Source organism: Sorex fumeus, unplaced genomic scaffold (genome assembly GCF_029834395.1).
Source record: "Sorex fumeus unplaced genomic scaffold, SorFum_2.1 ptg000037l, whole genome shotgun sequence".
Taxonomy (NCBI): domain Eukaryota; kingdom Metazoa; phylum Chordata; class Mammalia; order Eulipotyphla; family Soricidae; genus Sorex; species Sorex fumeus.
In genome coordinates this window covers 558,707-700,000 of record NW_026606094.1, presented here as the reverse complement: position 1 = coordinate 700,000, position 141,294 = coordinate 558,707, and the positions used below count along the sequence as shown (strand labels likewise).

General features: G+C 46.0%; 1 protein-coding gene across 2 annotated transcripts; it reads right to left on the bottom strand.

The window, feature by feature from the left end:
* Positions 1-21,045: 21,045 nt before the first annotated feature.
* Positions 21,046-128,017, bottom strand: UBE2H (ubiquitin conjugating enzyme E2 H). 2 transcript variants are annotated; one of them, XM_056118100.1, is made up of 7 exons: positions 127,616-128,017; positions 67,792-67,868; positions 67,211-67,285; positions 47,127-47,166; positions 45,608-45,660; positions 27,013-27,141; positions 21,046-21,333 (listed from the first exon to the last, which is right to left on the bottom strand). In XM_056118100.1, the coding sequence occupies exons 1-7, from the start codon at positions 127,666-127,668 to the stop codon at positions 21,209-21,211; spliced, it is 552 nt and encodes a 183-aa protein (XP_055974075.1). In that variant the 5' UTR covers positions 127,669-128,017; the 3' UTR covers positions 21,046-21,208. The 2 variants fall into 2 exon arrangements, with proteins under 2 accessions (XP_055974075.1, XP_055974076.1); XM_056118101.1 differs by lacking the exons at positions 45,608-45,660; positions 47,127-47,166.
* Positions 128,018-141,294: the final 13,277 nt, after the last annotated feature.

The following is a 141,294-nucleotide window of genomic DNA, read 5'->3' as shown; positions in this document are numbered from 1 at the left end:
CTGGTTCTGCCATCAGAAATCACTCCTGGTGATGCTCGGGGACTCCATGGGATGCCAGGGATAGTACCTGGGTTGGGGCCAACACTCTACGTACTATACTTTGCTCCAGCCTTCAGGTGTGATGGCTTTTTTGGTGTGAAATACATTATTAGTTCTCTTGGGTGCGAATCAAGGGGCACCGTGGCTAGGCTGTGTGGTAAGAATATGGTTTCATGGGGCCAGAGAAACAGCACAGCAGGGAGGGTGCTTGCCTTGCACGCAGCCAATTTGGGTTCAATCCCCGGCATTCCACATGGTCCCCTGAGCCTGCCAGGAGTGATTCCTGAGTGCAGAGGCAGGATTAAGTTCCAGGCACATGGCTGTCACCCCCACAATGCACCTCCGGGCTCCATCTTAGCACACCAATATCCCTGGTCCAGAGACTCCAGTTGAATCCCAAAATGGATTAGTGCCCTACAGAAAGATCTCTGGAACCCAACCATTTACAACGTAGGATTCCAGAAGCGCACAGCTGCGGCACCCAAGATATTAAAAATGAGCAAGGGACAATAAATAATCTAGCATCTGCCCCTGACAGGCAGGTTCGGATGTTGGTGGGAAAATTCAAGCAAAACATAATGCCCAGGGGCTGGAGCGATAGCACAGTAGGTAGGGCATTTGTCTTGCACGTGGCTGTCCGGGGTTCGATCCCCAGCATCCCATATGGTTCCCTGAGCACCGTGAGGAGTAATTCCTAAGTGCAGAGCCAGGAGTAACCCCTGTGCATCGCTGGGTGTGACCCAAAAAGCAAAAAAAAAAAAAAAAAAAAAAAACCACCATAATTACCCAAAGTAGAGAGTACTGGGGAAATTGCCTGCCATGGGGGCAGGGATGGAGATGGGGATGGAGTGGCATACTGGGGACATTGGTGGTAGAAAGTGTACAATAGTGGAGGGGTGGGTGTTGGATCATTGTATGGCTGAATCTTGAACATGAAAGCTTTGTAACTGTATCTCATGGTGATTCAATTAAAAAAAAAGTAATGTGGAATTCAGCTTAATCAGTCAATGGCTGAATAAATAGCAGTACTGCTACTTTTTTCTTTTTTCTTTTTGGGTCACATTTGGCAATGCTCAGGGGTTACTCCTGGCTCTACACTCAGGAATTAATTCTGGCAGTGCTTGGGGGACCATATGGGATGCTGGGAATTGAACCTAGGTTGATTGCGTGCAAGGCAAACGCCCTACCCACTGTGCTATCGCTCCAGCCACAGTACTCCTACACTAAAAAAAAAAAAAAGATTACAAGCACAAATGGGTGTGGCCCCAAACCCAAGAAACAGCAGAAGCAACAGCGAATATATATTTTGCTTTGTTTTTTCGTTTTGTTTTGCTTTGGGGCTATACCCCACAGTGCTCATGGGTTACTCCAGGCCTTGCACTCAGGGATTGCTCCTGGCTTGGGGGACCTGTCTTGGGATACCAGGGATCGAACCTGGGCTGATCACGTACATGCAAGGCAAACTCCCTGCCGGCTGTACTTCTCTCTGGGCCCTGTTTTGGTTTGGGGCCACACCTGTCAGTGCTCAGGACTTACTCCTGGCTCTGTGCTCAGGGATCACTCCTGCCAGGGTTCATGGGGCCATCGTGGTGCTGGGAAATGAATTCGAGTTCACTGATTATAAAGCAAGTTTTTTTTTTCCTGCTTTATGGGTCACACCTGGTGATGCACAGGGGTTGCTCCTGGCTCTGCACTCAGGAATTACTCCTGGCAGTGCTCGGGGAACCCTATGGGATGCTGGGAATCAAACCCAGGTTGGCTGTGTGCAAGGCAAACGCCCTAACCGCTGTGCTATCGCTCCAGCCCCTATAAGGCAAGTTTCTTAACTCTTGTACTCTCTCCCTCTGGCCAATGGTGGGTTTCCTTCTAATTAAAGAGTGCTTTAGTCAGCAACATATTGAAAAAAAATCTTGTCAAACCTTGAACAAATATTCCAATTAAACCTCATTTGATTTCATCCAATAAAATCTTTAATACTTTCTCCTTTAAGCAAAAATAAAACTATATTCTAGCTGGCAGGCAACTAGTTCTTTTTCCTTTCTCTTTCATTAAAGTATTGCGACAGTATGCTCTTGAGATAACAAAATTAATGACAATTTTGACTTTCTAATACAGGATTCTTTTAATTGATTTCCTAAGGTCAAACATTAGAATTTGAAGCACGCAGTAACTGGAGGAGTATTATATTCTTTGCTTGTGTTTTGGGGCCATACTCAGTGGGGGTTGGGGTGACCTCTGGCTCTCTGTTCTACTTGGAGTCGCTCCTGGTGGTGCTTAGGAAACCACGAATCGCTAGAGGTCAGGCTTGGGCCTCCCACACCCCAAGTAAAGCATGTGTTCCGTCTCTTGAGCTCATTCTCTGGCCCTAAACAGATAAAACATTAAATACAGTTAAATTAATCATGATATATATCTGATTTTTATTTTTTTACTTATTGGATCACACCCAGCGGTGCTCAGGGGTTACTCTTGGTTCTGCACTCAGGAATTACTCCTGGCGGTGCTCGAGGGACCATATGGGGTGCCAGGGATTGAACCTTGGCTGGCCACGTGAAGGCAAATGCCCTATCTGCTATACTGTCACTTTGGCCCCCAATAATTTTATATATATTGCTTTTTGGGTCACACCTGGCGATGCACAGGGGTTACTCCTGGTTCTGCACTCAGGAATCACCCCTGGCAGTGCTCAGGAGACCATATGGGATGCTGGGAATCGAACCCGGGTAGGCCGCATGCAAGGCAAATGCCCTACCTGCTGTGCTATTGCTCCAGACCCCTCGTTTTTTTTATTATGTTATATTTTTATGATGCTTTTTGGTTTTATTTTGGGTCACACCCAGGGTGCTCAGTGGTTACTCCTGGCTCTGTACTCAGGGGACCATATGGAGTGCCAGGGATCAAACACAGCTCCACCTTGCATTAAGGCAAGCACCCTACTCAGTGTGCTAACACTCCCTGCCCCACCCCCCGTCATTTTTATGACTTTTATTATACTTGCCTTTAATCTATTTTGAAAGATGTATCTTCTAATTTATGTTTATCCCCCCAGATGCATGGGAATATCATCATTTGAGCTGAAAAGGGACTTAAGGCTTTTTCACAGAGAGAAACAAGTCTGAACCTGGGGTGCTGCTTGGTGTCAGAGCACCTGTCCTCTGGGCTGGGGGTCTCAAGTCTGACCCCCCGCAGCACCCCACATGCTGAGTGATTCCTGTGTCACAACCACATATGCAGTCCTTCTGCCCCTGTGAGCACTGCAGACCCAAACTGAGTATATGTGATTCCTGATCAGGAACAAAGTTAAGACTGATTTGATGGAATGTTTTTTTTTTTTTGTCTTTTTGGGTCACACCTGGTGATGTTCAGGGGTTACTCCTGGCTCTGCACTCAGGAATTACTCCTGGCTGTGCTTGGAGGACCACATGGGATGCAGGAGATTGAACCTGGCTTGGCCACTTGGAAGGCAAGTACCCTACCCGCTATACTATTGCTCCAACCCCTTGATGGAATGATTTGATTACAAAAACTGACGGGGTAGGGGCTGGAGAGACAGTACAGTGGGTAGGACACTTGCCTTGCATGCAGTTGACCCAGGTTTGATCCCTGGCATCCCATATAGTCTCCCGAGCACTGTGAGGAGTAATTCCTGAGTGCAGCTCTGGGAGTAACCCTGAGCATTGCTGGGTGTGACCCAAAAAACAAATGACAAGGAGGAGGAAGAGGAGGAAGTAGAGGAGGAAGAGGATGAGGAGAAGGAGGAGGAGGAAGAGAAGAAAACTAACAATACCTGCTTTACTATCATTCCAGCCCCCGTGTAAAGGCATCAAAAACATATGTCAAAGTCAGGAGCGATAGCACAGTGGGGAGGGTGTTTGCCTTGCATGTGACGAACCCAGGTTGGAGTGATACCTAAGCGCAGAGACAGGAGCAAGCCCTGAGTACCACCAGGTATGGGCCCCAAACAAAGTATGTTCATATAGTCACCTTAAGATTAACAATGCTTGGGCTGGAGCGATAGCACAGTGGTAGGGCGTTTGCCTTGCACGCAGCCAACATGGCCAACACAGGTTTGATTCCCAGCATCCCATATGGTCCCCCGAGCACTGCCAGGAGTAATTCCTGAGTGCATGAGCCAGGAGTAACCCCTGAGCATCGCTGGGTGTGACCCAAAAAGAAAAAAAAAAGATTAACAATGCTTTTAGTTTCCCAAGCTTTTTGAATATTTTAGGTTAAGCAAGTTCCGTGTTACTTAACTATAGAAAAAAACAACACATTGGCATGTACAATATATCTTTGATCTATTATAGAGCTGTCTGGTTAAAAGTTTGGTAAAGCTTTTTGTGTGTGTTTTTGCTGGAGTTGACAAACAATAACTTCTGTGATGGAGAAGACAATTGTTTTTGTAAGCCAGGTGACTTCCAATCCTCAGCTTCCCGCAAATTAGAGGAGAACTGAATGGATTTGTCAGCAGGTAGATCATTAAAAATAATTTGTGATGATAGACTATGCTATGACTTTGGCTGTAATTCAAAAAATTCAAAGAATTGACTGAAATTGCTGTAATAACATGCTTGCCCTTCCCATCTCCTTATTTACGCGAACAAAGTTGCTCAGTGCTCCTATCTCTGAAAACAAAAAACAGGATTAAAATCACGTCTGGCAGGAGAGAGGCCAAGAGAATCCAGGCTCTGCTGGGTGAAGACTCACATCATAACCAAAATCAAGTCCAAGGTTGGGACTGTGTCTCGAGTGGCAAAGCACATGCCAGTCCTGGGGTCAAACCTGTCCTGACTCCCAGGCACCCACCAGTCATGGGCCCTACACTATAAAAAACAAAGATTAAAAAAAAAATTAGGGAAAAACTGGGGACATTGGTGGAGGGACGCTAGTGAAGGGATTGGTGCTTGAATTGTTACTCTGGAACTAAATCATGAATAATTTATTATTATTATTATTATTATTAACCTTCATGTGTGCGGAGAGTGGTCTCAGCATGGTGGTGGCTGGTCCTGGAGGTCTTTGGCTGCCGGAGCCCTGGTCGGGGCGGGGAGGAAAGCTCAACCCGCTCCCCTCCAAGGGGCCCCGGTGAGGAATAGCCAGGCGCGGGGGCAGAAGACTGCACTCTTCTCTTCCAAGATCTGGTTTTTATAGTCTCTGAGTCTTGGCCGCTGATGGGATTACACGGCGCCAGGGGGCCAGGTGGTGGGTGTGACCCCCGCCTACTGGAATTTGGAGGATCTGGGTGGAAGATGCTCGACTCCAATCCAAGTAGGCTTGGAGATCTCGGCCCCGGAACCCGCGTGGCTTTGTCCCTCTGCCAGTATCTTCATGTGTGCGGAGAGTGGTCTCAGCATGGTGGTGGCTGGTCCTGAAGGTCTTCGGCTGCCGGAGCCCTGGTCGGGTCGGGGAGGAAAGCTCAACCCGCTCCCCTCCAAGGGGCCCCAGCGAGGAACAGCCAGGCGTGGGGGCAGGAGACCACTCTCCGCACACATGAAGGTACTGGCAGAGGGACAAAGCCACGCAGATTCCGGGGCCGAGATCTCCAAGCCTACACGGATTGGAGTCGAGCATCTTCCACCCAGATCCTCCAAATTCCAGTAGGCGGGGGTCACACCCACCACCTGGCCCCCTGGCGCCGTGTAATCCCATCAACGGCCAAGACTCAGACTATAAAATCCAGCTCCCGGACGAGAACAGTGCAGTCTCCTGCCCCTACGCCTGGCTGTTCCTCGCCGGGGCCCCTTGGAGGGGAGCGGGTTGAGCTTTCCTCCCTGACCCGACCAGGGCTCCGGCAGCTGAAGACCTCCAGGACCAGCCACCACCATGCTGAGACCACTCTCCGCACACATGAAGGTACTGACAGAGGGACAAAGCCACGCGGGTTCCGGGGCCGAGATCTCCAAGCCTACTCGGATTGGAGTCGAGCATCTTCCACCCAGATCCTCCAAATTCCAGTAGGCGGGGTCACACCCACCACCTGGCCCCCTGGCGCCGTGTAATCCCATCAACTCAGAGACTATAAAATCCAGCTCCCGGAACTGCGTGGCCACATTCGCGGCCACACGACATCTTATCAGGACATCTTTTTATGACATCTTATTATCTCATTCCTACTTTGGACAAACTTGCAGGCTATCGAATGTAGCTTGCCCACAGGGCAGAGTCTGGCAAACTCCCCTTGGCGTACCCAATATGCCAAATACCAGTAACAATGATGGGTCTCATTCTCCTAAAGAGCCTTGAATATAATCTCAGGGCTAGGATGAAAGAGACGTTACTGGGGCCTGCTCGAGGCAATCGACGAATAACAGGATGATGAATGAATGAATTATTATTATTATTAAAAGGTAAAGGCCCTCCTGTTGATCGTCGATTTGCTCGAGCGGGCCCAGTAACGTCTCCATTGGAGACTTTGTTGTTACTGTGTCTGGCATATCGAATACTCTCGGTAGCTTGCCGGGCTCTCCGAGAGGGGCGGAGGAATCGAACTCGCGTCGGCCATGTTGGCCGCTTGTAAGGCGAACAAATTATTATTATTTTTTTTGTCACACCTGGTGGTACTTAGGGGTTACTCCTGGCTCTGTACTCAGGAATCACTCCTAGCAGTGATTTGGGGTCCATACAAGACGCTGGGGATATAACCCCAGATATAACTGCATGCAAGGCAAATGCCCTACCCACTATACTATCTTTCTGGCCCTAATCATGAATAGTTTTGTAACTGTGATTCATGGTGATTCAATAAATTTAAAAAAATATATTTTTTTAGTTTTGGGGAGCTACTGCAGTGGATAAGGTGCTTGCCTTGCATGCAGCTGACTTGGGTTTGATCTTTGACATCCCATGTGGTCCCCTGAGCACTACTTCTGAGTGCAGAGCCAGGAGTAAGTCTTAAGTATTGCCAAGAGTCACCCAAAAACTGAAAAAAGAAAAAAAAAAGAAACTGATTCCTGAATTCTGTCCTAAACTCACAAATATAAAAGGTAATTGCAGGAGGTAGTTCACAGGACTGGCAGAGGCTCTGCCATGTGGGAGCCCCAAGTTCCATCCCTGGCACCGTGCAGTGCCTCACGCAGAGCTGGGAGCCCAGGGAACAGCCTGCAGTCACCCCTAAATGGAAAAACAATAAAAACCTTTGGTCCGATTTCTTCTGCTGAAGAAAATTTCCCAGGTTCTTGCGCGTGACTATCGGGAAATCCATTACCCGACAAGCACCTTCCGTCCATCCTTCAGCTACTAACACCTGTGGTGCTTGTGTGGCTGGGGTGATACACACAGGCCCAATTAGGAAGGGTTTTGTTAGTTTGTTGTGCTGGAGTTGGAGCCCGGGATCTTGCATCTGCGTCTTCAGCTGAGCGCATCCTCTCCGGTTTGTTCCAAGGGCCTATGTGAAGGTTTGTTTTCCCTGGTTCCGGGCAGGCCCCTAGCCGTGGAGCCGCCGGAACATACGGCTCCCCTGTGTTTCCCCTTCCCAGGACCTGGTCGACACATGGCACCCTTGTACAGGCGTTGTAGAAGGGCTCCTGTTTCCCCACTGCCTGTCAACACAGCTCCTGTCCATCTGTTGTGAGGCCGTTCCCAGGCCCGAGCCCTCTCTCTCTTCCCAAGGTCCTGTCTGTGTGTCCCTATGGTTAATGTCTCTTCAATGCTTATCAGCCTCTTCTTTGTTTTGTTTGGGTTTTCTTGGGCCACACCCAGTGGGGCTCAGGGGTCACTCCTGGTGATGCTCAGGGGTACTGGGGGTGAAACCAGAGTTGCCCATTTATGTCCTCTCTCTCATTTCAGTGGGATGCGGGGGAGATTAACCTGAGTTACCGTCTCTAACCCGTCTCTGCTCTCTACTTAAGGCTGTGGCTTCCACAATGGCCCAGAGGGCTGTGAATGTGGTTTTTTTTTTTAACTTTGGTTTTTGGGCCACACCTGGTGGTGTTCAGGGTTTACTCCCAGCTCTGTGCTCAGGAATCACTTCTGGCAGGTCTCGGGAGACCATTTGGGGAGGTAAGGATCAAACTCGAGCCGGCCGCGTCAAGGCTAGTTCCCTACCTGCTGGACTATCTCTCGTGTGGGTGGTTTGCATGTGGGAACCATGCAGCGTCCCCGAGCATACCTGGGAGCAAGCCCTGATCACCCAATCACTGGACCTGGCCTGAGAGCCACAGGTGTGGCCCCCAGACCCAAACCAAAGCCAGAAGAAAGGAACAAGGATCCTGCCTGCCACCTGTAGGAGCACTGTCTTCCTGCAGCTTAGGACAGCCCACACAGATTTGAGGCCGACAGGGAAGCCTTGGGTGCTGTTGCGGAGTGGCCAGGACTTGGTGTGGTACGTTGGGGCCGCGGGGTGGCGGGCATGGGACCCAGATGGAAAGTCTCACAAAGGACCCAACCCAGTGTCCCTTGGCTTCTGCCCCTCTGCAGCCTGCCTCCCTCTGCAGCCTCCCTGCCTCCCTCTGCACCCTGCTTCCCTCTGCAGCCTCCCTTCCTCTGCAGCCTGCCTCCCTCTGCACCCTGCCTTCCTCACCTCTGCCCCTGCAGCCCCTGGGATGGGGAAGTGTCCACTTTCCCAGGGCACCCACCAGGGCCTCCACGCTGAGCTGCAGAGTGCCTGCTAGACTGGGGGCACCCAGGGATACTCCCTTAGAGGCAGGGGGGAGAGGGAGTTTTTGCCCCCACGCCACAAGGATGAGAATGAGGATGGGCACTGTCCCCTGAACCACAGAGGCGCAGCGCTGGGGGGAGGGGCAAAAGCAACAGGTGGTTCCTGCAGGACCAGCCTGAGCCCTGAGCCCTGCTCAGGACATTGGTGTTTGGCGCTACCACCTGCCATGGCCTGGTCCTTCCCTTAAGAAGGAACTTCCACTCCTCCCCTCCCCCCTCTCTTCTACCTTCCCTTCCCTCCTCTTCCTCCTCCATTCCCCCCACAGTGCTGTAAGTAGCCCTTGAACCCCACTGGGTATGTCCACTCCCACCCACCCCACCCTCCCCCACCATAAAAAAGGAGGGGCAGGATTGATAGTACAGTGGTTAGAGCATTTGTCTTGCATGCAGTTGACTGTGGTTTGATCTCCGGTATCCCATATTGTCCCCTTAGCCCATAGGAGTAACTCGTGAGCACTGCTCGTGTGAGCCCCACTCCCCCCCCACACACACACACAAAGAAAAAATAATAATAAAACAAGAAGAAGAGCCTGAGCTCACGCCTGCTTCCTCCAGGCAGCCCTCTCTCCTCATCTCACTCTTCCTGCTCAAAGACCACATGGACCAGCCTGGTCGCTGGTCGTGTGGGAGGTGAGGGATGCAGGCTGGGGGGCCGGTCACTCAAACCACCCCAGGACAGCCCCCATCCTCTCAAGGCCCGTATCTGGGCATCTGGCCTCATCCTGGAATTCCCCAGGCCCTGTGCTGGGGCCTGGAATCGAGGGGCTGCCAGGGACACTCAGACCCACCCACCCTGGGGAGCAACTTAGCCACACTGTGGGCAAGAGCGACAGGGGCAGAGACCCATGTCCTGCTCACGCCCAGCCCCCACGAACCTGCCTCCCATCTTCCTTCCTAACGCAGGCCCCGAGCAGCCCTGCTGAAGAGCAGGAATCGCAGGGCTGGGGAGAGGCTCCAGCTGCCAAGCCCAGTTCCCGCCCCGCCACTGCCCTGCGTCTGAGCACTGTGGGCATGGCCTCAAACAAACAACAGAAACAAACACCAGGATGCTTTCATTGACAGCAGACATTTGGGTTGGGAAGATGCTCCAACCTGTCGGGAAAGAGAGGGATAATGAGCTCCCAATGGCTCTCCCTGGCTGCCAGGAGGCCACGATGGTCCCTCCCAGCAGGCCCCTCCCGTAGTGGAACATTCAGCAGCAAAGCCCCAGCCCCCGCACCTCTCACCCCTGCACCTCTCATCCCCCCTGCACCTCTCACCCACCCGCCCACACCCTGCAGAGCAGGCTGGGGGCTGCTGCTTCTGCAAGGAACAGTGACTGACCATTTCTTCCGCCTTCAGATTTTTCCCGTATTTCCCTTGTTCTTCCCATTGTCGTCCTTATGTCTGTGGGTTACATCCCCCCCCCACCATGTTCGCTATGGTACACCAGACAACATCCTTATTGTGGGAACAGAGGCCCCAAAGGGGGGGCCGGGGGAGTCACACATGATGACGCAGAGCAGTGCTGAGAATCCAGTGTGAAACCCCATACCACAAAACAGGTGCCCTGACACTCTAGTCACTCACATACCCCGTCATTACCTTTGCTCTGTAACTTATGAACAGACTTGTGGGGGCCGGGGTGATAGTACAGTGGGGAGGGCGCTTGCCTTGCACGTGGCCGACCTGGGTTCTATTCTCAGCATCCCATAAGGTCCTCCAAAGCATCTCCAGGAATGATTCCTGTGTACAGAACAAGAAGAGATGTGACTCCAAGACTAGTAAAAATAAATTAAAAAAAAAAAAAGACTTATCTGGTACATGGTCAGTGGTGATGGAAGGCCTTTCTTGTTTATAGGAAGCCCTGGGATTGATCCCTGGTACCACACACACGCACACACACACACACACATACAGGTTCCCTAAACACGATTGTACCTACTCACTCAAGGAGAGGTTGGACCCCTCTGAAGTGCATTTCCCAGACCAGGGTGTTTTATTCTGGCCCAGGAGGTAATAAAGGCCAGGGGTGGAAGCTTCCAGAGAGTTGCCTGAAAAGAAGCTGGGAAATAAGCAAGCTTTGGCCGAAGGGGCCACAGCTGGTGGGTTCCTCCTGGCTCCGGACTCAGGGATCACTCCTGGCGAGATGGATGCTGGCTCAGCTGTGTGCAAAGCAAACTCCCTACTCTGTGCTATCGCTCCGGACCCCCTGCAGGCATCTTTCATAGTCTTCCCTCCTTCCTTCTTCCTGTCTGGGACTTGGGGTATTATTTTAGGAGTTCTGGTAGCTTTCTTTACTCAGCTGAGACCACCTCCTAAATAGGAGCCAGAGCTCTGACAGGTAGAGAGAAGGAAGCTGATTTTAGGGGCAAATCATGGCTCTGTGCTCAGGAGAGACACCTGGAGTTGCTCAGGGAACAACGAGTTGCTGGGGATCGAACCAGGTCAGCTGCATGCAAGACAAGCACCTGAACCCCTGCACTATTTATTTCTCCAGCCCTGAATAAAGTTTTCTTAAAGCAGTCATTTAGAAGTGATAGAAATCAATTTTATCTGACCCATAAAAAGTCTAAAGGGTTGCCTTCAAAGTAGGAGGCAACCAATCTTAGAGGGAAATATATATTTTTTTACAGATATACATATATATGTACATATATAAAGCACACAAAGCTCAACCTTTAACATGTTGGTGATCTCTTATAGAAGGGCTTAATGACCCCTGGGTGAAATACAATAATCTCCACACTCTTTCCTCTAAGGATACTTTTTTGGGTAGCATTTTTGGCAGTTTTTCATAACAAACAATATAAAATATATTATTTCGGTTCTGCTTTGGAGCAGGGATTGGGGTTTGGGATGGAAACATCTGAAATATGGTGGTGGGACAGTGTAATGATGTTGGGATTGGTGTTCGAATATTAAATGTAATATAAATATTGTGAACTACTTCATAAAATAAAAAAATAAAAATAAACAGTCTAGAGGGTCAGAGAGAGAGTACAGAGATTAAGGCACTTGTCTTGCATGTGGCTGCAGCTGAAACACTTGTTTGCAAGTCATGTGATCCCTTGGCCCTGCCAGGAGTGACCCCTGAGCACAGTCAGGAGTAAGCCCTGAGTACCTCTGGGTGTGCCCCCAAACCCCAAACCCAAAACTAAGATGGGAGGGGTGCAGGAGATTGCCCACTCCGGGCAGAAGCTTCTCTTCACCTCCGCCAAAACACTGCCAAAACAGTTGTTTTTTTTTTTTTTTTTTGGCCACAGGGCCACCCCTGGAAGTGCTGGGGTGTTATACCTGGCTCTGTGGTGAGGGGGAGTCACTCTTGGTGGTGCTCAGGGAACCATGCAGTGCCAGGTATTGAACCCTAGGCCCCTGCATGCAAAGTGGGTATTCCAGCCCTCTGCGTCCCCTCCTGCCCCCAGCTCTTCTTCTCTTGCCTGCCTTCCCTCTTAAAAATTTATTTTTTCAACTTAATTTTTAGTTTCAGGGTCACTCCTGGCTTGCTCCAGGGTTACTTCAGCCTCTGTGCTCAGGGACTATTCCTGGTAGTGCTCGGGGGAATGTATGGGATGCCAGGGATGGAACCTGGGTGGCCTCGTGCATGAAAGGCAAGAGCCATATTCACTGTACTATCGCTCTGGTCCCTTGAATGCACCCTCTTCCTGCCCTATGCCAGCCCCTGTCACCCTGTGGCCCTCTGCACCCCAGCAGTCAGCTGCGACATCCCTTTTTGCTGTCCTTTTGTCCTTTTGCTTTTGTTCCTGTCCCCATGTCTGTCTTTCCCTGTCTTTGTAGTTTGTTTGTGCCTTTTTTTTTTTTTATCACACCTGATGATGGTCAGGGATTCTCACTCCTCTGCACTCAGGAATAACTCCTGGAGGTGCTTGGGGGACCACATGGGATGCTGGCGATTGAACCCCAGTCGGCTGTGTACCAGGCAAATGCCCTACCTGCTATACTATGGCTCCAGCCCCCTCGTTTGTGCTTCTAATGTCTGATTTCACCTCAGGTCATACTCCAGGGTGGCTTGTCCTCCTGGGGCCTGCAGGCAGAATCCCGAGACCCACCTTTCTGCTCTTGCCCTCAGGTGCATGCACCCCATTTTCCTGTACCCCATCTCCCCGCACCCCCACTGCCCTGCCCACTTGCTTTTCCCCCAGTTCTGCCCCAGCATCTTACTCACTTCCTGCCAGGGACAGGATGTGGGGGATGAGGCAGGATGGAGGGTGATGGCCTGTTGGCTCTTTGAAGAGGAGTGAGGAGTGAGGGGTGTGGGAGTGCAGCGGGTCATTCTCTCACTGAACCCCCTCGGCTTTGGGGGCTCCGTCTCCTAGCGTGTCCTCTTGGCGGCGTCCCTCTCCCCTAGGACGGGGGCTCCGGCTCCTGCTAAAGCATCTCTGGCCTGGGCCTTGGGCACTGGATGCAGAGAGGATGGGTTTAGGGGGAGTGGGCGGGGCATGTTCTGATGCCAGGTCTCCAAGTGTGGTGGCACAGCGGCCCTGGAACTCCGGAGGGTGCCTTGCCCTTCTACCCGGCCCTGCTGGCTTGAGCAGTCACGTTGTTTATGGGTCCCCAGGAGACCGGTCCTGGCCGAGGGGACCATCAGGCTGAGCGGGGGCCGCTCCCCGGGATGGGCTGGGACCCGGGGACTCCGGGTGGGACCCGTTTCCTGGGTATTGGTGGCCTCCGCTGTTTTCTTTCTGGCAGCCGACGGTGCCGAGGGCCATGCCTTAGGGTCCCCAGGGCTCCTGTCGCCGGCGCCTGGCGGTCCCACGTCACCTCCTCGCTCAGCTGGACCAGGCGGAGCCAGGAGCCGGGGCGCAGCGCGGGGCGCGAGCGCCCCCTGCCGCCCGAGCCGGCGCCTCCGCCTGAAATCTCACCTTGACCCTGAACCGCCACCGGGCCCCGCCCAGAAGTGTCACGGTGCCGCTGGGGCTCCCCGCAGGGTGCAGGGGAGGCCACGCTCCCAGCCCGTGGGGTCCACGCGCGGCGCCAGTAAGGGGCATACTTGATGTGGCACTGACGGATACGACACGTGTTTTCTCTGGTTTCATCTTATTTCTTGATTAGGCCACACCCGGCTGTGCTGACTACTGGCTCTGTGCGCAGGGTCACCCGACAGGGCTTGGGAGACCCTAGAGGATGCCGGGGATGCCGGGATCGAATCTGGGCTGGCCACGTGCAAGGCAAGTGGCCTTGCCCTACCGGCGATACTATCGCCCTGGCCTCTGATTTAGTTTTGATTCAATTTATTGAAAAATTTTACGATTTCTTTTTTTTTGTTTTTATCTCTTTCGGTGTGGCTGAATCCCAGTTGGGCCCAGAACTTCTTCCTGAGGCGCTCCTAGTGGTGGGCGCCCTCCTGGGGGCCTAGTCCTCGCAGTCCCCCATTTGGGGCTCACCCGCATCCCAGCTGGCAGCATGTCCGTTTTTTATGGGGTCTCACTTGGGAGGACCCGCACGTGTTCCACAGAATTCGAATCCTCCCTTAATAAAACCATTTTACTTCCCCAAAAGGTGGGGTGGGCAGAGCAACAGAACAGCAGGTAGGTAGGGCATTTGCACATGGCTGACCCAGCATCCCATATGTCCAGGAATAACTTCAGAGTGCAGAGCCAGGAGTAACCCATGAGCACTGCTGGGTGTGGCCCCTTAAACAAAATAAGCCAAATCCAGAGGTACTGGTGAAGTCTGCATTGAATTTCAACAGATTGGTATAGAAAAAAGAATGCAAAGTACCTCACTCATGCTTTCTGTTTCTGGTCCACACTCAGCTTAGGGTTCAATCTTGGTGGTGCTCAGGGCACCACATGGGTGCCACAGATTGCAGATTGAACTCACATTGGTTGTGTGCCCTCCCTGCTGTACTATTGCTCCAGCCCATCATTCATCTTTGTGTGTTTGTGTGTGTTTTGGGTCACACCCAGTGATGCTCAGGGTTTACTCCTGGCGATGCTCATGGGACCATATAGGATGCCAGGGACCAAACTGTGGTCGGCCGCGGCGTGCAAGGCAAACACCCTACCCGCTGTACTATCAGGCACCCCATCATTAATCTTCATAGCAATCACACATTCAAGCAGTGACATGGGTGGTGCTAACAGGGATGGAACCCAGCACTCTATCATTATACCACATCTCCAGTATCTACTTTTTTTTTTTTTAATTCAGTGTAGTTCCTAGAAAGGCTCTAAGTGCTCAGGTAGATGGTTTCATTTCTGTTACTCCTGGCGGTGCTCAGGGGACCATATGGGATGCTGGGAATTGAACCCAGGTCGGCCACGTGCAAGGCAAACACCCTACTATCACTCCAGTCCCAACACAGCAGCCCTTTTTGACAAGCTTGGTTTATGCATGAGGGTCTGTGGCCAGGAGGGGGCAGAAATGAGGCTGAAGCTTCTGGAAAGGTGCGTGCTTTGGGTTGGGAGGCTCAGGTGGCAGGGCCACAGGTAAGCCCAGACCCCAGGGTGTCCATGGGTGAGCTGGTGTTTTCTCTCGTGTGAACCAAGAGTTCACAGGTGTTCCTGATGCCTGGACACCTGACCCTGAAGGCCAAGTTGGAGCCCCAAAGAGCTCCCAGGAGCCTATGTCCACAGAAGTGCCGGCCTTCGTCAAGAACACCACACATCCGAATATGTTGCAAACAGACATGTAAGAACTCAGGGGAACTGCCCACTCCTATGACTTCCCTTCTGACATAAAACCCCAAGTCAAGGTTCCGGTGCACTACCACACAGTGTGGGCCCTGGGGGACAATCCTGGTTCTGGCAGAGCTGGGTCACTGAGGATCCTGAATTCCTAAGACGTGCAGGCCCAGGGACTGGGGGTCGGGGTGGGGGAAGCAGGAAGAGGGGCCCAGAGATGCCCTACACCCTGGTTCTATGCAGGAAGCAAGTCTTCCAAGGTGCTACAGAACTCCCTTCTTGGGATAGGGAATTGCTTTCAAAATTCTAGGCGAGCTCATCTGCGCAGCCCTGAACCCACAACTCTCTCCCAGGAAGGGCCTCAGAAAGCCTGGGCTGGGACTGCAGAGAGAACACGGCAGGTAAGGCACTTGTCTGGCGTGCAGCCAGTCCAGGTTCAATCCCCAACACCCCATACGATTCCCTGAGCACTGCCAGAACTCATGATTCCTCAGAGCAGAGCCAGGTGTAAAACCTGAGCATCGCTGTGGCCCAAAAACTAAAACAAAACCAAAACAAGTGAGCAAGCCTAGGCTTTCCCCACGAAAGGGCCCAGTGCTTCCAGTGGGCAGCAAGAGGCAGTGACACTCAGAAGGCTGCTGAAAGAGGCGAAGTGGACAGCGACACTGGTGACATCGCTGGTGAAAAGGTCCTGAGCCCACTGTGGGTATGTATGACAGCTCCTCACTGTACTGAATAAAAAAAGCAGATCTGTGTGCACCTCTGCGGCACAGTCTATGCCGTATGTGCCTGATTCACTTGGGTCTTCACACACACACACACACACACACACACCCTTGCACAGGAACATATGGGGCCTGGATTCACACACGTGCCTTGTAATGTGAGATCAATAGAATGAACTATTTGCCTGACCTATACATTTATTCATTTTCTCCTACTGGGATAAGGGATTGCCATGAACTCCAAGCCCTATGGGTCCAAACAAACCCACCCCCGATGCTGAAGCCTTGCTGGGAAGTTCTCTGATGCTGTCCGGTGGAGTGTGGTCTCACGGCTGGACGAGTTCCGAGTCACAATTTCGTCTTTGGGACCTCATCCGAGATGAACTGAGTGGAGGGGGGTCCAGAGGTGGGTGGGAGGGAGGGGAGCGGAACTCAGTGTGGGAGGGGGTTGTAGTCCTTTCTTCTGTGGCATCCTTGGCTGAGCGGGACACCAGCCCGGAGTCCATGGGATGTCTGGGCCTGAACACTGAGGCTGGCCTGCTTGGTTCAGGGGAGGCATGAACAAGATGGAAGAGTGTTGGGGAGGGGGGATGTGAACACGAGACCAAAGGGAACTATGCCCTCTGTCACGGGGACTCTGAACATCAAGTCCAACTAGATGCTCAGGATGAAACGACATCGCCACCTGGTGGCCACCGAGGGTATAGGCCAAGAACATCCACTCATCAGGTCCCTCCGCTCTCCCAGTTTCTGAGCAAGCTGGACCCTTGACTCTGCATTAGTCAAACTCAGCAGATCCACACAAGGGCACGTGGGGTCCTCCTGGATACACGGAGGCGATGGCACTTTAAGGTCCCGGCCGGCCCAGGATTTGGGGTCAGCTGCAGACAGGCCTCTGTGGCAGGGCCCCTATGATTACGGCCTCTGCCTGCCGCTCCCTTTAAACTAATCCTGTAAGAGCTTCTCTTACAAGCCAGCATCTGCTGCTTCAGTCAGAAAACAAATGGGCTGAGGAATTACAGCTGATTGATCAAGACCCAGCCATTTGCCAAGGTATATATACACATTTTATTTAAAAAAGTTTACAGTTTTCATTATACACAACTATTAAGAGGTTATATCAGAGAAGGCATTTGTCCTGTTGACAGAAGTGCCCACTAGATCATCACAATGCAAGGAAAAAGGTGGAAGGAAGGAGAGAGGGCGAGGAAAAAATAAGCAATAAAAAGCTGAGATTTCAATTAAGGGCTGGTAAGTCCCTTTTCTCTTCAAGTATCACACAATAGGTACCAAATACAATCAGTTAATAATGGCCATTTCTTCCCAAGCCCACAGCCAAGACGAGTGTGTGCTGAATTCAGAGTCCGGGCCGCTACCCAGCTGAGTGGGGAACCTGTGTCACGGAGGGCCGGGGAGGCCTCCCTTGTCCCCGTCCCCTAAGGGGCTGCCATGCCATCCAGGCCCAGGTGTTGGGGGTGGGGTGCAGAGAAAGAACAAACATGGATTTAGAAGGTCAAAGAAATGCAGTTCTTGGTGTCCAGTCGGAAATGATTCCAGTCAACAAGGCTCTGAGCCCTATTAGGAAGCTGATGAGAAAACTCTTGCTAACTCTGTTTCAACGGCTTTCCTGCATCTAACAAGGCCCTGGGACTTAGAAGGGCCACATGCCACTGAAAATTAAACATTAGTTCTCAGAAACTTGAGGTCTAGAAACTTCGACTACAGAGGAGGCTGTCTTTCATGATTCTCAGCCACCCATTAGGAAGCCTTAAAAAGAGATGAGAGGAACAGAGGAAGGAGAGAGAGAGAGAGAGAGAGAGAGAGAGAGAGAGAGAGAGAGAGATCGGGCCAAGATCCAATTGGGCTTTGGGGAGCTTTCTGAGGGGGATGAAGTTTGCCTGTGAGGGGAGACACTCCTCAGGGACCTAGGTCAGTCAGTTGGCAATGAGAACGATTTTGGACGTGGAAGATAATGTCAGGTACTGCAGAGAGATATGGCAACTTCCGAGAATTCTTTCACTACTAGAAAATGCTGGTTGAACTGCACGGTTACCTCAAGGTGGGCGAGGGAGAGTGGAGACAGCAGAAAAATTACCAGCCTCCAGGTGGGCTACCAGAGTGGCCTGTGGCGCGCAGCGGGTTTGACGCTGCTGTGTTCTGGCCTCTTCCTGCCGGCTTTGGCGTGAGCCCGAGCTCAGTTTTTTGAACAGGGACCAAGAACAGCTTCGAATCGAGAACCACAAGGTGGGGGTCAAAACGTAGTGGGGCTCTGGGGGAACCGGCAGGAGCAGGTCACCCGCTGCCAGGCCCACGGGTACCCCGTCCCGCCTTCTGAGGGGCTTCTCTGAGTGCTGTGAAGGGACAACCCAGAAAAGCGTTGGCTGCCGTGGGCACTCCCCACACTCCAGAAGGAAGCACGGGGCCCGGAGAGTTCGGGCCTGCAGGAAGGTCTTCCTTCAGCTCACTGTCTGGGCAGCCTTGTCGCCTGCCACACCCAGGCAGGTCTCCAGGGGAGGGGCAGAAAGTGGGGGGGGGGGGGGTGGCTGCTCAACTGACAAAAGTCCATCTCCCAGAGGAGGGGACAAAGCTCCCCCTGGAGCCAAAGACATGCCTGGGACCAAGGTCTGCGACCGGGAAGGCCATGCAGAGATGGGGGGCAGTGTGGTCCAATGGGGGAGCCATCCCAGAGGCAGGCAGGCGGACGGGCGCGATGAGGGTCTGCACCCCGGCCCCGGCCTGAGGCGGCATGTGAAGGGTCTTCCTGCTCGAGAGCCACGGGCTGGGCTGGGGAGTGGGCTGTGCGCTGCTTGCCTGCCTTCCCTAAAACTTGGTTCTACGAGGCTTGTTTTTTATTTGCTGTATTTTTTTTTTTTTGCACAAGATCAGAAGCAATTATCTGGACATTATTGTTTGAAAGGTAATTAGAACACTATTGTTTATACAATATTGAAAAAATACAATTTTTTATTGTTTGAACTCAAATCACCACCCAGCACTTTAAGGCTACCCTAAATCGCACCTACAATAATAGTTGAGAGCACAAGCAAACGGCTAATTCAGCAGGAAGCGAGTTAGTGCCGCGGACCCCCCCTCCCCAAAGAATAAGACAACGTGCTAGGTAAGCGTGAAAGCACACCATTACATGTTCAATAGTTAATACTACCCTTCCAACAAGCCACAAATGCTAGAGATAACTCAGTACAGTTAACTAACCACAGCCCTACACAACTGCACTTCCAATGTTTTTTTTTCCCAAAAGAAAACCTTTTGCTTCATGCCCGTAATTAACATAAAGTAAATTCTTTGTCTTTTTATTTAGTAAAATAATCATGCTAAAGGCAGGTTGTACTTTATAGAGATTTTTCAAATAAAGATTGATTGTGCTTTTTGAATGAGCCCCCCTCCCCCCCAAAAAAAGGGGTACTTTCCAACCTCATTGACTCAAACCTTGTGGGCTTATACAGCTCTTCCGAACTTAAAAAAAAAAAAGTCACACATCCTGAAAGAAAAATGAAACTATCCCAATGGGACACTCAAAAATGGCCTTTTGAGGACTGGCCAGTTTCTGCTCCTGCCTATGGCCGCTGCAGCCCGCTCTTGGATACCTGGTGGGCAGCACGTGGAGGCGAGAAGCTGCAGCCTCCACCTGGACGTACGGTTGGCCGAGTCAACGTGTGCTCCGAAGGCACCTGCAGCGCTCTCACTTCCTCCCTGCAGACAGGAGAGAACGTTTCCTTCCTTCAAAACCTGTTCTACTGCACCACATCTCTGAATCCCTCCTGTCACACACTGGGGTGGGGGAGAGGGGCGGGGGAGGTGGGCTGTGCTTGCTTCCTCTGCCCATCAAGGCTCACTTTGGGTCCAGGAACCTTTGCCTGGTTCCAACAGTTACTCATGTGAAATTTTGAACGTATGCTGGGTCTGAGACACTTTCTTTTCCTGCTCCCACAGACAGAGGATGCCCGGGCTGCTGCCAAGAGTAGTGGCAGGCGGGAGGGAAAACTGATTCCAAACAGGAAGGCAAGTCCCGAGGACCGCCAGAGCCAGGGCAGGCTTGCTGGCACCCTCTCCACGGGGCCCACGTGGCCATCGGGAGGAGGCAGACAGCGCTAGGGAACTGAAGACTAAACCTGCAACCCCTCTAAGCACAGTTCACACACTGCCCCCACCCCAAAGAAAAAAAAACCACCAAAACCCCCCCAAAAAAACAACCCAATCCCCCCAAAATGAAAACAAAAACAAAACAAAAAAACTCCCAAAAAGCTACCACCATAACCCCCCACCCTATGACCTCTCATAGTTAAAAGCTCTTAGTCCAGGGTGATGTCGTAGCCCGTGACAGGCAAGAAGGGACTCTGTGCCTGTGGGACGAGACCAAAGAGCTGCCCAGTCACTTTAAGCCTCCTGTCCTGTCCCCTCAAAAAAGGGTCTGGATGACAAGGCCCTAGCCTAAGAATCAGGTTGAAGGAAACACTCTCAAAAGGTTCTCTATCCGATGCAAAAATACTTGCGGCTGCAAGGCCTGGGTGGTAAGAAGGGCAGGAAATCTATAGAGAAATGTACTTCAAATCCGAGTCAAAAAGGAAAAAAAAAGTCTCAATACTCCAATGAGTTCTCCCCTGTCTGATACTGTGTCGCCACAGACACGCGGCCACCCGGGGCCCCCCGGGTCCCACGGGGGCTGGCTCTGAATGCCCCGTCGTAGGCCTTTTCCTCCCCAATTTGTCCCCGTCTCTTCTGAAATAGCACTGTTTCTATCTTCGCATCCGAGAGCTGGTTGGCTTGGTTTCTTTGGAACCATCGCTAAGAGGGGCCACTCTCGTCCTGCTAAGCCTTCCTCACGCCTGCCTAGCTGAGTGGCCGTGCCTTTGGACAGTCGGGAGTGCACGGGCTGACCCGGCCCGATGGACTGATGAAGGCATGCATTCGGACCGCATATTGCTACCAAAGTGGAATGTGGGAATATGCTATGCACCTCAGGTTGAGAAATGACCAAGAAATCAAGATCTAAAGGGTGATATATAATATATATATATCAATGCTATTATTCATAAAAACCTTGTTTAGTAATAAAAAAAATTGCTTTGTTTAAATATGAATATTATAGTCTGCTTCTCATGGTTAGGAAATAATAGTCTTTCTGAAAAGCAGGTGCTTTTTCTACTACAACTCCATGTCCTGCGCCTCATCTTCCGAGAAGTCGGACATGGAGCTCTCCGAGGAGCTGTCTCCGGTGCCCTCTTCCTGCTCCTTCAGCGCCTCCTCCGTGGCGTACTTCTGGATGTACTCTGTGAGGAGAGGGACAGAGAACACAACGGTGAGTGGCCGGCTGGTGCGGGGATGGAGCCCGGAGCCCCGGTGCCGGGGACCAGGGGACCCTGACTTAGGGGCACTGTCCCCAGGCAGAATAGCTGACCGGCAGGGCCTGGCAGCACCACAGTAGCCTCTGACTCCCAGGGGAGGAGCACAGGCCCATTTCCCCAGGCCCAGGCAAAGCTGGGAGGAGCACGACGGCAAAGCCGGGCACCTGGGGCTGCCATCAGGTTCCTTCCGCACTGGGCTTACCCGTCTGTCTGTCTTCTCCTGGGGGGAGGGAGGGCAAGCCCCACATGATCTCTTTTCACTTTCTCGGTTGCTCCCAGATAGGAACAGATTAGCTGCGATTCCATAGTAACAGATAAAGAAAATCCTGGGACCTCCCCGCCCTCCGCCCCCCCCCCCCCCATCAGTTTTAGATTTGCAGTTACATAATTACAGGTGGCCCAAATCCATTAATTCGGGAGTAGATGTCAGTCCAAACAGATCCTGCCTGTCAGGTTTCTGAAGCAGCAGCTGGTAAAAAAAACAGTCTCAGTCTGCTCGGGAGTAAGCCGCTCTCTGGAGAGACTCGGGGAGCCCACGTGACTGCGTCACGTATCATTTACCTGAAGATTTGTGCGCGATGGATAGCCTACGCTGCAGTTGCCAGCTGGAAAGGATTCTAAGAACTGCTGACCAATCAATTAAGCTCGGTCCTAAAAGCTAAAGGCTTAGCTCTTGCCAGGTCGACAGCCAACACACAACACAGTAAAGCAGAGCCGAGGGGACTCCTGTGCAGAAGGCAACACAAGAGAAGCACCGACTTCATATCCTGAAGCTGAGTGCCCCCCCGTGGCTGCGCGGGGGTTCACAGCCCCAGGAAGAGAAGGGACACGGCCAGCAGGCTGCCAAGTCAGCATGACAAGTGACAGAGACAACGCAGGGAACAAATCTGGCCCTTGACAACAGCTCACAGGCTTCTGACTTAAGAGTCAGTAAACTCATTGCTCTTTGCACAAAATGTCCCATTCCCGCCTCCCCCACCCCCCCCACCGCTCCCCTTGGTGGTGGTTGTTTTTGGTCACACCCAGCTGTGCTCAGGGCTTACCCCTGGCTCTGTGCTCAGCGATCACTCCTTGAAGGTGCTTGGGGGATGGGACAGGGTGCTGGGGATCGGACTCAGGCCAGCTGCATGCAAGCTAAGGGCTCTTCTAGCTTGTGTCTGTGAGGGATTTTAATAATAATTTTTTAATTTAATAATAAATAATAAAGACCCAGTGAGGGAGAAACCGCTTGCGTTTAGAGTAAGAAGTAACTTAGGAGAACGTCAGCAAGTGTTTCAAGCCTGCAGTGGGCTGGTTGCTGTGTTCCTCCCTGTGTAGAAAGAAGTTACTGTGCTCTGCCCCTGTCCTCCATTGTCTTCCACCGCTCACCCAAGAGGATTTCTCGAATTCTCTGGGACACCACTGAGCACCCAAGAGTTTCTAAGCCCAGGTGCTTCGGGAGGCAGGAGAGGCCAGAATAAGTGAGCAGGAGAGCTGGTGCTGAAAGGCTGGCTCAGCCCCTTGGTGCCGCCAAAGCAAGGCGTGGAGGGAGGGGCTTTTCACACTCTAGGGGTAAAGGCAGCTCAGATGTAGAAGGGAGCACCAAATGGGGGGGGGTATTGTAAGGATCCCCCCAGGATGGGAGAAGCATGCTGACACTAGACTCTAAACCTAACATGTTGCCACTCGATGCCTCTTTTGCAGGCCACAGCACCCAAAAGGAGAGAGAGAACAAAAGGGAGTGCCATGCCACAGAGGCAGGGTGGGATGGGGGGATAAGGGGGGTGGGAGGGGTACTGGGATCAGTGGTGGTGGAAAATGGGCACTGGTGGAGGGATGGGTACTCGATCATTGTACAACGGAAACCCAAGCACAAAAATTTGTAAGTCTACAACTCTACCTCATGGTGTTTCACTAACAAAAAAAAAATTAAAAAAAAAAAGCAAGCCCTGGGGGACAGACCCTTCTGCTCAGACCCCAGAAGGCCGGCAGCTGCAGTGAGAGGCCACCCCGGAGGGGACGGCAGTGTTGCCACAGCGTCATCAAGGACAAGGAAGTGGCTGGGATGTTGAGACACAACCACAGAAGAAAACTGCACCTGATCTGTTCTCGTCAGAGTATGAAAGGAAGCAAGGCCAAGTATGCTGACTCTGCTGGGACAGGGTAGGGCTGGGAGAGTCCATCAGTAAGGAAGGACACCCCCTTCCTGCAGTGGGAGAAACGCAATTGCCCATCGATGCCCGACAGAAACGAAAGCCAAGACGTAGGGAACAGGCCGAGACGCAGCTCGGAGTGGGGCTGCACACAGCCTTGCAGGCAATGATCCCGGGCAGGACAGGGCAGCGACTCAGCACGACGCTGACCAGCGTTTAGAAAGAAGAGGCCTGCATGGAAGTGGCGAAGCAGCTTGGGAGATCGACATTTTCGAAGACCATCTGAAGAGGGTTCGTCTAGAGCTGCGAGGGGCGAGTAACATGCTCACCAGGGAGCAGGCGAGGATGCATGGGAAGGTGCTCAGAAAGGGAAGGCCAAAGCACACACACTCCCCAGCACTGCTGGGTGGGGAGCCTGGGAGGCACCCTCGTGGCCCTGGGGGTTTCTGGCACATCTTTGGGTCCCGGGGCCTGGCCTCAGAACCAACAGCAGCGCCAGCCTCCCCTGCCTCCGCCAGCTGAAGAGGGGTAGAGAAAGAAGGGTCCGGGGTGGGGGTGGGCAGGTGCCAAATGTAAGAAAAAATGAGCCCCGGCTTCACCAGGAAAGGGGGGAGACGAGCTGGAAGGGAATAAACAAACAGCCAGGTTCCTTGAGGGGCAGAGAGAGGCGGAAGACGCAGCAGGGGAAGGAGCGAAGACCCCACGCAACGCGGCCGGGAGAGAGCGGTCAACAGACCACAGGGAGGCGGGGAGTGAGTCAGGACAGACGCGCGTCTTACTTCCTGCAGGAGGGGACAGAGATGGGAGGGTTGACGTACACAACTGAGAGGAGGAAGGAGGCAGGAGGAAGCTGGGGTGAGCTCGCGTCTGATTTTCTCAGATGACCAGAGGGCCAGAACGATGGGTGGCCTTGACATTCCGGAGAGTGAGAGCTGCCACCCTGCACTGGACAGCAGGGGTTTCCCAAGGCAGGGCACCGGGAGCACCTGAGCAGAGACACGTTCTATGACGGTGCCTCTGTGGGCTGCAGGCGCTATGCAGAAGCCTCCATGGCAAAGTGTCAGCCCACCTCCCTCCCGAGGGAACCACATCTGGCTTCAAATTCACGTTTGGTCATGGAGATACCCAGCTACGTATATTAGTTACTACTCCACAAAGCACCGAGACCTGCTTATTGTTTGGGAGTCACGCCCAGCTGAGTTCAGGGAGGACTATCTGGGGTGCTGGGTGCAAGGCATGCAGCCTACCCGCTGTACTATCTCTCTGGCCCCTAAGTTTATTTAGAGCAGATTTATTTATACTTTATTCCAACAAAAGTAGGAAACAAAAGTCCTAGAGAGACCCGAGAAGAATGAGAACATGGTTTGGCAAACAGCCCAAGTGTTCCCCTATGTCTCCTACCTAGTAAGAGGAAGACCTACCAAATGCAATAGATTATTAAATTCTATGCAGATTATACATACTAAGACAGGGATTAATTTCTGAAGGCAAGAATGCCTTTTTTTTGGGAGGGGGGGAGAAGGGGGTCACACCCGGCGATGCACAGGGGTTACTCCTGGCGGTGCTCAGGGGACCATATGGGATGCTGGGAATCGAACCCAGGTTGGCTGTGTGCAAGGCAAACGACCTACCCGCTGTCCTCTCTCTCCAGCCCTCTAGAATGCCTTTGAATAACGATTAGTTCTGTGCATTTTTTTCCTCAGAGGAGAGATGAAGTCAGTAAAATAATCATATACTGTGTCATGCAGAATCATCGGGTAGAAAACCTATTTCAAAATATTGATTTTGCTTTCCTTACATGTAAACAAAAGTTTTAGAAATCACTAAACATATTTGTAATCGGGGGATAATTAAATACTTTATCCCGAATATCACATTCTTGATGTTTTAAGACATAATAACCATTAGCATCTACCATGAAAGCATATAAATAAGATAAAAAAAAATTCAAAAAGGAGTCAGACCTACACGGTCAAGCTCTCAAATTATTTCGACTGCCGCAGTCTCCTGCAAATGGATCTCCAAGGGGTGGCATGTCCGGCATTCTGGGCTGCTCTACACTTAGGCAAACCATGCCAGAGGCGGGCAAACTCTAATGCCTGCCATCCGTGTACTGGGCTCTCTGCGTGGGTTTGGAACTCCTTTCCTTTTGGCTGGCACTTAATGTATTTAACTTCTCACCATGAATGTTCTCAAACACACACGGAGGTAAACAGAAGAGCATGACAAAACACAGGTAAATCTGTGTTTACTGGTTTAAGATGTTTCCAACTGTCTCTTCATTCTCATGAAATTCACATTCCATTAGCCCAGTGAACCACTTAAGAACAGGGCAAACAGGATTCCAAATCCTGAAGGATGAGCAAACCAGGTGCTCCCTCCAACTAGCACTTTTCACCCTTTGGCAGAACCATCCCATTGCACTGGGGTACCAGTATCAGGCATCTGCAGAAGCACAATGTTCAACAGAAGTCGACTTCCCAAAGGAAAAGCAAAGCAGGATGAGACCAAGGAAAGGAAGTTGGGTATCTCCGATTCTTCAGGTTAAATTGCAATGTTAAAAATCAACAGGTCTTTTTTTTTGGGGGGGGGGGGGTTCACAGCCGGCCATGCACAGGGGTTCCTCCTGGCTCTGCACTCAGGAATTACTCTTTCTGGTGCTCGGGGGACCATCTGGGATGCTGGGAACCGAACCCGGGCCGGCTGCATGCAAGGCAAATGCCCTACCCTCTATGCTGTTGCTCCAGCCCCTCCACAGGAGTTTTTAAAAAGTCTAATGAGTGATGAATTTGGTAATTATTTCCCACACACTCCAAGTGAACTGCTGACTGGTTTACTGGAGAGCCAGTATGACTGGTCGGTAAGCCAATATGAGATTGTACCTTTGAAGGGTGTTTTTTGGTTCTGGGGCCACTCTGTGTGGTGCTCAGGGGACATACGTGAGGCTACCGGGTTGTGTGAACTTGAGGTGGCGGTCGCATGCAAGCTTTACCTACTGTACTCCCTCTCTGGTCCTCTTTGAAGAAATCTTTTTTGCTCGAGTCTAATTTCCTACTCACTTTCTGAAGACTAAAGGATGCAGCAAATAAAGGTAAAGGCTCAAGTTTTTTTTGATTTGGGCTGGGGGTCTCAGCCCACGGTACTCTGAAGACAATGCAGTGGTGGTGCCTGGTGGGGGGCGGGGGGCTCAATTTGTGCTTCCCTCATGCTTTTTTGGGAACCTCCCCACCCCCCGGAAGAAGTTTCTTTGGGACACGTACCCAAGATTTTCTGGGTCACATCTCCTCCCGTCCCACGGCGGGCCTCCCACCAACTCCTCTTTCCCTTCGCTCTCTCCTTCCTGTCAGCCTTCCTCAGGTGTCTCCGGCCCTCGCTACCCGCAGCGTGTCTCTGTCGAGGACTCAGACATTTAACCCCACAGCCTGTTGGCATCAGCGGTGCCGCCTCCAGGCCAAGCTCTCGGCCTTCTCACCTTTAATTTTCTGCTTGTACTCTTCTGGTCGGTGGAGGTACATGGCTGCTGCATCGCCATTGAGAGGATCTATGGGGTTAGGGTAGGCCAACAACTGGGGCAGGAAGGACTCAAATATATTGGTAAGATCTGAAAAAACAAACAGACTCATCATGCACAGAATAAGCATGTTCCCCTGAAAGTCACCCGCAGAGGTCAAAGCCCGCTTGCCTTCCTACATATATTTGAGCACATGGACGTTCTCCCATACAAATCTGCCTACGGGGCCCGAGAGGTAGGAGAGCAGGCAGGGCGTTTGCCTTGCATGTGGCTGACCGGGGCTCGATCCCTGCCGCCTCATATGGTGCCTGCAATCTACCAGGAATAAGCCCTGGCACCGCCAGGCATGGCCCCCAAACAAGACCATTTGCCTCATTATGTGTGACTTATATGTTTCTTTGAAAGCCAATTTGAAGAACTACATATAGATAAGCCTGGCTGACGTTTGCTTTGAAAAGTTAATCCTTATATATATATATATTTTTTTTTTGGGGGGGGGAGCAAATCTGGTAATGCCCAAGGTGCCAGGATTGAACCCTGGTTGGCTGCATGTAAGACAAGCTCCCTACCTGCTTGTACTATCACTCTGGCCCTAAACAACATCATTTTTGATGAAGATTTTAATTTCTTTTTTCCTTCTCGGGTCATACCTGGCGATGCACAGGGATTACTCCTGGCTCATGTACTCAGGAATTACTCCTAGCAGTGCTTGGGGGACCATATGGGATGCTGGGAATCGAATCTGGGTTGGCCATGTGCAAGCAAAAGCCCTGCCTGCTGTGCTATCGCTCCAGCCCCTGAAGATTTTACTAGTCCTCTACTCTGTCAAGTATTCAAAGGCCAGATTTTTTTTTTGAGGGGGAGGGTGCAGTTGGGCCACATCTGGCAATGCACAGGGGTTATTCCTATGGCTCTGTGCTTATGGGTTGGTACCCTGTGGTGGTTAGGTGGTCAGTGAGGGGACCAGTGGTGCTCAGGGCTAATCTTCGGAGGGTGTTCGGAGGACCATGCGATGCGGGTAACTGAACCTGGGCCTCTTGCATGGAGAGCATATCCTCAGTCCACGGCATTTTCTCTGTATCCCCTCTACCCTCCCCTACTTTCTTGGTTTCTAGACCACACCCAGAGATGGCTCAGTGCTCAGAGAACCATACGTGACAGGGACGTACTCAGAGCTCCCACGGGCTCTTTAAGCTATCCCAGCCAGAATGCCTATGGCCTTTTTTAGGTGGTGGCGTTGTGGGGGATGAGGAAGGTTGGTGTTTTGGGGGGTATAATGGAAATGCTCAGGGTCTATTTCTGGCTCTGTGCTTAGGGATCCTTCTTGGGGTGCCTTGGGAACCAAACACAGTGCCAGGGATTGACCTGGGGTCAGCCACATGCAAAGCAAGCACTTTATCCCCTCTACTCTCTCTAGCCCTCAAGTGCCAGATCATGAACATTTGCATTCATAGCCCTTGACATTTAATTCAAATTATTTCTAATAAGTAAATATTACCAGTTTTTCAGTTCTGTGCAATAAAGGCAGGGAAAGGCAGGAACTTACACGTACCACTTAAACCATAATCGTAAGACAGAGAAGCACCAAATTACCACATTAATAGACAATTAAAAATAAACATTTACAAACCCCTTGCTGCCAAATTCAGCACAAGGTGTACACAGATGGTATTTACACACAGTTAGGAAAAACAATGAAGACTGCCGTCGCACGGTATGTTGGAAGGGAAGCCGGCCCTGAAAAACCCAGGTGCAGAAATACCACACACATCCCCAGACTTCAGCAAATATGCTCGTCTCCATTCCTCTGCCCTGCTCGGCTCATGTTAGCATGTTTTAGAGAGAAGCACGATGGTACAGCAACATCAAAATCATTTCCTTCCCTCCCTCTCTCGTGGTTTTTGGGCCACACCTGGCGGCGCTAAAGGCTTACTACTCCTGGCTCTGTGCTCAGGAATCACTCCCAGTTCTCAGGGGCTCCCACAGGACACGCCTGAGGATCTAGTCCCGTGGAAGACAAGTGCCCCTCCCCCTCTTGACTTTCTTAATGAAAAAAAAGTGAGAAAAGTTCTGAATGCAGTATTGTAAATAAAATGCTCATCAAGTCACAACACTTCGATTCTATCATGGTGCGCACCCTGAGGGGATTTTGCTTCACAGGGGGTATCTGGCAATGTCTGGAGCCATTGAGGGCTGTCCCAAGTGGGCAGGGGAGGGGTACAGCAGTCTGTCCAGCATCAGGAAAGATGACGGAGGGCCAGGGGCGCTGCCAAATATCCCACAATGTCTAAGAGGACCCCTTCATAGCAAATGATTGTGGCCAAAATGTCTAGACGGCCGAGGCTTAGAAACCTTCGTGGAGATGAGAGGGGCTGGCAGACGTTTCCCCAAAGGGCACAGCAAACAGTCACGTGCTGCTTAATGAAGGGCCGACGTCTGAGAAATGCGTCATCGCTGAAAGGCAGGTTTGCCCTCTGCAAACATCAGAGTGTGTGTACATAAGCCCATATGCCCCAGCAACGGCACCCTGGGGCCGGTGGCTTTCAGCCTTTCACTAGCTGTGTACCCGCGCAAGCAGTGTACTGCCCCGGGGGACCACAGAGAAGTCAGCATCCCTGATGTGGGCCTTCCTCGAACAGCGTAGGGCTGGACCTGGTCTTTGTGGGACACAGTCTGTCCTAACACACAACACCCCTCTGCCCCTGCATGCCAGAGCAGCCACGGACCACAGGTACCCCAACATGTGAGGCTGGACCCCAGCTAGAATGCAGAGGAACCCATCTCCAATCTGATTCCATTTACACAGAGGTTGGTGCCTGACCCGACCCAGCCAGCTTGGGGCTGCAGAGTATGCAATGGGGAATTCGCCGCAGCTGGTACCATCCTGTACTCATGCAACAGACATGGGAGCAAAGCAAGTTTACTTCTGTTTGAATTCTATGCAATTTTTAATTTTTTGGCTTTTTGGGTCCACCTGGCAATGCTCAAGGGTTACTCCTGGCTCTGCACTAAGGAATCACTCCTGGTGGTGCTTGGGGGGCCATATGAGATGATGGGGATCAAACCCAGGTCAGCTGCGGGTAGGGCAAATGTCCCACCCGCTATACTATTGCTCTGGCACCTCTATATAGTTTTTAAGTCACATCTGGGAGTGCTCGCAAGACCCAAGACCAAGCACTCTACCCACTGAACTATCTCTTCAGCACTCCCAGTGAGTTTATTTTTAACTTCAAGTTACAGAATAGTTCTTTTACAAGGACAGGAGTCATTTTACAGCCCAAGTACACTGTAACAGGAAGAACCCCACGTACCAGGTAACAAGCTCTGTGATTACTAATCAAAAATGCAAAACAGAGCGAGAGAGATTGCACAGGGAGTGAGGGGCTTAGCTTGAAACTACGCAGGATTCCTGAGCACCACCAGGGGTCACTCCTGAGCACAGAACCATGAACAGCTAGCCCCTCAGCACCACCAGGTGTGACCCTGGAACAAGAAAAAACAGCATGACAAAAATAACCGCTGGAGCGAGAGTACAATGGGTAAGACACTTGCCTTGCAAGTTGCTGACCGGGTTTGATTGAGCCCTGGCACCACATATGGTCTGGTGAGCCCACCAGGAATGATCTGGGAATGCAGAGCCAGGAGTAAGCCCTGAGCACTCACTGCCAGGTGTGCCCCCACCAAAAAAAAAAAAAATCATCTGTGGGCCGGACTGTGGTTCCGAAGTACAGCATATGGTTCCACGTGGGAGGCCCTGGATTCTATCTCTGGTGACACCTTCCTACCCCCTCCGAAAGAGCTACCTTCTAAGATCACCCCAACCATCTGGCCTAAGAATCTCACTACTGTTTTATATATACTTTTTTGTTTGGTTTTGCTGGGGAGGGAGGGGGGGACACCTGGTAGTGCTCAGGAACCACATCTGGTAGTGTTGGGGGTGGGGAACCCTCATATGTGGTGCTAGAATTCTAACTACAACGACGACCACAGCCATAATCCAGACAAGTGCCTTAATAACCTCTGTACAATCTCCCCGACTCATGTTTATATTTTTTCTTAAAAAATATAAACAACATACGGAGCAGACGAATAATCATGGTATACAACCACCAAAGACCATTTGTGGACTATGTGCCAGATAACACGCTCATCAGTCACGCTGGGAAAAGGTCCTGAGAGGGCAAGCTCCCCCGAAGGCCCATGCTGGCAGTGGAGGTGGGCCAAGAGTTTTCAACTGTTCCACACCCTCAAACTGATAGCTCAATAACAGTGCCTTATGGTGCCGAAAAATTGGGTCAGGACAACGTAGGCCCGTAATTTTTGCTTTTCATACTTCTAATCACTATTTTCTTTTACCTTTAAAAACAGCATTTTCTCAGCCAGGGACATAATAGAGCATGCAGTATGGTAGAGAATCACACTTTGCCCACGTATGAAGCTACAGATTTGATCCCTGGCACCACACACAAAAAAGCTTCCTTAAAAATGTTCTAGTTCTACATTTGACAGTTTCAAGTATTTAATGAAATATGAATAGTCTGGGGAAAAAAAGAGAAAAGAAAACCTTCTTGTTTTTACCTTTGGGTGGGTGGATTTTGAAGGCAGAGGTAGAAAATGCCAAGAGGTAAACCAATTACAAAGAAAAAAATGAGGGGTGTACAAATTTTTACAAACTCAGCCCTGGGCAGGGAAGTTACTGAGTTACAGTAGCACTAATAATAGCAACAGTTGGCAGCTTCCAACACCCTCCACTTCCTGGTGCATGTCACAGGTTTGTTCTCTCTCCCTCCTTCCTGTCCCCCCCCCCCCCCCCCCGTCTCTCTCTCTCCCTGTCTGTGTCTCTCTCTCTCTCTCTCTCTCTCTCTCTCTCTCTCACACACACACACACACACACACAACTCTTCTGGAGGAGGTTGTGTGCCAGGAATCAAACCCAGGTCCTCACACATGAAAGGCGTTTGCCCCCAAGCCTTTATACAGACTCCGCAAAATTACTCCAGCCAATAAAGTAGGAAACATTAGTATCTCCATTTTGCATATGGGGAAACTGAGGCAAAGTAACTTGCCCACAGGGTATGCTTCAAACCTGGACTTAATCCACTCTGCTTCCCGTGCTAATAGATGACAAACAAGTCCCAACTTTCAGCACAGTGCAAGTTCTCCACATTTCTACATCCGTATCCCTGACACTCCACAGAACGGTATGGCCTTTTGGACAGACAAATGGACAGATGGACACTTTCCTCTCTCATGAGTTCAATGCCAGAGGATGGCCCCTAGAACATCTGTGAGGCGTTCCTGTGGCTGAACTACTATTTTAGACACAGGATGATTTTTTTTTTTGGAAGGAGGGGCAGGGGTTGTGCACATGTGGTAATGCTCAGGGGTTACTTCTGATTGCACTCAGGAAATACTCCTGATGGTACTCAGGGGACCATATGGGATGCCGGGAATCGAGCCTGCTGTACTATAGCTCCAGCCCAGCCCAGGATGCCTGTTTTCAAGTAGCTAAATTACAGGGTGAAGTGTCCAGGCTGAACTTGAGGCTTGTCCTGCAACATCATTCCACAGGTACTGCTGAAAGAGATCAGCAGCTCAGTGTTCCTTTCACACAACCAAAATCTGGAAAAACAAAGCAAGATTTCACCTTTGGGAAAAAGCCAACATACACTGTTCCTAGAACGGGTGCTAACATAGGTTCGAAGACCTTATATGCAGAACCAGTCACTTCTTTTCCTCATCTTTTTGGGTCACACCTGGCAGTGCTCAGGGGCCATGAGTGCCATCTCCTTGGTCTCCCAGACTTTTTTGTTGGGAGGAGGGCACACCAGGCAGTGCTCAAGGACTCGGTGCTGCTCTGTGCTCAGGAGTCACTCCCAGCAGGGCACAGACCATGTGTTGCCAGGCTTCAGACCAGGGTCAGCCACATGCAAGACTGTATCTGTACCTCTGGCAACATTAACATTCAAATTTTTGAAAAGCACCAACAGCCAGGCACAGGTCACCCAATCTAGGGCTTATTGTCTGCTGCCTCTATTTCTGATTTCTAAAATTCTTCTCCCCCCATTTTGTTTTGGGGGTCACTTCCAAGTGGACTCAGGTACCTATTTAGAACCAGAGATCCGATGTAGGGCTCCAAATACAAAGACTATGTTCCAGCCCTTCCAATCATCTCTCCAGCCTTTGGGCTTCCTTATGAGGAAGGCTCATGAGCCCAGTCAAGTATATAGTAAGCCCATGTCACCGTGGCCGATGTCAGAATTCACTAAAACTAAAGGATCGCATCTCCAGGCATTCACACTAACATCAGAGCACTCCCGTCCTGGGATACACAAGTCAATGACTCCCATGTTGCTCTTCAATTGGTGCTCTCTCAGCTCACGATGTAGTATGGTTTTTATCTTACTCGCTCTGCAGCTGCAGTTCTAATGGTTTGGCGCTGGTTGGCACTTGGGGGTGAGAGTGGGGTGCGTGTGTATGTGTAGACTGGCGCAGTGAGAAAAACCACCTACCCTAACACGCCTCCCCACAAAGCCACGTGGGAAGAGGCGACTTTCTGGGGGTTCTGCTGGCTCTGGTGCAGCAGGCCCGTGTCCCTCTCTGCTCTTCACCCCACTAACCCCAGGGACAACTCAACGAATTCAGATGGATGTGTGTGTTGTGCTTGTGCGCGCGCGCGTGCGCAGCATCATTCACTTAAAAGGATCCATAAACGGTGCTTTAATAGTCAAATGGATAGTGGTGTAGGGTGGGCATCGGATAGGGCAGATTCCTTTAGGCTGAACTGCCTGCAGCCAAGGGGAAGCTGGCCCCCAGCTAGAGAACAGAGATGAAAAACCTGGACGACCGCAAGGCTCACAATCTCAGGCCTACCACTGACTTGCTTTTGGACCCTGGGCAGATCTCTTCCTCTCTGCATTTCAATTTCTTCATCTGCAAAGAGAGAAGTATGATACTACAGTTCCTTACAAGGATCACACATGACTGAAAATGACTACAAAATAGGCTTCAAACGACAGACGACAAGATTGAAATATTAATACAAAATATGACATCTTCTTAAGCAGGAATTTCAGTTCCCTGCTTCCCTAAAGGAATACGGTTTCAACACGAGTTACTCTGAAAAGGGGGAGAAAAAAAAAAAGCACTAATTCTTAAAGTCAAGCTGCCCTACCCCAAATGACTCACAATTAGTGCACGGTTTAAGGCGACCCACAGGAGGCAATGAATCACATCTCTCATGTCTTATTCGGACCGTTTATGACCCTAGGTTCTTTCTCCTTCCTCTATTTCCTTTTAAATATCAAAACGGAAATTTTGCTAAGAGATGCTACTGCCTTCAGGTCAAAGCCCTGTGGAATGGCTGAGGGAGACAGCTCAAAGCCTGAAATGCACGGAGCCCCAAGTTTGATTCCCAGCACTGTGTTCCCCCGCCAACCCTCAAGCACTTCTGAGCAGCACAAAATGCTGCTCTGATAAGTCTACAGACTCCTGGCCCAAATTTGAAAAGCCCTGGATGCCCACCTGCCCAAAGCCTGATAAGATGTGTCTGGTAAAGAACACCGGAATGCACCATCATCAGAGCTGGCAAGAATGGACAAAGAAACTCCTCTCATGGGGGCCGAAGTGACAGTACAGCGGGTAGGGCATTTGCCTCGCACGCGGCTGACCTGAGTTCAATCCCCGGCATCCCAGATGGTCCAACAAGCACTGCCAGGAGTAATTCCTGAGTGTCGATCCAGGAGTAACTGCTGAGCAACACTGGGTATAACCCCAAAAAGAAAAAACAACTCCCATTTCAACTTCTTTCTCCTTTCTCCCCAGGGGCCAAATGCCCCTTTTTAAGTCACAAGAGGAGACCAAGGAAGATAGTAAGCGGGTAAGGCCGACCCAGGCTCTATCCCCAGCATCCCATATGGTTCCCAAAGGCCTGCCAGGAGTAAGCTCTGAGCACCACAGGGTAAAAAAAAAAAAAAAAGGACCAGAGACAGAAGAGCGGACAGGAGTGCCATTGCCCGCGCAGGCTGACCTTGATTCATTCCCTGGAATCCCATATGGTCCCCTGAGCCCCTACAGGAATAAGCCCTGAGTGCTGGAGGCATGCCCCCGCCCTCTCCCCCCAAATGAAGCCAAACAAGGGGCAGGGCAGCAAGGGGAGGAATAGCTCAACTGGCAGGAGTACATGCTTTACATGGTTTAATCCCCTGCAACTTTTAAAACCCATGGACTGATTTCTGATCAAGTGATAAAAATTGCAATTCAACATGAACTGCAAAGCAAGACAATGTTATGTATTCAAAATACATACAAAAATCAAATTCCATTCCATTCATTCTTTGGAGGCTAATCTATGTATGTGTAAAAAAAATGTAGCCCTTTTAATGTAAGATTTTAATGGGCAAATAAAATTTTCAGTTTTTTTTTTTGGCTACCTAATAATTTTGGGTAATACAGCCGTGTTTTCCCACTCTTTCACCAGCTCCTAAGAAATTGCTTGTAATGGGACGGGAGAGGGGTTAAGGTGCTCGCCTTGCATGCGAGTCAACCAGGGTTCAATCCCTGAATCTACATTTCTTTAAGCCCCCTCAAGCTGGGAGTGATCCCTATGTGCAGAGCCAGGAGTAAGTCCTGAACTATGAGCCGGGGGTGGTCCAAAACCCAAAAATAATTAAAAATAAATTATTTTTAAAAACTACAATAATTTGGGACCTCCCTTCCACTCCGGCTCACCTGCTTAGTCTGAATAAAATATGACATTCAACCCCAGAAGAGGAGTCTGGAGGAAGGAAAAAGGCACAGAAAGCCTTTCTCTCTCAGCTGGAGGACTGCACGGCATGTGGTTGTGCATGAAAGAGACTCGCTAAGCAGAGGCCCCGAACACTGAGCCGCCCTCCAGAGGAAAACACAAAGGCATTAGGAGGAAGAAGAGCACCCTCCAGAAAGGTAGGTGGGCTTGAAGGGATTAAAAATAACCTTTTCTAAATAGCGAACTCGAGCCAACTACATGAGGAAAACCCTCTCTCTCTAGCTGTTTCAAGGACAGATGTGGGGCAAGCGGAAATATCACCAGAAAGACTTGCAGCGGGGCCTAGAGCCCACTAGCCATGAGGCCTGCCACGCAGTTTGCTCACCAAGTGGTGACATATTGTTAGTGCAAGGAGAGAGCCAGATACTCATCTGGATCTATGAAAAAAGGATACACACAACTGCTTAACTCAGTGGTCTTCTGTATGGATAAAACATACTGAAAGTCTGGACTCATTATACTGAAACATGTTAATCCATAGGATCAAGCCTTTCTTTTGGGAGGGTTGGGGGGAAGCACACCCAGAGGTACTCCGGGGACTGTGCAGTGTCAAGGATGGAACCCAGGCCTCCCACAGGCAAAGCATGACCTCGCTCCTTTGAGCCAGCTATCTTATCTTCCCAGTCCCATGAGGCTCTCCTCCCTCCACTTTTTTTTTTATCGTATTTGTGTACTTTTATTCCAATTAGGTCCATACGCCAATAATCACATTTACATTTTTATGAAATACTACTCAACACAATTTTTAACTGAATATATCTAAATAAATTTTTTTGTAAGCTAAATCCTAAGTCTCTTTTCCTTGGATCATTTTGTACATATCTTTTTTTTGTTGTTGTTAAATTTGAGTCACTATGAGATACAGAGTTACAAAGCTGTTCTTGATTGGGTCTCTGTCATACAATGGTAACTGGTGGTGGGAAATGTACAGTGATAGGATCTTTTAAAGACAGAGTGAGTTCTCATGAAGAGGGTCATGTAGACATGAAACAAAGCACATCTCTTTAAGCAGGTAAGGGTGTTTGCCTTGCACATGGCTTACCTGGGTTTGATCCCTGGCACCCCATATGGTTCCTTGACCCTGCCAGAAGTGATCCCTGAGCAGAGCCAGATGTTGTGTCCCAGACCCTGCCCCCCACCCCCGGAAGAAAAAAAAAAGAAAAGAAATAAAAGAGCAGGAGACAGTATAGCAGTTCGGGCACTTGCCTTGGACACAGCAGATCCCTGGCACCCCACAGCCGGCAAGCCCTACCAAGAGTAATCCCTGAGCACAGACCCAGAGGTAAGCAGTAAACACAGCTGGGTGTGGTTCAAACACAAACAAAAAATAATCAGCTGGAACTAATATAAATGAGTCATCGCTGAAGAATTTCTGCAACTTAACTCTCACTAGTGGCAGCATTACAATTCCTAAGTAGTCCTAGTTACCTACCAGATTTGCTCCTTGTGGCAAAGGGCAGGCCAGGATGCTGGTGGGCACAGACACCTGGAGGAACACCACATACCCCGGAACCAACCGGTGCTGGATGTCATGTAACACCTGTAGCTTCCAAGCACTCCGCCACTTTAGACAACGTAGAAATCGCATCTTTCAACTGCCACCTAATCACAGCTCCCTTCCCGCAAGGCATCTGAAGGGCAGGGAACTGCAGAAGGAAATGAAGTGCCTCCAGGAGCAGAGAGAGGAGAGCCAGCTCCCGCACCCCAGAAACGCTGCTGGTTGCCATGCCGATTTCCAAACTCCCTCCCACCTCACTCTGTTCTTTAGAGGCCACTGATCCCTCGAACCCAACACGACCCTGCTCACCTTAAAAGACTGCAAGTTAAAACACGGCAATCGGATTTGTTATTAACCTTCAAGAAAGGAGGGCAGTTAATGTGTAATTAGCTAGTTGGGTATTTTTACAGTCACACTAAGACTCATTATTAAGTTTTCAGCTACTTGATAGCAATTTTGTTTGTCCATAATGTCAAAAAAGAGTAAGACAGCTTCATGTAATTACCAGGTAAGTGGCCCTGCTTGGGAAGTCATGTACGTTTACACAGTAAACACAAGCACACAAGAGAAAACATACTGGGGTTATTTGTCCGTGTGATCACAACTGTGTTCTAAAACTACAGACCCCCAAGAATCCAGGACATAGCTGTGGCTCATGTCCCATGGCCCCCAATGTCTGGACCACTCTACTGTGCTAATGTTGCCCACCAGTGAACGTCAATGAGGTGTTTTTAAAAAACGACACTCTTCAACTCCAAAATATACCCCCCTTTTTTTTCTGCACAGAACTCTTGGGTCATATGCCAACACCATATCTGAGTATCTCCACGGAGGCGGAGGTGGGGAGGGGGGTGAGGTGGTAGATATGGGAGGGAGATCATGAAAGCCGTCAAACCCCAAACGCTGCATAATCCTTTCTCTGTTACTGTTGCTCCTCCCAGGGTAGCGGGAAGAAGTGCATCTACCTGAACTCTATCTCGGAAACTCTGTGGCGACCATCTGTTCCACAGGCAGGACAATGTGCAACTCCAGCATGGATGGATCAACACCTTGCTAGTTCACAACGCTGTTCAAACAGTAGCTGTTGGCCCATCAATCATCCATGCAGACACATACTTTGTATCACTCTGTTAAAATGTCTAGAACCCTAGTACACACTAAGGTAAACCAACCATTGTATTATATCCCCTTCTGCCAAAATTTGGAACTGTTTAGAAAGATCCACAGAGTACTTGATTAAAAGGTGGCTAGAGTAAGTGCTTCCAAATACGGAAACTTGGGCTGCAGCAATAGTATGGCAGGTAGGGCACTTGTCTTGCACACAGCCGACCCAGGCTCTATCCCTGGCATCTCATAGGGTCTCCTGAATACTGCCAGGAATAATTTCCCAGTGCAGAGCCAGGAGTAACTTCCGAGTATTGCTGGGTGTGGCTCCCAAATAAAACAAACCAATGTAGGAAAGGTTAAATTCAGTTAGCAACTTAAACTCATGAGGCATAATATTGTGAAATTTCTTTTTAAAATTTGTCCAAAGCAACTGGCAAATGCAACACTGCTTCGCTTGCTGTTTTTGTTTTGTTTCTGGTTTTGGTTTTTTTGGGTCACACCCAGCTGTGCTTGGGGCTCACTTCTGGCTTGGTGCTCAGGGATCACTCTAGGTGGGGCTCATGAACCTGAGTTGGCCGTGTGCTGGGCAAGCGCCCTACCAGCTGTACTATCGCTCCAGTCCCAGCCTTTCTTCTGTTTTTAAAGTGGTGCCAGGGGTTGACACCTGGGTCTCATGCAAGCCAGGCAAACTCTCGTTGCTGAGCCACACCCCTGGTCCTATCTTGCCTAACTCTAATCTCCAAGTCCTTGAAGCATTCCTTCTGTTGCAGTCAACTTTGTGTGCCTGGTGACTGCCCCCCCCCCCCCGCCCCCCATGCTCACCCCCTGATGGGTGAGTTCCCAAATGTAGACTCTCTTCTCAACTAGCAAAATAAGTTGTTCATGCCCTAAGGGGTTGAGAATAAGTTGTCAACTGCCTCATTTTTATAGTATACTAGCCTTCCAATATATCTGTTCACAATTTAATTCACAAAATAAGTCATTTATCCTGTCAGATGAGAAATGCGTACAGGGAGCAGTGGAGAGCTATCTGCGATGGGCAGCACAGGTCTCAGATGGGCGGGAGAGAAACGAGCCCCCACTGCAGCCAAGGACTCTCAGCCTCCAGGACTGTGAAATGCCAACCACGGATGGAACCTATTTTGGAGTAAAAAGGCAAACTGGAAAATACGAGAGCTTAAAAGCTGCCCATGGCCTAATGAACTCCTTTCCCTTCTTTTATCAGTCTTTAAAATTATAATTGCCTTTGAAACTGAAATCTAGTCCTCTTGGCTGCATTTTAAGTTTCTCAGAGCTTTTATCACTGCTGTCTGGAAGAGCAGGAAGGGATGTTAAAAAGAAAAAAAAATGCTATCCCTCAGGAAGCCAAAATGAATCAATTTTATGATGGAATCTGCTCCTTTCCTTTTAATGTCACAAGAGTAACAATAGTAATTTCATCCCCAACGGATAACTTCATGCTGATAATAAGCATCTTTACAAAACTGACCATATAACTACCCACTAATGTAAAATTCTAAATTACTAGGAGAGGAGCAGGGAAGATAGATCAAAAGGAGGACTGCATGCAGGAGTCCCCGAGTTTGATCCCCAGCACTGCCTGGTCCTCCAAGAACAATCGTGGGCACCAAGGCGGAAGTGGCCCCTGGGCTCTATTGGGTACAGCCCCATTAAACTACAAGTACACCAATTTTGAGTTTCTAATTGCACACACAGCTGGCAAAGGGAAACAGGCCTAGAACAGAAGCTACCTCTAGAGATACCCCTTCTTTCCCTTCCCCCAACAAAAACACGCATAGCTATACTTCTGGGTGAGGCTGGGCAGAACACAGAACTCAATAGACACAGCTTATAAGCAAGCTATGGTAACCATAAACCTGAAAGGTCAACCAACTAGGAACCACTATTAGAGGACAAATTTTTCTTTTCTTTTATTGGGGGGAGAAGTCCGGGGGTGGGAGCAGTGTTTGGGCCATACCTGGCTCTGTCCTCAGAAATCAATCATGGCTATACTCAGGGGACTAATATGGGATACTGAGGATCAAACCCAGGTAGGTTGGGGGCAAGACACGCCCTACCCACTACACTTGTGGCTCAGACAACCTTATAGGACAACATTTTGGGGGGGAAGGGACCCAGTGTTAATCCTGGCTCTGCACTAAGGAATTATTCCTGCTCATGGGACCACATGGGATATTGGGATCAAATCCAGACTAGCCACATTCAATGTAAGCATCCTATCCATTGGACTATCACTCCAGCCCTTAGGACAACTCTTACACTAGTTGGGCAGTACTTGCCCTGGGGCAAATTACAGAAAATTTTACAAGTATCCCTACTCCTACCATATTATACAACAGTGCTGTTGCCAAGGTTAATCTCCCCTCCTTGCAAACGAATTGTTAGTACTAACTTTCTGACTTTCTCCTATCAGTTGTTTTGTTTTTTTGTTTGTTTTTAAATCTTCTGACCAAATATTTTCTCAAGATTTACTGTGGGAAACAGTGATTCAGATTTCCCCAATTATCAACTCAGCCACACCAGATGCCTTAGCAGTTTGTAATAAGAATTCAGATCTGAAGATCAGATAAGATTAAAAGAAACTTCCAAGGCATTTGAACCAAAACCACCCTGTCTAACAATACATTTACTGGGGTGGGGATGGGTCTTCTCCTAAGTTGTACTCTGCAGATCTGGGGTCCATTGTCGAAAATATTCAGTCAACTTGCTAGGTGATTCAACACTAGGAACTGAAGAGGAGGAGCTGATTGGGCCCTGACGTGCCACGGGGCCTCTTGGACTATACCCGGCGATTGAAGGGGTGCTGGTGCAATGTATGTGGGGCTGGAGTTTGCCTTGGGTCTGGTCCCCAAAGTGCTGATGTCCCCTTGCTCACAGCAATTTTATATACATTGCACTACCTAAGACTTTAAGAGAGATGCTAAATTTGATTAAGAGCTTGTGTTTGAATGAACTCTCCCACAGGATGCATTTTTCATAACACCCTAAAGTAAGTAAGTCTTGGTGTTCTGCACTTACCTGTAATGTCAGTATGCCCATGCTCTTGAATCATGGGATATGTAAAGTTAACTTACACATGGGCTGGAGCGATAGCACAGCGGTAGGGCGTTTGCCTTGCACGCAGCCAACATGGCCGACCTGAGTTCGATTTCTCCGCCCCTCTCGGAGAGCCCGGCAAGCTACCGAGAGTATCTCGCCCGCACGGCAGAGCCTGGCAAGCTCCCCGTGACGTATTCGATATGCCAGACACAGTAACAACAAAGTCTCCAATGGAGACGTTACTGGGCCCGCTCGAGCAAATCGATGATCAACGGGAGGGCCTTTACCTTTACACATGTCATACATGAATTAAAAGAAATCACGTTGGCAGGCCAGAAACACAGTACAGTAAGCAGGTAAGGTGCTTCCCTTACACATAGCCAATCTGGGGTTCGATCTCCACTACCAAATACAGTCCCCAAGCCCTGTCATGAGTAATCCTTGAGCACAAGAACCAGGAGCAAGCCTTGAGTACCCCTGGATGTGGCCCCAAAACAAACAAAAAAAATCAATGAAGTGTAACTCTTGGACAAGTTCCTAAGCGCACAGCAAAGTACTATATTTCATAGTATTTTATAGTCAAAACCTACTAGACTTTAAAGTCAGTTCTGAATCTTAGACACTTGATGAGAGAATGTAAAATGGTGTATTCACTTAGGGAAAAGGTTGTTGGCTCCACAGATGTTTAACCCAAGCATTATCATATATCCAGCATCCTATCCCTAGAGACACAGTCCCCTTCCCACTGTAGAGAAATGAAAACTGATGCACAGATATTTACAAAAACATATCCTAACAGCCAAACGGTGGAAACAACCCACCCGTATCTGTCAATTATAAAAATGCGGCTTATCTGTATAATGAAAAAAAATTTTTTTTTCCTTTTTGGGTCATACCCGGCGATGCCCAGGGGTTACTCCTGGCTCATGCACTCAGGAATCACTCCTGGCGGTGCTCGGGGTACCATATGGGATGCTGGGAATCGAACCTGTGTCAGCCATGTTGGCTGCATGCAAGGCAAACGCCCTACCTGCTGTGCTATTGCTCCAGCCCCTGAAATATTTTTTTTTGTCTATAAAAGGAGTACGTTTTGAAACATGCTATGCATGGATAAATCTTGAAAACAAAGTGAAAGAAGTCAGGGACAAAAGAATACTTATTTTATATTTCTATTTGTAAGAAAACATCCAGAACAGAAAAATCTATAAAGAACAAGTTCCACTGATTTGCTGGGAAGGTAGATAAAAAGGGTATGCACATTTCTTTCTGAGATAATGAAAATATTCTTTTGTTCTGTTTTTGAGCCCTACTGGGTGACACTCAAGAATCACTGCTGGTGGTGCTCAGGGAACCACACAAGATGCTGGGGATTAACCTGGGTCAGCCATGTGCAAGGTGAGCGCTCTACCCGCTGTACTATCACTCTGCCTTCCAGTGATTAAAAGAGTCTAAAATTGTGGTAATGATTGTTATATAACCGCATGCAGTAGAGACTGTACATGAATAATGATTCTGTTTTTCTTTCTTTGGACCAGAAGGAGTCTCCACTGTGGTGCTGGAGGCCCGGAAACCATTCCAAGAGATCCTGTGTTCAGGGCTGGCAGTTCAAATGCACATGCCACCGGGGCCACACCATTGGTGGAGCTGTGGGGAAGGGGATATATACCAGGATCACACAAGGTCATGCTCATCAATAGCTGTCATTAATAAAAAAAGAAATCTGTTCAGGGGGCTGGAGAGATAGCACAGCGGGTAGGGCGTTTGCTTTGCACGCAGCCAACTCAAGTTCGATTCCCAGCATCCCATACGGTCCCCTGAGCACCGCCAGGAGTGATTTCTGAGTGCAGAGCCAGGAGTAACCCCTGTGCACCTCTCAGTGTGACCCAAAAAGCAAAAAAAAAAAAAAAAAAAAAAAAATCTGTTCAGGTCAGAGAAAACAGTACAAGGATAAGGGATCCTTGGAATTGCATCCATCTTGATCCTTGGATATATATATGGAGCCCTGTGCCCTCTCAAGGGTGATCCCTGAGCACAGAGCCAGGAGTAAATTCTGGGCACTGCTGGGTGTGACCTGAAAACATACACATACAAAATAAATAAAAATTAATTTAAAATAACCAAACCTGTTCAGGAGCCAAGGATGTGACATACAGAGACTAGGACACACATGTGTGAGGCCTTGGGTTTGATCCTCAGCAAATATATCTGTTGAGATGTGAAGTTCTTGAGAATCAGCTATCTTCTCCTACAAAGCTTTTCTGGTCAATAATGAAATCATTAGCTCAAGTCTAATTTACTTCACTGTAATTGGAACCATCTTGCAGTAGTTTATTATTCACATTTCTACAATGTGAATGCAGTTTAAGAAAACACATCATTACATCACATATTCCAGGCAGTCTGCCACAAGACATTTTTACAAGAAAAAAAAAATCTTAAAAAGGGATTCATTTAATCAACCTGGAGTGTATGTTCTTTCTTGTTGCTTCATCTCCTTGTATGCTATCATTTTCCTAAAAAACCCTCATGTTTAAATAGAACAAGGCATAATTAATCCACTCATTAATTCAACAAACACTTGAAACGTTTTCTGCATAGCAGGTACCACTTAAGCATTGTGTGTTACACTGTGCACTTCTACAGCTTACAATCTATGAGGATAAGAACAACAGTAAACCAATGTTGGCTTAAAAAACCAAATATTAATGGTGCAGGGTTATTTGAACTGAGCGAAGAAGCAGCCAGCACACAAAGATCAGTGAAGGTAGGTCAGTAACTCCGGGCAGAGGGACGATTCTGGAATGGTACAATCATAAGGTGGGCAGAAGGGACGAAGAGCTGCTGGTGGCCAACTTTCCACTGTGCGCCTTGGGCACAAGGACATCTCCGAGATTGTGGCTAGAATATGTTTTACATACCTTACACTGTTAGGTCACCAAACTCTTTAGTGAGAAAAGGAAATCTCTGGTGTACCCTGTGTGAAATGATCTTGTTCCTTTCATTACTTTCTGAGCTACACCTGGCAGTGCTTGGGAGTCACGTGCAGCTCTGGGCCCAGGGACCATGCGGTGGCAGGAATCACACCCCCGTGCCCCACAAGCAAAGCTTGTTGAGCTCTCTCCAGCCCCTTCCTCTTCCTTGATGAACTCTTGAGTACTGCCTTTCTTACTCAATCTTTTATCCTACCCTGGTTTGGGCTGGTGATGCAGAGTTCTCATTCTTAAGTCAGACATGCATGTAATCGCGATGGCAACACAAGTACACACACACACACACACACACACACACACACACACACACACACACACACCACAGCCCCTCCCCCCACCACCCCGTGGCACAAAAAAAAAAGGTAGGCATAGACAATAAACATGAATCAGAATGCTGAGGTGGGCTACAAGGGCGAAAACTCCCTGCTGGAACAACAAAGGCAGCTTTACTGGGTGGTGGGAGAACAAGAGCAGGCAGAGCCCATGAAGCCTGAGGATGTGAACATGTGGGGAAATAGGTGGATCGGTTGGATTCCTACCCAACTTTAAATGTTTTTAAAAACCATTTAGTTACCAATCAAGTTGCAAACTCAAGAGGAAGTGGTTTTAAATCTCCTATATTCTAATACTTAGCACAGAGTTGGGCAATTATATTTACTCACTAGAAGAGCTATGATGTCATTTTGGCCTCAGAAATAGATGATCCCCCCCAAATCTTTTGATGAATTTTAACATACAGGACATTCCTAGAATATTCCAAAAACTAAAAGGCACTATCAGCAACCTGTAAATATATATACACAGCGTGCTCTGAAAGCATATATGTATAAAATGCTCACATATGTATCTGCATGTCTCCATATGTATAATCACTGTACCTGCATTCAGAGTCACTTGATTATTTTAAGCTTCCACTGCCATATCAAAGCTTATACACTTTTAAAAAAACAGATTAACTTTCCCATCCAGGCACTCAAAATCCCTTCCCAGTCCCAACAAAATATCTTAAAGCACAGAGAAAAAAACCCGACGTTTTGTTAAGGCAGTGTCAACATCTCTAAAAAATATATATATATATTCCATGGCCAAACTCACCATAGAGAGCTGTCCAAGTTTGATTAATTACATCTAGACACACAGTTCCTGACCTGAAACAGATGGAAAGAATGGCATTTTTTTAAAAAAAATGAGAAAGTTAGTTGCATGTATCTGGCAACTAATATTATTCATTAAGAAAAATACTTTTAGTAGATTAAAAAAAAAGGAATCCTACTGGTAAAGTATGATGAGGTAGCCTCAAAGGCATAAAGTGTCTCCTTATAAATCTAAAGGAAACAATAGTTAACTCAACTATGGAGAAATCAGACAACAGCGTAATCAGGAGATGAGAATCAACACCACTCCAGGGGCCTCCCAATCAGATCCCGAGGAAGGCACAGCCTTACTGTGTGGCTCTGATCAGAAATATGCACTCTGCATTTAATGAAGAAACACCAAACTCATGTTCTATAAAATGTCCAACAAATGACTGATCTGTATTCCTTCGAAGTGTCAGTTTTATTAAAAGTTGAGGAGCTGTTTCAGCTTAGTTTTTGTTCTTTTGTTTTTTCCCCTCATTTTCCCTTTTAGTTGATTTAGGGGATAAAACCACTGGTGTTCAGGGCTTACTCCCTGATCTGTGTTTGGGAGTCGCACCCCGCAATGCTAGGAGACCATGAAGCGTACTGGGTAGTAAAGCTGGGTTCCTGCATGCAAGGTATGCACCCAGCCTACTGGGCTATACCTGTGGCCCAGCTGCGAGTAGTTTCAAGAAACACAACTGAATGCAATACACAATCCTGGAACGGATCCTTTTACTAAGAGGGAGAAACAGCTAAAAAGTACATTCTCAGAAAATGGCAGAACAGAAAGTACTGCATATTCAGTTCCTGACCCCGGCTATAGTACGGTTCCACAAGAGACTGTCCTTGTTGGGATGACTGACACACAGAAGTATTAAAGGACAGTGGGGTCTGGTGCATGTGTACATCACACAGGTGTCCAAAACACCTCATCTGCAGTGCATGCATAGGATCGCAAAATTCCTTGTCATGACAAAGAAAACTGCAGAACAAATCTTCATGTATGCTGAACAGCAAGGGAAGGATGAAATAGGAAGCACTGGCACCCCAATTTAAAATATCAATAAAACATGCAAAGGAAAGAAAGGGATAATTAAGATTCATGAACTGAAATGAAACCGGTGACTCTTGTTTGCTTTTACTCTCAAGAACTGAGAAATAACTTTAAGGTCTGAAAATAGTAAATCTGTGTACTAAAAACAGATCTCTGAATTGTGTATACACATAAGAGAACAAAGATGCAGGATATTACAAATGCTAGCAGAAGGACCCATTTGTGACAATGGAAAAACTAAAGTATCCAACAGTGGAAACTGAACTACTTTAGAATATGGTGCCTCTCGGATTCTCCAGTTTAAGCGATCATTCACACAGTTCTATCTGCTGATAAAATCCAGACAGATAGCTGAGATCTTTTCACAGTGGAGAGAGAGATGAATGGTAATCAAGAGCAGTTGCTGCTAAGAGTTAAACATTTTTAAATAGTTACTTACGCTTCATCAATGTTGGGATGGAAAATTTTATTCATGAATCCTGTAAAAAGAGATGTTAATTAGCAGCAAAAAGTATCCACAAAAAAATTTTAAGTATATCAGTATTGGAAACAATCTCAGTATTGGAAAAAGGTGAAGATACCCACAATGCATTGTTTTGCACAGTTCAGGACCGATTTTGGAGAAGACTATATTCACCTAACATAGTCAATGAACTAAAACACATCAGAATTCTAGTAACCAAACAAGCACAATCTGGGTGTGATTTAGCTTATATAGCTTGTATTTTAAAAAAAATCATTACAAGAATGTGCTTGCTATGCCATAAAGGTACTTGCCAGGAGAATTTATTATACAGAGTCATTATAAATAGTGCCAGAAAAAAATTAACAAAATTACTGTGATTCCGCTCCTTAAGTTTTACTGTTCAATCTCCAAATTTGGAGGTTCTGCTTTTGAACTTCTCCTTCTGATACTCATTTACTGGTAGTATTGTTACACCGTGTGCGGAACATGAATGAAGCTGTTGAAACGCTGGAGAATCGCTTCCGAACCACAAAGGATTTCATAAAAACAGTTGACCAAAATATTTTCTTTAATTTTAGTCTGTTCATTTCAGGAAACCCAGTTTTAATTAAAATTGGAACAATCAAGAAATGAGGTACCAAGGTTTCAAAAATTTCTGGAAGATGGCTTTACCTCTCAGGGATTTACTGTTCTGAATTTAGTTTGCCTTATTCCAAGAAAATCACGTAAAAACAGATCTATTAATATTTAAATTCTGAGGATAAGTGATTCTCTAACATAAAAAGCAGTGATCAGATGGACTTCGGCATCTACAACTGACACAATTCTAAAGGAGACTCACCACCAAATCTGTTATTCTGATCACCTCAATTCCTTTAAAGAATTCCTTGCTCCATTTCATACTCAAGTTCCTTACTATGGTGACCCTTGCTATATCCAATCCCATTCTCCCGAAGCTCCACCTCACATGTTCTCTTCCTCACATGCACTCAAAATATATTTGGTCCATCTGTGCATGGTGGGCACTGTGATTATCTAGGTAGGGTACAGAATAAATCAGACAGCCCACCATTCTCCAGGAAGTCACTGCAGCAGAAGACAGAAAGTAATGTAATATGCCCAAGAGGTGACAAGGCTGAAGGAGGTCTGTGTGAGCAGAAGACATCGGGAAAAGGGCAGAGTCAATAAAGATCCTCAAGGATGAATTGCAACGTCGGTTCTGAAAAGCTACGGAAGTTCTTTGAACTTATGAAACAGAAATAAGGACACAGAAATTCCAAGTATTCCGGTGCTTATTCTAGCCACTCTAATCATGATTTTGTGTGAAAATATGGTCGCAGGACTAAAATCTGTAACATGTGAGGCATATGCTCTACCACTAAGCTACATCTCTGGTCCACATTTTGTTTCTTAAACCTGTGTTGAAAAATTTAAGCTTTTGTCTGCTACCCTATTAGAAAGCCCACACAATGTTTAGATTCCTCTAACACAAAAAGAATTTGTTGGTCATTACAATTTTATATTAATTTTTCATTAAGGAAGTTGATATCTCAAAGTTTATATGTATGAGGTATGTATTTATAAAGACTATACAACATCAATGGAAATATGCAAGTCTTAATTCTAAGAGAGTAAGAAAAATCCTCCATATTCTTATAAAAACTAATATCTAAGACCACTGACATGCAATGTTTATAAAAGCTAAAAATCAAATTCAGCAAAAGTCGGGGAAACTGAAGTACACCAATATTTTGGCAGTTCTGTATAGCCGAGGAAGTGAATTTGATTGGTATGTATCAACCATCAACCTGAATGTATCTACATATGAGAAGTGGGAATGCAGTTTGACACCAACTGAACTGAAAAACAATTATTACATCTAAACTCCAGAGCAACAAGTACAGAAAACTACTAGATGGGTATGAATCAAACTTATAAAAGTATTTCAGTGAGGGTGCAGAGCCAAGGTCGTGGTGGAAACAGGAAGCAGAATGGGGAATGGTTATTAAAACTAAGTTATCTCTAACTATACTATATTCCTATTTTTTAAAAAGATAATGTTCTTGTAACTCATTTGCTCCTTTAAAAAAAAAGTGTACATAGATAAGAAACTGCAAATATATACCAATGTCAACAGTGCTTGATTTTTCATGGTGGGGGCTGTTTTCTCAATTCTATTTTTCAGATCACATCACCCCCACCCACCTCCAGGCTTGGAGAATGAAGATTGCAGCAGTGTAAAAAATGCTAAAGGAAATAGGAAGCAATTTTCAATTAAGTTTGAGAGACTCCTCTATTATTTCTACTACTACCCTGGCTTTCAGAAACTTTTCTAAGAGGTTATAGTTAAAATAATGCCCTTTAAATAAAAAACTACAGGGCCTGGAGAGATAGGACAGTGGGTTAAGGTGCTTGCACTGCATTTGGTGGCCCAGGTTCAATCCCCAAAACATGACATGGTTCCCTGAGCCCCACCAGGAGTGATCCCTGAGCACAAAGCCAAGAGTAAATCCTAAGTACCACCAGGTATCATCCATAAACCAAAAATCAAAGTGTGTGAGTGTGAGTGTGTGTGTGTGTGTGTGTGTGTGTATAAGCAACAATTATAACTAAGTTATCTAGTGATAAACCTTGTTTTGGGACCGCACCTGGTGGTTCTCTGGGGAATGTGGTCCTGGGGATAGAACCAGGATCAGCCACATGCAAGGGAAGTGCCTGAACCCCTGTGGGGGCACACTTAGCAGTGCTCAGTGACCATATGTTGTGCTGTAACTGAACTGGGTCAACATACGCAACAAAAGCACCTAATCCCCTATATTCTCTCCAGCCCCAAGTAGTCTTAAATATAACTTCACTTAAAAAAAAAAGTAAGTTATAACGCACAATATAAAAGACACAAAGCACTCAACATTATATCTAGGAATAAACTTCTATATCAAATGCCAAGAAACTGTTCAATGAAGGGGGGACACAGATGTCAGAACCACTGAACAGTTTGAGAAACTTACTCTATTAATGTGCAAAATATTTTCCTTGAAGCTACAATAAGGACTTAGAATTGGGGCTGGATCGACTGTACAGCAAGTAGGATACTTGGTGTGCAAATGGCTAACCCAATTAGATCCCTGAGCACCACCGGTGTGGCCCCCAAACAAACAAAACCCAAAACTATAACAAAATTCATTCTTGATTCTGAAAATCCTGCCTCAGAATTCTCACAAGCAGCATCTCATGAAGCAGTATCGATGGCAAAGTCCCCACTTTGCCGGGGAAAGAAGAGAGTCACCTGGAGAAGGCACTGGAGAAAAGGAGCACTGGGTGAGAAGGTGGCAGGATTAGGGAGGGGGACAAAGCAAGGAAGGGGACTCAGAGGAATGCTGGCAAGGAGGTGACACGGTTTCCCCAGCACAGGGAGGGAGGCCTGGGGGAGAAGGCAGCTTCATCTAAAGCAGGTGAGGCATTTCCCCCACATCCAGGGGGAACTGTGTCTAGAATGCAGGCGAGCAGAGTGCATGGAGAGACTACTTGGTATGTGTCAAGCAATGAGGAGAGTGGAAAGGGGGTGAATGGAGAGGAGATACCAGGCTGGAGGTCAGAGAGGGGAGGCACCTTTGTGGGCCCTGGAAAGCAGCTGGCTTTCACTGAGTGAGGTGATGGCCCCGAAGACCAGTGCGAGGACAGTAACAGATATACAAATCCAGCGTTCAGCTTTGTCAGTCTAAATAAAAGCCTTTTCTCCTGAAAAAACAAAAAACAAAAAACAAAACAAAAAAAAAACCGGTGTGTGTGTGTGTGTGGGGGGAGCTTGTAGGGGAAAAAGCTCCCCAGGTCACTCGCCCTTGGCGCTGGAGGAAGAGGCAGGACTCACAGCCCAGTGCTTGCGTTCCGGGAGCAAGAAGGAAGCCGTAATTATTAGATGGCACACGGAACCTCAAAGCTTTAACCAAAGAAACAGGTATGGTGGTGGTGGGGGGACAGAGGGAAGCTTAAACATTTTTATCAAAGCCCTCTCTGAAAGATGAAGGTGCCTCCGCACTGGCCCCGGTTCCTCAGGCGACATTTCAATCTACATACTTTCCATGCTCTTTTCATTTTAACCGAGATCCAGCTTGGTGGAGTCCAAGACAGAGCCAAGATAAATAGCAGAGCCAAGAAGGGCTTAGTAAACATTCTCGAGTAATAAAAGGTTTGAAGCCCCGTCTCGAGGTCCTGCTGAGAATAAAGCGCTGAGGAAGGAAAGACAGTAAAGGAGTTAGGGTGCACCCCTATGCTTAGGTGGCCATAAAAGCCCCGAGCATCGCCGGGTGGGGCCTCGTGGTTCCTGGCACACCAGGCCTAAGCAGTACCACATCCTCAGGTCCTCACTGAACCATAGGCCTGGTTGGTCAAAAAAATTTCCATCAGCCTGCCTAAAAATGACACTGGAAAGAGCGAAGTGTTAAGAGGGACATCATGGGTTCGAGTTCCAGCTCTACCATTCACAAACGGTAGACGGCCAGAGTACTGAGAACAGAAGCTTTAAGGGGAAACAACCAATGACTGAGTCCTTAAAATAAATCAATTTTGTGAGGCTCCTTTTTAGGTAGCGTAGTCTGCAAACCACAAACACGTGATGATGGCAGCATGTGAAATACCACAAAGGAAGATACAGGAGCCAGAAGTGGGGGAGGGGGGAGAGAGAAGAGAAAGAGGAAGAGAGAGAAAAAGAGGGGGTTTGGAGAGGGGAAGGGAAGTGTGGGGGGGGAGAGTGCGCACGCGCATTTGGGTCACACCTGGCAGCGCTCAGGGAGCCATATCAGATGCCAGGGATCGAACCTACGTTAGCTGTATGCAAGGCAAGAGTCCTCCCCACTGCGCTGCCTCTGGCTCGGAGAGTCTTCTATAGTAGAGAGAAACAGACTTTAAAGCTTGCTTTTGGCCAGAGACAGTACAGGGGTTGAGGTGCTTGTCCCGCATGTGTGGTGCCCTGGCACCACCAGGAGTGCAGCACATCCCCCCCACTTCCCTTCGGATACCCCCCAGCACTTCCAGGTGTGGCCCCAAAAACAACCACCAAAAGCTTCCATTCGAGAAACTATCTTAAATTAGACTTTCAACTGTTAGAGAAAGTACCCAAATCAAATAAACGAAAAGGAACACACATCTCCTTTTCACTTGTTCTTGGACAAGCTGCGGCCGACCTTCCTGGCACTGTCATTTACATTCTGGATGACGATGACAACAATGGAACTTGGGGATGAGGAGGGGAGGAGACCGAGAAAGAACAGGCCGGGAATTCAGAGAAATGTTCTCAGGACCCAGCGTGTTTGCCCTGGCATGTTCCCCTTCCTTTTGGCAATGCTACCGCCGTGCTAATGAATACATCTGCAACAAGAGAAATTTTCCCAACACTTGTTTCCATTCAACCAGGAACTATTTTGAAGATATTTTAAAAGAACATATTTTAAAAATGACTTTTATGGCAACACAGCTAAGTGGAAGTTAGCAAATCATTTTTCATCTACGTGACTGAAGATTTTATTCATTTTTCTAGTGATAAATGTCAGTGATTTCAGCAGGTTTTTCAGAACCCCTCTGCTTAATCTTTTAGACACTATTCTCAGGGATGGTTCAAGGACCTTGGGGGTGCAGTGGGGTGGGGGGGAAGGAGACAACAAAACAGCTACAAAGCTTGCCACTCCGGTCCTATTTCTTTTCTTTTCTTTTCTTTTTTTTTTGTTTTTAGTCCACACCTAACAGTGCACAGGGCTTACTTGTGGCGGTGCTCGGGGGACCATAAACGGAGCTGGAAATCAGGCTGAGTCAGCAATGCACAAGGCAAGCGCCTTTACCCACTGTACTATTTCTAGGGTTTTTTTTTTAGCAAAAGGAAATCAAGTGGTTTACAATCTCAGAGGAGGAACTATGCTTTGTTTGCTGTAAAAAGCTATATATCTTTAAAAAAGTAAAAGCACAGATTTTAATAAAAAGATCAACGCATGCTCTCTCAGTCCAGCCCAAGACTACAACTGCCCTTGAACAACAAAGCTCTTCACCCATAGGGTAGCAGACAGAGTAAACATGCCGAGTCATGCTGAAAGCTTATTTTTTTTCCCTGTAAGTTTCTGAGCCATACCCGGGGGTGTGCAGGAGTCACTCCCGATACGCTGCATGGGGCCACACCTGCAATGCAGGGACTGGACCCAGGGCCCCCACATGGACAGCCGCACTCCAGCCCTTTGTGCTATCTCCCTGGGCCCTGAAAAATGGTTCCTAACTTATCCCCTTTCTGTAAGGAATCTGTACAAAGTTTGTACACACATTCAAGGCACATCTGGTATTAAAGGTCAGGAAACAAATAAGAGGGGAAAATTAATCTTATTTTTTTCTTTTATTTGTGAGAGTATTAATAATCAGATGTGTGGGTTTTAAAAAGATACGTTAGGAGGTCAGAAAGATAGTATACTGGGTAGGGCACTTGCCTTGCACAGTCAACCTAGGTTCAATCCTGGAAGTCCTATGTCCTATGTCCCTCTAGTCCCACCAGAAATGAGCCCCAAGCACAGTGAGTAGTAAGCCCTGAGCACAGCTGAGTGTAACCCCAAAACAAAAAAAGAGGGGAGGGGTAGGGAGATGAGAGAAGAAACCTTAAGCCAATCATCTTTCCAGGAATTTGACTCAAAGATGAGGGGGGTCAAGGAAATGGCTCTGAAACTAGGCAAATAGGGGGAAATGCCCAGGGAAACACAGCCGAGCTAGCCCAGGGATAACAGGAGCCTGGCCTGCACCGCGCTCAGGCAGCTGCGGCTGAGGCAATTTAATTACAGGCTTATGAATTCCTGCGAGAAAATAGTAAGTGAAAACATTAAATTATTCTAATGTTCTGTCTTCTGGACAAAAGCCCACGTAGGCTAATCAAACTGATTTATTCTAATTTTTAAAGTTGGCATAATTTTTTAATATTATGAAAGACTGACTCGTTATCTCCCGTTCCTAGCATCCACTTTGGTGACTAGAGCTAGGGCGGTCCAGCTGCAGAGGGAGGGGAGGAAGATGCTGGCAAGTGCTCTGGTTCCAGCTGCACCGCCAGCTGTGTGCCTTCGTTCACACTTGCATGGATTTTCATCTTACTTCAGCCGGCCTGTGGCAGCCTGCACCTGGCAGACGACATCTCAGAGACTTTCCGACTCAGGAGGTGGACCTGGGCGGGCCTCTCCTCAGTTCCCTCTCAAGACACTTCTGAACCCATCCTCTGTGTAGGAGTTCCGAGCTGAACAGCGGGTGTCCTCTGTTGTGTCTCTTCCTTTCTCAGGCAGTAGGGAATCTGAGGAACGGGCTGAGTAAGTTCCCTTGAAACTTAGGGAGGCTCAAGTGTCCTTCCACCAGCAGAATCGTTCTAGGAGACCTTCCAAACCTGCAGCCATACACCTACTTTTATAAATTCATTTTTGAAAGATTCATCTCTTTCCTGTCTCCATGGCTTATTAGTTCAGTCTCAGAGAGCCACACTGTTGGGAGTCAGGCAGGATTTATTTCCATGGCCAGAGGTGGTAAACCCTAGAACACACTCGTGAGGCTCAGTTTCTCCTCTCTGCCATTCTTATTAAAGCCAAGCTGTGAAGAAGAGATCAGGCTGCCCAAGGTCAACTTGGGCAAGTTAGAGAATATGCACCTCTCTGTTCTCTTAATCATGAACTAGGTTCCATAACTATCTGCACATCACAGGACAGTCATGAAGACGAAATGGAGAAATACAGACACAGCATTTTAACAGGCACCAGCACACAGCATTCAATGTTACTTTTAGCTTAATGATCTCAGGCAAGTCATTTCATCTCACTTTCCTCACCCTGAAAAATGAAACTATCTGCTCCAACACAGCCTTCTCTTAATCCTTTAGGGATTGGCAGGAGCATTAGAGAATATTTTGATTGTGGGATGAGGTTTCCTATAACCACATCACTGGAAATGGAAAATACAGTTAACGGTAACATTTATTATTAATAAGATCATTCTGGTTGCATCTGGCATAATGGAAAAAAAAAACACACTAGACTGGAAGTCACAGGGCATTAATCTGATTTTCTCTAACTAGACTTTTCAACTAGTTAGTCGTGTGTGTATATATATGTCACTGTCCTCCCGTTGTTCATCGATTTGCTCGAGCGGGCCCAGTAACGTCTCCATTGGAGACTTTGTTGTTACTGTGTTTGGCATATCGAATACGTCACGGGTAGCTTGCCAGGCTCTGCCGTGCAGGCGAGATACTCTCGGTAGCTTGCGGGGCTCTCCGAGAGGGGTGGAGGACTCGAACTCGGGTCAGCCATGTTGGCTGCGTGCAAGGCAAACGCCCTACCTGCTGTGCTATCACTCCAGCCCCATATATATGTATATATATGTAAATATATGTATATTTATCAGTCTTTCTGGGTCTTCACCTTTCTGAAAATAAGACAGCTGGATGATATAAACCTCTGCAGAGCCTTTCCCCAGTACTATTTTCACCAGAAGCAGGAATGTGAACAAATCTTATAAAATACTGTGTGGATAGTTTTTCAAAGGAAATTAAGACACTGCTTTTACTATTTACTGGATCACACCTGGTGGTGCTCAGGGTTTTCTCCTGACTCTGCTCTCAGGGATCACTCCTGGTGGGGCTTGGGGAAATATATGTGGTGCCAGGGGTTGAACTTGGGTTAACCAAGTGCAGGGCAAGTGCCCTTCCCACTGTACTATGGTTGTAGCCCAACATTTTATTTTAAAATTTCTTAAATAAAGAAAAAGGAACTCAATAATATGTTTCCACTATGATACCAAATCCTAATGGAAAAGAACTGAACAGAAAGCCAAAAAGATGTCAAAATTAGTCATAGCTCAAAAGTTAGAAGTCACTCACTATAGTTAAGTTAGGAAGTAATCTATATAGCAAGAGGGAATTTTTATATGGCAAACAGAAAAATGATATAATAATGAGTTGCTAAAGGCAGAATGAGAACTGGTGGAAGTGAGCTTCAAGAAGGAAATGTTATAGAGGCATGAGCAAAGACAAAACTCCCCTGGGTGGAGGGAAAGCTAAGTATTGCTTCTTCCTTCCTTAGTAGCAAGATGATGGTGAATTAACCATATCAGATCACTAGAAGCATATTCTCCTAATAGGGCAATCTGATAACTGGCTTCCACTGCTCGGAACTTCAGTACTGGCCCCCAGAAAGCCGTCCTGCCCCCACCACTTATTTATTCACTCTCTGTGGTTGCTGGGAACAGAACTGAACATCTCACTCTTCTATGAAACCACATCCACAGCTCACCTTCCTTTTTATTTTTTAAAATTGTACTGTTAAAAGATTTTTTGGTGGGGGAGGGGGTGAAACCGGGAGGCCACATCTAGCAGTGCTCAGGGATGACTCCTGGCTCTACAATTAAGAATTTCTCCAGGCAGTGCTCAGGGCACCATAGGGGGAGAGAACCTTGGGGGGGGGGGGGGCGCATGAAAGGCAAGTACATGCCTTACCCACTGTACTATCTCTCCAGCTCCCTCATTTTTTTTGAGGGGTTACTCCTGGCAGTGCTCAGGGGACCATATGTGATCCTAGGAATCAACCCGGGTCAGCTGCTTGCAAGGCAAACTCCCTACCCATTGTGCTATTGCTCCAGCCGCCGTTTTTAAGGACACTGTTGCCTATACTCTTGACACCCTGTCCTCTTGCTCCATCGCATTCAAGCTCCAAAGACATACCTGATATTTGTGATTACCTTTCTCTAGAAACACATTCACCTTCCAAACCACACATCCCCCCACTCCATCCATATTTCTGTTCTGGGCATCTAAGGAGTTTCCTACAGGCATAATTCTTTGACTTGCAAATGACCTTCTTGTTTCCTATCTTCATCCTTCATCTCCAAAGTGCCCATTATGTCTCTAAAATTTGCTGCACATTCCCTGTCTCTCCTCTTCAAAACGCCAACTGAGCACTGAGGGAAGCCAACCACTCACATTCTCTATACCTGCACATGAGGCATCAGAAAGTAGGTACCTGTGCACACAATGGCTCATAAGACTTGTCTGCACAACCCACTATGTGCCAGGGTCCAAGGAGCTGGAGGGCCCTAAGGGATGAAGCACATGCCTAGTGTGTGTAAGGGACCCCATGGTCTCCTAAGCACCACTGGGTGTAGCTCTCAATCCCACTGGAGAGGTCCAAAAGAATGCTTTGCCCTCTCCCCACAAACCCCCACCCCAAGAAAAAGGAAAACCAGACCAAAGGACTGGATTGCCTTCAAGGAGTTTATGTCTACTGAGCTGGCAGGAGGAGAGACATTATTTTACCTTATTTGGGTTTTGGGGTCATACTTGGTGCTCAGGAGATAGTCCTAACTCTGTCAATGACCTCAGTTAATTCAGGGTAGAGAGATAGGACATACCTGTCCCCCAGTTTTCCTCTCTTCTCCTTTCTCTGGGTAGCCGGCTCCCTTAATCTGCAAGATCTGTATGTTTCCTATCAAGATCTTGCAAGTCTCCTATTTTGTTCTTCCACTCCTTCCTCTGACATAAAAATCCTGGCACATTTTGACTGAGAAAATGGGAACCAAGCCAGCAAGATGCCTCATTTTCCCTAACAAAATTTCTTCCTGCAAGCACATTCATTTCTTTTGTCCAACAGTTTATTCAAAGGTTCATGATCTTCTCAAACACCAGTATGTGTCTGAGACCATCCCTTTCTGCCTTCTCAAAGGCACTGGTCCTCCAACCCTACTCCTGAACCCCAGCATGGCCATACACTCACTCTGTTCTGAACAATTCCCTACCAGGAACATAAAGTCATTCTTTAGGAACTCCCATTTAAGAAAAACACCCAAGAGCCTCCTTCTCTTCCGTTACGAGAAATGCTTTCCTCAATACGGCCAAAGTTCTCCTTAATGATACAGATCTACACCAGAATTTCTCAGCCTTGGCACTCAACCCAAACCACCAGGATCTGTCCCACTTTCACAGTCCCAGAGTGATGGCTAAAATCCTGCTTAAAACATTTCAATAGCTTTTTCATTACATTAAAGTCACTCTTAGACCTGGCCTTCTTAAATCCTGGGAGATATTATCCTGCTTCCCTACCCGGACCTCTGCTCTCAACCAGCCTCTTCCTCAGGACACTTGGGTCCTCCATCTCCCCTGGAACCTTGGTCCTCACAACTACCCAGAATGTTCTTACCAATGACACTGATAATCAGGACTGGCTATTTCGCTTTATTTCCATCTAAGGCTTAGTTTAAAATTACTTCATCAGCCAGGTCCTTCCTAACCACTAATCTAAGGTAGCTATGATGTCAGTTTTAGCAGAGCAAAAACCAAAGAAACTTTCGACAAGGCAACCAGACATTTAAAATCTTATCTTTGAAACCCTTTAAGTCCGAAGACAATGGTGGGATATAGTGGAAAAGCTCAATGAAATGAACGCCTCACCAAGAATACTTTATCTGGCTAAATTCTCAAACTAGAAGGAACGATACACTTTTTTCATGGATAAACAGCAGCTCAGGAACTTCATAGACTCAAAACCAAACCTACAAGACAAGAAAACCCCCTACAAGCGCAACAAACCCCTAAAATCTTATCTTTCCCAAAGAATTCAAGTGTCGAGAACAGTCTGCCTACTCTTTTTATTTCTAGACCTACAAATAATGCCCTACACACAGGAGGGAGCTAATAAATTTGTGGGGCTCAGAAGAACTAAAGTTAAGATGTATCAACTTTATAACAAAGTTGATACTGCCCCAGGTGCTAGGCATCATGAAAAATTTCATTTGTGCAGCACCAGAAAAAGATAGCAATTAACAAAGACTTGTGTTCTCATGGCATTACCTAAAAAGCATTCTGATAAGACTTTTCTATTAGAACTTCATTTCCCCACACAACTGCAGTGATAAAAACGGAGATGAACTAAATTCAAATCCAAGGGTAAGAATATGAAGAGGTAATCTTAAAGGAATTCTGGGTGTTTTTTTTTTTAAATCTAAGAATTCATCCTCTCTATGGAAACAAAATGGCCCAAATACCCTTTGATACGTGATGACTCCAGAACCTCTCATGAATTACTCTTCTCTGCTTGAAACCTTGACCTGCACCAGACTGAAAACCTCTTTAAGGTTTTCACACTACATCCCCAAGGGAGCAACTGTAACGTTCTCACCCAGAAAGGCACTAAGTAGAATGACAGATATTCCAGGATCAGCAGTTGGCTGAGAGTCATACAACTATAATAAAATGTTACCCACCCTTCCCCAAAATTGCAAGGTCATTTCTAGCAATAGAGAAATAAGAGGCACCAGGAGGCTACTGCTCTGACAAGCAAAAACAGTAAAATTATTTCCCTTAATCACTAGCACGAGTTAAAGAAAAATACGGTCGGCTGGTTTTCATAGTTATCTTTTTCTTTCGGGGCGGGGGAGCATCCCAAGCAGTATTCAGGCGACCCTGGGGCCACTCCTGACAATACTGAGGCTGAAAGATGTAAAGCTGTTGGTCCTGCGGGACCATCAGGACCCCCTGGCAGTGGCTGGGGGCAAGGGGTGGTCCTGTGATGCCGGGGTTCAATCTCAGATCCATCACATTTGCATGTACACCTGAGTGCTGGGCTATCTCCCTGGCCCTATCAGATTTTCTTCAAATTAAATCACTATCACTGTTCATTGACTTGTTCGAGTGGGCACCAGTAATGACTCCCTCTGTCCCAGCCTTGAGATTTTAGCAGCCTCTCCTTACTCATCTTTCCCAACAGTACTGGAAGCTCTTTCAGGGTCAAGGAAATGAGACCCGTTATTGTTACTGTTTTTGGCATATCGAATATGCCACGGGTAACTTGCCAGGCTCTGCCTTCAAATTAAATAAATTTAATTTGTATCAGTAAATAAAACTGAAGAACTCAGTTTTATTAATACTTTAAACATTAGTGGCCATTTAAAATAAGATATAGTGGTATGTTATGCAGAGTAAAGTTGGTATGATCTGAGAGGGTACTGCAGACCATAAAGACCACCTCTGGTTACTTTCAAGGTCTCAGTGGTTGAAAGTCTAAAACATAGCGATGTCTTTATGATAATCTCGCCCCTCACTTTGATTTATGAAAAGAGCTACTGTTAATATTACTATGAACAGACATCTTTTGTTTTGTTGTTTTTCTGAGGGGAGGCTACACCCAGTGATGCTCAAGGTCACACCTGGCAGTGCTCAGGAGATCACGGGCAGTGCCAGGACTCAACCAGCGCTGCGACCACAGCAGCATGCTAAACAAAACACCTTAACCTGCGTGCTATCTCTACGGTCCGTTTTTCGGTTTTTACGAAAAGAAAACTGGAGCAAGTGAGTAACGAAAGTAGAACAGTCAAGGAGAAACACAAGAAGAAAGAGGTGTTTGAAATAGAAGTCGAAAAGAAGGGAAAAGGGCAGAGAAGTATAGTAAAGCATATCTAAGGATAAAGCGTAAAGACAGTACAAAGCAGAATAAACAAAGCAGGAAGACACCAACAGCAGTATGTACTCTGACATGCTCGACATAATTACAACGTGAAGGAAAACAAGAAAAGAGGTGGGTGGAAAACATGGGGGTCATGAAGTCCTTAGCAAGCCACCAGGAAGGGCTCTGCGCAGGGGCAGCTTAATGGCTTTCTAGCTCCAGAAGTTCAGCTCAGACAAAGCCAGCCTATCTGGGACATGCAAAAGACATGCAGCACTTACTATAGGTTTTTAAGTATTCACATTTATAGTAAGAAGGAATTACTTCAGAATGTCTGGAAATCAAGAGGAAAATATTTTGCTTCCTTTGTTGTTTGGGGGCCACACCTGGTGGTGCTCAGGGTTTATTCCTGGCTCTGCCACCCAGCTGTGTGCAAGGCAGTGTCCGACCTGCTGGACTCCAGCCCTTTGGGGAAAAGTTTTAATCCCCTTAACAGTCAAGGATAATAATCAATATTCTGGCATTCACAAGGGATTTTACATGATTAAAAAAATTAAAAGTTATACGCTATAAGGTTACACACACCCTGTGCGCCCCTGACAAAGGAACTGTTAAAACAGGGATAATTGCTGTGAAATATTTTACCAAAAATGACCCATAGTTTAATGGCTATAATCAGCTGGGTCATTTAGCCTACTTCCAACTTTTATGAAACACTGCAGATTAAATATTGTACCATAATCTTAGTACATATTTCTTACTACTTCCTTAGAATAATTTAAGTAACTAAAATGATACAAAATCCTTCCTGCTTTACTGCATATCACTAGGTTAGGTACAATATTAATACCTTGGCCAACAATGTTCAGCTTGCCAAAATGACATGATGTACATATATCCTATGCCTATTTGTTACTTATTTTTAGGCCACACCTGGCTATGCTTAGAGGCTATTCTTAGCTCTGTGTTCAGGAGTGAACCCTGATGGTGCTCGAGGATCGTATGTGGTGCCAGGGATCAAACTGGGGGTTGGCTGCATACAGAGCATGTGCCTGACACCTCTTGTCTGCTCTCTGGCCCATTTTTTGTATTTAAAAAATTTATTATCTCTTTGCATGTGAGATCACACATTTTGCTATCACAGTCACTGCAAATCAATTTCCTTCAACTGGTATAAATTTTCTCTTTATAGATGAGCAACATGTGTAATAGGTGAAAACCAAATTGGGAGGATATGGCTGTCTCTGTAGTAACTTCTTTGTATAGAACAAAATCATCATGGACCAGGGGTTTTTGGAAGAGTATTCAAAGTCCTTATGTCCACCTTCACATTGCTGATTCTGTGAAAATTATACTCTTGAATCCGGAGTAATAGCACCGTGGGTAGGAAACTTGCCTTGCACGTGGCTAACCTGGGTTCAATTTCCACTACCCCATATGGTTCCCCAAGTCCCACAAGGAGTGATCCCTGAGCACAGAACCAGGAGTAAGCCCTAAGCACCTCTGGGTGTGGCCCTAAAACAAAACAAACTAGCAAGCAAAAATATTGTATTCTCAGCACACTTTCCTGTAAAAGCCTGTCTCCTCCTAAATTGAGGTGCTGATTCACCCCCTCCCAATAACCCAAACAATACCAAAGACATTCTGTAACCAAGCATATGAAATAATTTATGTTGCTTTTCCTGACTAGTGGTAGCTTTATATAGCCTGCCTCATCCAATCAGACTGCCCCCCCCCACACCACACACTTAATACACTGGCCAATACTAGGTTTCATTAAGTTCTGATCTCCCTTCAGGAAGAGGACACAATGGCTCAGATGAATTATTACTTATCATCAAGAAGAATCTGGCCCAGAACCATTCTTCCCCAAAGAAGAGTCCACAGGCTAATTAATCTCTCTCCTAACTGTACCAAAGATGACACCGGCCTCTGGGTGTTTTTGAGGAATGTTTCTGAATGAAAAAGGTCTAAACTTTCAAACAATTCAGAACTTAGTATGATTTTTTTCAAATTAGTATCTTTGGAAAAATATGCAACATTTCAATGACGCCAAAAATGATTACAAAAATTATTAGAATGTTTTATAATTTTCCCCTAAATGCTAACAGGACCACAATTTACAAGAAAGGCATAATCTTTATAAGTTAATTTCATAATCATTTATATTCCAACTTAGCCTACTTGATTTTTCCCATTTGATTCACTGGGATTCAAATAGTCTTTGTGGCCATTTCAGAATCTGCGTTCAGCTTCAAAGCATTAAAATTTGTTATCACTTATATGCTAAAGATGTTTGGAACAACAATGGCATTGTAAGAGTAAATTCATAACCTCCAATCAAATACTTGAAGATTTATTATTTTTATAAGGACATTTATAGTGTTAGCTCCTGCAATCATGAACGACTAAATGCTCTCCAACTATATCTTTGAAGGCTACCCCAAGGATGAGCGTGCCAAATTACTAAAATACACTTAAATATGCATAGAAAATTTGTTTTAAAGCACACATTTTGGAATGTAAATGATGATACCCATTGAAGGCATTGAAGGTACAATTAGAAGACTTTTTGGTTTTTGCTGGGGAGGAAGGGGTTTTCCAAGCAGTGCTGGAGGAGGGGGCAGGGGCCCCTCCCAGTGGTTCATGACCAGTCTGGCTGGCAGTTCAATGCCAGGGCCGGAGGATGCCAAGCTGCCTGGATCCTGTGGATCTAATCCAGGAGCCTTCAGAGCCATCCCTGGCAGTGAATGGGGGTTTGTTTTTCTTTATCTTTGGTCACCTGGATTTTCTTACATTCCTACTATGGACATGGAGCTTTATTTTTTTTTGGAACTACACCCAGCGGTGCTCAGGGATCACTCCTGGTGGCAATCTGGGGGGACCAAAGTGGGTGCTGAGGATCAAAGCCTGGGACAGCAGTGAGCCAGGCAGGCACCTTACCCCTGTACTCTCCAGTCCCAGGATGTGAGGCAATAACAACAAAAATTAAGATACAGGTCCCCAAATCAAATTTGAAAGCATAAATAAATATTTTAAAATTCCAAGATATGATGGTGACTCACTGGCAGTGTGCCTACCCCACAGGGATGAGTTCCTGGGTTTAATCCTCAAGACAGTAAAGTAAAAATAAAATTAAATCCAAGATCTAAGCATTAAAGATCTAAATCAATTTGAGAGCTCAAAATCTAGTTCAGAAATAAGGGTATGCCTGAAGGAACTACAAAGACAGGGTTGAAGGGAGACTTGAGACTGGGTCTATCTTATTTCTCTGCCCTTCTGTCTAATTTTACAACTACCTATACAACTCAAAAAAGAAATCTTGCCTAGGTGAGTCGCTGCCTCTCAAAATGTTTTAAGGCACATTCCAGTAGTAAGTACATTGCTGATGACCTGAAAATGGGTCACCCCACACGAATGATTAAAACGCTTATGCAATGTTCCTTTGGAGGAAACAGGACAGTTTGTACAAATATTTCAACTGATCTACTTCCCTAACAGAAGATGGTACACATTTGTAGATCTTACCAAGTTCTAAAATCATACAGAAAAGCAAAAGAAAAATTATAAAGGTAAATTAACCTAGGCAATTTTGCATTATATAACTTAACATAGGCTTCTGTTGTACTATTAATAACACCTGGAGTTTATTTTCACTTTGAAAGAATAAAAAGGTAAAAGTTAAAGGCCCTCCTGTTGATCGTCGATTTGCTCAAGCGGGCCCAGTAACGTCTCCATTGGAGACTTTGTTATTACTGTGTCTGGCATATCGAATACTCTCGGTAGCTTGCCGGGCTCTTTGAGAGGGGCGGAGGAATCGAACTCAGGTCGGCCATGTTGGCTGCGTGTAAGGCGAACGCCCTACCCGTTGTGCTATCGCTCCAGCCCTTGAAAGAATAATTAAAGAATTATGTTATCTGAAAAAAATATGTGAAGATGCAGTCTGTGAAATAAGGACGTTACTAAAGAATATACGTGTGCATCGCCATTGGGGTTTTTTTTTTTTATGGGGGGGGAGGGGAGTGAAGGGGCCCACACCTGTTGATGGGTTACTCCTGGCTCTGCACTCAGGAATCATTCCTGGTGGTGCTCAGGGTACCATATGGAGTGCTGGGAATTGAACCTTGGCCAGTTGCATTTTACTTGCTGTACTATCACTCTAGCTCCCTACATTGCTACAGGTTTTAGGTGCTCAGGTGTCACTGTAGGTAGTGCTCAGGGACTAGAAGGCGCGGGCAGAAACAAGGGATGGGGAGGACCGAGCATTTTGAATGATCTCCCCAGGCTTCAATAAGCTACCATTTCCTTTCTGACCAGGAATCTGGAGTAATAAAATTAAATTTAGCTTGTCAATTTTATTTTTTGTGTGGTGGGTAGAGGGGAGAGGGTTGGTTTTGGGCCACATCTGTTGATACTCAGAGGTTATGCCTGGCAGTGCATGGGGCCAATATGGGATGCTGGAGATCGACCCGGGATCAACCCGGGTTGGCCACATGCAACGCAAGCACCCTACCCTCTGTACTATTGCTCTGGCCTCTAAGCTTGTCAATTTTTAACCTTTAAATAAACTAACATTTGTGACACATATTCAAGTGAATTTATATAATTTGGACATGGACCAGGCTTAAAGAACAAGCCACTCAATTTCATAAAATTTTATATGCCCACACAGAAAGAACACCTAAAATTAAGAAATAAATGGGGGACAGGGAACCACGACATGAGCAGTTTCCTCCTGAAGTGAGTGAAATCAACCTCCTCGGACCCTGGAGTGAACTGGGGCTGGGTGGCTGCCCACCTTTATAGATTGAAGTCAGAGGTACTCGGGGAGTGTTCCAAGCCTCGCCATACCTTTCCTACTTCACCACCTGATCACTCAAATTTACAGGGCTGTAGCAACAGGGAAATATCCAATTTAAAAATCCATAAATTAGCCTAAATTAATGTATTTAGAAAACCCAAGGCACTTGAAGAGGGAATGATAAATTTATTTTCTTTTTTGGAGGGAAGGGGCACAAGTATGCCTAACTGTGCTCAGGGCTTACTCCTCGTAGGGCTCAGGGGACATATGGGGTGCCAGGGATTCGATGTGGGTAAGGCCTTATGCAAGGGAAGTACCTTACCCACTCTACTCTCTGTCTGGTCTCCAGTTTATTCTTGTTATGAACCCTAGAAGTTACTACTTTTCTATAGTAATTTTAGTTATTAATTTTATTTGGGGGAGGGGAGTGAAGGGGCCCACACCTGTTGATGGGTTACTCCTGGGGACAATGAATCAGTCCTTTATACCTGGAACCACAGGACTCCAAGTATAAAAAACTGCCTCTAGAGTTGTGATTATTTTTTATTGTAGTGCCGGGGAATCAAACTAAGGCCAGATGAGAGCTCTATAACCGAGCAACATCCCTAGTCACCCCATAGTCTTATCTACAGCATAAAACTACATAAAAAAGCCAGATGGTGGAGAGGCTGTTACATTTGGATGGAAATTAGTCTTTTACTAACTTAATTTTGCTGTATTATCTTAGAAATGTGGGGGTCCTATAATCAAAGCATAAAGCTTAACAATGTTTTTGGCTCACCTCTTTGAAAACCCTTTTGGTTGGGAAGTAGGGATGGGTGTGTCTAGAGACGAAAAGATCTATCAATAATTCCTAACATAAGCCTGAAGCAAACTGCAGATGTGTGAACTCCAGCAATATTCTCAACATGAAAGCGTGTATTTTCCAATTTTATTTCATTTCTTAAAATCCATCAATGTCTTAAAGCATTTTAAAAATCATCTATAGAATGAAAGAATTTTTTAAAAATTTATTTAGATGGGGGAACCACACCTGGCAGTTCTCAGGCTCACTCCTGGCTATCTATATTCTCAAAGAATGTGGTACCGGGGATCAAATCCAGGCAGACTGCATGGAAGGCAGGTGTCCTCCTTGCTGTACCATCTCTTCAGCCCCCAAGAGGAGACATTTAAAAAACTAAATTCAGTCAGCTATATTGCTACCATTTTGCACAATCTCAAAATATGTAAAGGTGTAACTTTCAATACTCAAACTGCCACTGGGTGCCTGGGTAGTAATACACCAATTAAGATAGAAGGAAGATGGAGAGATAAAAGTATCTTTTAAAAACCCACTGAGGTTTCTATTCTACTGTACCCTGCTATACTGAGTACTGAAAATTGGATAAGGGAAAAAGGTGATTTCATTATTAGGTACCTAGAGTTGAAGGGGAAAAAAGTAAAGTAGGATACAGAGAAGAAATTGAAATTAGGACACAGTAACAATGACTAACAATCTGGTATTTAAAAATGAGATTTAAGATATTTATTATAGTGCTGAGAGCCTTAATAAACAGTGAAACCTTAAAATTATTTAATCTGACTCCAAGAGAGAAATCTAAAATCATAGTTATCATGGTCATGCCAGGGTATACTAAATCATCTCCTATTACTCTTGGAAGCCCCCCACCCCCCACCAAAAGTAATGGATTAATTCGCCAAAGTCAAAAAGTTTTTCAGCCAAGTAGTCATTTCTGGAATGATTACCTCCCCAAAAAATGTAAGATTTTTTTTTCCTTTATTCTCTTTATTCAAAAACTCTCTAAATAGAGAAACTGGCAGTTACATACCTATAGATGGAGACTTGAAAGGGTATTTATCTGGAAGGTCCACTCTGACTTTCCACACTCCACCTTCGTACGGTGCTGGAACAAAAGTGAAAATGATCAATGTCTCCAAATCAGAAAATAACTATAAATTAAATATTTAATCTCATCTGAAAACCTTGCAAGTTCATTTCTTTAAGTCCTGAATCACTACTGCTTTTGACTGCTTCCGAAATGCTTTTGAAAGTTCTAATTTAAAAGTTTCTTCTTTCCCTTAAATTGTTCAATACTATCAAACTATGTAATACAGCCATTTATTTCACTTAAGCCCCTCTCCACCAAAAAAAAAAAAAAAAAGGAACATTTCCCCCTCTTCTCAAACCAATTATGTGGCAATTCATAACAAAGCTGAGGATTCACAATTCATGTTCACTGACAATGGATGATTATAAGAGCACGACTTGGTCACAGTTCCCGATGCAATTACGTTTACGTTTTTACTTTTCACAAACTACACATACCACCCTCTCTGATCCTTTCACTGACTATTAAAGAATAGAGCAAAAGATTGTAGTAGAAGAACACATACCAATACATGTACTTACTTCCTTGTGGTCCATAAAACTTCACTACAAACTCATTGAGTCCGCCCAGGATGGTGACCTCATGTTTACTCTCAATGCTAAGGTGGAAGGTAAAGGAAATTACACAGACTCTGTGTTTCCCACAACCAATGATGACTGATAGCCTCAAGAAATGCCATTTAAAATGCTACCAAAATGTTACATGAGACCACAGAATGTAAACAATCCTGATACTTTAGGAGGACAGATAAATCCTTGTGAAAAGAATCTATGATTCCCAGCCCAGCAAGGACAACAAGATCAAAAAACCCACCAAAAAACAAAGAATATTCGAATACGCAGGAGTCTGGGTTGAAATTCCCAAACCGCCATTTACTACATAAATCTAGAGGAAAGTACCTGAGACTTTGCTCTCTAGCAAACTGGGGGAAAACGCCATTTCAAGGATTTCCATGAGGACTAATTGGGTTAAATGGGTAAAAGGAGCAAGAGCGCATTTTGCAGGCACACGACTGATAATAAATCCCTTAGCTTTCCCTTTCCTTTGTATTTTCTTACCCAACCTGTATCCTCAGTCTTTAACATAAATTCAGTATCCTTCTTTGGAGTGGGGATGAGGGGCGTGCAGGTTGGAAGGGAGCTCTGTGTTCAGGGGGCTGAGGGACCACTACCAGCAATACCCAACCAGTTGTATGAGTGTGATGGCTCCATTTTCAGGCTTGACTGTGCAGTGTTGTTGGACCCAGAGATGCTGGAGGCCACTCAGGGTTATGTGCAGCAGTCCTGGGGGGAGGGGGGTATAAAGACTGGAGCATGCAAAGGAAAACTGGCTTCAAGTCACACTTGGTCAAATGACACATGTGTGCTCTGACATACTAAACTCCTGTTGCTCAGCTATCTTCTGACACTGTGAAATACTCCAAACGTGCTGATAAAATACTCCAAACGTGCTGATAAAGTATATGCTTCAATTGTTTAAAAATTTTACAAAGACACTACTTCTTGTTAGTGAAACAAAAAGTTTCACTAACAAAAACAAAAAGAAATAGAATTACAAGTCACAAAATTCAATGTAAAAAAAAAAAAGCCCTCAAAGGAAAAGGACTTTACAAATAATCTTAGTGGCAAGAAAAGACTTTAATAGGGACAGCAACAATAGAAACCAACAATGAGGGGGAAAGATTGGCAAGGCAAGCAACACACACTTAATACCTCCATGCAAAAACAAAGGGGTCACAGAGATAATACAGTGGGTAAGGTGCTTAGAAGGGGACCAGGTTCCACACAGGCAACTCCTATGGTCCCCCAAGCCCTGGGGTGATCTCTGCGCCCCAATCTGTGCCCCGAGTTAGAAGCCCTGAGCACTGCCCCCAAACTAAAATTATAAGAATTTTAAAATAAAAAAATTAAAATTAGGAGTCATTACAAAGTATTAATAATTATAAACACTCCAACAAAAAAGCCAGCAGAGCCAAGTGACAAACATTAAAATGAACAAAATTAAAATGAAAAATTTCAACTGATGAAAGTAGATTAAAAAGAACTTTCCCCTGTAAGTTGATAAAGATTAAAGAGCTGAATAAAACCCAATGCTCAAAGGAGTATAAATTAGAATTCCTGAAGACAAATTTAGCACTAGATTTCAAAACTTACAATTAATTTATTACTCTTGTTCAAACTTTACTTCCATTAGGTTGTTTTTAAAAATAGCCCAGGGCCTCATTTGTTTTTCCTTTCTTTCTCTCTCTCTCTTCCCTCCTTCTCTTCCCCCCCATTCTTCTAACCCCATCTATAAATTTCTTTCAATAAAAACTTTTTTACTCCACCCAAAATATAAAAATAACAAGCCAAGGCCTGCTGATGGATATAGGCTTTAGAATACTGTGGACCACGTGGGGCCTCCACTCGGCAGCGTGAGCTTCATTTACCAGGACGCCTCTAACAATATTCCCAGCACTCTTTACTATCCAAAACTTAGATGACAATCCAAAAGTTCATCAGTTGTGGTGCAGGTACACAACAGAGTATCGGGGGAAAAATATGGTCACCATAAATTTATTATCTCAGACATTACAGCCAGGAACAGGAAACAGATACAAGAGATCATAGTTTGATTGCACTCCCTACATTTCCAGCAGGTTACATCAATCAATGGTGTCAGAAATTAGGATAGGAGTTACCCTTGTGGGCACTGTGCAACTGGAAAGGGGTTTCGTTCTGAGGGGAGAACCTGTAAGGTGTGTGCTGTCCCATTCCCAGTTTTGAAAAATGATTAAAAAATGGTTTGGGTTACATAGGTAAAAATAAAACAAAGTATCCTGATACGTGGCTAAATATGCTTACTAGAATAACTTTTAAATGGAAACAATCTAAGCATTTTATCCAGAGCAGAGAATTAGAACCCACTTCATGCAAGGTTGAAATTAGTATTCTGCAGCCCTTTGTGCACGAAGCAGTGACAAGAAAAATATGCAAAACTAAATTCTTAAGTAACTGAAAGAACGGATCACGGAAGAACAAATGAGTTTTAACAAAAGCAGGTTAAATGACTTTACAATATTAAACTGTAAAAGCAGTATGCCCTACCCATCAGAATTTGCTGTGACATCTTTGTAACAACTGATCTTAATAATGGAAGTGATGAGTTATTCACATGGGAAATCTCTAGAAAATTAAATGTATCTTTTCTAGCCTCTGCAGTAAATCTGGGTTCCTTCCAATTTGTGATCTGTTTGGATTTAAGACTGTGTTATTATCTACTTTCCGAAGAAGATTCTCCTACTAGTCATATTAAAATGAGATTTAAAATCAATGCAACAAACCCTGCTTTTCCCCTCTATCCCTGGTGCAAACTACATTCCAAGTACACTGAGTCTGTCTTAAATTACACATTGTACTGAAAATTAGAGAGTTCTCATAGTCCACTTCATAAGGAGTAGCTAAATGTAAAAGGAATGAAACCTTTAAAATTTCTACCAAGTTGGCAAAATGAGAAGCTGTGCTAAATTTACGCTGCCTTTAAATGGTACCAACACTAGGAAAAATGAATTTAAGTTTAGCTGAAAGAAAAACACTGCATTAAAAATAAGCTGTTCCAATCACCATGAACAACTTTGTAAACCACGGTGTATAAATAAAAGGCCCTCCCGTTGATCGTCGATTTGCTCGAGCAGGCCCAGTAACGTCTCCATTGGAGACTTTGTTGTTACTGTGTCTGGCATATCGAATACTCTCGGTAGCTTGCCGGGCTCTCCGAGAGGGGCGGAGGAATCGAACTCAGGTCGGCCATGTTGGCCGCTTGTAAGGCGAACGCCCTACCCGCTGTGCTATCGCTCCAGCCCTGTTTACCTTGTTTAAATAAAAGTGGGGCAAAAACATACAAAAAAAAAAATTAAACTGTTCCATCACCACAAATGACTTGCCCACAAAAAGTATGCAATGACTTGACCGCTGATGTCCATGTCGAGGCAAACCCTCTGTTGCAAAGTCAAGGCCAAGGAAGTCAATACGAAGGCAAGTTACAATGACAAAAATAATGATCTACTTCTGAGATGTACTGGTCAGACAAGTAGGTGGGTGGAAACTTACCAGAAATTTTCTTCAGTTGGGGGTGGAGCATTAGTACAGCAGGTCACACTGCCGACCTAGGTCTGATGCCTGGCATCCCATATGGCCCTGAGCAACCAACCCCTGAGCACTGCTGGGTGTGACCCCCCCCCAAAAAAAAACCCAGAAATTTTCTTCAAAGTAATTTCAGTTTCAAAGCATGAAGAGATCTAAAATGCCCTTCAGATGCTGTTCTGATAGAAATGTGTTAAATAAACCCAATAAACATCATTTTGTTTACCTGTGATCCAAGTCGCAAAATACTGCTTTTTACCTAGCATTTCACTACTAGGGAGTATTATCATTTTTAGTGGAACAATGATTAATCACTCCCAGGAATCAAGTTCATTTCACTTTTAAAATGCCAGTTACCTACCACCTTATTTTCCCTGAATGGCATTATGATTACACAATCTAATATTTAAAGGATAATACCAAACTGTCCAGAGATAACTGGCATTCTTGGCAAAACCTGTCTATCGGGACTTTAGAAATGATTTTTATATAGTCCTGGAATTTTCCAGAAAGGGAGCCAAGCGGTCTGTGTCACAGGACTGATGTCGCAGGCGCGGGCCCCAGGCTTCCGACAGCATTGTTCCCTGGGTTGACTGATAATGAATTTATGAAACAGGAGAAGGTGGCCTCCCTGCATTGTTTCCAGGGAGCAGGAGTCACATGACTTCTGTCTTCTCGGGTACAGAAGACAGAAGCAATCTGTGTGTCTCGGTGAGTTCTAGCATCAGACCTGTCTCTTTCCAATCTGCAGATTAATCCACTCGAAGTTGAAGAAACTCAGCTAGCGTCACTACCTAGTTTTCCTGGTAAAAATAGAGTGATTCTGCTAAATCATCACCATATAAAAAATAGCATGTTGGGTGATGTTTATAAAGAATTCAAACTAAAATCTTGTGTGTTGAACCTGCTTCAGAATAACCCAGTGTGGGTACATAAAAGAGTGTGTTAAGGAAATTATACTGGCCCTGCATCAATGATTACTGACTGGATGTGAGTAAAGAGTACATATTGAAAGCAAATTTTCGGCCAGCGTTGTCAGCTGACATTCTAAAGGTATCAAATTTAAGTTGTTTCTTAAGGATGTCTAGAAAAACCCAAGCCCATGAAGGGGCAATGATTATGGTTTTGGCAGATGCATGACAAACATTTTCTTTGGGAAAAATAATAAAAATGTGCTTTTGCTTAATTTATAGAGGAAAATGGTTATGTGAAAAGCAAAGGATCCTGGGTAAGGTAAAAAAATCTTAATGTTTAAGGGCAGCATGTTATGGCTTGTGTTTTGTTTTAGGGGGTCCACACCTGGCTGTGTATTAGGCTTATCCGTGGTTCTATAATCCAGGATCACCCCTAGTGGGGTCAAGGGACCATAAATGGTGCTGGGGAATCAAACCCACATTGTCTGCCATACTATTTCTATGGTCCCTAAAAAATGTATTTATAGGTAAAGGAGGAACTTTCATCCCAAGATAAAACACAAAAATAAAAGCTAGTGAGAAAAAAAGCAAGCACGGAAGTGAGGAAAGGCAGTAGGAGGATAGAGGGAAAATAGCTTCTACCAGCAAAGAACTATATCTATTTATAAAGAATAACAACACAGTTTTATTCATGTTTGATTCCTTCTCAATCTGGGAGAAAGGAATACAGTAGCAGGAGCAATTAACAAAATATAGGCATGTGTGTGGTACCTCCAAAGTTCAAGCAGATTTACTCACTGTAATCTTTGCCAAATTAACATCTTAAATCTTTCCACATGAATAAATAGAAACCTATTAAGCTGAGATATGGAGAATATATAGGACTAATAGAAGATGACAGGCATCTCTTCTACTGAAGTTGGTTTACTATTTTATACACCTCCCAGATAAGGACAAAGACATAGACAAAAACTAATCTTCAAGCATGCTTTCTAAACGAAAGCAAGGGCACCAGAGATGCATACATTAAAGAAAAAATGCAAAACATTTTTTTTTCCATAGGGACCAGAGAAATAATACAAGGGTTTAGGTGCTAGCCTTGAAGGCAGCTACCCAGGTTTAGTCCTGGACAGCTGCCTTCAAGTGTATGGTCCAAGTTCAATGCTAGGGTACCTGCTAGGTAGAGCTACCCAGATTCAATCCCAGGTAGCTGTCTTCCAACACTGCCCTGAGCACCACCAAGAATGATGCTTGAACCCAGAGCCAGGAGGCACTGCCGTATGTACCAGAATTAAAAAACAAAACAAAACAAAACAAAACAAAAAAACTCTGCACAATGGGACATCTGTTTAGAATAGAGAAATACTACTTCCAGTTTAGGAGTAGAGAACAGAGAGTATACTACACAGGTAAGCACTTATACAGCGCCTAAGAGCAGCATGACCAGGATGTGCAGGGGTGGAGAAAATACTTTAAAGCAAAGACAGAAAGAAAAGCACTGGATGGGAGCACAGAACAGGGATGAGTGCCTTTTTATTTTGATGAGTGACCCCAGAGAGCATTAGAAAGCAGGCCAAGAACAGAAAACAATGGGCCCTGAAGCACAAATTTTAGCTGGTCAGTGGGGAAACAGTCAGCATTTCTTTGCACAGGGAGCACAATCGTGCTCTGACAAAGATAACCAAGATGCGCTATGGATGACTGACAGTGTGATCAAGAGGGATAAAACTGAAGAGCAGAAATTTTAAGACCTTACCTAAAATAACAGCTATGGGAATGATGGACGAGATCAAATGGAGATTTCGTGGGTTTTGCAACTACCCAGACAAGATACAGCCAACAAAATGCACTAGTACTAAGATTTTCAGAAAGAAAAATAAAAAATCCTACAGAGTTCTAGGTCAGGCCAATTTCCAAGTGTAAACAAAGCAAAGGAGCTTCACTATCTCTTGCCTAGGCCTCCTGGGCCCACCCTCCTCAAGGAAATCACAAGCTTGACAGTTCCTCCAAGTGATACATTTTCCTTTCATGTAAGGGGATTACCTCTTTCTACCTATCATAAAGCAAACTCCAGGAGGGCAGGGGCTAACTTTTGTTCATGGTTGCCTTCTCAAACCCTAGCAGAGTGCCCAGTCCAGAATGGGGACTCATTATTGACAAACTGAACATTCAAATAATTACAGTCTGCTACCGCCTGCAAGTCAGGTCTAAATATAGCGCTGGCCTTGTCAGACAGGTGATGTGAGACTACAAATGGCAAAACATGGGAGCAGGAAACAAGTTTTATTTTTTCTGCAGGAGACATTTTGAACACACAATATTTGAAATACTGGGCTGGAGCAATAGCACAGCAGGTAGGGCGTTTGCCTTGCACGCAGCCAACATGGCCAACCCGAGTTCGATTCCTCCGCCCCTCTCGGAGAGCCCGGCAAGCTACCTAGAGTATTCGATATGCCAGACACAGTAACAACAAAGTCTCCAATGGAGACCTTACTGGGCCCGCTCGAGCAAATCGACGATCAACGGGAGGGCCTTTACCTTTATTTGAAATATAAATGGAAAAAATCAAGTGGTAATGTATTACACCCGGTTGGAAAACTCAGGTTTGTCACCTTGAAAATCAATAAATTAAGAGCCTGTTTCCTAATCTCTTAAGGGAGTGGGGAAGGAGCTATTACTCGCATTCACAGTATTGCTAAAAAGAGTAAGAGATATACAAAGGCCCAGCATGACACAAAAAAAGAATTCAAACTTTTTTTTCCAAGAAAAATATATAGAACACTTGCTACACTGTACTTAAGCAAAACTTTTTTTTTTTTAAATGTAGGAGCACTGCTATTTAGTCAGCCACTGATTAGGCTGGTTTAAGCAAAACTTCTTGTTTGTTGTTTTGGGCCACTCCCAAAGGTGCTTTTTCCTGGCTCTGAGCTCAGGGATCACTCCTAGCAATATGCAGACTGAACCTGGGTTGGCCATATGCAAGGCCACTTTAGCCGCTGTCGGGTTGGTCTCTCTTGGCCCCTAACTTTCCTCTTTCTGAATTTATGATTCTACTCTACCGGACACCCAAATAGGAGTGAAAGATTAAGATGTCTGCTATGGATCACAACACCCAAAAGGAGAGAGCGAACAAAAGGGAATGCCCTGCCACAGAGGCAGGGTGGGATGGGGGGGATGGGGGTGGGAGGGATATTATCCGTGGTGGTGGAATATGGGCACTGGTGGAGGGATGGGTATTTGATCATTGTATAATCGAAACCCAAGCACAAAAAATTGTAAATCTACAACTGTACCTCATGGTGTTTCACTAAAAAAAAAAAAAAGTCTGCTATGAAAAACGATTTCTGATAGGCATTAGGAAAAGAGAAAAGCACATCTGAGAAACAGAAAATCTAAGCTCTTACCTCCTGAAAAATATTCTATAAAGCAGATTTATAAAGTCAGATGACCCAGCTTCAGGAAAAAGCAACAGAGAAAACAAAGGGAAATAGCTAAAATAATGACAGAATTTTGGGAACAAGAAAATAGGTGAAACACAGATAAGACTTTTTTCCCCCTCTGCGGGAGGAAGGAGGTTTGTTTTTGTTCATTTTGGTTTGGGGGTAGTACCTAGCAGTGCTCATCAGACCTTACTCCTGGTTCTGCACTGAAGGATCACAACTGTAGCTGGCGAGGAGACCGCATGTGGTGTCAGGGCTCAAACCTGAGTAGGCCGCGTTTAAGGCAAGAGCTGTACATGCTGGACTATCTCTCCAGCCCAAGAGCTCTCTTTCCTAAAAACCTCAAATCCCAGTTAAGTACCTCAAAGTATGTGTTGACAGAAGGCTAGCAATAAAATAAAAATAGCTCTTTAATGACTGCACATTTGTTTACTTTTAATTGAAAATTTAAAAACCCATGTATATAAATTATTATCTATCTAAAAGCACGCATCACTCAACTCATGAGCAGTTACTTAAGAGCCCCAATTTTCATAAATGGTTTCCTTGTCATAGCCAGGTTCAAAATTAAAAGCTACAGCAGATTAAAAGCAAATCATCTACCCCCCCCAAGTTGTTTATTTTTTTAAGTGTGATGAGAATATTTAAGAAAATGTCATCTTTTAAAAAGGGGGTATGTCACACTATAGACCAAGCTTTATAGCTCCTGGACAGTGTGGCTGTGGAGGCATCTCCAAATTTCATGGTACTGTCAGCCTAGTAAGATCGCAGCAAATTTGATGAGAAAGTTGCACAGAAGACTAGCGAGCTCCATGGGCAGAAACAATACAGCACAGAAGGCTCAACCAGCACCAACTAGTCCAGGAAAATACTCAGATGACGCTAGTGAAAACACTGTGTATTAACAATGATCACAAATTGACTTTCAGTGATCTAAGTTTTGGTCATTCCACTTGCTTTTGTGTTGTAACTAAAACATAAAGTAAATTTGTGCCTTCAAGGGGGCAGGCCGGGGTGTAGATGGGAAACTAGGGACACTGGTGGAAGAACAGACACACTGGTGGTGGGATTGGTGTTGCAATATTTAGTGCCTGAAATAACTGCACTATGAACAAGTTGGTATATTATAAAAAAATTTTTTTAACTTTGAAAATTTACTTAATTCATTTTAAATACCAAACAGCTTTTACCCAACACTACCCAATGAAAATAGAATTTAAGCTAAGTGTTTAATAATCCCTACCCACAGACATTCTAATCAAGGCATATGTGAATCATTCACAGTAAGCAGTGACATTTTAAAGGAAATATTTTCTTTGGCACTCTTCAAGTGACATATAGTACATTACAACTGCAAAGCAATGTGTAAAAATTAATAAAAAAAATAAAGTCCAAACAAGTAGTGGTACCCATTCAGCAGATGAACAACATGGGAAAGAAAATAATAATGGGTCACAGAAACTGAGCAGGAAGCGACCGTGAGATATGTGGTCCAGTCTCTAGATCCCAAAGCCACAGAGCTCCCTGAACAAAGGTCCAAGTCCACAAAAGTAGGGCTGGGCTATCTGCCAAGTCAGGGTTGTCTCTTCTCCCTCTCCTCTGCACTGGCTTGTTTCTGAGTTTTGTATCTAGAAACCAATGATTCCCTAATCTGCATTTTATGACTTCAGTACTCTCAAAGAGAAATTTATTTCTTTGCCATACCCTACAGGGCTCAAAACTAACACCTGGCTCTGCATTCAGGAATCACTCTGGAAGAACCCATAAGTAGAGCACTCTACCCTCTGTATTATCTCACTGGCCACTCAAGGACAATTTCTTACAGCAAACATTAAAACTCAAACATAAAAAGGGGAGGCAGAGGATAGATAATATAGGGGTTCAGGTGTTTGCTTTGCATGTGACTAACAACCCCAGTTTGATCTCCAGCATGCTTAGTCCCTTGAACACAGAGCGAGGAATAGCTCCTGAGCATGACCTACCAGTGTAGTCCAACCCCACTGCTCAAATTATATAAGGGAAAGATAACCCACATATATACACAATGAGTGTGGCCTTTTAAGTTTGTCTGAGGCCACAGCTGGTGGTGCTCAGGGCATACAGCTCTGTGCTTGAGGATCAATCCTGGTGGTTCTCACAGGACCATCTGGGGATTGAACTCGGGTGCCCAGCTGTACTTTCTCTCTAGTCCAAGCATGGCCTTTTAAATCATTGTTCTAAGGGTCAGAGAGATACAACACAAGGGTTGAGGCACTTGCCTTGCACAAGACCAACCCTGATTCCTGAGAACAGCTGGATGTGGACTCAAAACTGGAAGAAACTCCAAACCATTATTCTTGAGTGATGGTCACACTGTTCCCCCTCAAATCTCCAATTTGAGTGACCAAGAGTTGGTTTTTTCATTGATGACTTCGTATTCGTTAGGTAGAGCTGGTGTCAAACATAAAATGGCACCAGTAAAAAGTTAACTTCGATTTCCTAACAACTGGAAGGGAAGAGAGCAGCACAGACTTGTTCTTTTAAAGCAATTCACAGGGCAAAGAAGAGAACAGACTTAAGGTCACTGCTCAGATTTTATACTATAGAAAGCAAAATTACAGGTAACTCTCAGGATGGAATGTGAACTCAAAAGTGGGGGGTTCTCCCATAAGGAAAACTGCATTCTAAAACAAATGAGTACCTATGCTGCCACAGGAGCCAGTTTCTATTACCTACTGAAGACTTTAAGAGGTAGCAGCAATGACTGTTGTAAATTTAATGGAGGCTATCGCTATCGGGTAAAATAGCCTCTATCAATAGCCTCCACTTGGTAGTCAAACTATCTAAAGGGATATGAAAAACACCAGCTAGTTTTTGACTAAAATCCCACTTGTAAAACAGAAAAAAGTAGGCAAATATTTAGAATTTTCATGTAGCCTTTTACAAGTTGCCTGTGTTTATTTTAATAAATAACTCGATTTTTTTTAAAGAAACCTTTCTACAGATAATTAAAGTTTATTTATTTTTGCTTTTTGGGTCACATCTGGCAATGTTCAGGGATTTACTCCTGGCTCTACACTCAGGAATTACTCCTGGTGGTGTTCGGCGGACCATATGGGGTATCAGGATCAAACCTGACTTGGCTGCATGCAAGGCATGTACTATTGCTCCGGCCCATGTTGGGTCTTTTTTGTTTTGTTTTAAATCCCTGGAGAAAATAAGCCAAAATACAAAATTTTAATATGTGTTTGCAGGCACTGATCGTACATGTAAAAGGTATGTGCTCTTGGCCACTATTCCACATTCTCAGTCTGAAGAAATTAAATTTAAAGTGGAAAAAGGTTGCATTTAAAGAAACAACATATTATAATAAGACTCAATATGAAGAAAACAGCAGAAAATCCTGGAAAGTCAAGAAATGTGAGGTGAAAGTTAACTGTAAATTAGGTGTGCAATGTGATAACGAGAGGTGCAGCTATTTTAAGCATCATACAAGTAACAGGTGACAGACCTTAGAGCTCAGAGCTCTTGCCACAATGTAAGACAAGTAACTCAAGCCCAATACATATGATTAACACATAAGGGTCCTATGTACAATCAAGAAATAGGGAAGTGATAGATCACCCTTGACCCCAGTGTTTAGAAGAGAACAGGAAAGAAATCAAGGGGCGGGGAAGAGGAGAACAGAAAGTGATAGGTGAACGGGCAGGGCAGCAGGGCAGCAAGGCTTCATTATATTGATGTGGGAGAATGGTGCAGTCATATATCCAAAACACAGACTCAACAACACTGAAAACACGAGACCTAAACTGCACCCACTGGAACTCTGTGATCTGCCTAGCAAGTTGACAGGCGGAGGGGGGCAGGAGGGTGGGGATTGGGAAGGGAGTATGGAAACACTGGTGGAGTAAAATTGACCCTGGTGGAGGGATTGGTGTTGAATATTATATGCCTAAAACTCTATTAATAACTTTGTAAATCACAGTTCAAGGAAAAAAGAAAAAATCTTAAAAACAAGAAGGAAAATATGGCAGTGAAACACAATAGGAAAGCTGGCCTAATAAATATTTTTGCATAAAAAACAACTTTTGAAGAAAAATTATTGAATAAAAGGTGAAACTTTTCTGAACTTCCAAAATATGTTTTTGGAAATGATATTTCGTTCAATTCAAATGTACAAGTTTTACTAGGTAGAAAAGACAAAAGTGCGGTAGTTTCTCAGATCTGTACCATGTTAAACTTAACTGTAGATTAAAAGTAAGCCCTTACTTTTAGGTTGTATTTAAATTTATCTCAGATCTTACATCTTCATTTAATTCATGAACATGTTAAAAGAAAGATTCCGTCATAATTACCTTCAATTGAAATAACTGTTCAGGGGGCTGGAGCAATAGCACAGTGTATAGGGCGGCCGACCCGGGTTCGATTCCTAGCATCCCATATGGTCCCCTGAGCACCGCCAGGAGTAATTCCTGAGTGCATGAGCCAGGAGTAGCCCCTGTGCAGCGCCGAGTGTGACCCAAAAACCAAAAAAAAAAAAAAAAAAAAGAAACAACTGTTCAGGGGCAGGAGTGACTGAATAGACAGGGTGTTTCCCTAGCTGGGTTCGACCCCAGCATCCCAAATGGTCCCTGGAGCAATGCCAGAGATAAATACTGAGCGCAAAGCCAGGAAAAGCCCAAGCATTGCCACATGTGGCCCCAAAATCAAACAAATTAATCAACTAAATGACATGTTTAAAACAGTATCCTGAGGTCAAAACAGAATCACAGCGGGAAAGCGCTCATCTTATTATACACAGCGCATCCAGGTCCAATCCCACACCACATGTGGTCCCCTGATCCCCTCTCAGGAGCATGTCCTGAGCACCACTGGGTGTGGCGCAAATACACACACATGCAAATATATAGATATATAATATGTAATCCTTAATTTTCCATCGGGTGATTTTTTTATTCAAAGTCTAAGACAAATATGCATCAACAGTGAAAAAATAAAGGTTGAATTGTTATGAAGTATGGGAAGGAAATCAAAACCAAGTTTCTCACAAAGTGTTTCCTGATTAAACAATGTGAGGGAAAAAAAATAAATTAAAAAAAAAAACATCAAAGCTACCTAGCAAAACAAAAACCAAACCTAGACCCAAACAGTAGGGACATACAGATTAAGAAATCCCAATAGCAGAACTATTAGGCTTCCCTCTCTCTTATTTGCACTATGAAGACAAACAGGACAGGTCGGCCGTCCACAGTGCTAGAGTGAGACCAAACGTTCTCTGGTGGCTCTGTGAAGAGGGTCAAGCTCAGAGCTAAGGACCCCTTTCAACCAACTACATCCCATTCTCTTGTCAAGTAGAAATTTGTGAAGTAGGGACTTGTAAAAAACACCCTCTTTTAAGATGTGAGTGGTATCTAAAGCAATCCTCCCATCACCTTTTCTTGAACTGTTTTTTTGGTGTGTGTGGTGGAAAAATTTCAGAGGGAAGGATTTCAGAGGCCTGGCTGTGCTCAGGGGTCACACCTGGAAGTGCTAGGGTACCATATAGGATCCTAGGAATTGAACCTGAATCAGCTTCATGCAAGGCAAGTGCCTTACCCCTGTCCAATTTCTCCAGTCCTTATGGTTATACATTTTCCACTTTGCAATTTCCAAAATTTGGTATACAGTGCTCAAATGTCGTTCAACAGGAATTTTCTAGCAACTCTCCAAGGAGGCAACCTCTTTTTGTCACCTCCTCACCTAATACTGGTACTGTAACTTTTCTGGCAGGATTCAAACCATTATTGTGGCCGCAGTCACCTGCAAGGACATTTCTTCGAACCCAGTACTCTGACCTCTGTACTCTCTGGCCCTGGCATTAGTTTTAAAAACAAATTTATCTTTAAACACTATCCAATTGCTATTTAGACATAATATTCTCCCTTTCTCTCTAAAGACTTCAAGTATGTCTCAAATGGAATGTGAGGTTAATTTCTTACTTTTTAGGTAAACTGATTTGGGGGAGGGGAGTATCTAGGGAATGAACCCAAAGCCTCCTGCAAGGCATTTCTGCTACCACTAAGCTACATCATCACCAGCGCCACTTTGTTTTGGGGGGCCACACTCACACAGGGATCACTTTTGGCAGACTCCAGAGACGATATAGGGTGCTGGGGTCAAACTAGGTCAACTGTGTGCAAGGCAAACGCCTTCCCTATTGAACGAGTTCTCCAGCCCCACAACCTGATATTCCAAGTAACTTCTTTACCAAATTACCTCTGCCATTATGGCATACAAAATAATGAATTCTCACAAGGGGATTAAACAGGTTTGAATCCCTCATCAAATATTTTAAGAAAGGGGTAACGTTAGTCTTCCAATTGTATGTGCTATACCACAAAGGACTTAAAACTTAAGTGAGACGTTTTACAGAAAATAAAGGAATCGTGGTTACCATCCATACAGCCTACATAATATTTGTTAGTGGATTTCCAAGTTTCAAAATAGCCAGACAATATTCTTACTATAGAATATCAGGATGTTCACTCTCAGCCCTATAATCTCTATCCAGGACTGTAACTACATCTTATTTGTTGGTTATATTGATACTTGAGATTACCTAAATGGTCACATAAGTATTATTAACTGCGGAATCATGTTTTTTCTTTTCAGTATTTTTCCCCAAAGAAAGAATCATTGCCTTAAGAAACTAAGCAAACATGGAATCAGTGTGCCTATCAATTTGTCTCTCCTCTAACAGGAAGGACTTCACATCAGAAAGGGTTATCTGCATTACCAGGTTTTCTCTTCCATGTTCACAGTTCTTGCTCCTTGGCTGGACAGGGCAGCTACACTCCCCAAGTTAATGCAGCTGGATGGCAAAAGGTGACCCGTGGATATGCAGGTTGACAACATGCAGGCAGACAGATCAATACCTGGGTGCCATCTGCCCCCGACTGACACTGTTACAAAGCAATCATTAACATTCCTTTAATTAACATTCCAATATCAGCATTATCTAGAGAGCAGAATCCAGGACTGAAAAGTCACAGGCTATGGAATGACAGACAGGACAGCAAATTAAGTCCTAATACCCAATTCCCTCCCCGACACTCAGCTTTACAAACCCCCCCTGGCTCCAGAGCTGCCTTCTTCTCTGGGGAAGAGGCGATCCTTTCCCAGAGAAGACTGTACAGCAGAGGAAATCCAGAATCTGAGAAGTCTGAACAAACTCCTTAGCTTGATTCGACTTGCTCAATTACTTGTCATATGCTCTGGGTTGAGCCCAGAATTTCATACATGCAAGGGAGGAACAGGAATGCATAGAGGGCATGTTTGTTTAGCATCGGATCATCAACCTTTGTGAATTATATTAGTTTAGTTTTCATACCCCTTCACATTCATAGCATGCTTCCCTTTTCCTCTGCTGTAGTTTGTTTTGACTTAAGGGGGGCTCTCAGTGGTTCTTGGGGGACCGGTCATGCAGTGTCAAGAGATTGAACCTCCTGTATGCAAAGCATACATTCTAGCCCATAGAGCTGTTTCTCTGGCCCCTATTTTCAGTTTTTCATAAGTTAACTTTATGGTTTACTTTTACTAAATGAGCGATAGCACAGCAGGTAGGGCAGTTGCCTTGCACGCGGCCAACCCGGGTTCAATTCCTCCACCCCTCTTGGAGAGGCTGGCAAGCTACTGGGAGTATTCGGCCCGCACGGCAAAGCCTAGGAAGCTATCTGAAACATATTCAATATGCCAAAAACAGTAACAATAATTCTCACAATGGAGACATTACTGGTGCCCGCTCGAGCAAATCGATGAACAATGGGAGGACAGTGCTACAGTGCTATGCTCAGAGTAGGTCACTTAACCTCTATGTGCCTTGGTTTTCCTCAACATAAAAAGGGAGTAAATTTATCAAAGAATTAGTGAGGCTCAGTACTGGTTATTACTTATACTCCAAAACAGTGCCCTGAGATGTAGCAGGGCCCATCCCGTAGCCTAATGGACTTTGGTAGATGACTACCTTCCTGACCGCCATAGCTGAAATGACATCTCTTCAATCTTGAGAGGAGTTAAGTAAGTACATACGTGACTTTTTACCTGTAATATACTGGGAACAGAGACTAGTAATTGCTAATAAGGAGATTATTAACCTATATCTTGTTCCAAAGATAGCATTCGGCCCTACTGTTAGGCTGCAGCAGAACGTCTCCAGTTTTTTTTTTAATTGCTACTTCCCCTTCGAAGTCACAAATATTAACAGTAGATCGTGCTTTCAGCACTCAAAATGTGCCAGGCCTCAAGTCTTCTGTACTTATGTGTAAGCCTCGCAACAACCCAGAAAGATAAGTTATTATTGCAAAGACATGTTAGGTAACCTGTCCACGCTCACAGGACCGGAACCCAGGCTGGATGTCCAGTTCAAGTCTCTGCTCTTGGCCATCCTGTATTACCTCTGAGGAGACCACGGAAAGGAGGCGTGGGACATATTCAACTCACCCGGATTCAGATGAATTCTAGCAGGACCACCCAGTAGACTAGGCAGAAGAAAGGGCAGCTGACTATAGAGAGACAGGTCAGAGCCATTTCAATACAAGCCATAAGGTGGAGCGAACCTGATAATTCACTGCATGTGAGGGAGAGAAAGACTCAAGAATAGCTGTTTTCCAACCTGGTGGATGGGGCAGAGGACAGTGATCTAGCAAAAATACAGGGGAAAGCAGGGAAGAGCAAGCTGGTGGTGGGTTACATAAGGGCGACAAGGGCACGGAGTGTAAAACTGACACTGAGTATAAACTGACGGACACCAAGTAATCACCCCACAGTCAGTTTCAAATGATTTAATCACGCCCCATTTCTTTTTCCCTTTAATGAATACTCCTCCGATTCTCACTAGTCTAAGGAATATATTAAGTAATTTACAGGGAGGGATCAGTGAAATAGTACAGTGAATAGGGTGCTTGCCTCACACAAGGCTGATTCAGGTTCCATCCCCAGCATCAGAAAATGTCCCCCAGGTCCTGAAGGGGTGATCCCTGAGAGCAGACCCAGGAGAAGGCCCTGAGCACTGCTGGCTGTGCCCCCTGCCAAAAAGTAATTTACAGGTACTTCCACTGAAACTCTTGTTCCACTGACAGGAGTTGGAGTCAGAATGGAGCAGAGTCCTCCAGGGGAAGGCTGCAGAGTAGAGCAAAGTGGGGCCAAGCCACACCACTATCTCAGCAAGAACCCAAGGAATTAGCGATTCAAGGTGGTGGAGCGGGGCAGAAAAGCAGAAACTGTACCCCATCCTACGAGAAGCAAATCAGAACCTGCTTATGAACAAGATCCCACCCTGGTGAGTGTGCACACTGAAATTTGAGATGCTCCAGCCTAGAGCAAGTGCAATGTTCTCTGCATCTGGCATTTCCACCGCCACACCTGTCCTGCCCCCGCGCCCCCTTCTACAGAAACGGAGATGATCACATTTGCCCCACAGGGTGGGGTGGTTGAAGATAAACCCATGTCCTATATTTATCAAGCTTCTACCAAGAGATGATTCTTACAGATGATAGTTCTTACAGATTGTTCTTACATTCTTACAGATGATAGTGAATTCCCTTGGCCCTCTCAGCAACCTTCTCACGCAGTCCTTTTTCCACTGCAAAGATACAATGTCCAGGCACTGATGCTTCCCAAAGACTGTTGGTGAAAAGTCAGGCTCCTCTACTCAATATTCTGTTTCTCATAAAGCTTAATCACACACATACAGGGAGTGCAGGGCACAAAACAGGGTTGCAAGAAAGGAAGAAGAGAAGCCTTGCTTGCACTTACAGAAAATATAATAGTTGAAGATAAAGTATCAACCAACTCTGATCATATAGACACAGTCCTCATGCAGCCACCTTCTCTTGAACTGGTTCTCAGTTGTTTAGATGTCATAATAGATTAATGACTGAGCTCAAGGGCTGTGCTGACACAGCAGATCAACCAGCAGAAAATAATGATGCTCAAGAAGCATCAATGAACACTTTGAATGGGACAGGGCAGGGCTATGTGGCTACACCAGACACTCCCCAGCCATGCAAACTCAAACACGGAAACAAGTATGTCTCCCATTAGGACAAAAATTCTAAGGCTCCTTTGCAGATACCAAACTTCCCAGGAAAGACTATATAAAATATTTCAAAGCCCACGTTCAGAGGGACAGTACAGCATGTAAGGCGCCTGCCTTGCATACAGCCAATGCAGGCTCCTTGTCCAGCACCGCATTTGGTCCCCACAAGCACTTCCAGGAGTGATTCCTTAGTGTAGAGCCAAGAGTAAGCCCTGAGCACCATTAGGTGCCGCCTCCAAACAAGCCAAATAAAGCACAAGTTCCAGAGGCTGGGGAGACAGGATAGCGGGTAAGGTGCCTGCCAAGCAGGAGGCTGACCCAGGTTCAAATCCCCGGCACCATATATAGTCTTCTGAGCACCATCAGGAGACACCTGAACAGAGCCAGGAACGAGCCCTGAGCACCAGAATGTCAGCCAGTCCCTACCCCCTTTGCCCCCCCCGCCCCAAAATAATAAAGCACAAGTTCTAGCCTATAACCAAGGGCTACTTCCAAACAAAACTCTTGCTCTCTCTGAGCCACCATCTCAAAAGTTGGTTGTTTAACTTCTCTCCTCCTCAGCCACCATCTGACACTGTCTCCCCAGGCCACAGAGTGCTCCCTCTCCCCAGCCAGACCCACAAGTCCTCCTTCATTTCCTAAAACCAGTAATCTCTCCCCTTGATGGTTCCTTCTCGCTAATCTAACCTCCCACTTCCTACTGAGAGCGTCTCTCTTCTTATCCTGCCAGCTCCTCAGAAACCTTTCTGAACACTAAAGTATACCTCCCAACAGCCACCCTGCAATTCCCAATTTCAGCCTCCTTGACTCCAAAAATATCATCCATTTCCTTGGAGGTCCTTCCTTTTTTTCATGAAGTTGCATTCTGTCTTTTTATTCTTCCCCTCCCAAAAGATTCATATTCCTAAAAGGTGGGGGCCGTTACCTGTTGCATTCTTTGCCTGGTACTTCATGGGCACGCAATACAGGCAGAATCGATCGTGTGACTGGGTGCCAGGATCTGAAGTCAGAGGGCCTACCTTCAGACATATACATAAGCATCAGACAAGTGACACACGGGAGGGTAGCAATCAGGGCTGCCCAAGGCTGTGATGGAGGCATCCAGAGAAGGCTCCAAACAGGAGGGTGGGAAAGGTGAAGGGTGCTCTCCAGTGGCAGAGGACTGCCATTCGAACGCCAAGACTCACTGAGCCTTTTGTTCTAACACGCCAGTTATAGGGACGCGGTCTCCAAACACATGTAATAAAATCGCCCGCAAGAGTTCAACTGAGGGGCTGGAGCGACAGAACAGCAGGTAGGGCGTTTGCCTTGCACGCGGCTGATCCAGGTTCAATTCCCAGCATCCTATATGGTCCCCTTGAGCACCGCCAGGACTGATTCCTGAGTGCAAAGCCAGGAGTGCAAATTCCTGAGTGCAAAGCCCTGAGCATCGCCGGGTGTGACTCAAAAAGCAGGAAGGGAAAAAAAAAAGTTCAACTGAGGCCAACACAGGACTGAAACTGAAGGCAAGTCATCTGAAGGAGAAGGCCTGGCTTCCCAAGTAGCAAAACTCATGCAGAATCGGCATGGATATATTGATAATGCATAGAAACAAGGTCTCCCACGACCAAGAGCCTGTCCTGCAAGCAAGACTGGGCATGAAGGAGAGAAAAGCCAGTTGCAGCCATTGAAGCAGCAGGGCAGGGGAAAAGTAGCTTCTGCTTAGAGACGGGAGTTTACTGGCAACAAAGGATCACAGTCATGAGGCGGCAGTCTAAGCCGATCATGACAGGCGTTAATAACCACTTCACTCACCCTTCTCGTCTGTTCCGACTGCTTCTCCAATACCCCAGCCATGGCAGGGGCTCCTGGCTCAATCTGCCTCCATACTACTGAATTCACACGGTACACTCTGAAAAGCACATACCAAGTTTCTCAAGTTGTCCTTCAGTCTGAGCTACGAGCTGCTATGAGGCCAGGGAAATGTGCCTGCTTTCCACTCACCTCTTACGAGGCGGGCGTGGAAGCTCTCTCCCAACAAAGGAAGGTACAGATTACCTGGATTCAACCAGTGAGCAGGCAAAGAACTGAAGGAACATGTTTGAGGTATCTTTGATATCTACAGAAGGATGATAACAGAGGGACAAGTCAACCCATGCTTCCAAGGGTTGAAGGCTTGAGGGGTCGGATTTTTCGGGGTGGTGGGTTGTTTGCTTCGGTTTTAGGATCACAACAGACTATGCTCAGGCATTACTCCTGGTGCTGCTCAAGCGTGACATGCAGTGCAGGGATCAGACTGGGCTCGGCCATTCACGTGACAGGTGCCATAACCCTGTACTATCTCTGCGGCCCCCTCGGCATGAGTATAGTGAATGCAGCATCACACAGCAAGAGCAGTGCGGAGCGGGCAGGAGACTGACAGAGCAACTGTCCCATTTAGGACAGGCTCAATCTGGAGTCTCTGAAGGGCAGCTAAGAGGAGATGTCCTAGGCACCTGGCCAGACGAGACTGGAACCCGAGAGATAAGGAATTTTCAGTCTGGAGACATGGTATTCAGGCAGTAACAGATGAAAAGTGTGTCAACTAACAAGAGAGGAGGACCAGCTATGAAACCTGAGCAAGCGTATTTCTATTTAAAGGGCAGAAGAGGAGAAACTACAAGACCAACTGAAAGAGAAACAACCTAGAATTGTTGTAAATACTTGTTAGGTTATCATTCAAGGCCAGATTTTAAGAAATGCACTCAATTATTTACTGATAAAATACAAGTTTTAACAGAAAAAGCAGCTGCTCACAGTAAATTTATTGGGGGGTAGAGGGGGTGTCGTTCTCTCAAAAACACCTTAATATGGCTTCCTGGAACAGGAAGGAAATCAATGAGATACACCCTATTGACTTACCAATACTCCACAACATGAAATAAAGCCGATTCACAGGAATAAAGAATTTTCAGTTGGAACCTAACGTTACACATTTAAATCTTGCCAAGTGTTCAAAGTCGAAACACCTTTGTGTGAATTTCCTAGGTACACTGTAGTGACTACCACTGGATTTGGGACTTCACTGAGACCTTATACTACGTGAATAACCAAACCTCCATTCTCTAAGAGGTCTCTGAGACCAGGATAGTGCTAGAGATATCCCCAAGAGTGTCTATGAGTCTGTGGCTCACAGAGGTGGGAGTCACCAAAGAGCCATTGAAAATCATTTCCATCTTCCTTTTAAAAGCAAGGTCAAGTGCTAAAAATCGAGTTGAGCAACATATCCTTATCAGTGCTAGCAACTGTGTTGGGAAGACCAACTGTACTATTTAAAAAAAAAAAGTCCTGGAGCTTCAATATGAATTGCAAGGTTAAGTGCCAATAGTGTGGAAGAATAAGAACAGATGATGGGGCAATCACAAAATTGTGTAAGAAAAAAAAAAACCAGGATCTGAGCCAGACTTTAAGGAGGAAGGTGAGGTGCTAGACTATTACAAGTGAGCAGAGACATAAGCAAAGACAAAGACACAGACACAGACACAGACACACACACACACAAAACTACACTAGGAAACAGCTGAGCACTTTGGATAAAAAAGGTTCACGGAGGTTCAGGTATCTTCTGTGGGCCAGAGAGATAGCACAGAGTGTAGGGCGTTTGCCTTGCACCCCAGCCAACCCTGGTTCGACCCCCAACATCCCATATGTCCCATCCGTCGCACCCCCACTCCTAACCCCCTTGCACTACCAGGAGCGATTCCTGAGGACCGCTGGGTTTGGCCCCAACGTGGAAACAAAACAAAACAAGAGTGCTTACTTTGTATGCTCAAGGTCCAGGTTAGATTCCTGGCATGGCATAGTTTCTGGAACGCTTGCAGGGCCAATGCGCAGCCACTGAGTGTGGACCATAAATAAAACTACACTGGAAATAGAGCAGGATGCCGGGCCAGGGAAGCAGGTAAGACGGTTCAGAACTAGACCACAAAGTCCTGTGAACTATCCTGTAACTAGCAATGAATTTAGGCACACGGGGATGAAGACGAATACAAAGCAAAATGTGAAAGAAAAAAAAAATCCAACAACTTTTTGTAAAAGGTGTTACAATTATGCACACGCTTGTGAAAATTCAACACATTATATACTTATATATACTTAGAACTGCTGAATTTACCGTAAACCAATTATATGTGTCCATTGCTGGGGATTAAACAGGGTATGTATTTTACGACAGACCTACAGCCCACCTTTACCTTACATTGAGTCAAGTTTACACAAAAGGGGGAGCCAAAGAGTGAGTACAGGGTCAAGGCACTTGTCCTGCATGGGACCTGGCAAGACCTCTGGCACTACATGTGGTCTCCTGAGGACAGAGTCAGGAGTAAACCTACTGTGACTTAAGATCCCTGCCCCAAAATAAGTAAAAAATTTTAAATTTAAAAATAAAACAACAAGGACAGGAATATAGTATTAAAATCACACTGTTTAAAAAAATATATATATATAGGCTATGAAATTCTGAACAACTGAAAACTGAAATTAATAGCCAGTCAGCTGGTACATGCCTCTCAAGCCAACTGCAAATTTAGTGCCATCACATTAGGGGTGTGAAGCCAGATTATCTACGAGTATTCACCTCAGACATCAGGCAAACCTGTAAATCAGGGTTCTGTTCCATCCCATCTCACCCCCGGCAACTATTCCACATTCAGCAGCACACCACTTGATCAATTCTATACGAGCTCTTGTCTGAATGAGCATGAATGGAGACGCCCCGACAGTGCCCTCTAATTCAAACTAATGACCAGTTCTCAAGCAGCACGTCTTCATTTTACCATAAGCAGGTTACCAGAAAAAAAAAATCTAAGATTTCAGAGTCAGTATTTTATTAGCTTCAAGAACTAAAGCATGCCCATGAATAAGACAGCACCTTTCTCTGCAAGTCTCAATCAGGGTTTTCTAGCTATTATGTGGTTCTCCTGGGACTAAGACCAATTGATGGAAGACAATGCACACACACACAAAATTCCAGCATTCATTCCATTATAATAAAGGCTAATTTGCTGGGGCCTATTACTGGAATATGCTTTCCTAGTTCAAACTAGCTGCTTTTCTATAAAGAGGGTTTTCTGAAGAAAGAAACCCTACTGTGAAAAGATGAACTTGTCTTAACCACTTTACTTTCAATAACTATTCACTTACAGATGCCTATTTCTCATCTGACACAAAATGGCTCATTTGTTATGCAGATTACAGAACATTTGTTTACTAATAAGGAGACTTCTTTAGAGGCCCTAACTATCTGTATAGGTTGAGATTCAAAACTCACAAAATATACTTCTAAATGTTACACAATTGTTTGAACCCTTCTGCTTTAGTTACAGAGATAGAAAAATTAGTTCCTCCTTCCTATTTCCCAATCTACCTTCCATGGGTCAACCTGGGCTTCTTCCCAAGAAAGTCAAGTTGCCTTTCTAGTGTTCCTTCTCCTGAGTCTTTTCTGTAAAGGCAAGGAATTTGGGGCAGAGGAGAGAAGAAGCTCAGAGAGAGGTTTAAGATGAAGTTCCCACAGCAGGTACAACTCCATGAGAATTTAACTCACAGGCTCAAGTAAATCAACTCAAGAAGTAAACCGTTTTGATTTTAATTCTGATGTTAAAAAGACAATTTAACTTATTAGAATTTGAAACAACTAGCAAAAGTAAATGCACTCAGACTTGTAAAGGCAGATGCAGACATCAACTGAACCTCACCGCACTTGAGGCCTCTCTGAGAGGAAGGAAAAATAAGACATACAGATCATAAGACCTGTGTAATGTAAGGAATAGGTATCAATTAGAAGTGACTGGAAAGAAGTCTGTGCTCAAGAATCACTGTGCCAAGTGTGCCTAAGTGTGCTAAGCCTACAGCCTGATTCCTTGGCACCATATTCTCCACCCCCAACTTTGCTGGGTGTGGTCCCAGAACACCACAGAACCAATCATTACTGGAGGTAGCCCAGGGACCCCAAGCTCCATTGGGTGTAACCCCAAGCCTGTCGACCTATATGACAAACCCTACCCCAAGAACCATCACTTTTTTTTTTGCCACTTTTCTTTCTTTTTGGGGGGTTGTAGGAGTGTCAAGAATCAAACTCAGGGGCACTTTGAGCATATCAAACCACTTGAGCATATACAACCTACAACCTCCTTAGGCTTTTTAATTCTCTGGAGGAGTTAAAAACACCCCAAAAGGGAATGAAAAATGTGTACATGGTCCCACCTCTTTATTAGTAACTACTGACCATTCTTCAAAATGTCATGTCCAAGGCCAGACAGCTCAACAGTAAAGAGCATGTTTTGCATGCAGAAGACCTGGGTTTGATCCCTGGCACCATATATGCATGCATGACTCAAGTCCTTGTACAGCTGCAGCACTCTAGAAGGCAGAACAGAAGTATGAAAGATACAGGATCTGCTCTCCGGGGAGCAGTTTGAAAGAGGAGGGAGCTGAAATCACAGACTGCGTGCTAAAACTCTTATCTCGGGCAAACAAAGGTAAAACCTACAGAGGACAGGAAAAAGCAACTATGGAGACAGAGGCAGGGAGGAGGGGAGTTCAAAAGAGGCTGCAAGGAAGATGCAGAACTTAGGGGGAACAGAAAATAAAGCAAAGTCAGAAGGAAGAGGAGCACAGGGTTAACACAGAAGAGCTGGGGACAGTCCTCTGAGAAAGGGCAGACCCCACCTTGGATCTTCAGGGTAGGAGGCACAGCCTTCTCCATCAAATGACCTTGAACCACAGGCACTCAAGAGGGTCCTAAACAGAAAGTGCCAAGATCCTACTCGGAACTACATCAATTAAAGGCAGATTGAAATGAGACCAGATAGTGGGAGCCCTAAAATCATTAATATTTTTTTTTAATGGCGCCATATAAGCACTGGAGGCCTGGATAAGCAAAGGTGATAGGACTGAAGAGCCGGAGAAGAGTAAAGATCAGAACAGACCAGAATAAACAGGATGAGGGTGTTAAGGGACAAACCCATTTCCCATTTGAGTAGCACATGAGTAAACACACAAAAATAACCTACAGGATCGAGTTCTGAAATCACGTTCAAAATTTCAAAGGCCTATTGGGAGAGATGGTTGGAAAATAAGCTGTTTATGAGAAGTCCCTCAACTGAAGGTGCCCATACATAAATAAATCATCTTATAGCAAAAGGTATGTTATGTGGGGGGAAAAAGGCTGAGAGTGAAGCTGGGGAAAACCATTTATCTTTAAAACCATTGGTATCAACCTACAGAGAGAGATGTAGGACTGGATGTAAGCTGGAAATGTGTGTGAAAATTTTTATTATAAGGGGTCAACTGGTGAGAGGATACGCTTTGCATCTGGGAGGCCCTTTTCAATTCCTGGCACCACATCATCCTCAAGCACTGTTACAGCCCAATTTTTTAAAAAATATTTCCATTGGGAAAACTGATGTACAAAAATGAGTATATGTGTGGGGTGAGGGGGGCCTTGGAAGGGAGAGGCACTGGGGACCTTTGAGAAGAAAGATGGGTACACTGGTGATGGGTATGGTGTTGAAATTATGGCTCTGTGCTCAAGGGACCAGATGAAGTACCAGAGATCAAACCCATGTCAGCAGTATACAAGGCACGCACTCTATCCACTATATCTTACCCACTCCAGTCCATTTTCTTTTAAAGTGTGATCCTTTAGTACAGGGCTCTACAAATTATGGCCCATTGTCATCTGGTTGTTTAAAACAAAACAAAACAAAACAACAACAAAAAAAACAGTTTTCTAACTTGCTTACACCTATCCATATTATCTAGTGGTGATAGAGGCTTTTGTGTTCCAATAGCAGAACGGAGTTGCTGTGTTCACATAACACTATTTAGGACAATCCTGCTTTAATCAGCAGACCCTAGGTAAAGACCATCCCTACTTCAGTCCCTACTCTGAGAAAGAGTAAGTACATGCTTACCATAAATGCAACAAGAACGTAGAAGGTTCACAAAATTTATACTCAACCTTTAAAAATTTTTGTTCAATATGACCCAATGCATATCCTATTAAATTCCAGGTTTTAAAGCTTATGGAAATTTACAGCATATAATTGAAGGACATAGTGTTTAAATTACAAGGCACTTAACTGACTTACATATGACTACCCCAAATAAAGGGAATCCCAAATTTATATCCAACTCAGAATGTTATATTACAGGCTGCTCCAGAAAGCATTAACCTTTGCCAAAAAACAGGAAAAAGGCCAGAACTACAGAGCAGATGTTATGTCGCCAGCATTCCCAACGTGAAGGCCGACACTCCCTCCAGGCCACCCCTACCCTGGGTCCAGAGAGCCAAGCTTCCGGTCTGTGCATCTCACTCAATCCCTACAAGGACATGAAGGCGCCCACCTGCATTTCACAGATGGAGAAACTGGGCCTTGGATCAGGCATCGAAGGGACAACGAGTAGGAGTGAGCAGGTCGGTCACACTCAGAAGCAGATATGTCCCGAGAGGGCGAACCCCAAGTCCAGACTTCAGAGTTTGCTACCTACATCAAGGCAACTATTACCTATGGAATCTGGAAACCACAACACAAAGTTGCTTCTTGTCCTCAATAACAGGGACGAGTTCAGAATCCAGGTTGCCGTCACAGGTATGAGAAGTTGAAGTAAACTGAGGACCCCAATGAGGTTGTACCCCCATATGCTGAGTTCCAAATACCACCTCACAAACATTTTTTGGGGGGGGAGTGGGGCCCACATCTGACTCTACACTCAGGGAGTATGGCTAGCAGGGATCACAGACAGCATAAGAATTCAAACCAAGGTTGCAATCAGTCTTATGCTAGGCATGGCAGGCTCTCTTCAGTCCACCAAAAGCCCCCTCTAGGGGCTGGAGTAATAGTACAGCGGGTACAGCATTTGCCTCACATGCAGTCCACGTGGATTCAATCCCTGGCACCCGAGCTCGCCAAGAGTGACCCCTGAGCACAGTCAGAAGTAAGTCCTGAGCATTGCTGGATCTGACCAAAACCCAAAAATTGAAGCCATATAAATAAAAACCCCCTCTACAAACTGAAGCCATATAATACAAGCAATGAAGAGAAGGGCCAAAGAGGTTGTACGGGGGTAAGGCATTTGCCTTGCACATTTCTGACCCCAGCTTGGTCCCTGGCACTGCACATGATCCCATGAGCACCACCAGGAGTAATCCCTGAGCAAAGAACTCGGAACAAGCCCTAAGCACTTCTGGGTGTGACCCGAAAACCAAAAGAAGGAAAAGGAAAAAAAGATCTCTGTAAATCAGACATTACAGTGGTGGACTCTAAGAGGTAATGTGACACATGCAATGGAAAGAACACAGGCTTTTCCGGTCCAGACTAACCCAGGTTTCAATTCTGGTTTCAAGACTAGCCTCTCAAGAATAAATTACAGCTCTCCTCTGAGTGGACTGCCTACCCTCCTGGCCCTGGTCTGGGGAGTATCAGTACTACTAAACAAAGTTCAGTTTCAGAATCAGGAGGCCTTAGTTCAAGCAGATCTGCCACTTGCTTGGCAAGAGACAAGGGCTTAAGCCTCAGGTTTCTTCTCCGTGAAACAGGAAAAATGAGTAAGATCTACTTTTCAGGGTTACTCTAAGGATTAAGATACCTGAAAGGCTTAAAAAAAAAAAAAAAGCACAGCACCTGGCATGCAGTTAGCACCTAAAAAGGCTTTCTCTCAGCTTAGAGACTAGGGGCTGGAAACATGCTACAGCGGTTAACAGGTTCCTGCCTTGCACACACCTAACCCATATTCAATCCTGGGCATCACGTATTATCTCCCAAGCTCCACCAGGAGTGATACCTGGGTCAAGAGTCAGAAATAAGCTCTGAGTAATGCCAGCTGTCCCCACCAACCCCCACCCCGCTCCCCAGAACTAAACAAAAAAATTAGTGACAACTTCCAAACTCAGAGTGACCCCTGTCAATCCTAAGACAGTGGTGGTAGCTGATGAGCACAACTGAATGAGTGTGGCCTCAAATTAAATAAAATACATATAAAATAATACTACTGGTGCTTTTAGGCAGGCAACATCGTTCAACTCTCCACAAAACAGATCATTTCCCAACAGAAGTTTTCAGAGCACCGAGAAAGGAACCCGAAGAGTTGTCTCCTTGAATGCAAAACTATTAACAGTCTGTTGGCACCAGTGGCCAAATCAGAAGCAAAATACTTCAGTGAAGTGTGATCCATAATCCAAATACTGCTCATGCCTGCAACTATCACTATAAGCCCTACTCCCATCTCAAAAAGCGTAAAAATAGGGGCCGGAGCAATAATACAGTGGGTAGGGCACTTGCCTTGTATGAGGCCGACCCATGTTTGATCCTCAATATCCTATATGGTTCCCTGAGTACCACCAGGAGTAATTCCTAAGTGCAAAACCAGGAATAATCCCCGAGCATCGCCACGTGTGGCCCTCCCCCCAAAAGCAAAATACCAAAATAAGTCATGAAAAGTTTTTCTTTGCCTCATTAGGCCAAGATCTAGGACAGAGACCAAAAAGTAATGTAAAAGAACATTCTTTAGGGGCCAGAGAGGTAGTAGAGCGGGTCGGGTGTTTGCCCTGCACACGGCCCACACAGGTTCCATTCCTGGCATCCCATATGGTCCCTTGAGCTCACCAAGAGTGATCCTTGAGTGCAGAGTCAGGATTAAGTCCTGAGCACTGCCAAGTGTGCCCCCCACCTAACCCCCCCAAAAAATTGTCATTTTTTAAAAAAGATCCTGTTCTTAGAGATGGAGAGATAGTACAACAGGTAGAGCACTTGCCTTGCACATAGCCAACCTGGCACCCCATATGTCCCCAGAGCCTACAAAAAGTGACGCCCGAGTGCAGCGTCAGGGGAGCCCTAGCACCACTGAGTGTGGCCCCAAACCAACAAGACGACCACCCTCTTCTATCAGCCTAAAGTCATCTACCTAGAATTCAAGTGCATTTCATACTGAGTCCAATTATTGACCAAGACAAATCCATAAAAGCCTAGCTCTAAAAAGCTCCATTTCTCAGAAGCACCATTAAGTTTTTAAATTGCTAATTCCTGTACCTATTAATTTCTTTAAGTAACTCCAGCTTTTTTTGTATGCAGATTATCACATGCCTTTAGTCCAAAAGTCTAATATCACAAATACAATGTTTTATAAAGGGCTGGAGCGATAGCACAGCAGGTAAGGCATTTGCCTTGCATGCAGTCGACCGGGTTCGATTCCTCCGCCCCTCTCGGGAGAGCCCGGCAAGCTACCGAGAGTATCTCGCCCGCACGGCAAAGCCTGGCAAGCCACCCATGACGTATTCGATATGCCAAACACAGGAACAACAAGTCTCACAATGGAGATGTTAGTGGGCCTGCTCGAGCAAACAGATGAATGACACAGGAGGACAGTGCTACAGTGCTACAATGTTTTAAAAGGCTGAAGCTGATGGCCCCCACTTCAATTGAAATTGGGGACACTGGTGATGGGAAATGTACAATGGTGAAGGGACAGGTGTTTGGAACACTGTATAAATGAAATCCAATCAAGAACAGCTCTGCAACTGTGTACCTCACGGTGATTTGATTTAAAAGGGAGGATGGGGGGGGGGGGGGTAATGTACCTTGCCATAAAATACACCCAGGACAGGGTAAAACAGGGTGAAAATCTCTATACACACTCTCCATCACATGGCTCTGCTTAACACAGAACTCACAGGCTAATTGAATTTCCCAGTCACTTCCTACACAGTATGGAAACGTTTCATATTTTCGTGCCTGCTTCTCTTTTCTTTCTCTAGTCATTTACCGAGGCTCCCCTTTTAACAGTCTCCGAAAATATTCGCACCAGAACAGAGACATCCTCCCCTGCACTAAAGCAGGAGCCTATTGTTTTGTAAGCCAAGGTGAAGAAGGAAAGCAGCCTTCTCTGATTCTATTTCTGGGGCAAGGAAAAGATGCAAGCCTTCAAGGTCACAGAGCACATGGAGAACACCCCACTCACCCCACACAGTGACCTCTGCAGCAGGCTCACAATGTACAGCCAGCACACCTGTAGGGGCTCATGGGCTGGTCCCACAGTATAAGATTCTGCTGTGTGCTTTTTGTTTTAGAACAGAAATATTTTATCCAACTGCTTCTGTCAGCTCATTCCTGGTGGCAACCTGGTTACACGTTACATGAGCAGAAGCAAAGACCCTCACGTCAGTACTCCAGCACCACCACGGGGATTTCTGAGATAATCATGTTAGGCCCTAAACTAGTACAAAGTGCATATTTTTAAATATCAGGGTGGAAGGCATGCTTTTTGAAAAGCATCTCATAACTGAAAGAGACAACGAAAATTTTGAACTACAAGGTTTAGAAAAGTTCTTTTACAAATCTACTTGCCAGTAGATATGGCATTAGCCTTACCCAGGGCACACCCAGATTCAATCCTGGCATCCCATATGGTTCCCCAAGCACTGCCAGGAGTAATTCCTGAGTGCAGAGCCAAGAGTAACCCCTGAGCACCAACAAACATGGGCCAAGACCAAACCAACAAAATCTATTTGTGCAGGAAGTACAGTGGACATTTGCCTTATATGCAACTAACCTGGAACAAGCCCCAGCACACCAAATGGTTCCCTGAGTCTACCAAAAAAAAAAAAAGGAAGGGGACAAGTAGAAGTGGGAATGGGGGGGTGGGGGTGAGGATGTGGACTGGTAATAATATAATGCACAGAATCTTATTAACAGTGCTCAAAATCAACATTCCTAATAAGAAAAAAAAAAAAACTACCGGGGGGCAAGGATGAAACTCGGTGGTAGTACATAGGCTTTTCATGTATGAACTCCTGGTTTTATCCCTAGCATCATACACACACAAGCTCTATCCAAATGACTTGAGTTAAATGGCTTCACTAAATTAAAAATATCTGTGCCATATTCAGTGCTGATGCCACATACCAACATACTTTTTGTTCACCTGAAAATTAATATAAATGTGAGATTACTAAGGGCACAAATTTCCATTAATTTATTACCAAACATGCACACAGCAACAAGTGTTGACTATTCTGTGCTATGTGTTTGCCATTTATTTATTCTTTTTAAGGCACTGAGAATTCAAAATATTGCAGCTTGGTCTCTACAAACTACTTCTGAAACCAGAGCAAAAGTATAGTGGGCAGGGCACTTGCCTTGCATGTGACCAACCTGGTTTCAATCCCTGATACCACAAATCCAAGCTGGCCAGGAGTAATCCCTGAGGGCTGAGCCCTTAGCATGGATGGGTGTGGCTAAAAAACAACCCAAAAAAAAGAAAAGAAAAACCTGCATCTATTTACATTAGATGCTGGCAGGTCTAAACTCAAAAGTGCAGGGGCCAGGGGTGTGGGTTCAATATTGAAGAACATGTCTCATATATGAGGCTCTGGATTTGGTCTGCTGACTTCTCATATGCCACTACTCCTTGGACTCACTCCCTCAGAACCAGCAAGTGTCAGTGGCCTCACCAATACCTAGTGGCCCTAAGGGAGAGAAAAAACCCAAGGAGTAGCAGCTCAGGAATGCCAACAGCAGCCAAGACCATACAGAGATCTCTACCTATAAAAAAAAGATGACAGCTGATTAACAACAGGGGCTAGAGGGTAGTACACTGGGCAGAATGCTTGCCCATATGGTCCCTCAAGCCCACCGGGAATGATCTTGGAGTGCAGCGCCAGGAGTAAGCTCTGAGCACAGCCAGGTGTGCCCCCCGAAAACAAAGCAAAAATGCTAGAGATACTCAGGCTTTCTAAAAAAAGTTAATTCAACTATATTCATACTTGCTATGATACAGCAAGACACAGATTGAAAAAGTATCATGAAAAGATGGTGAAAATACAACTCACCAATCCTATACAAACCTAGTTCTACGATCCCTATTTAATGAGAGAAAGGAGTATTGTGAAGGCCATCTGTTGCCCTACTTGAAACCAAGAGGGAAAAAAAAGTCACATGTGAGGCTACAATTAGGTCAAATGACCCAACTCCAGTTCAGGGGAAAAACACCAATTTCTATTTCTACCTGTTTCACAACAGCAGTATTTCAACAATGAGTTTGAGGGCCAGAGAGATAACATGACAATACAGCGGGTAGAGTAGAATGCTTGCCTTGCACACAGCCAACCCAGGTTGGATCCCCAGCACCACATCATTCCCACCAGGAGTGATCCCTGAGCAGAGACAGGAGTAAGCCCTGCACACCACCAGTTGTGGCCCCCAAATAATAATGATTTCAAAGCTGAAATTTAAAGCTTGAATGGGTACTTGTGTATATTGGGACATACCTGGTGATGCTCAGGGGTTCCCTCTGGCATTGCATTCAGTAAAGGTAAAACAGAAATTTTACTAAAATGTAGCCTTGGGGCTGGAGTGATAGCACAGAGGGTAGGGTGTTTGCCTTGCATGCGGCCAATCTGGGTTCGATTCCCAGCATCCCATATGGTCCCCCGAGCACCGCCAGGGGTAATTTCTGAGTGCAGAGCCAGGAGTAACCCCTGAGCATCGCAGGATGTGACCCAAAAACCAAAAAAAAAAAAAAAAATAAAATGTGGCCTTAACTCTGCAGTATTGTATAAAATAAACATATACATAGTAAGTGCCAATGTATGTTTCCGGTTTGTCACTTTAATTTTAAAAGAGGTCAACTCAGGGCTGGAGAGTTACAACAGCAGGTAGATATCACACCATACAGTCCCTGAGCCAGGCCAGGAGTGATCCCTGAGCACAGAGCCAGGAGTAAGCCCTGACCAAACCTGAGTATGACCCAAACAATAAAATATTATTAAAATAAAGAGGTTAACTCTGCCTAAGACTTCAACAGGCTGAACTGCACTTCCATATGCTGAAGACCGGGGTTCAATCCCCTTCACCACATGGGCAATCAAGCACAGCTAGGACCAGAGTATCCTGAACACCACCTGGTGTGACCCAAAAAGGGGAAAGAAAAAAATACATATGTCTACATTTTCTCTTTGAAAGAATCGTATCATTTTAATACTTTATTTGTAAATGTGTATTAATGGAATTACTAGTAATATTCTTTGGTGTGATAATGGGGCAGCAGTTTTATAGAGTAAGTACTCTGAAGACACATCATGTTAAGCATTCAAGCTGAAATGTCATATCTGCAACTTACTTGCAAATATTTAACTAAATATAAACATGATAAGCAACTATGACAAAATATTTACTGAGTCAACCTGGTGGGAAGATATTCAGGTATTCATTAATATTGTTCATTTTACCTTTAGAATTCTGAGGTTTTGTTAGAAATTGCAAGAAAGAACTTTCCAGTCTGTTGAGCAAGAAAATTAATAGTCAACCATTCCATTGTACCTGGCTTTCCCTTATCACTAACTTTCACAGTAAAATGAAGATTCAGATACTTTAATGTCGTTAAAGTTATGTAGTAATTTAGAAAAATCATAAAGCTAATTTCCTAAATCACATTTCCAAATGAAAAAATTTGGGCAGGCCCGCAAGTCAGTACAAGGATTAAAGCACTTGCCTTGCATGTGGCCAAGCTAAGCTGGATCCCCCAAGCTCTGCATGTAATACACTGAGCATTGCCAAGCGTGGTCACTGAGCAGAGTCAGGGGTAACTGGGTGTGGACCCAAAATCAACACTAAGAAAAAGTAAAGGTAAACTTTTGGTCAAAGTGATTATTTTTACTTTTTAAAATTTCTTTTGCCAGGTTTTATTTTTTACAGAAAGTACTCTGAAGTGGGCTGGAGCAATAGCACAGTGGGTAGGGCATTTGCCTTGCAAGTGGTCGACAAGGGTTCGATTCCTCCATGCCAGGTTCGATTCCTCCGCCCCTCTTGGAAAGCCCTGCAAACTACCAAGAGTATCTCACCTGCACGGCAAAGGCTGGCAAGCTACCCGTGATATATCCAATATGCCAAAAATAGTAACAAGTCTCACAATGGAGACGTTACTGGTGCGCACTCGAGCAAACAGATGAACAACGGGAGGACTGTGCTACTCTGAAGTACTTGGGGTGTCATGCAGTACAAAGGATCAAACTCAGGGTCTCAGGCATGTGATCTATCGCATTATCTAACCTCATGCATCTATAATTTAATGCCTCATCCTTATTTACTAACCTATCTCAATTTCCAATCAAAACATCTAAGATGATTGCTACTCAACAGGACTGTTTCTGAAACACAGAAGCATTCTGAAGTACACTATACATAATAGCAGCAATCAAGGACAAAGATGGAGATGTGTCCTGGCTTTAAATTACAGCACTGTTTGAGAGTTCCAACAAGGGCTCCACTAAGCTGTAATGCCTCTCAAGATATACTCTACCTAAACAATACAACGAGACAGAAGGAAACTGGAACAGAGAAAACAAAGGCATTTAATTTCTCAGGTAAGTCAGTGATGAGTTAACTGGGATACTATTTTATGATAATCTGGAGGGCGGGAGCGACAGTACAGTGGGTACAGCACTTGCCTTGCATAGAGCCAAGCCAGGGCCAATCCCAGGCATCCCATCTGGGTCCGCCAAACCAGGAGTCATTCCCGAGCAGAGCCAAGAGTAACCCCGGGGACACAGAAAAAATAATAGTAATAATGATGATACTCTGGAACCTGGGAGACAGTTCAAAGAGCTGCATGCTTTACACATAGGATCTTCAGGTTAGACCCTTGGCACTACGTGGTCACCTGAGCATCATGCTGGAAGTAGTCCCAATTACTGCCAGATACGGGTCAAAAAAATGATGACACTTCTGTAATATTTCAACAACACAGTGATCCATTCCTACAAACCAAAGAGCAATAACTATTACCGGCTATTCAAACTTAGAAGTTTTAAAGATAAAGCAACGTAGAAATGAAGATGAAAAGGTTCTTCTACTTCATGGGGCCAGAGAGATAGGCGGGCACTTGTCCTGCACATGGTCAACCTGGGTCTGATCCCTGAGCACAGAGCCAGGAGTATGCCAGAGCATCAGAAGATTCGACCTCTCCCAACATCCCCCTCCCCAAAATGATTTTTCTGTTTTATACTTAAAGTCCCAGTAGTTGGAGCTAGAGAAGTAGTAGAATTAAGGCATCTGCCTTGCATGAGGCTGACCACACTACAGTTCCCCAAGCAGAGCCAGGAAGGGCCCCCTAAAGCACTGCCACATGCAGTCCAAAAGACAAAAATACACAACAACAACAAAAAGACCCTACTGAAAATTCAAACCAATAAAGTACTAAATGGCAGAACTGCTTTATTTTGGTTTGAGGACTACACGTGGCAGTGCTCAGGGGACCATGAGGTGTGAAAAATGGCTCATAGGGCTCATGCATGTGAACATGCACCCCAGCTCAGAGATTGTTTTTACTATCCACAGCCATCTGCAAAGATAAGATTTTAGACTTACCTAGTTATTTTAAATTCTCTATTTCTAGAAAGGCAGTCTTCCATGTGACCGTGAGGTCTTTTATGTTTCTTATATAGACACACACAAAGTAAGAATTTATGCAAAATGTCTAAAGATAAAATCAGAATATTGGGCTGGAGAAATTGCTCAACAGGCTAAGAAATAGCTCAACAGGAGGCCCAGACTGAAGCCCTAAGGTGGCCCCAGAACACTGCCAGGTATGTATCTCCCCCTCGCCCCCCAAAACTGAATAGCCCAGTTGTAATCAGGTCAGTCAATATCTGGAAAAGGAAAGAGCCAAGAAAAAAGTGAAAGGCACAAGGTCTCAAGGCAAGAGGGATAATACAGCAGGGAGAGCATTTGCCTTGCATCAAACTGACCCAGGTTCAATCTGCAGAATCCCATATGGTCCCCCACACCCCGGCAGGAGAGGAACCCTGAGCACAGAGCCAGGAGTAAGCCCTTAACACCATGGGTGTGGCCCCAAAACAAACTAAAAGGTCTCATGGCACTGAGCATCATGGTCAAGAGCAAGAAACCCAATGAGGGCCAAGGAGACAGTCCAGAGATTAAGACATGTGCCCTGCATGTCATCAATCCTGGGTCAGTATGACATGGCTCATGAGCATCCCGAGTACCATTTGGGAGGCCAAAAAGAGACCCCTGTGATCCCCCAGGCACTCTCCCTCCCTCCATACTGAAAAGCTGTCTCTCTTCTCCCGGCTGCCAGCAGGGACCACACTCCCCACTGGAAGCCAGCCCAGCACACTCCAGATGGAAAGTGCCAAGTTCACATTTTCCTTCTTCCTTAATGCCTGAGAGTAAAACATTTCACCATACGCACAGTTCCAAGAAAAGCTGAACCTAGAAGACACAGAAGAGATAAATTTTATGAGCAAAAATCCACAGAATGGGACATTTTATGGGAAGGCAGGCACTGAATGACAATGTTCTCAAATATGTAAATGAAATTTTTTAAACTCAGCATTTGCCATGCTCAACACCACTGATTATTCAACATCTATTCTCCCATATTTTCTTACCAATCAACCTCTAGCTCTATCCGTGATAGTCAAAAAGATGTTTCCTAGCTCTCTTACACTTGGGGTAGGTCAGCAGACATTTCCTGACCAAACTATAATTGAAATATGTAGGGAAGGACACTCAGAAAAGAGCCTCCAAATATCAGTGCAAACATTTTCAAAATATTACCTAAATAAATATTCTCATGTTCCACAAACCTCATTTCTTCTTCACACAATTATCGTTAAAACCATGCCAACAAACAATCGCATTTCAACATCTCTGGATAAATTTCCTACCAAGATGAGGAGAGTATCAGAGATGATCAAGTATCAGTTGCAACCCTACTGTTCCAGTGCCCACTGGATGACAGAAAACAAAGGGCTGAGTCTCGTCAACTTATCCACATGGTCTTGGTCAACACTGCACCCCAGTACACACATACTTAAAATAACTAATTTACCACCTTTGCTCGCTTAATCAAGAAAATCCACCATCTCCTGGACCCTCCCTCCCACCCCCTGCTTATTTATCCCCTGTATCTATGGTTTGGTTGCTTCCACAAAGCCTACCAATAGGTAATACTCAACTTTTCCAAGGACCTGCTTACTTTCAAAACTTCTTAAAAACAATTAAGAACTATAATTTACATGCTAAGTGAAATGAGCCAGAAAGAGGAGGACAGACGTAGAAAGACTGCACTCATCTGAGGAATATAAAATAACAGAATGGGAGTTGAACACCCAAGAATAATTAAGGTAAGTACCAGGAGGTCTGCTCCACGGCTTGGAAGCCAGCAGCACATGCTGAAGGAAAGAAAAGGCAGCTCAGATAGGGAAGAGAACACCAAGTAAACTGTGTTTGGAGGACTTGCTCGGGATGCAAGATGCATGCTGAAAGTAGACTATAGACCAAATGCGATGGCCACTCAAAACCTCTATTGCAAACTACAACACCCTAAAAGAGTGAGCAAAAGGGAATGCCCTGACACGGAGAAGGGGTGGGGTGGGGGAGATGGGGTGTGGGGTGGGAGGGCTACTAGGATCATTGGTGGTGGAGAATGGGTGCTGAGGGAGGGATAGGTAATCGATTGTTGTATAACTGAAACCCAAGCACAAGTTTGTAAGTCTACAACTGTACTTCATGGTGTTTCACTAATAAAAAAAAAAAAAAAAGAACTATGATTTAGGGACTGAAGCATTAGAAGAGTGGGTATGGTGCTTCCCTTGGATGTGCCTGAACGGGGTTTGATCACTGGTTAACCATATGGCAACCCATATGGTCCCCCAAACAGTCAGGAGTAACCCCTGAGTATTGCTGGAGTGGCCCCCAACCACCTAACCAACAAAACCCAAATAAAATTATAAAATAAAGAACCATGATTTACAAAGTTATTGATAGCTGAGCTTTAGCATATAAAACTAACATCAATATTATCACTACTGTCAACTTTCCTTCACCAGTGTTCCCATGCGTCCTCCCACCCCCTGCAGTCTGCCACCTTAACAGGGACATTCAAGTTTGGTGGCTCTAGTTTGGATCTCATGTAAAACTTTTTTCTTTTAAAGGGTGTCTATGGTATTTATTTTCAGAGTATCTTTATATCTTGTTATAGCAAGTTTGATTCTGCTTCATTTTTTATAAAAAATTAAAGAGATACAACGCTAAGAATAAAATCCAAATGTTTCTTTAGATAGACCTACTGGGGCTGGAGGCAGTCGCAAACGGGTGGAATGCTTGCCTTGCACAGGGCTGAGTTCAATCCCAAGCCCTGCACAGGGTCCTCCAGGCCCAGCCAGGAACAATCCTTGAGTGCACAGGTAGGTGTAACTCCTGAGCACCGCTGGGTGTGACCCAAAAACCCCAAAATAAAATTAAACAGATTAAAGAAATGAAGCTCTAAAACAAATGAGCATTTGTTAAGTATTACTAATTCAAATTAGAATATTAGAATAACAGAAACCAGAAACCCAAAAAGTAAACCTATGGTCTAATTCTTCAAATTTCAGTGAAATAATGACTAAACATTTTAATCTTTTAAGGGCTGCTATTTAAGCTCACGTTTTCCCTTGAGCACTTATCTCATATGCGTGTCTTTTTTTTGCCAAGGTCCACTCCGGAGAAGCCTGGGTTCTCAAACACATTTCCCTCTAACTCTCCTCTCACATCTTCTAAGCAAGTTTTGTCCAATAAAAACACATATGATAGGGGAAAAGGGAGCTCAGATAGAGAAGGGAGCAACAAGTAAAGGGTGTTGGGAGGATCCTCCCAGGATGGGAGAAGTATGCTGAAAGTAGACTATCGACCAAACATGATTGCCAGTCATTGCCTCTTTTGCAAAGCACAACACCCAATAGGAGAGAGAGAACAAAAGGGAATGCCCTGCCACAAGGCAAGGTGGGATGGGAGGGACAGGGGGTGGGAGGGATACTGGGATCCGTGGCGGTGGGAAATGGGCACTGGTGGAGGGATGGGTATTTGATCATTGTATAATTGAAACCCAAGCACAAAAATTTGTAAGTCTAACTGTACCTCAAGGTGTTTCACTAATTAAAACAAACAAACAAACAAACAAAAACTATCTTTGTTTCACTGAAAAATAAATCAATGTTAAGGAGCCAGAATGATAGCTCAAAGGGAGGAGAGCACAGACGCGGGAAGCCTAGGTTTGATCCCCAGCACCACAGGGCTCTCAGAGAAACACCAGCAGCAGCCCCAGAACTCGCAGGTGTAAGGATAGTAGATACACGGGACAGACAGATTGCTCCATAGCTGGAAGCCTGCCTCATGAGCAAAGGGGAGAAGGCAGCTGGAATAGAGAAGGGATCACTAAGAAAAAGACGGCTGGAGGAATCGGCCAGGATGGGAGATGTGTGCTGAAAGTAGATAAAGGACCAAACATGACAACCTCTCAGGGTCTGTATTGCAAACCATAATGCCCAAAAGTAGAGATTATGGGGAATCTTGTCTGTCATGGAGGCAGGGGTGGGTGGGAAAGGGGGCGGGGTATACCAGGGATATTGGTGGTAGGGAATGTGCACTGGTGGAGGGATGGGTGTTTGATCATTGTGTGATTGTAACCCAAACATGAAAGCTTGTAACTATCTCACAGTGATTCAAGAGAATAAGAAAAAAAAAAAACCTCCCAGGTGTGGTCCCTCAAAAAGAATTTTTTTTTAATTTTAACTTTGCTACTTTTCCTCATTTCTTTTCCAAGAGTTACACATTATACAGTAAACTGTCAGTGCCTGCTTTACAACAGAAATAGGAATAACTCAATGAGAGTAACTTACCATTATGATCCCTAACAATATGGCTAAATAGAAAAACAGAAGTCTGCATATATTTTAAGTTTATTTTAGGCATACACTTTAAAACCCTCCATTTCAGCAGTAAAGTCTGATTATGTAGCTCAAAATAGATAACAGCCTTTATGAATGAAATACGGTAATAATGGGCCCTTTGTCAACTGCCCTGCACCAAATCAGTGCCTGACACATGTACCATTTGACACAGCCTGCCGGGAGGCCCACAAGGAATCTATTAGCCAACATCTCCTCCTCTCCACACAGAAACGCCACCTTACTTCACAACATTTATGACGCACCATTATTCTATGACACACCAAGAAACACAAAAGCTGCCAATTAAACTGTGACTCACCACTGTAAGTCACATTACTTACATCTCAATTTCAAAGTTAAGATGCAGGGGGGAAATATCTTCAAATCTATAAAATATGTGTAAACCTGACAACCCTTTACTAACAAAACCACATACCATCTTCACACAATACCTATGTTCCCTCTTGGGTAGCTGTATTAGCATGGCGTATTGTCTAATTCAATTGCATTAACACATAAATCTATCATGCCAACATTTTGCTAACTACAAATAAAATATTTTAAATTTAAAACAAGAAGACGACTCCTTTCCAACATATATGTTAAAGCATGGTTCTCAACTATTGATCTCAGCACCCTTTGCACTTAAAAGCTATTGCCCTTTGGGGCTGGAGCGAGAGTACAGCAGGTAGGGCCCTTGCCTTACCTGCAGCCAACCTGGATTCAACCCCAGGCATCCCATATGGTTCCCTGAGCACCACCAGGAGAAATTCCTGAGTACAGCATTGCAGGTTGTGGTCCAAAAACAAAACAAAGAAACTCTACTGTCCACCAAAAGGCTTTTTTATGAATGATGGTAACATCTACTGGTATTTTCCATTTCAAAAATCAAAAAGATTAACTTAAAAGTGATCTTATACATATGAACATATGCCACTTTCATGAAAAATAATTCCCAAATCAAAAAACTGGAAAAGGCACTAATGATTTTGCAAATCTTTATTGACTTGCTTAATAGAAGTGAGCTCAATTCTCACATATGCTTCTGCATTTAAGCTGGTACAGGATATTTTGAATTGAGTTGAAAGGAGTAATTTAACTCAGCCAACCCAAGTTGGATCCCCTGCAACCCAGAAGGTCCCCCAAGCCTTCCAGGAGTAATCCCTGAGCACAGATCCAGGAGGAAGCACTCCGCACTGCCAGGTGTAAGCTTTCAAAACAAACGGGAAAAAGAGGAACGGGGTAAGCTTCAACTGTTTAGAAAACTCTGGTGTCAAGAAAAGGGAACTTCTATTCTGCTCATCTTCCAGTAATAAACGAATTAAATTACAATGAATAAAAACTGCCAACTACAGGGCCAGAGACAATACACAGGAGTTAAGGTCCTCACCTAGCAGGTGGCTATAGCTTTAACCAAACGCCACATATGGTTCCCCCAAAGCACTGCCAGATGTAGTCCCAACCTGCCAACAAAATAAAACCCTGCCAACTACAATTATATCAAGATTTCCAATGAAACCACAAAGAGGGACCGGAGCAATAGCACAGCAGGGAGTGTGTTTGCCTTGAATGTGGCCAGCCAGGGTTCGATCCCCAGCATCCCATTATGGTCCACTGAGCACCACCAGGAGTGAGCCCTGAGTGCAGAGTCAGGAGTAAGCCCTGAGGATCGCCAGGTGTGGCACCATAAAAATACAGGAAAAAAAAAACACAGATTTATAATAAAAATGCTATCAAAATGGTGAAATATGCACTGGCTTTAATACAGATTCATTTGTTTCTATGGGCCAAATTAAGATGCTATTGCTAAAACAGGAAGCTGATGAGAATCCATCTTCTTAAGTGCCAATTTATATAAATAGTTCCTAACAAGAAGATAGAATTTAACAGAGCTTTATCACCACCCCACCCCAAGTTCTCTGTCTGCACTAAAACTCTTTCAAGATTATGGAACTGGAGTTCAAAGGCTTCCCTTATACCTGTACAAGTCATGCTGTCATTCTCACACATAAGTGTTACTATAGATATACAAAAGAACCAAATGTACAAAGTTAAATTTGCCATGCAAATGGCTAAAGAAACAAATCCACCAACTCTGCATGCTTCTGGACCACATCTCTATCTTGTTGCATCCCATTTTGTTTCTGAAAGGGCGTCGGCAATTTACACTTTAAACTTAACCTCTACGCAAAAAGTCACTGGTAGCTGAGATTAATATACCAACACCTCATCAAAAGCTCAAAAGCGATTACTCCCTCCAGGTGTAGAATGAAATTCCTCCAGCTCCCTTGAATGCATGTCATCAAGACTTACAGATTAGCTTCCCCCCACCCCACACAAAAAAAAAAAAGAGAGTACCCGGGGGTGGGGAGTGACTCAGGGGCATCAAGCACTGCCTTTGCCAAGCATATGACCCCCGCGCTGCCTGCCCACACACACAGCCGGCACTATCCTAGCAACAGTCTGTTGTCTGGGTACCCTGGCTCCACAAACCAAGTGTGCACCTCGGCACACAGGTGTGAGGGAGCACTGCCCCCCAAGATGCATATGAGCAGTGGTCAAAGTGCAGCCCCCAGCAATCATGTGTGTGAGCACCACTTACCCCAGCGAGCACAACCTGCAGCAGGACCACATGCAAGTTACCATCCAACAAATGTGACCTTTGGCACATTCCCTAATCATCACAACAATGGTAAAGGTGGAGAGGGGGGGCGGAGAGGAGAACAAGAGTAATGAAGGGGAAAAGTGTGACTTAGAGAGGCAAAATCTGGGAAGCACTATCTGAGCCAGGAGGACCACGCTTCACATCCCCAGTGACATCACCAGTATAGTGGTAGTATAGTGGTACCCCACCATGGGATGCAGAAGAAAAGAACGAATCAGAGGGAATTCAGAGGGATTCCTGACAATATTCCTGACAATTCGCAATAGGTTTGATCAAATACTACGACCTTGTTATTTTGAGGTCTAATCATGAGGCCGAATTTTATCAACTCACACTGAAAACATTCCCACAAATACCGAACCCAAACTGCCATCACCATGTAAAACAAGTTCAATGACTGTAAACGAAATGTTATATCGTGCATTGAATCCTGAACGGGAAAGAACTTCCACAGACATCAGTGCAATTCAGGGCTCACACTAGCACATGCAAGGCCCTGGGTTCCATACCCAGCACTATAAAAGGAATTCTCAAAGATGCTTTGTAAGGAAGTCATCCTGCAAGGGAAGGAGCTTAGGATCAGTGGTGGAGGACTATTAGCACTGTGGTGGCAGGTGTGACGCAGTGGCTCCACATGTCTGAAACAAGTACTAAGCTGGAGAGATGGCACAAAAAACGAGGCATACATACATTCAGGAGCACCAGGTTTGATACCCAGCACCGCACAATCCCCCACCAAGCACCACCGGGAGTAACCCTGCTAGATGTAGTCAAAAAAAATTAAAAGAAGTCATCCCAGCTCTAAAAGAATGGGTAGCGACAGGTTTTATACAGGGGCCAGAGTGATAGTATAGCAGTTAGGGCATTTGCCCTGCATGTGGCCAACCCAGGTTTAATCCCTAACAGTCCATACGGTCACCTGAACCCGCCAGGAATAATTCCTGAGTGCAGAGCCAGAAGGAACCCCTGAGCACCACCAGTGTAGGGGGGAAAAAAAAAACCCTGAAGATTTTATATATGCTTAGCTTTCTTAAGACTAACAAAGTAATTATCGGAGTGATTCCTAAGTGCAGAGGCAAGATATTTCTTTTCCAATAAAAAGAAAAATGAAAAAAATAAAGGTACCAGGTTTAGGCCACATCCAGAGAAGCTTAAGAGTTTCTCCTGGCTCTGCACTCAGGCATCACTCCTGGAAGGGCTGGGGAAACAACACAGAGTGCAGAGGATAGAACCCTGGTCTGCCATTGTGCAAGGCAAGCTGTACTACCCACTGTACTACCTCTCTGGTCCCTGGTACTATTCTAACTTAAGACTTGGCAGTCAGGGGCTGGAGCGATAGCACAGCGGGTAGGGCGTTTGCCTTACACGCAGCCAACATGGCCGACCCAGGTTCGATTCCCAGCATCCCATACGGTCCCCCGAGCACCGCCAGGAGTGATTCCTGAGTGCATGAGCCAGGAGTAACCCCTGAGCATCGCCGGGTGTGACCCAAAAAAAAAAAAAAAAAAAGACTTGGCAGTCAAGGGAAAAAAGTAACCAGGAGTTCCAAATGGGGCTGCTGAGATGACTCAAAGCTGAGCACAAGCTTTACATGTGGGAATCTAGAGCCTGATCCCTAGTCCCCAGGATCCCAGAGCAATGCTGGGAGTAGTCCACAAAAAAGAGAGGGCACGAGTGACTCAGACCAGGTGTGCTCAAATACAGACCACCAGACAAAGGACATTCCACTGCTGCCTTTCTTCACTCCTCGAATACTAGGAAAAGTGGGTAACTATTCAGTTAATTAGGCCAAATACTACATTGAAACTACTACTTCCTTTCTTTCTTCCACCCAGAAAACAAATCTGACATAAAAGCATTTTGCATTAAAAATAAAAAAAATGGGGCCAGAGAAATGGGGATATAAAATACAAAAGGCAGGGCCCGGGAGTGATCCCTGAGTGTGGAGCCAGGAATAAGCCCTGAGCACCACTGGGTGTGGAACCCAAAACCAAAAACAACCAAAAAATCTCTAAGGATACAAATCCAAAAGAGGAAAAGTTAAAGACAATTTTTCCTTCAATCATTATCAAGACAGTGGTTGCACTGAGTTTAATAAACTAGTTGGTGAAGTTTATAGATGCTAATAAATTTCATTTCCAAGACGAGTGCTTTTCCCCTCAATTCATCTGATAAATTGTTAGCAAGTACGTTGTATGGGCCATGTGTTTTGGTTTTGGTGCGTAGAGGCTACTCCTGGTAGTGCTTTGTACTACACAGAGTGCCTGGTATCAAACAGGGATCAGAAGCAGCAAGGCAAGTGTCATAAACCCCTCCCTATACTATCTCTCTACCCCCTTAGTTTCTATGTGTTAAGTAGGCTTAAATATACCTTAAAAGCATTTAAAGATCAATCAGAACATTAAGATCAACAGATAAAACTCCCAACAGAAAATACAATGGATTAGAGTATATTTCTCTATGTTCATTCACTTGCATGTAAAAAGAATTTTCTAAGACCAGGGATGCAGCTCAAGGGCAGAGAATCTGCTTCATATGGGTGATGCCCCGGGTTCAATTCCTAGAACCAATAAAAAAAAAAAAAATTACAAAATTACTTGGAGCTTGCTCTTCAAGTCCACGTTCTCCCTTAAACACATTATCTTGTTCATCTTTTTCTTTGCCTATTTCCACTCTGGACAATCCCATGATCTCTCTTGAACATATATTTCCACTCTTTCTCACCTCTCACCTTCTTTCTAATCAAGCTTTGCTCAATAAAAAATACCCTGCTTTGGGGCCGGAGCGATAGCACAGCGGGGAGGGCGTTTGCCTTGCACATGGCCGACATGGGTTCGATCCTTGGCATCCCATATGGTCCCCGGAGCACTGCCAGAAGTAATTCCTGAGTGCAAAGCCAGCAATAACCCCTGAGCATTTCTGGGTGTGACCCCCCCCCCAAAAAAAAACCTTGCTTCCAGCAGGTAGGGCGTTTGCCTTGCACACAGCCAACCCCAGGTTCCATTCCCAGCATCACAAATGATCCTCAAGAACTGGCAGGAGTAATTCCCGAGTGCAGAGCCAGGAGTGTACATCACTGAGTGTGATGCAAAAAAAAAAAAAAAAAAAAAAAACCTCGTTTTTCTATTTCACCTTCTGAAATTCTTCTCTGTGAAGGAAAGGTGATGGACCTCAAACACCTGCACAAGGTTAGGACTGACTTTCCATTCCTGCAAAAAGTAGATTCCTTGCTCCACCACCCTGAGTACATGGTGGCAGGGGTCATCTCCCACATGGTGCACAGCAAGTAGACTTCCTGTGCAGCTTGACAGCTGCCTCATGAGGGCTGGCAGAACATGCATGTCCATGCCACGTGTGCATGTGGCAGATTTTTTTACCAGTCCTGATCCAAGCCAAGAATTTCCCTGAGCACTGATGTTCCGAGGTGGGTAGACAAAGGTAGTGGAAGCACTCTTCTCGAGTCTACCTCTCTCGCGCCCCACCTTATACCGAGCACCAACAAATGCATTCCATAATTTTAAAAGTTAAACATCAATTTAAAAAATAAAAAGTTAAACATATATTTTAAGCTTACCAGATGTATTTGTAATAAAAATTCCAATGTTCATGGTCAGGCCCAAAGCAGTAATAGTAAAGCAGGGGTAGGGTGACTGCCTTACATGAAGCACAGCCAGCCAGGTTCAATCCACAGCACCCTACATGGTGTCTCCCCCCGCCCATGCCCAGCCAGAAGTGAATTCCTGAGCACAGAGCCAGGAGCACTGCAGGGTGTAAACACCTGCGCCACTCCCCCAGGGAAAAAAATAGCACTGTAGCACTGTCCTCCCGTTTTTCACTGATTTGCTCAAGCAGACACCAGTAACGTCTCCATTGTCAGACTTGTTGTTACTGTTTCTGGCATATCGAATACGCCACGGGGAGCCTGCCAGGCTCTACCGTGCCGATGGGATACTCTCGGTAGCTTGCCAGGCTCTCCGACAGGGACATGAACCCAGGTCAGCCGCATGCAAGGCAAACGCCCTACCTGCTGTGCTATTGCTCCAGTCCAGGGGAAAAACAAGCATTAAAAAAATAAGCAATTAACAGCCATGATCCCAGAGACTCAGAAACAAATCTTGAAACCCAGCGGCTTTTGGCAGAAATGAGTCCGGTCCCTGTAGTAGGTTACTGGTGCTGGGCCACCCCAGGTGGGAATAGGTTTCGTGCCTTGGCCTGTTCCCCCTGGCGGCCCGGTGACTGCCATCCTCCAGAGGCCACTGGACAATCAGGTTTTGGCCCTCAGTGACAAGACACGTGGGGCCTCACGGGATAGGGGTGGAGCCGGCCCTTTCCTCCCCACCCCAATGAGACCCCAAGACGTCGCCCATGAATGGCCTCTCTGGCTCCTGATCAAGCTGCTTAATAGCCATGACCCAGGAGACTCAGAAACAAATCTCAGAACCCAGTGGCTTTTGGCAGAAATGCTTCCAGACCCCGCAGTAGGTTACAATCGCCAGGCCACCCCAGGGGGGAAAGGGTGCTGTCCCTCCACCTGCTCCCCCTAGGCAGCTTGGTGGTCGCCATCCTCCAGAGACCACTGGACAGCCAGGTTTGGGCCTGCAGTGATGAGACACGCCGGGCCTCACGGGATGGGGGTGGAGCCGGCCCTTTCCTCCCCGTCCCATCGAGACCCTGAGTTGCCACCCATGAACAGCCTTTCTGGCTCCTGATCAAGCTGCTTAATGGCCATGATCCCAGACACTAAGGAACAAATCTTGGAACCCAGCAGGTTTTGGTAGAAATCCCTTCATATTTAAGTGTTAAAATTTCAGAATTTCAAAATCGCGTGGCCACTACTGCAACCATGCGACATCATATGTTGTTATTCTTAACCAGCAATAGAAAACAAATTGTCTACTGTTGCCTTTTCTGTAGATCTGCGTGTTGGGGTAAAATCCCAAATAATAATGGTGGGTCTGGTGTCAAAATATTGAATGTAATCAAAGTAGAGAGAGAGTAATGTGGAAATCATCTGCCCCACAAGTAGGGGGAGGGTGTGGGATGGGGGTATATTGGTGTTTTTGGGGGTAGAGAATGGGCACTGGTGAAGGTACGAATGTTTCACTGTATGACCGAGACTTAAACCCGAAAGCTTTGTAACTGCTCTCACGGTGATTCAATAAATAAAATGATAAAAAAATGGGGGAAAAAAGGTGGAGTTCATGCCCAATTCAATCAGCTAATCAGTGGCTGAATAAATAGGAGTACTCCTACATAAAAATAAATTTAAATAAAAAATAAGCATTAAAAATAAATGTCAAAGGTCTACATCATGGAATAATTTTATTGGGGCGGGGGAAGGGAGGCACATACCTGGCAGTGCTCAATTTACTCCAGGCTCTGCACTCAGGGATCACTCCTGCCAGGGATGCGACCCAAGTCAGCCATATGCAAGGCAAGGGCTGGTTACCCACTATATTCTTTCTCCGGTTCCCATGAGATGATTCCCTTAAAGGAGCCTGAGTATGGAATAGTGACAGAATGCCAATTCACAGCTGGTGCACCTACAAACCATATAAAAGTGAAAGGAGACAAAAATATACCACCCAAACCTAGTTTCTTTGCTTTGGAGTGAAACAAAAAGGGCTGCGTAGTTTCAAGCTTTGTTGCCATGGAGGCTTACTAATATATTTACAGATTTAGATAAATAGATTAGCAGAAGGATACTGAATATCTGAAAGACTTAAGATCATAAAATAATATGTCCATCTATATTACACCTGGTGATCTCTGGTGTAATTCAGTCAAGATTCTAACTGCATCAACCTTCTTACAGATAAAGGTACAATGAAAAGGTTTACCCCAGGGGCAGGAGAGATAGAGCACAGGATAAGAAGCTTGCCTTGCACATATCTGACCCAGGCTCAATCCCCTGAGCACCATCAGGAGTGATCCCTAAGTACAGAGCCAAGAGTAAGCCCTGAGCACAACGGAGAAAACTGAAAAAGTTTTACCCCAATTTCTAATCAACTTTTCTGAAACTGGCTATGCAATACAAAATCAACAGTCTGAAATAGCCAGATAACCTGTTATTGTTTACAGATAACCTGCAGTTTATTGGAAGTTTTTATTTATTTTTGCTTTTTGGATCTTACCCAGCGATGCACAGGGGTCATTCCTGGCTCTGCACTCAGGAATTACCCCTGACGGTGCTCAGGGGACCATATGGGATGCTGGGAATCGAATCTGGTTGGCCGTGTGCAAGGTAAATGCCCTACCCGCTGTGCCATCGCTCCAGCCCCTACTGGCAGTTTTTAAACAAAAGAACTTAATTTATTTGCACTAAGCTTGGTAACTCAATTGCCTCTTGAAATAACAAGAAATAGACATCTAATTTTCTATGTATATTATACTCAACTCCAACTTTGTAATGGAAGGGGCCAGAGTAATAGTACAGTGGGCAGGGCACTTGCCTTGCCGATGTAGGTTCAAGCCCCAGTATCCCATATGGTCCCCAAGCACCTCCAAGAGTCATCACTGAGGGCAGAGCCAGGAGTAAGCTCTGAGCATAGGCAAATGCACCCTGCACCACCACCACCCCCAATTTATAATCCAAGAAGCCTTGAAAAATGTATGTGATAGGAACATGATGAGGACAAAATTTTGCCAAACAATAAAAATGAAGCATGATGTACAACACTAATAGTCTCCCAAGCAGGGACTCTTTCTTACACATATTACCTCCCTAAAACTGGTTTAAATGTAGAAGCCAGAAAAGTTCGATGAAGGTCACCAAGATTCTACTCCCAACGAAATAATAGCCTAAACCCCAAGTAAAGTTCCTCCCAGGACTGAGCTGGCAGCCGCCACGCCTACCTCCTGGGAGATGACAAAGTCCAGCCTAGTCTCTCCCCTCCCCCAGGCCTCCTCCTCCTAACCTCCCCAGGGCCAGGTAAAATTCAAACCCCCCTACAGTGAATACCCTAGAGACCTAAAAGCGGAGGGTCACAAAAAGGATCCTTCATCTCATGTGTGTGTACAGCCATGGGGGATTCCACCCAGCTCGGAAGGATTTAGGTTCTGTTTCTGTTCTGCCAGACAAGGGGAAGAGCCCACAGTCACTTTCCCCAAACATGACAGAGATGCAGAAGAAACACAATTACCACAGTACCTGGCTATAAAAATACAATCAATTTAAGAATTGTTGGTGTCAGGGAGATAGCTCAGTGTTTAAGGGCACAAGTTTTCCATCCCTGGGACCTACTCTGATTCACAGTCACTAGACCCACCTCCCCCAGCACCACCAGGTTTGTCCCTGGAGCCCACCAGCATCCTGATGGTCCCAAGCACCACAGTGAGCTGTCCCAGAAGGCCCCCAGGCTTTCTGGACATGCTTGGGAGAAACCACAGGCCCCACCCCCCAAAAATGTTTCTTCTCAAATGCAATCTGACCATCAGACACCATAATACACATTGACTCTTCTATTTTCAAAGGTTTCTACATTGCTTTTGGATTATACTTAAGGCAATCTGTAATTATTATTATTACTGGTGCTTTTTTCTGGATTTCTGGACCACACCCCGCAGTGCTCAGGACTTACCCTTGGCTGGCGCTACACTTCGGGATCTCTTGGGAAATCATATATATACAGTGCTGGGGACTGAACCCTGGATAGCCACGTGGTAGCAAGAAGCTTCCTCAGTGTACTTTCTGGCCCTCATTATCAGTTTGGGGGCCACACCCAGCAGTGCTCAGGGCTTCTTCCTGGCTCTGTGCTCAGGGGTAGTCCTGGTGTGTCAAAGGCCAAGTCAGTGCAAGGATGGAACTGGGTTAGCTGCTTGTAAGGCAAGTACCTTAACCCATCCACGTACCATCTCTCTGGCCCGTGACATGAAAATACACTGACTTACACGTTCAGCACAGTACCCAGTCCACCTACTGAGTTATCATTAACTCCACCTAAAAAAAGCTTAAACCAGGCTGTCTTTTTTCTTTTTAGCAAGTCAAAAGTTCTAGTACTAGTGAGACGCCAGTGTGTAGTTGTAGGGTCACACCAGGTGTTGTTCAGGGAATCAACCAGGCAGAGAGTGTGCTCCACTCTAATTTTTTATCATGGCAATATTCCTATCAAACCACTTGTATAGGATGACAAAATGTTAAAAAATAAATAAAAACTTGCATAGAGAACAGTGATAGCACAGTGGGTAGGGTACTTGCCTTGCAAGTGACTGACCTAGATTTGATCCCTGGCAGCACATATGGTCCCTCATCATAACCACAGTGATCCCTGAACACTGAGGCAAAAGCCCTGAGCAACAACAGGTTTGGCCCCAAAATAAAAATAACTGCTCAGGATACTCCCCCTCAAAAAATTTAAGGGGTCAAAGCGATAGGACATCAAGTAGTGCCTTGCTCACAGCCAACCCAGATTCAGTCCCTGGCATCCCACATACTCCCCCCAAGCTTACTAGAAGTGATTCCTGAGCAGAGAGCCAGAAGTAAGACCTGAGCACTGCTGGGTGTGGCCTAAAAACAAAAACTAAGGGGGGATAACAGCCACTGGGAGTCAAGGAACATATTTCACATGTATGAGCCCCTGGGTTCAATCCCTTGCACACGCGCGCACACACACACACACACACACACACAGATGTCATCTTACTCAAGATTAACTTTTGAAATATTTAAGAAATTAATACTCTTAAAATCTGTTTCCAATTCTGCCACTGTTTTCTTTCATCTGGGTTTCAGTCCATATGAAAATTAAAGATACAACTAGTTCAGGGGTTAAGGAACTTGACTTTCATGAGTCAACTCTTGTTCAAATCCCCAGCACTGCATACGGTCTTCAGGGCACTACTGAAGAGTAATCCTGGAGCATATTGTCAGAAGTAAGCCTGGAGTTCAGCTGTGGTCTCTCCAAAACAAAGAAAACAAACAAAAAAAAAATTATGTAGATCTCAAAGAGTCCTACGTAAACATTTGTAGACTAGTAACATAAAACAGGGTTAAATAAAAGCAGAGGCCAAGTGAGTGTAAGTAGGGCACTTGCCTCGCACATGGTAGACCCAGATCAATCCCCAGCATCCCATAAGGTTCCCCTGCGCACTGTCAGGAGTATATTCCTGAGTGCAGATACAGGAGTAACTCCTGAGTACCACCAGGTGTGGCCCAAAAAGTTATCAATACTTTACAAAAAGAAAAGTGTTATCCCAAAGAAAGGCTTTGCAAAAAAGACACAGTCTTATTAGAAAATACAAAATATTTCTAATTGCTCAAGTATCATTTAAAAAGGAAATTAGAAAAAAATATTTCTACTCCCCTCCAAATTTTTTCCCCCCACAATGGAGAAGAAAGAACAGGAACAAAACTAGATGAGTGATGAGAGAAATTCAATCCCTGGCATCATGATCCCAAGCAGCACTGGGTGCAGTCCTGAGCCCTACACAGTGAACCACAGACCAGGTTGGCAGAGAATCACAGGATGGGGCCTTCCAGGCCTCTGAGCACTGCTCTGGATGCCCGCATTCCCCCAAACCCCCCCAAATCCTAGCTTTCAAAGAATTATCAACTCAGGATTATGATAGTTAATGAAATTCCTTTAATATACAAAATCGCAACAGTTTAATGTCACAATCCATTCATGAATGAAATAAACTACCATCAGAAAAAAATTAAGAGGCCAGGTTGACAGTACAGTGGGCAGAGCACTTGCCTTGCACAAAGCAGACCCAGGTTCAATCACCGGCATCCCATAAGGTCTCCTGAGCACCGCTAGGAGTTATGCCTGACTGCAAAGCCTGGAGGAAGATCTGAACCCAGCCACGTATGGCTCAAAAACAAATTAGAGACAGAAAAGTCTTGGAACTGGTGCAATAGTACAGAGGCAAGTTTGACTTGAACATAATCAACCCTGGTTCAATCCTGGACACCATATATGGTCCCCCAAGCACCACCAGGAGCAATCAGGTATGGCCCAACCCCCCCCCCCACACACACACACACACGTACATGTACGTACGTACGTTATGGCATAAAGATTCTCATTTCAACCTTTTACACCTGACTCTGTTCTGGGAACCATTTGCAGTGCAGGAATTTGAATCATCGTTACTGGCGCAACACAAGCTAGGCAAGCACCTAACCTTTGTACTATCTCACCTGGGCCTCTTATTTCGATCCTGGTAAAGAAATCAATGGCACAAGCATAGAACAGCCAATTTCACAAGTTATTCTTATGAGTTATTTATCTGTTTTGGTGAGAGAGGATTTAAGCCACCCTTGGCTCTGTGCTCAGGAGTCACTATTGTAGTGCCAGGGTGAGCCACATAAAAGGCAAGAGCCTTAAGCTCTGTACCATCACGTCACCCCTTCAAGGGGTATTTTTGAACTGTGAAGAAGAGATTGCAAAAATATGGGTTGGAGTGATAATACAGTGGGATGGGCGTTTGACCCAGTGTCCCATATGGTCCCCTAAGTACTGCCAGGAGTAATTCCTGAATGCAGAGCCAGGAGTAACACCTGAGCATCACCGGTGTGACCCAAAAAGCTTTGCAAAAATAATAAACAAGGGGGCTGGAGCGATAGAACAGCGGGTAGGGCATTTGCCTTGCATGCGGCAGAACCGGATTCGATTCCCAGCATCCCATATGGTCCCCCGAGCACCGCCAGGAGTAATTCCTGAGTGCATGAACCAGGAGTAACTCCTGTGCATCGCCGAGTGTGACCCAAAAAAAATAATAACAACAAGGGAAAATACAGTAAATAATATATTCTGGGAGGAATAAGACACTTGATAAGGAAAAAGTTTTGTTGGTTTTGGCCTCCTCTGTGGTGGGGGGGGCGGGGAGTGGGGATTACCAGGGCTATGTCAGATGCTACCAGGAAGGCCATGTGGTGTTAAGGATTGAACTCAGGATCTCATGCATGCCAGCCCCCAAACACCAAAATGTTAGTAAATATTTAAGGATAAATTCTTTGTTGTGGTGGTGGTGGTTTCAGGAACCAAACCCAGTATTTCACTTACACAAGGCAAGTGCTGTCCTGCCAAGCTACAACCCTGCCTAGGACTAAAATCTGTGGTTTATGGTCCAGTAGTATCAGTTCCATTACCAGGGAACTTGTTAGAAACAAAAGTTCTTTTTTTTGGTTGTTTTGGGGCCACACCCAGCAGTGCTCTGGGCTTAAAAAATAACACTCCAGGTGGGGTTCTGGAGTAGTTTGAACCTGGTCTGTGGCATGGAAGGAAAGCGCCCTACCCACTAGACTATTGCTTTGGTCCCAAGAACACAGATTCTGAGTAGGAGAGCGGGTTAAGGCATATGCTCTGCATGCAGCCAACCCCAGCTGAATTCCCAGGGTACAGGGGAACATGCCCTGCCAGTAAGCAAACGCAGGGTTCCCAAATGCAAAGCATGCACTCATGCCTGATGAGCTATACTCCTGGTCCCTGATTTAGGGGAGGGGGGAAAAAAAAGTGTTCCATCACATAAGCATCAGGTTCCTTCACACTGAATTTTTCACATGGTCCTGAATATTACAAGATATAGCCCTGGAGACCCTAAGTACTGCCCAGTGTGTCTTCGCAGGTCCTTGCATTGATCCATCTGTCCAGCCAACTTCCCACTTAGGGATAACAGCTAGAACTGGTAACTGGCAGGGTCCCCACCGCCACCGCCCTTCCGGCGTCTGGACTCCTGAGCACTGCTCCAGAGGCCCCCCAAATTTTACTAAAATGCACACCATTAGTCTACACTTTAAAAGCTATTACACTATAAACACTTTACAAATCTGAAGTGCATGCCTAAAAATCCAATGATTCTTGGAACCAACAGATCAAATAAGCCTGAAAATGATATCAAAAAATTTTAATGCGTACACGCACTCATACAGATCAAGGGGCTGAGAACACTGCACACTGGTAAATCAACACACAAGGTTTTCCTGACACGCACATACAAAAGGTAATGGACTTATATGGTTCACATCTGCAATGCTTTCTTTCCCTAAGAGCTGGATTTTTAGGCTTCCGTGTAATTTACTAGAACTGCACTGCAGGAGTCAGATGTTCTGTGAATGCTTACTCATAGAGGTTTCTGCTTCACCAAAATAAATACCAGTATGTTATATTTGTCACTAAAACCTAGGCAGAGAAGACAAATTCAGAAGACTGGGGGATGCCAAAATTTTGATTTTTAACTCAGAAAACTGGCTCAAGCATTAGCACGTGCCTTTGCATGTGTGAGGTCTTGGGTTCAATACTGTACATCACTAAAAAACTGTTCCACCTGGCATATTATCTCAAACAGGCCACAAGAAAAAAAGGGTAAAGCACCAATTCCCAAATGAGGCTGAGACTAGTTATAAAAGCTTACAGAACTATCCATTCTCTCACAGTGATGACTAGTGACTTAGGGAGAGTAACTAGTGGGAAACAGAAAAATACTAACATCAAACGACTACACGTGTAAATGTCTTTTATTTTTAAGAAATATCTAAGTGGAACTTACATCTCCATAATATCCCGTCATAATAAACCCACATTCCAACCTTCTATTCCTTGAAAAGTCGATTCTGAAAGTAAAAACAAATTATTCAAAAAGCTAAAGGATGTATATTGACCTGTTAAGAGGACAGCCTGTACCTGGATATGACTGATCTTTTTAAGGAAGGGGGTTAGGAGATGGCTTTGGGGCCACACCCAAAAATGCACAGGGAAATGGGAGATTATGCCCAGCCGGAAGGCAAACGCAGGTCTCCCAAATGCAAAGCATACACTTCTGTGAGATAAGCCATATCCCAAATTTTCTGATTTTAATTATTTATTTAACAGCAGAAGATAGTACAGTAGTCAGGGCACTTGCCTTGCAGGCAGCGGACCCAAGTTTGGCCCTCAGCATTCTATATGGCCCCTTCCCTGCTGATCCTAGCCAGGAGTACAGAGCCACAAATAAGCCTTGAGAACAGCAAGGTGTGACCCCCAACCAAATTTTAATTCTTTAATTGTATGATTACATAAGCATCATGCTCATTTTTTCACCATAAAGTATCAGCACAAAATTAAAAAATGGAAAGGGGACCGTTAAGCAAATACTTGCAGGCATAAACTTTGAACAGAAACTCCTGACCCTTAAAGCAGACAGACATCCTAATGCTCAGAAAAACACCCTAATGCTGCTAATGAATTTCACGGAAGGCACAGGTGCTTTCTGGTAACCATTATGGACGCTTGGTCGGCAAAGCTCGCATTTCTACCTTACTTTCAAATCCTGCACAAAGGTCAGTCCTGTCCATTAAAAGTGGCTTATCCAGGTTTAAGTTACCCCGGCTCCTTCTGAAAAGTGGAATCTTGAAAAAGTCGGCACTGGAGGTTTCAAAATCTCACCCCACTAACAATTCTTGTACTCCCAAATCAGGTTCTCCCTCTGCCCCTTCTTTATCCTTTGAAAGTACACCTGACTCTGAAACGGCTCTCAGAAGGCCTCCCCAGCTCCTACTTCTTTTGTATATAAACACGCTCGGGTCACACACTTCATCAGCTGTTTGGTGGCCCCGCCCCTCCTCCCTTTCCGGGTAGTAACAGAGCAGCCAATGAGCGCTCGGGAGCTCTGCCTGCGGCCTTTTGCCTGCAAACGCTTTTCCAAAACAAGCAGTTCCAGCCTTCAGCAGGGGCCACCGGTTCACAGATAAAAGGATCACCAGGCTTTGCAACAGGGTGAGACGAGTAACCCCCACCAACAAGGAAACCCATGTAATCTGAGCTGTTTGTTCCTCCACCGGGGAGAACTTAAACCGATATTCCTTTAGGGCAAATCACGCTTTAAGGTCACCAGAGTCCCGGTTCTCAGACAGTCTCAATAATCAGGCAGGTTTAAGATGGAAACCTCAAAGATGGCCAAGGTGGGGGCTAGCAGTGGCACCCACCTCCCTGCCTTTGCAAACAAATGGCCACGGAATTTGAAATCCTTCCTCGGGATGCGGGCTAGCTGCATGCAAGTTTTGTTTTGTATTTAATCGGGATCTATTCCTCCAGAACCCCAAAGTCATGTGAATCGTTCGGCTTTCTGGAGAGGGTTTTTGCACAACCCTCAGCAAAGGATCAGAAGAGAAACAATGAATGAGTCAGAGTTTCAGAACATAATCGCCCGGCAGATTATTAAGTGCATCGGTGCAAAACACTCACTCCCTCCCTGTAGAACTTGGGAATCAGCCCTCCTCCTACCAGCCCTGGCACAAAGGAACAGCACCGACTCCCAGCAACAACCAGAGCCGGGTGTCTCCCAAAGAACCTTGGGAGGTGGTGAGGGCAGTGGCCAATTAGTTACACATCCTCTTCTCAACCCTGCCCCCACACCGCTACTTTCCTACTATATAGGTTCCCTGCCAGGCTGTAAATCGTGGTGGCATAATGAAGCTCAGGAGGCATCCAAAAATGGGCTGAAACAGGAGACTGCAATGAAACCAGCTCCAGGCCTCCACACCAAAGAAATCAAGGGGCACCGAGGGGCAGAAAGCAAGTTACATTCCTTCAGTCCTTTTCTACTTCCTCTCCAGCCTCTTTCGTTTTCAACCCAGCACTTTCACACAATTGTGCTCATTTTACTAGTAGGTTGGGGGATACGTTTCCTTCAATTTTTTACTTAATAGCCCTTACTCAAAAAAAAAAAACAAAAACCAAAAATCCACTTAGCTTTTTGCGGGCCTGCTGCTGTGAATTCGACAGAAAGGAGGCCACAAAATCTCGTTCCCACCCACCACACTCAGGCACACAGAGAAAAAGACTTAAAATCTAACTTCCAAACTACCTTAACCATGAAACAAATAGACCCTCTGGTCTGTAAATCCTTGAGACTGTTGTTCTCCTTATCACACCGATCTCGGATTTTAAAGCACCTCTCCTTTCTTTTTTGCCAGAGGAGGGAGGTGGAGAAAGAACAGAAGGCCAAGGCATCTTCGCCTTTCTTCATCTTCTACTAAAAATAAGCTATGAAATAAGCCACTTAGGGGAAGGGAAAAAAAAGACACCCTGCTGTTCTTTGTCTGTTTTTCTCTTCCCTCTCCACCCCCAACACCCCGACTCCTAAACGCGGTAATCATTTCAGATGCCACAACTACTAAATGAACAAAAGGCACTGGATGGAAAAAGGCATCAGGTCAAGGTAGGCCTCACTCTTTATCCTCAGGCGTCTAAAAATATATAGGTGTGTGATTTGGGAATCTGACACTTATCAAAAACAGCTGGAATTCTCTCACCCACCCCCATATCCCAATTAAACATTAGGTAGAAATTTGCATTAGGTGTGACAGTAACTCTCAATTCAAGACAAAAATAACCCGTCTGCCACCATGTCATTTCCTAGTTTCTAAACAAAAATAAAAACCCGAAACTGCTTTGTGCAAAACGTATACACACAGCCACAGTTACAAGGATTCCTGCAGCCTTCAGAAGAGCCAACATTTACACATTTACAAAAACTCAAGTCACAACCACGGAACAGCTCAGAGTCGGTTTCACTTGTGCCTAGACCTGCACTTGGTAAATATATATACTTACATCCCCAAAATACCAGACTCCAAGCTTAGAAGTTTATCTACTGGTCCTAATTTCTAATCAAGTTTTCCAGAAAAAAAAAGGAAAAAAAAATACCTCCTTATCCCGAAAGGATTACTAGGGGTGGGGGGGGTAAAATCTCTTGCCCAGGCAACTTCTCTCCCATCCCTCCCCCCTCCCTTTTAAACCAAATGCAAAAGCTACTTTAAAAAAAAAAAACACTTCAGCGGATTCCACAACAGTGTTTTGGGTTGGTGTTGTGTTTTTTTTTTTTTTGGACAATCATCGATCTCTACTAAAGGTTTGTAAAACAGCACACGCCAAAAAAAAAAAAAGTAACAAATAAAAGAAAAAGAGAGAGCAGCCGAAATTCACCTGAAGAATCTAGCCAAACAACTTGAGTTACATAAACAAAACCCAGCAACAGGGGGAAACGGTGGGGGGATGGGGGTGAGGGCGAGAGCCTCAGAGACAGGACTTTTAAACTGCGTTTTCACACACCACCACCCCCCACCCACCCCCTTCCCCGGGGGATTAGCTGTTCACCACACTGGATTCGTTTCCACTCTCCCCGACCCCCCTTCTAAATTACCCCTCCAAGGGGGGGGGGGCCGGGTGTAAAAAAAATGTCTCGTCTCCAGTTATCAGAGGAACCTTCGCGAATTTCTCGAGCTAGTCATGAAATAATCAGTCTGGATTCCAACCAAAACCACTGCCTGAAGGACTTTTTTTTTTCCCTTTTTATCAGTCAGAAGCTTTCCCAACGCTACCTCCTGAGTATAAAAGTTGGGGGGAGGGGGGGTGGGCAGAGAGAGAGAGAGGGAGGGCAGGAAAAATAAATAAATAAAAAGGGTGTCACTTGGCGAGATCTGGGCAATTCTTCCTCCCAGAACCTTATCCTCGGAGAGGGAGTTTGCTCCCGGGGCTGGTCCTGGAGCTATTTTGTTCAGGGGATCCTCTTTCTCTCCCTCCCCCCCCCCAGCTGTCAGACCCACAAAACGGAGGGTGGGCTTGGGCTGGAGGGCCTGGGGGTCCTCACCACCGACTAGTAAGGGTGGGACAGGGGCTTTGTCAGCGAAAAAGCTCCACTGCGGGGCTTCTCCTGGGCCCCCCCGCCCCCCCGAGAAAGCTTGAAGCGGGGTCTGTAATTTAAATAAATATTCAGCGCTCGCGCTCTCGCTCTATTCCGGGGAGGGGGTTGGGGTGCTGAGGTTGGGGGGGTGGGAGGGGGGTGTTGCCGAGACGACTCTCTTTCCTAATATAGAAAGGAATTAGGGATAAAGGAGGTCACTTGAGTTACCCCAGTTCAAGCGAGCATTGTGCACGGACGCAACCGAGGGAGAAAGGGAGAAAAGGCTTGCGTGTGTGTGTGTGTGTGTGTGTGTGTGTATGTGTGTGTGTGGGGGGGGTCCCTATAGCTCCACTCCCGCTAGCAAACAGCAAAGCCAGACCCCTGGGAGTGAGTGGGCTCGGCGGCGGTGAAGAGCTCCGAGGCTGGTCGGGCCAACAACAACAACAAAAAAAAATTAAATTAAATTACAAGAGCGTCCTGGGAGTCCAAGCGTCGTGGAGGAAAAGTCACGGGCCACGGGGTTGGGGGGGGGGGTTGGTGTGCAGGAGAAGAGAGCGGGGCCACGGCGCGTGTCGGGGGTGCTGCAGATGAAAGGGGGGCGCTTCGGCACCGGCTGTGGGCTCCGGGGAGGCGCCCGGGCGAGGCGGCCGCGGACAGCGGCCCCCGAGAGCGCCCCGCGGCCCGGGCATCCATCCTCCGCCCGCAACCCACCCCCCCCACCCCCGCTCACGGACCCCCGCCGCCACCCACCCCCCCACCCAACCCCGCCGCTGTCGCCGCCGCCGCCGCCGCCGCCAAGGATACAGCTTGACCACGTCCGTGTCCATCCGCCGCTTGCCCGGGCTGGGGGATGACATGGTGGTGTCGCCGCCGCGGCTTCCCCGTCGCCTCTCTCCGCCTTCCTCGGCCCGTCTGTCACACGGGCCCGGGGCCCCCGGCTCGCAAGAGCCCGCGGCCGCGCCGGCTCCTCGCCGGAGGTGACAACACGCCCGCGGTCCTGCCGGGTCCCGTCAGCCGCCGCCGCCGCCGCCGCCCCCCGCACGGGGGAACACCGGGCACTGTCAGGCCGAGTGGGGGTGGGGGACCCCGCGGCGCCCGGCTCGGGCTGCCCTTTTCCGGCCGTCGGTCCCGCCGAGGCCCGGCCCCGGCGCCGACTCCGCGCGACGCGACGCGCCCGCCCGCCCGCCCGCTCTAGCTCGCTCGCTCGCTCGCTCGCCTGCTCGCCGGCTCAGCCTCTCGCCGGCTCCCCTCGTAGCCTCCACGACAAGCGGACGACTCCTGCTCGCTCGGCCTCTCTACCCCAGCCTCGCTCCGGGCGCCGTGACGTCACCTCTGTGACGTCACCCGAGGGGCGGGCCCGGCGGCGAAAGGGGTGGGGCGCCGCCATGGCGGCCGGGGCTCTTTTTTGCCCCGCCCCGCCCTCTTTCCTCCCACCCCCCCCCCTTCCCCGGGGCATTCTGGGAGATGTAGTTTCTCTTTCTCCTGCTCGCCCCAGTCCTCGGCCCCCCCTCCCCCAACTTCTCCACTCCTTTCATCGCTCAACTGCCAGAGTCGTTATCATCATCATAAACGAGCATGTCAAATAATGGCAATGTTGAGACATGCACGTGTTTCAGGGGAATGAGCCTCCTTCGCACACACTCTGTTTTAAAATGATGTGTCTTGGACTTGGAAGAAGCCTAGGCTCATCAGTCACCGAAATCCGGAAATTCCTACGCTAAGGGGGTTCCCCCCCAGACTCCGTACAGGGAGAGAATTTGCTTGCAACAGTTGGAGGCTATATGGCAAGGATTTCTCTGTTTGCAAAATAACTACCACACATACAAGGGCTCTCTGGCTCTGTCAAGCATTAGTGTTGAGGCAGCAAGGTGGCGAAGCCAGATGTCAGAACTAACATCCTTCCTTGAAGGACTTGGAGGTAATTTCACCAAGTTGAATGGCCAGTGGAAGCAGAAACACCCCCACCCCACCCCATATGCTGTAGTTCAGGATAGGGATAGTTCTGTCTGCCTGACTCGTACACCAACTTGCCGTGCGTGAACATTCATATAATAAACATGTATTGAACACCTCCTGTATGCCAGTCACTGTACTCTAGATGAGGATATCATGGTGATCTAAGTTTACAGCCTCCCACTGTGGTCTACAATCTGTGCTGTCAACATCACCTGGGAACTTGTTAGAAATGCAGGTTAGAGCTTCACCTCAGACCTACTGAATTAGAACCTGCAATTTAACAAGGTCCCAGGTGATTCCCATGTGAAGTTAAGTTTGAGAGACGCTGCTTCACGAGACACTCCAGAGGAAGAGATGTGGAACCAGAGCCACACCGTCAAACACAGCAGGAAAGAATGATCTAGGCATCTCCTATTTCTATCACATTTTTATTGCAAGTCTCATTTTTTCCCCTCTATTCTCTTGTTCTCGGGAATATACTTGTGCTTTGTCAGTCCATGTGCTGTGAGTTGTTCCATACACCTCCCATACATACATACACTCGCACACACACCCCCACACACACATACCCACACCCACTCACGGGTCAGCAGTACTCATTTAAAGGTGAATGCTACCTATCTATCATTTCAGCCCTCAGAAAGATAGGCCCTGTGTGTGTGTGTGTGTGTCTCTGTGTGTCTGTGTGTGTGTGTGTGTGTGTGTGGTGGAGGGAGGATCAATATAAAATTGACTTGTATGTGTGGTACTAGGGATCAAACCCAAGTCCTCTAAGCAAAGCGTGTACTCTACCACCAAGCCACAACCCCACCCCCAAATTTACCATCTTAAAATGCATGAGTCAGTGGAATAATATGCACGCATGCCACTTATACCATCATCACTACTACTATTCCTCCCCAAGACATTTTTGGTCATCCCAACCTCATTAAAACCTATTAAACAGTAACACCTGCTTTCAGCTCCCCTCTCCCCATCAGTAGCCTCTCTTCTATTTCTGGTGCTGTTTGGGGGACCTGCACCTGGTTGGCATGCAAAGCAAGTACCTTACTTACTGTATGCCTTCTCTCCATGTTATTGTACTTTCTGACAGAGACGGGCTGTCAGCTGTTTCTAAGAGGGATGTGTGTTTTCTTGCTGCATGCAGCACGTCAACTGGGATGGTGTTTCTAAACAAACAGGTCCAAAGCCCTGCTTGTTCTCTGGCTCTTTCTTGTGAGAATGACTCTTTATCGGTTTTGGTTCATTTGAGGGCCACACCCAACAGTGTTCAGGGATGGCTCCTAGCAGGGATCAGGGGACTTTATGCGGTGCTGGGGACTGAACCCAGGTCAGCTGCATTCAAAGCCAGCGCCCTCCCCACTGGACTGTGGCTCTAGCTCTTGAGGACAGTTCCCAGGCACTTGGCCTCCTGTGGCTGTGACCCCCTCTCCCAGCAGGACTCCCCCCCTTCCAAAGGAGCCATTCTCAAGCTTTCAGGATCACCTGGGGAGCTTATTAAGCTCACAGATGTCCAGGCCGCCCCCCACCGCCTCTCTGGGGATTCCAATTCAGACGGTCTGGGGTGGGGCTTGGACCGCTCTGTCTTTAACAAGCTCCCCAGGTGATTCTGATGCAGTCCAAAGCGTGAGAACCCCTTGTCGGAACATTCCAGGAGCACTTTTACCTGATCCCTCTAGCTAGGTCTGGGACTACCCAAGTGTTCTATGCAAATAACTGCATTTCTTCTCACCCAAGAGTGAGGGGGACGGCTTAGAGGGTGCCAAGAGGTGATTCTGAGAACAGAAAGAGCTGAGAAAGAAGGACAACAGGCAGCCCAGAGAATATCCTTGATGCTTTCCCCTTCAGAATTAAGCCAGAGTATTCGGGGGAGGATTTAGTTAGAGAGACTTGTTCCCGAAAACCCTGGAGAGGGTAAGAATGTTCTACCTAGAAGTGCAGCAGTGATTTAGCCTCTGAGCCTTTATGGAAAAGAAATTATCCTTCCAAGAGCAATTGTCTTTGGCAGCGCAAGACGCTCTTTAGGCTAAGCCCGCCCCTCCCAGCTCTTAGTTTCCAGTCATGGCCTAGGACCTTGGGAGCCTCAGTTTTTGCATCTGTACAATGTGACCTCTGATCCCTCTAAATGTGAAAGTCCTTGTCACAGCGAGCTATTCCTTCACAAAGGGAGCCAGCAGGTGTCTTATGTTCTGGGTGGGGATAGCATTGTGTGTTTGGTATCAAGAAAGAAGCATTTGCTTTGATGTTCTTTTTGGTTCTCTCTCCCTTTCCCTTTACTCCTCCCCTCTCTCCTCTCTCCCCTCTCTTCTGTCCTCTCTCTCTGTTGGGGAGAGGAAGTAGAACCTACATCCAGAGGTGCTCCTACGATCAAGCAGTGCCAGGACTGAACCCAGACCTTTGACCCTTCGAGCCATCTCCCCAGCCCCTGGTTTGGCCCTCCTTGAAGAAGTCCCAGTGTTCGGTTCTTTCCGGGCTGAGTGTCTGTTCAGATTTCTTGTGCACACCTTTTCCCTCTGGGCATTCTGCCATGTGCTCCTGTGTGAATAAATTCGCCTCCCCAGTCTGACTTCCTCGCCCTTCCTCTCCCGCACCCCTCTGCTGCTCTTCCCAGAGCTTCAGGGAACTCAGTCCCTGCCCTTGACCAGTCCAAGGCAAAGGGGTGCCAACAGACGGCCCGGGTGTTCCTTGTTGCGGCTTACAATGCCCGGAGAGCCGGAGAGCCCACCTCAGAAGCAGTATGTTCTTGCTCTCCCCCCCCCCCCCCCCCCGATGTTTCAGACATTGAAAACATCAATAATTGACTGCAAGACCGAGGCAGCCTGGGAGTGCCTGTTTATGTGTGACATGCAGGGCGGCCGATGCAGCCAGCCGGCTTCTTCCTTATCAGGCCTGACCAGAGGTGCTGCAGGGCCCAGCTGACCGCCCCTCACTGACTTGCCAGTGTTGCAATCTGGGAAATAGATTTGGGGCCTGTTTATCTCGCCCCAGGGCAAGGCCGAGCTTGACCAACAGAACCTCCAACCAGGTCTCAAAGGCACCACGTTTGGGCACAATCTAATGCTTTGAACAGACCAGGCCTGTGACAGACCCATTGTCCTTTGTGGGGTGACAGAAGTTTGCCCCAATCTTCCTGGGACAGCTCTGAAGTCCAAGGAGACGGATTGCGCTCCCCACAAATGCGAGAGTCCCCCAAATAAGGTTGCTTCTTTCTTTTTTCTTTCTTTCTTTCTTTTTTTTTTTTTGCCTTTTTTTTTTGGGGGGGTCACACCCAGCGATGCACAGGAGTTACTCCTGGCTCTGCACTCAATAATTACTCCTGGCGGTGCTCAGGGGACCATATGGGATGCTGGTAATCGAACTGGAGTCAGCCGCATGCAAGACAAACGCCCTATCCACTGTACTACCTCTCCAGCCTTGTTTATTTTTGTTCAGGGATCAACCCAGGGCCTCATCCATGCAGAGTATGTGCTGTGCTACTTGAGATCCACCCAGCCCATGCGAGGCCTCTAATGTCACTGGCCCATGTCGTTGGAACATAGGTTCATTCTTTTTTTTTTTTATTTTTATTAGTGAAACACCATGAGGTACAGTTGTAGACTTATATATAAATTTTTGTGCTTGGGTTTCAATTATACAATGATCGAGTACCCATCCCTCCACTAGTGCCCATTCTCCACCACCACTAATCCCTGTATCCCTTTCATTCCCCCATCCTCCCATCCCACCCTGCCTCTGTGGCAGGGCATTCCCTTTTGTTCTCTCTCTCTCCTTTTGGGTGCTGTGGCTTGCAAAAGAGGCATTGAGTAGAAATCGTGTTTGGTATATAGTATACTTTCAGCATGCATCTCCCATCCTGGGAGGATCCTCCCAACACCCTTTATTTAGTACTCCCTTCTCTATCTGAGCTGCCTTTTCCCCTAGCATGTGCGGTTGGCCTCCAAGACATGGAGTGAGTAGTTCATTCTTAGTTGGTATGTCTTGGCATTGGAAATCACAGATCCAGACTCTCCATAAGGCAATAATCATAGCAGTTTCCTTACCTCTATGGAAAGAAATGTAACCTGCGACAATTGGTCCCACAAAGAAAGTCAGTGAGAGTGCAGGAACATGCCTGCCACCAGAACACAAGAGGTGTCATCTGTTCCATTGCCCTTCTCTGCTTACTGCCTCCTGCCATATCCTGGGCCCATGACAGGCCTACCCCCAGCCCAAAGCAGCAGGATTCAGTGACAGACAGATGACCCCTTCTATCCCAGGGTGCCTGCCTACTGTGGGCATCATTTTGCAAGAAACCTGGATTCTGTGCCCCTTCAAAAAAAAAAAAACTCATCTGTAAAATAGAATCACCCTTGCCTAGATCAACGAGATCAAATAAAGAGATGCTGTAATCTCTAACATGCTGGTCCTTAGGGCCAGGGAGGAAGCACAGGGTCTGGAGTACCTCCTTTGCACACAGGAGCCCCAAGTTTAAATCCTGTCATCATGTGGTTTCCTGAACAACCCAGGTGTGGTGCCCAAACAATACAAAATTAAAAAAAAAAAAAAAACGCTAGGCCTATATCAAATACTGTCATGGGCCAGGGAATTAGTCCCAATGGTGGAGCACTTGCCTAGCCCGTGTGAGCCTGGGTTCACTCCCCAGGACTATAGACTTTCAAGCTACCCTGCATCTGGTCAGATGGAGCATTATCAGGATTGGGCTCAGATTTCCTCCCTCCCCCCGCCCCAGCCCTGGCACCACTGGGTTAGGGTACTATTTAAAAACAGAGACAAGGGGCTGGAGCAATAGCACAGCAGGTAGGGTAGGGCGTTTGCCTTGCACACATGCCTTGCACAGCCCACCCAGGTTCAATTCCCAGCATCCCATATGGTCCCCTGAGCACTGCCGGGTGTGACTCAAAAAGCAAAAAAATAAACAAATAAATAAAAACAAAAACAACTGGGAGTCTGGGAGATAATAAAGAGGTTAAGGTGCTTGCTTCCCATGCTGTCTGCCCCAGTTTGATCCCTGGCACGGCATGGTCCCCTGAGAACTGCTGGGAATGACCCCTAAGCACAGTGCCCCTAAGCACAGTGCCAGGAGTAACCCCTGAGCTATCGCTGGCAGTGGTCCTAAAACTAATAATAAGTAGCAGTTTCCCCCACTTCCCACTAAATAGCTTTTTTAATTTCAGGGCTGGAGTGACGGTAAAGCAGATAGAGTCCTTACTTTGCACGTGGTCAACTAAATTCAATCCCCTCCACCGCATATGATTCCCCTGAGCACTTCCAGGAGTGATGCCTGAGTGCAGAACCAGGAATAAGCCCTAAACACTGTGGGTTGTGGCCCAATATTACAAACAATAAATAGATAAATAAAATCTCAGAGATCAGGTAGCTCAGTGGTAGAGCACTTGCCTCTCAAGTGTGAAGCCCTGAGTTAAATTCTCAGGTTACAAAAAAAAATCTTCCCTGGGACTCCTGCAGGTATAATTCAGAGGGGCCCTGGCCCTACAGCCCAGCAGCCTCTAGACTAACCTTCTTCAACCTCTTCGCACCTGTCCTGCAAAGGCTCCACAAAGTGGTAGTTGGAACTCAGGCAGTGGAGCGGTGGTTCTCTACCTTCCTAGATGTGTAAACCACTGGTTGAAGCCCGCCTCTCTAAACTGCTGCCTCATCAACATTTCCTCCTTTCCACCACAGAAGCCTCCGCACCTAGCTCTCCCCCATCTCCGAAAAGGGCAACTGGTAAGTTGAAATGCATGCGATTGGGAGAGATAGTACAGCGGGTAGGGCGTCTGCCTTGTACACGGCTGACCCAGGTTCAATCCTCAGCATCCAATATGGTCCCCCAAGCACTGCCAGGAGTAATTCCTGAGTGCAAAGCCAGGAGTAACCCTTGAGCATTGCTGGATGTGTTCCAAAGAAAAAAGAAAAGAAAGAAAAAGAAATGCATGCAATTGCTGTTTTTTAAGAATAAGAACTAGAGGCCCTCCCGTTGTTTGTCGATTTGCTCGAGCGGGCCCAGTAACGTCTCCATTGAAGACTTTGTTGTTACTGTGTTTGGCATATCGAATACATCACGGGGAGCTTGCCAGGCTCTGCCGTGCGGGCGAGATACTCTCGGTAGCTTGCCGGGCTCTCCGAGAGGGGCGGAGGAATCGAACTTGGTTCAGCCATGTTGGCTGCGTGCAAGGCAAATGCCCTACTGCTATGCTATCACTCCAGCCGAATAAGAACAAATTCGGCTGGATAAGAATAAGAACAAATGTTAGCAAATCCACTTGGTTCAACCTCATACATGCTACCAGCTGCCCACGCCACAGATCCTGGACTCTAGTCCTTGATCTCTTGCTTGATCTCTTGCATTCTCCCATCGTCTCCTATGTCCAACCAGCAAATCCTTCTGGCTTTACTCCCAAATATATTCAGGGTCTTTGTCCTACCAGATTCTCCTTCATTCCTACAATTGCGTCCCCCTACCACCGCTCCCCAGTCTCCCCAGAAATCACTCAGACTCCAACACTCCTTTATCGATTGTTTCCCCTGCCCTCTGCTGTGGGAACAGTGCACTCACTGACACTCGGCTGTGGATACTCCTGTTGACTGTGGTGCTCACTTGGGGAATTGCACATCAGAGTGGGGAGCTTGCCCATGTGCTCACTGAGGTAGCTCTCTTTCCTGGGGCTACTCACACACCTTCTGTTTGTGTTTTGTTGTAGTAGTTGTTGTTTTATTTGGGTGTTTTGTTTTGATTGGGGGCCACATGCAGCAATGCTCAGAGATTACCCCTGACTCTGTGGTCAGGAATTACTCCTGAAGATGCTCAAGGAACCCTATGGGTTGCTGGGGATCGAACTCAGGTCAAGGCAAGTGCCCTATCTGCTATATGACCTCCCCTTCACACACATTCTGGTTAGAGATTTGCAGAGGGTCCCACGCTCTGGTCGTGATCCTTGCACAATGCTCACTTGGAGAGGTCATTCTTCTCACCATGGTGCCCACACATTTTTTTTTCTTTAATTTTAGAGCCCGGCAAGCTACCGAGAGTATTCGATATGCCAAACACAGTAACAACAAAGTCTCCAATGGAGACGTTACTGGGCCCGCTCCAGCAAATCAACGATCAACGGGAGGGCCTTTACCTTTACCTTTACCTTTTAATTTTATCTTAGGTTTACAATACTGTTAATGAGGGCCAGAATTGCAGTATAATGGGCAGGGCACTTCTTTTTTTTTTGGGGGGGGGTCATACCCGGTGATGCACAGGAGTTAGTACTGGTTCATGCACTCAGGAATCACTCCTGGCGGTGCTCAGGGGACCATATGGGATGCTGGGAATTGAACCTGGGTTGGCCGCATGTAAGGCAAACGCCCTACCCGCTGTGCTATTGCTGCAGCCCCAAGGGCAGAACACTTCTATTGCACATAACCAACCTGGGTTTGATCCCTGACACCTCATATGGTCCCTTGAATCCTATCAGGAGTAATCACTGAACACAGAGCCAGGAGTAAGCCCTGAGCACAGAGCCAGGAGTAAGCCCTGAGCAGCGCTGGGTGTGACACACCGCACCACAACCACACACACACAAACAAATAAAAGCAATACTGTTAATGATAGGGTTTCCTGTAAAACACAAACCCTCACTGCCCCATCCCCGAGAGTGTCCACTTCCCTCCACCAGTGTCCCACCGTTATCCTAATGGACCCCTATCCCTCTCCTGTGGTACGCTTCCTGTTTGAGCACCTGTTACTCCCCTACTGTGTTTCTTTATATCCCACATCTGCGAGGCATTCAGAGGGAGTGTCTCCCTTTTCTCTGACTGACTTTGCTCAGCCTGATTTTCATTAGACCCATCCACCCAGTAGCAAACTACATGATTTCATCTTATAGCCCAGTCATATTCCATTGTTTATATGTACCATAGTTTCTTTATCCAGTCTATGCTCAGGCACTGAATTGTTTCCAGATTTTGACTATGTGACCGTGCTGCAATGAACAAAGAAGTGCAAGGGTCTTTTCTGAATAGATTTTTTGGAGTTCTTGGGGGAGATGCCAAGAAGTTGGTCCTATGGGAGCTTAGTTTTTTTAATTCTTAGTTTTTCGAGGAGTGTCCATATTGTTTTCCAAAGCAGCTAGACCAGTCAACATTGCCACCAGCAGTGACTGAGGATCCACTTTCCCCTACATCCACGTCAGCACTGGTTTTATTTGTCACGCATCTTTTTTTGTTTTGTTTTGCTGGGGGGCCACATCTGATGTTGCTCAGGGGTTACTCCTGGCTCTATGCTCAGGAATCACTCCTGTTGGTGCTCAGGTGATCATATGGGATGCTTGGGATCAAATTCAGGTTGGCCACCTGCAAGGCAAGCACATTACCTGCTCCAGCCCCCTCACACATCTTTTTTTTTTTTGTCTCAGTGCTCACCAGAAGCTGGACCCTCTATTTTTTTTTCTAATTTTTTGTTTGGTTTTTTATTAGTGAAACACCATGAGGTACAGTTACAGGCTTACAAACTTCCGTGGTTGGGTTTCAGTTATACAATGATTGAGTACCCATCCCTCCATCAGTGTCCATTCTCCACCACCAATGATCCCAGTAGCCCTTCCACCACCCCCACCCCATTTCCCCACCCCACCCCGCCTCTATGGCAGGGTATTCCATTTTGCTCTCTCTTTCCTTTAGGGTGCTGTAGTTTGCAATAGAGGTATTGAGAAGCCATTGCGTTCGATCTATAGTCTACTTTCAGCATGCATCTTGCATCCCGAGTGAGTCCTCCGAACATCCCTTACTTGGTATTCCCTTCTCTATCTGAGCTGCCTTTTCCCCCAGCATGTGCGCTGGCTTCCAAGCTGTGGAGCAGACCTCCTGGTACTTAACTATTCTTGGGTGTTTGACTCCCATCCTGTTACTTTATATTCTCCAGATGAGTGCAGTCTTTCTATGTCTGTCCCTCTCTTTCTGGCTCATTTCACTTAGCATGATACCTTCCATGTAGAACCACTTGTATGTAAATTTTATGACTTCATCTCTTCTAACATCTGCATAGTATTCCATTGTGTAGATGTACCAAAGTTTCTTTAACCAGTCATCTGTTCTCGGACACTCGGGTTTTTTCCAAATTTTGGCTATTGTGAACAGTGCAGCAATGAACATAGAACATAGAAGTGCAGATGTCATTTTGACTGTACTTTCTTGCCTCTCCAGGATATATTCCCAGGAGTAGTATTGCTGGGTCAAATGGGAGCTCAATTTTTAATTTTTTGAGAATCGTCCATACTGTTTTCCAAAAGGGCTGAACTAGTCAGCATTCCCACCAGCAGTGAAGGAGAGTCCCTTTCTTGCCACATCCGCGCCAACACTGGTTGCTTTTGTTCTTTTGGATGTAGTCTTTTGCACCCTTTAAACCTTAAATCAGAAATTATACTATTATTCCTCTAAGGACCTTCCATTTTACTCAGACCTACAGCTCACTGGGCTCTACCTTCTTACTTTCCTTCCTTGCTATTAGCACCGCCCTTCTTGCTATTCCTCAAAGAAGCAAACCTGCTCCTGCCTCAGGACCTTTGCACTTGCGCCCTAGGAGAGCTCAACAGGCTTGACTCAACTTTGCCACGGGAGACCCAGGTTTGACCTCTGGCATTTCTGCAAATCTGCTTCCCTCGCTCATTCATTCAAATGAAAAGCTTATTTGAGCACACTTGCTGATGAACATTTTTTTGTTGGTTTTTGGTTTGGTTTTGTTCTGGAGCCCATGGCAGAAGTTCAAGTAGTACCAGAGATTCAATGTGTGTGTTTGTGTGTGTGTGGGGGTGGGTGGGTGGGGGGGTCCAGCATCAATCAGACCATGTATACGAGCCCTTATATCCCAACCCTTATGTATGTTTTTGTTGTTGTTTTTAGCTTTTTGGGTGGGTCAAAGGCTTTGCTCTAGGCCGAGTCCTGGCTCTGCATTCAAGGATCACTCCTGCCAGTGCTTGAGAAACCATATGGGGTGGGGGGGAGTGAACCTAGGTTGGCCGTGTATAAGGCAACAACCCTCCCTGCTGTACTATCTCTCCAGCCCCTTTAGAGCTTTTGGATGACACCGAGTAGTGCTCAGAGCTATTCCTGGCTCGGTGTTCCATGGTGGTACTCCCTGCCGCTTGTGCTCGTGCTTTGGGGTACCATGTAGCTCCAGGGATCAACCCAGGACTTTCCCAGGTAAAACATGTACTCCAGGGGCCAGAGAGATAGTACAGTCGGTAAGTCCCTTGCTTTACATGCGGACTACCTGAATTCTATCTCCGGTATCCCACATGGTCCCCAAAGCTCCACCAGGATTGACTCCTGAATGTAGAGCCAGGAGTAACCCCTGAACATCACCTGTGCTCAGGATAACTCCTGACGGGCTCTGAGGACCATATAGGATGCCCAGGATCAAACCCAGGTCAGCCCTGTGTCAGGTAAATGCCTGACCACCTGGACTATCTCTGCAGCCCTGAATTGCTACATTAAAATGCCTCTCTGGTCTCTGGGTAAAGAGGTGAGTGTGGGGTCACAGTGGGCAAGAGCAAGGCAGAGAAGCCAATACTAGGGACCCCCTCTGAGTGGGTGGGGGTCCCCAGCAGTTGATGGACACTGTCAGTTGAAGGGGGGTGGTTCTTGGAGTTTGTTGATGACCTGGATGTTGGGATGAGAAAAGGAAACGCCCTTTGGCGTGCAGTGGTTGAGGGAAGAGCCGCAGTCTGAGCTGGAGAGCCCTGAGCAGAGCCCCACCCTGCACTATAAACAGGAGTTTTCAGACCGTTGGAAATGGCTTGGAAGGCGCCACAGAGGAGGCAAACTTTCAGTTAGGGTTGAGGGTTGGATGTGTGGCAGACAAAGAGTTCAGTGGGCAAAGTGCTTGCCTTGCATCCCACTCACCCTGGTTTGAATCCACAGATGATCCCTGAGCACCACCAAGAGTAAAGCTGATCACTGCTGGGGTTGGCCCCAAAATTTTAAAAAGCAAAATAAAAGAAGCCAACTAGAGTTCATGGGGATAGAGTACATTTTCCATTTTCTTTCTTTCTTTCTTTCTTTCTTTCTTTCTTTTTTTCTTCCCTTTCTTTTTTTTCTTTCCTTCTCTCTTTCTTTCCTTCTTTCTTTCTCTTTTTTTTTTTGCTTTGTTTGTTTTGGGGCCATGCCCAACTGTGCTCAGGGCTGACTCCTGGTTCTGTACTCAGGGGCCACTCCTGGTGAGCTCAGGTGATCATATGGAATGTTAGAGATCAAACCCACATTGGCTGCATGTAAGGCAAGCGCCCTACCCACTGTGCTGTCTCTCCAGCCCCATCATGAGATTTTTTTAATTGCTCCCGTGTAGCTTTTTGTGAACTAGAGTCCATTGAAGATTCACTTAATGTATTTTGACTTTATAGCTGGAGCGATAGCACAGCGGTAGGGCGTTTGCCTTGCACGCAGCCAACATGGCCAATCCGAGTTCGATTCCTCCGCCCCCTCTCGGAGAGCCCGGCAAGCTACCAAGAGTATCTCGCCCGCACGGCAGAGCCTGGCAAGCTCCCCATGACGTATTTGATATGCCAGACACAGTAACAACAAAGTCTCCAATGGAGACGTTACTGGGCCCGCTCGAGCAATCTGTTTTGTCTGCCTTAATCTAGAACATCAGCCCTTCCCCCCCCCCCACACACACATACATATTTGGTTTTGCTTTCCCTTGACATGGATTTGGTTTGAGGCTTTGGTTTGTTTTGTGTTTTGGTTTGGTCTGGGGGCCATACCTGGTGGTACTGGGGTCACTGCTCTCAGTTGGAGCTCTGAGGTTGCTCCAGGGGTTACTTAGGGGACCGCATGGTACCAGGGATCAAACTGGGAGCTCCTGTGTTGGCTCGGTCCTTTGAGTTGTCTCAGGTCAGGTACTATCTTTTTGGAATCAGGAAGCCTGTTGAGGAATGTCTCAGTCTGTTACTACCTCACTGTTTCTTGGTAGCTCCAGGGTTACTCCTGGCTCTGCACTCCTGGCAGTGCTCATATGAGATTCTGGGGATAGAAAACTGGAACCCAGCACCAGAGAGATAGTACAGGAGCTCAAGTGTGTGACTTGCATGCAGCTGATCCTTGATCATGCCTTGATCCCCTTGCATGCCTTGATCCCCAACAACTCACAGCCTCTCTAGCATTACTGAGTGGAGTCCTGGGGGCCCCTTGGCACTCCCCACACCCGCCAAATAAAAAGTGAAATCTAGTTCTAAAGGTCTCCTTCTATTCAGGATAAATATTTGAGGAAAAAAGAAAAACACAACCCTTCCTCGGTTGAGGCGAGGTACGTGCCTTCCAGCATTTGGTAAGGCTGCCGGGTCAGATGGTCCCTCTATTCCCAAGGATCTTGTCCCCCTTTACATTAAGAACCTAGCAGGGCACTTATCCCCTGGTACCACATTACAAGATTGTTCACTTATACATACAGATGGGATGAAAGATTTGAGAAACTTTTATTTTTTTTCCAGTGCCCGGGATCAAACCTAGGACCTTATACATACACAGCAAGTGTTCCACGGTTA

Coding starts and splice junctions, on each gene's coding strand:
- UBE2H (XM_056118100.1), bottom strand. CDS start 127,668: ATGTCATCCCCCAGCCCGGGCAAGCGGCGGATGGACACGGACGTGGTC. Junction 67,869..127,615: donor GACACGGACGTGGTCAAGCT/GTATCCTTGGCG, acceptor CTTCCACCTTAG/CATTGAGAGTAAACATGAGG. Junction 67,286..67,791: donor GTTTTATGGACCACAAGGAA/GTAAGTACATGT, acceptor CTTTTGTTCCAG/CACCGTACGAAGGTGGAGTG.